Source organism: Convolutriloba macropyga, chromosome 11 (genome assembly GCF_964194025.1).
Source record: "Convolutriloba macropyga chromosome 11, txConMacr16.3, whole genome shotgun sequence".
In the NCBI taxonomy this organism is placed as follows: Eukaryota; Metazoa; Xenacoelomorpha; order Acoela; family Convolutidae; genus Convolutriloba; species Convolutriloba macropyga.
This window is the reverse complement of record NC_134478.1, coordinates 7,733,670-7,860,485: the sequence shown is the minus strand read 5'-3', so window position 1 is coordinate 7,860,485 and position 126,816 is coordinate 7,733,670. Positions and strand designations below refer to the sequence as shown.

At 35.3% G+C, this 126,816-nt stretch overlaps 3 protein-coding genes across 3 annotated transcripts; 1 reads left to right on the top strand and 2 right to left on the bottom strand.

The window, feature by feature from the left end:
• Nucleotides 1–58,977: 58,977 nt before the first annotated feature.
• On the bottom strand, nt 58,978–82,745 carry LOC142349640 (rab-like protein 2A). Its single transcript, XM_075401350.1, has 8 exons — nt 81,918–82,745; nt 77,080–77,109; nt 76,291–76,370; nt 75,818–75,897; nt 72,125–72,236; nt 64,211–64,308; nt 63,156–63,239; nt 58,978–59,635 (listed from the first exon to the last, which is right to left on the bottom strand). Exons 1-8 carry the CDS (start codon nt 82,052–82,054, stop codon nt 59,609–59,611), a joined length of 648 nt encoding a protein of 215 aa, XP_075257465.1. The 5' UTR covers nt 82,055–82,745; the 3' UTR covers nt 58,978–59,608.
• Nucleotides 82,746–82,875: 130 nt separating this feature from the next.
• LOC142349641 (dynein axonemal light chain 1-like) lies at nt 82,876–92,095 on the top strand. The gene is made up of 4 exons (XM_075401351.1): nt 82,876–83,108; nt 87,293–87,491; nt 89,503–89,681; nt 91,900–92,095. Exons 1-4 carry the CDS (start codon nt 83,028–83,030, stop codon nt 91,993–91,995), a joined length of 555 nt encoding a protein of 184 aa, XP_075257466.1. The 5' UTR covers nt 82,876–83,027; the 3' UTR covers nt 91,996–92,095.
• A 6,497-nt stretch (nt 92,096–98,592) lies between these two features.
• Nucleotides 98,593–122,435, bottom strand: LOC142349639 (tryptase gamma-like). The gene is made up of 4 exons (XM_075401349.1): nt 122,281–122,435; nt 108,228–108,321; nt 104,003–104,272; nt 98,593–98,949 (listed from the first exon to the last, which is right to left on the bottom strand). Exons 1-4 carry the CDS (start codon nt 122,372–122,374, stop codon nt 98,697–98,699), a joined length of 711 nt encoding a protein of 236 aa, XP_075257464.1. The 5' UTR covers nt 122,375–122,435; the 3' UTR covers nt 98,593–98,696.
• Between the last annotated feature and the right edge of the window lie 4,381 nt (nt 122,436–126,816).

Below are 126,816 nucleotides of genomic sequence, written 5' to 3'. Positions count from 1 at the left end.
TCTTCCTAGGGTGTGACTTTGTTTTGTTCTGGAGTTACGGCTAGGTTGTTTGGTTGAGTTTTTGCTGTCGTCTGCTAACATAGTTCTTTCTGATATCATTTCCCGCCCGTTCTTTCCCACCGTCCCCTTTCGTTACGTTGCGCGTTTTTCACCCGCTTTCCCGCACGTCCCGTTTCCGTTCCGTCGCGCACTGCTCGCTCGACTTCTCGTCTGTTCCGTTTGCGTTGCGTCGCGCGTTGCTCGTCCGACTTCCCGTCCGTCACGTTTTCGTTTCGTCGCGCGTTCCTCGCTCGACTTCCCGTGTGTCCTTTGTCTCCCTCTGCGTTGAGCGCATAGTGTTCAGCGCTCCACTTCTGTTTTTGTCGGGCACTGGGTGCTCGACGACACTTTCTGCTCTTTGGGCGGTTTGTTTTACAGACTGTCTACAGTGTGCTGTGTTTGGTGTCTTTTGCGTTGGGTTTTATTTGCGTGGGTTTGATTTGTTTGGAGTGTGTTTATAAAAGATAACCGTGTGCAGTGGTAGTTTTGCTGGTATTTGGAAATAATAACATCGTGATGTCTAATAATCTTGATCGCTGCCAGGTCAAAGCGTGAAGCTGAATTGCATGCTATACATGAAGATATCCTTCATTGTCTAAATAATCAAAGTAGGCGAGTGAAAGTTGAACGCCTAGTAACAAATTGCAACGAAGCATTTATGACTGTTGTAGACAAAAATGAGGACCTGATTGCATTTGCTGGAAAAACAGAGGATCCAAGTGCACTTGTTCCTTCATTAGAGTCTTACTTGGAAGCAATGACAACTAAGAATGACAAGATACTCTCATCAGAACGAAACTACATCAACTCTGCTGATGATAAAGTTAGCAAGTTCCAGGAACCAAGGGCTTCCATTCGTTCTAGACTTCCCTCAATTTTGACCTCGTCAAAAACATCTAGTCAGCGTAAACATGATTACGTAATTGCTAAAATGAAGCGCGAAGAAATTGAAAAACAGAATGAGGCAGCCATTCGCCTTGCTAAACAGAAAAAGCAAATGGAATTAGATGAACTGGAAGAAAACAACAGGGAACGGTTGGCAGAGGCAACTCTGCAAGAATTTGAATTGCTGGACGCCGTTTCTAAAGGTAGCCAATCTGAAACAACTGCAAGTGCTAGAAGCTCAATGAGAAGTGAAAAGGCTGTCCAGGACTGGATCAACACCTCACTTGCTTTAAGTTTTAACAATGGGAAAACTAGTGACCAGATGTTATGATTGACACTCCAGAATGTCCTAGCCACAACAACGGCAAAACAGTGGAAGATCAGAACACTGAAAATTCAAGGTATTCCATTCCAAAAAATTGTCGAGGCAATTATATTTTAAGCAATGAGACCCTGCAGCAACTCGACCCCTATTATACTCCACCTGAAAATTTTTTGGCTGCTGCTAACACACAGGCGTTGTACCAGGCGCACCTAAGGGCGCAAATGAATCAAACAGGCCAGCAAGGCACGGCGCTCCCAAGCATAACTAACCAAGGAACCGCGGATAGTCAGCCGCCTTCTGTACAAGCCCCAGGGGCTTCTTCACCACCCATTCAACAGCCCATTCCACAGACGTTCGCACCACAAGAAAATCAAAATAATGCATCCGAGTTTTTCCACACGCACAATCCAGGGGACCTGAAACATCAAGTCTGCCGAAGAATAATTTGGCCCAGCAAATATGCTCCCGACAACAAATTAATTGTGTCCCCCGAGCACCAAACGCCACTCTTCATCCTTTGCCGACAACAAATCATCCAGTTCCCGTAATAAACGTTCCCTTGCACCCAAGCGCCCCACCAAGTCCAAACACTCAACAGCACAACACCGAACCCGCTCATCCTAATGACCTTCCCATTCCGAACCCAGTCTTCGCACCTAACCTCACTGCTCCCATCTCACACGCCCCTTTGACTAATCAGCCTCTCGTCAACAATATTTTTCAGAATAATAATAACCGAGTACACAAAGTCGTACGTTCCGTTGCTCCTCATTTCCCAAATATGCCTAATATCCCTCTTGGCCAAAATTTTGTCCCAAATATGAGTCATTGGCGGTTTCCACAGCACAGACCATCAATTGTCAACCAAAACGTTAATACCGTAAATAATGTTGCTCCAAATGTACAGGCACACATCGCACCATCAGTTACGAATTTTCCACAACGAATATATTCGAATTCGCCTATTTTGATTGATATGCAATCACCATCCGGCGCACAACAGGAAAACCCGATCGCGACTACTAGTAATGTTGTACCTGGTCTAGCCAGTCCGGTTTTTCAGCCAACATACTCCTATGTTGGGCCCACTCCGTTGAGTTGGAGCGGTCCGCAGGTGTCTGCACCTGCCCCTCCGATACCGGACAATGCGTCATTGATTAGGGAATTAGCTGATGCAATAACCAGCAAGAAAAATGAGCCCTTGCCAGAATGGAAACTTGCTCAGTATAATGGCGATCCATTACAATGGCACGAGTGGTATGGTCAATTCAAAAGCGCGATTGACTCGCAATCGCTAACTGATGATGTTAAATTGACATACCTCAAAGCCCTCGTCACCGGTAAAGCAAAGATTGCAATCGCCGAGTTTGCTTACTGTGGTTTAATGTACAAAGATGCACTGAGGACTTTAGAACGTAAATTTGGCCAGCCACAGGCAGTCGTAAGTGCACACTTGGATAAACTAAGCAACTTTCCGCCTCTTAAAATGCACAATAGTGATAACATCATTAACTATTCTGCAGCCATATCCAGCCTCGTTGGGGTTCTCAAGTCACTATCATATGATGCTGACTTGAAGAGCGCTTCCCTACTTAACCAAGCGGTACAGAAGTTACCACCAAACATGAAAGAGTCATGGTCGCTCTTTACGGTTAAGAAGCACTGGTTTAGGCCTACCCTCCTCGATTTTAATGATTGGCTTAAAGAAAAGGCTGAGGCCCATGATCTTATGAAACAAAGCGGAACCAAGGCAAGGCCTGAAGATAACAGCACTTCAGTAGCCAAGACCAAAACAGCCTCAAAAGTGTTTGCATCAAATTCACAACAAAGGGAAACAAAGAAGCAAATGCCATCTTCTTCCACAAACACTTACTTTTGCTGCATTGTATGCAAAGGTAACCACCGGCTATGGGAGTGTCGAGTTTTCAAGGAAAAGACTCCAACCCAGAGAGCTAAGTTGGTGGCGGATAATAAACTTTGCTTTTCGTGCTTACGGGACAAGCACACATTCCGCCAGTGCCCTCAACCGAGAAAGTGCCGAGCAGAGGGGTGTAATAGTTCGCATAACTCACTATTGCATGGAGCAGATAGGGTTTTCCCAACAAAACAGTCAACATATCCCAATACTATCCAGTCTTCTGGCAACACAGGTCAAAGTAAAGCAACTACTAGTCAACAGCCGTCTAATAAGACCACAACAATGTCATCTGTTACTGATGTTAAGGGGCTCCTTCAGTAACGGAGTTGCAGTTGGTCAATTCGTCTGGTTTAGATACCAAGGCTTTAGTTTTGTGTGATACCGCCAGCAGTAACTCTTGGGTGGCCGGTAGTCTCGCAAATAGACTCGGTTTGCACGGTAAAGCACTAAAGCTAACTGTCAAGGGCATTAATACCGAAGAAAAAGTTGACACTAGGATTGTTGAAGTTACTGTGAAACCAAGAGAACATCAAGATTTCGAACCATTTACCATCAACCCTTTCGTTAAAGAGAGTCTGAACGTCGGCTCTGATATAATTAATGTACAGGCCCTGCAAGAGACCTACCCACACTTGGCGGTCCTTGATCCCGTGACATATTCCTATAAAGACATTGAGATGATACTCGGACAAGATGTCTATCACGCCATCCGCCCGTTAGAATACTTCTCTGCCGATGAGAAGCGTTCACCCGTTGCCGTACGCTTACCCATAGGTTGGGTCTTAAGCGGTCCGTTACCATCAAGTTCGTGTTTAACCTCAACATGCTTTAAAGTGAATATCGAACAGGACAATGAGTTAGCAAGTCAATTAAAATCATGGTACGACATTGAATCATTCGGAGCAAACAAGCTGGTAGACTCAAGATCTGCAGCAGACGCAAGGGCTCACGAAATTCTTGAGAGTACCACCATACACAAGGGCCTGAGATACGATGTCGGAATGCTGTGGGCAGCAGACAACATCCAGCTCCCAAATAATTACTTCTCCTCCCTTGTGCAACTAAAATCGCTCGAAAAACGTTTGGCCAAGGATGAAGACCTCAGAGAGAAGTATACTATTACCATCAAGGAAGATCTAAATAAGGGGTATGTAATTGAGGTTCCGGACGCTCACAAGGTTGAGAGCCGGCCTGAAAAAGAGTGGTACCTACCCCACCATCCGGTTTTAAACCCGAACAAACCAGGTAAGGTGCGTAGGGTGCTCAATGGAGCAGCAAAATTTCATGGCGCCTCACTGAATAAATCTTTGCTCACTGGCCCTGATCTGCTCCAAAACCTTATTTATGTACTTCTTCGCTTCCGACAACATCCATATGCCGTCTCTGCCGACATCGAGGGAATGTTTCTACAGGTTGGTGTATTACCATCAGATCAACCATCACTTCGCTTTCTGTGGCGGGAGGACCCCACAACTAACGTTGTAGTGTATCAATATACTCGCCATATATTCGGGGCTAAAGACTCGCCCACATGCGCCCACTATGCATTACAACGCACTGCGAGAGACAATGCCAAGTTTTACCCCGAAGCTGCAAAAGCCGTCCTTGAAAACTTCTACATGGACGATTACCTTGACTCAGTGGAGTCTCCCGAGAAAGCCATCAATAGATCGAAGGAATTGTTACATCTTCTCCATCTCGGTGGGTTCAAGCTTACAAAGTTCGTAAGCAATGTACCACATCTGCCTGACCATATTGATGGTTCCCCTCAATCTACTGAGCCCAAGGTTATTGTTTCATGTCAGGAGGATTCATCGCATGTGCTAGGGTTAAAGTGGGATCACACTAATGACACTTTAGTTGTGAGTCGGGGTACAAGCTGCGCTATCACCAAGTCCCTCACGCAACGCTTGGTCCTAAGTCTTGTCTCGAAAGTCTTTGACCCCATTGGTCTTGTCGCACCATTTACCGTCGGTGCGCGACTGCTCAGAAAAGACATCTGGCGTGTCACAGGACAACAATGGCATGAGGAGCTCCCACCGGACATGGTTCAAAGATTTTTGGTTGGGAGTGCGGACTTACCAAAGCTTGAAAACATCAAAATTCCCCGAAGTTACTTTAGTGGAGCCTTTGATAATATAGAGCTGCATATGTTCGGCGACAGTTCTCAGGATATTTTCAGTGCGGTCGCATTCTTGCGAGCCCGTGTAAAAACACCTACGGGCGAAAAAAACAGAGCTTGCGTTTGTTTTAGGGAAAGCGCGCGTGGCGCCAATGAAAGTAATGACTGTCCCAAAACTCGAATTACAAGCAGCTCTACTTGCCGCTCGACTGAAAAGGGAAATTACACAAGCGCTTACCGTAACTGTTAACCAAGTATTCATGTGGACAGATAGCACGACCGTTCTCCAATGGATTAACTCTAATGAAAAGCAACCAATCTTTGTTGCAAACCGCGTTTGTGAAATTTTGGAGTATACCAGCGTTGACCAATGGAAGCACGTCGCAAATAAGGATAATCCAGCTGACGCTGGCACGCGTGGAATGTCCGCTGAGATTTTGCAACTAAGCAGTTGGGTCAATGGTCCACATTTCTTAACTAACTCAAGTTTCCCTTTCGTGCCGAACAAAGACGTCTTTAATAACATCAAACTTGGCGTCAACGAAGCAGTCATTATAGAAGACACTGTTTCTCTCGCTACATCTGTTAAGAAACAGACAACTCCCGTTCCGTCGTTATTCCCGTTTGATAAGTTTAGTTCTTATCAAAAGCACTTGCGCATTGCCGCATACGTTCTCCGGTTTTTGCCGAAACATGCCGGCTACCGTAACCCCGATGGTAGCATTACTGACCCTACTGAGCTTGACGAAGCCGAGCGTCATCTACAGTATTTGGTGCAAGGAGAGTCTTTTGAAGCCGAAAGAAAGGATCTTCTTGACAATAAATTCGTTAAACGGAGTAGCCGAATTGCTCCACATTCACCGTTTATTAGTCCAAATGTGCTAATCCGTTCCTCGGGCCGCATCAAGCGGTTAATTGAAGTTGGGTTTAACGTAAAGTACCCAATCATCTTAGATGCACATCACCGTTTGTAAAACTGTTCCTTGAACACACGCACGTAAAGCATTAGCATCAGGGCGTTGAATACCTAAGATCAATTGTGCAGGAACACTACACAGTACTGAAACTAAGATCATCCTTGCGTTCCATCAAAGCACACTGCCTGAGATGCCGAGAATTCCAAGCTGTAACTATGCAACCAATCATGTCTGACTTACCTAAGGAGAGACTTGCTTACCAGTCTCCTCCCTTCACGAACACTGGCGTTGACTACTTTGGGCCATTCTATGTTACTGTCCGCCGTACTACTGAGAAAAGGTGGGGCTTCCTCTTCACCTGTCTCACTACTCGCGCTGTCCATGTCGATATAGTTACATCCATGGACACCAGTTCTTGTGTTATGGGAGTTGAGCGGTTTGTGTCACGTAGAAGTATACTTGCCATGATTTGGTCGGACAATGGCACTAACTTTATTGGAGCGGAGAAAGAACTCCGAGAAAGTATTGAAAAGTGGAACGTTGTCAACATTGCAGCTGAGCTCGCTCACAAAGGTGTTAAGTGGAGGTTCAATCCACCCAGCGCACCACATCAAGGTGGTATCTGGGAGAGGTTGGTACGCAGCTTCAAACGCGTGTTGTATACCATTCTTGGCACGTGTCGCCTCACGGATGAGGTACTGCATACTACCTTTTGTCTCGTGGAGAATGCTCTCAATTCGCGTCCTTTAACACCCTTAAGCGCCGATCCGTGCGATTTGAACGGTTTAACGCCCAACCACTTTCTTTTAGGAGAACACTCTACCGGTATTCCGTCTGTTGTCGGCAACAATGAGTTCGACCATCGTAAACGTTACGCCCGTGCGCAGTCGTACGCTAATGCGATCTGGTCCCGTTGGATCAAAGAGTACGTACCGACGCTGAACCGACGCTCTAAGTGGCAGACGCCTGCCGAGCAACACCTTAAGACCGGTGACTTGGTTTGGATAGTTGAAGAAACCAACCCTAGGGGTTACTACCCAACCGCTCGGATTGTGGAACTCCGTTACGGCTCCGATAGCGTCGCGCGCTCCGCCGTTTTACGTACGTCGACCCGTTCACTTGTCCGCCCGCTTGTAAAACTTGTACCAGTTTTCCCAACATCTTCTTCCGGGCCGGAGGATGTTACGCGGTAAATAAAGAACGAATTTTAGCCAATCAGAATTGAGTATTTATATTCGAATTTAAATGCGTATAAATCGTTCTAATATACGTAGAAAGTTCCGAAAAAGTTCATTTAACCTAATTTTAAGTAAATATAACCATTATATGCATCGATTAAGCTGGTTTTCGGCTTAATATTTTTAGGTTTTCTAGACAATTGCCGATTGAATACGAACTGATTTTGACGTCAATGACATCAGACAAAAAACCAGTAAAAGAGCATCGAAAAAACCTTGCCGTCTAAGTTTTCACTTGTTACATTGATCGTTAATACTTACACAATGCTAATACGTTACTTGATATGGCTTACTGTGGCTTATTATAGCAAATTGAATCTTCGAAAGAGTGGTTTTCACCTTTACAAGCAAAACGAATCGATACTAAGAGTTTGCACATAATGCTCCAAACCATAAAATCACCATGATATGAGCCAAAGAATGTCTGTCATATTTATCTAATAGTTCTGAAATCTTTGACGCTCGAGAGTCGCTGTCGAAAAATAATTGTAGTAAGGTTGGTACTAAATTGAAAGAAAAAAGGTATTCTTACTGATTAAGCTCTATAAATTGATATGAGTTTCTCACAAAAATGCAGAGCAAATGTACGGGTCCATAAAAGATTTAACTTTGATCAGATTCTGTGATTGAAATTATCAAGCGCCTGCAACATGAGATTTTTGTATGCTTTCTAATATTTTAAGAAGACATTTCTCGATTGAAATTTGAGAAAGGAGATATTTTCACAGCATAGTTAAATTTTGAAGATCTTAGAGTGAAGCATAATTATACGTTTTTAAGTCTTGTTTCTCATCTTAGACCTAAGTTGTGAAAAATCACTTTTTGCGGTTGCGGTTGCGACCTTTATTTGTAATATATCTTTATCTCGTATTAACGTTTTGAACATTGAAAATCACGTCCAAAGTTTAATTTTTTCAAAAGTTACTTTTAACGCGTTCACGAAAGACCTCTAGTTTGAAATTGAACGGAATCGGTGAAAAAAGAAACCAAAACACTACTAAAAAAGGAAAAGAATGTCAAAATAGAACTTTGTTGCAATTTAAACTGTCTGAAGTCATGAAAGAGTGAGAAAAATGAGGAACGACCGATCTTAAAATTGCAAAAAAGAAAAAAAATTAATAATATCGCCAATAGGGTCACCCCAAAGTTTATTGTGCATCTCGGTCATACCGTGCTTTTATGTCTCCCGAAAGATGCGGAACCAAAACAATTAAATAAACAAAAAAGGCTGGCACGAATAATGTTCCCAACCCTTATTACAGTGTGTTTTTGACGGATTAAAGCGACGGATTAAAGCGCAAACTTTTATTCCTACACCCTAAAATATTTAAGACGCAATATCTTTTATCTGTCGGGCGTGAAAAATTGAGGGGATAATTTTGATTGGATACAAAAAATTCCTTTTTTTTTCTGGTCAATTTTTGTCAACACCAACTGAAAGTGTCACCTAGGCAAACTTACAAAAAGTATCAGAAAAATTGAAAAGCAGAAACAATTACCTTTTTGGTCTATATGCTGCTTTGGAAATCAATTTATGAGAAGCTTAGTAACAGCAATCTTTTTCAGTTTAAGGTTCACCTTATTGTATGGGATCTAAATATTCAAAGAGGTACCATAAAAAGCTGTTCAGGGCGCGTTTTCAACACTCACTTGGTGTCTCCAGTCATAAATTCGCCAGTAATCATTGATGGCTCATTTAAGAAATTCTTGTTTGAAATTCAATTTTGGGCGTTGGAAATTTATCTGAAAACTGAAACCCTCTGGAAACAGAAAATTAAAAAACCTGGAAGGCCTCTATCATTGCAATTTTAAAGTGGTATTGATTTCTTTGAGGTTGCGGGTGATGCTTTTTGACAAACTTATTTAAGTGTGTGCGTGTGCATGTGTTTGTTTGTGTGTTTATGTGTGTCTTTGTATGTGTGTGCATGTTTGAGTATGGTGGGCAATGGCGGAGTTGAAGCAGGGCTCCCAAGGATGCATTTTGTTGGGTTGTACGTTAGGAAGTTGTCGTGCATCTAAACTCGGAAATAAGTAGCAAAATGTATTGTTTAAAGTTCCAAAAATTAATCAGTTGAATAATGCCAGCCAAAAAGACAAACAGTCTCAAAAGTTCAGAGAAACTAAAGAAATCAAGCAATCTCAAAATGCATAATCATTGCTAAAACTCTTGAAGCTTTCCCTGTGAAGGCCACACTTGGACCATTTAGGTACAATCAACAATACATGCAAAAACCCTGAAAGGGTGTTTTGCCCACTAAAAATAGAATAGCATGAAAAATATGACAAAGATGACAAAATTGAAAATCGTAAATCTATTGACATTTTCTTGGGATAAAAATATATTCAACAATAATTTTCTGTCCTGAGAATCTGTCAACTAACATTTCAGCAAGACCTAGAAAATTTTCGTTGGCCCCAAAAGTTCGATAAACTCAGGAAATGACAAAAATTTTCAAAAATTTTGAACATATATGCAAATTTTATTGAAATATTACTAAATTTTTTCATATTAGTATCTTCAGAACCAATTCTTTGTCTCCAGAAAGTACCTAGTAACAAAATTCTAAGCTCAAAGATGTTTTTTACCATGGAGATTGAAGTTTGCAAAATTGAAGATGTTTCTGGAATAAACGTTAATAAAACATTGAAAATTCTTCCATTGTTACTAGAATCTATGTAATAACCTACTATTGAGTACTAAAAGAATATATCGGGCCCCTAGATCTGGAAAAAAATATTGACTACATTTTTTAAAGAATTGGTAAAAAAAGCAAACCTTTAAAATACTTGCCAAAATTTTTGATATGTTGAAGACCGTTCTATTGCAACTAGAAATTACTTAGTAATCTACTTTCGAACCCTAGGACATGTTCCTTGGCCCTTGAGGCTGGAAAAATTGACAAAAATTGAGAAAAGTCATGAGAAAATAGAGTAAATTAGTGTCATTTTGGGTGCTTATTTTTGCGGTAATACAGCTCAGAAAAGGTCATAAAAATAACTTTCTCTTGCAAATGTCCTTTATCAAATTTGACAAACGTCAATCTAAGACTGATCAAACATAAAACTTGACAAATGAGGTGAAAAAAACAAAGAATAGCACCATCTTGTGCTCAAAAACTCATAAAAATGTCCGTTCAACCTTGAATTAAGGCGTTCCTAGCAGCTGTTCAGTTCTAACCACTTTAAAGACTACTAAAGCCAGCTAATCATTTCATCAAAACATAGCCGGTAGAATACTGGAAACAACTCGAAGAACTGTGACATATAATTACCAACCTAACGCTACTCAAAATAAGAAATAATGAAGAAATTAGTCGCCTAATTAAACCGTAGACATGGTTTTGAAATATGAGGACACAGCATTTATTTTAGGTGTCGGGGTAGGCGGGGAAGTTGGAGAGGGGTAGTTTTTTTGGTGGGTGGTACTGGTAGTAGTTAGGTACTGGTAGTCGATTAGTTTCAGTTGTACTGTATTAGTACATAAGCAACTGTTAAAGTCCAATGCTAGAAATGAGAAGTCAACATCCAAAAATTAAAAGTCAAAATTTCAAGTCATGAACAAACTTATGACAATTAAAGAAACATAGCCGGTAGGATACCGGAAACGGCTCCAAGAGTTATGCAATAAATTGTTTTTCAATTAAACCTAACTTTTTCAAAAAATATCAAAAAAGAAAATCACAACTCAATATATATTTAGAAGCAATAAATTGCTAGTTAAGAATGTGGGTCAGTGGGGGTGGGTGTTGGTAGGGAGGTAGTTAGGTTGGGCGGTGGGGGTAGTTAGGTGGGGGGAGAGATGGAGATTAGGTAGGTGTAGGGTGATGTTGGGGTCCATAAGGGGAGGGGGTACGCAGGGTTTTAGTTGGGTAGGGGGTGATAGTGGTGGTGGTGGCGGGGGGGGGGGGGGTTGTATGGGGAGTAATTCAGACGGGTAGCATCGATTTATATGGGATCAAAAATTCTCGAAGTGATCCTTTCAGCTTTAATATTACCAGCAATTCTAACATACTATAGGTTTCAAACTGAGCTACTGTTAAAATCCAGTGTTCGTAAACAGGAAATGTCAAAGGTTTAAGTCATGGACAAATATGCGTCAGTGTAAAAAAACTGTAGAATTTCAATTTTCCTCTTCGAGTAATAAGAAGAGCGAGCACCAATAGAAAAAATTTTTTGATTGTAAAAAACCTCTAGAAACTCAATGTTCCTCCTCGAGTAAAAAGAAACAGTAATACTAATATAATTGCAAGAAACTTCGCTTGATCGTTTGAGAGCTGTTAACAAAAACACATTTTACACACGTTTTGCAACAGAGTATACAATTAACACTGTTTCGTTGAACCTCAAGTGGCTTTGAAAATATTCAATTGATGAGAAAAAAATTTATAAAATTAAACATCTTGAAGCAGCGCTAAATTTGGAGGATAGTTTCGAGAAATTGCGGTTCGAGGCAAACATAAAAGCAACGACCTTATAAAAAAATTGTTTTCAAAATATATCTATTTTTTGTTGCCAAAATCGGTACCACGGCTTTTGTTTTACTCTCGAATAAACTAATTTGTTTTAACAAGAAAACACTCTAAGAATTCGGAAAATTAAGCTCAGCAAAAGCAGAGAACCGATAGCTTGGAATTTTGTCTGAATTCACTGACTCTCATAGAAAACAGAGGAAACCCGCGAAGCGGCAAAATTTTTAACTCATAATTTTGAATTAGCATTTTGAGCTGTGAAAGCAATCAAAGCAAGGTTTAGCCTGCTTTCAACTTTGTAAAACCGCACTTTTTATATCACTGGAATGGCAGAAAAGAAAATAAGTTTTCTGAGTTTAGAGTTTTTTTTTCGATTTTGTTTAATTGCAGCAGGCTAACTTCAACTAAGACAAGTTCACATATGATGAGGAAACTAAAGTTGGTCAGGGAAGGTCTTCAATTTTGTACGGTAGCGCTAAGCAATTCGTTTGTAGGTTTTCAAGAAAAAAACAATTTCAAAAACCTCTGTCTGACTTAAATTAAGGATCACCATTTGAATCAACAATTGACAAAAGAAAAACTACCGAAGAGCTACTGAAATTTACCATTTAAGATTTTTCGTCCATTGAAAATGGACTGCGACAACTCTCCTCGAATACACAACTTCACGCTCTCTCGTTAGCATGATACGTGACAAACACAAAAATACAACCCGATCAAACTGACAAACATTTAGACGAAGCAGATATAACACGTTGCATGACAAGAAGCCTTTTTGACCTTAAAAAGCACACTATGCCCCAACTCTGCTCTATAAGAACTATTTCTTTTCTTTATAATTGGGCACTCTTGAAGCTCGAATCATAAAACACCCTGTCTAACTATATGTTGTGGGCGCTTTTCTGAGATTTAAATTTGTTGTTTCTTGTTCCACAGGTTAATTTGACCACCTGGAAATTCAAATGTTTAAAAAGTAGTATCATTTTTAATATTTAGATATACAATAAGCCTACAAAAACTGAATATATTATTATCTGATTGTGTTTATGTAGCTATCCGGTTTGATATTGTTTATATCATAGACCTACGTGGGTTGACCGAAAAAGACTATACCTAATCGTATACCTATCCTGGCATAAAATAAGCTTGCTGATCATAAAATATAAGTTTAAACATATAAGATATCTTTATGAAAACATACTATAGCCATGCAACGACCGCGGCAATCACAATTACTTATAATTATGCCATATAAAAACGATTTTAAATCATAGAAAGTCTATTTAATTTAATGACTTTTGTTTTTGTCAACCCGGATACTGAATTTCTATTCATCTTGGAGCGAAGCTTCTTTGTTCGTTTCTTCGGGAGGAGGTTCGGCCCACGGTTGCACTTCGCCAGATCCGAATAATAGAAATATAAAACCCCCAAAAGTTGCCAGTCCTCCGATTGTGTAGAAGCAGTATAGCCATAATGTCTTGCTGTGAACGTTTTCGGCTGTGATTCTGTCAATTGCAATCGGAATCAGAATTCCTGCATGATATTGTTAACATTAGGAGCGAATTGATTATTATATTTGAGCGATTCAATTGACGACAGTGAATTGTAGTCTAGCCAAGTACAGCCCCTACCGAACACCAAGTCAATATCAGTGCTGGGCTAGTCTAATTTCAAGTAGGTATCAGTACTGATTCAGAGCTATATGATCCCATTTTAGAGTTGTCAGTCTTGTGCAAGTCTTGGCAGTCAGAAATATCGGAAAAAAAATCAAAATTAGCCCAAAAAAACGTCAAAAAATAGCCGAAAAATGTCCAAAAATAGCCAAAAAAACGTCAAAAGTTGGAAAATCATCTAAAATAAACGTAAAAATAGCCAAAAATGGTCACAAGTGTTCTCTTTTGGTCATGTCATTATTGTCTATTTGACCGCAAAATTGGAATTTTGTTGTTCGCGCTCTAGCGGGAGTCTCGGCAAGGACTTTTGCAACAAGAAATTGCGAAAGTGCTTGTTGTTCACACGGGTAATTAAGAACCCATATATGTAAGTATGGGCTACGATCTTTACTTCTAATTGAGTGTACGGATGCAAAATTCTCAAAATTCACATACTCCATCAATTAGACAATGGAAAAAAATCATCTGAATAACGCCCACGCATTTTCGATTAAGCCTTTAACGTTAAAAATTTTTCTGTTCCAAAAAACCTCTCGTTATATTCAAATTTCGAAATTAGTACGGTTCATTCTGTCCCAAATGTCACCAAATGAGGTGTCCCACTTTTTTGACCTTAATAATTTTATCCTCTATCATTCAACACGGATTGAAACACCCCTCTATCTTTTTTGCCTTTATATAGTTGAAACAGTTATAGGGACAAAATTATTAATAATTTGATAAAAAATTATTAATAATTACAAAGTAGGGACACATAGGTTTTGGGAAATGTATTGAAAACGCCTTAGGGGCGACAGGAAGTACAACCCTGGGGAATTTAGAGCCTATGATTTGTCCTTTTCCTACACTTTGTCAGCAAATATTTTGGTATAACTCTTTTCATGCGGTATAATAATTGTTCACAAAAATTTTCAAAATAAATGGGGTGCTTCTATGTGTAATGTCCCGTGATAAATAACCATTTAGAATGTTTGGCTTTTGTATTTGTAGTTTTAATCTGGCCTGTTTCTTTTTACTTCACCTTCTATGACGACAGCTCAAAAATACCACAGAATCTGCAGCTAAAACTGGTGTTCGATAATAATGAGCAAAGTGATAGATGAGAATTCTAGTGTAATGATAGAAATTTTTTGAACTTTGTCAGAGGATAGATTTTTTCAAAAGTTTTTTTATAAAAAGTGATTGATTTTTTTCTCAATAATGTGTACTGTGAATAAGTGAATAAGTGATAATAACTGAATTGTCAACAAAGTACATATAGCATAGAAACATTTTTCCATAGCAAAGAAAGGTTGAAACTCTAAATACCAACGTTTTGCTTACCAAACCGACCTACAAATACGAATCAGTACTGGGCACGTATAAATGCAAGTCTTTCTTTACAAATCAGTACTGAATAATTACAATATCAATTGTATTAGTCATATCAGACTTGATTTACACTTGGCAAGATGATTCCCAAGTGTAATATCACTTTTGAATATTTTTCGATAGAAAATTTCGCATTGCGAGAAAAATTTTGTAATGTGCCACGATTGTTGTGTTATACAACTCGTGCTTGCGACTTTCGGCAATGCTGTTCTAAATTTCCCTTTAGTTCTACAAAACTTCCTTTATTTCCAAAATTGGAATGCGATCTGACAGAAACAAAGCTACCCCAGTTTTTCAATACCGCCCCGTGAACCCGGAATTCAAAACGTAATTAAGAGCAGGTGACGTTTTGCGGACATATTTTTGAAGTTTTTCGGCTATTTTTGACGTTTTTGTCGGCTAAAAGGCGAGTTTGATGCCCGTCTGGCAGGTAAAAAAATCATAATTGGGGCAATAATGACAAACAAACATCATAATTGGCGCAACACTGACAACTTTAAAATCATCATTGGCGCCAGTATGACAGTCGTAAAATAATATTCGGCGCAGGTATGACAATTGTAAAATCATAATTGGCCCAAGTGTAAAATCAGTATTAACGCACGTTTGGCACGTACGCAAATTGACTTGAATCAGTGCATGAATCAGTACTGATCAGTAATTGCATTTAGACGTGCCCAGTACTGATTCGTATTTTGAGTTCGGTACGGGTTTCATTAAACGCTTATGTATAATTTGCCCAACAACGTAAACCGTTAGTCAAATTAATTGATTGTTTATTTGTTTATTTTTTTTAATTTTGTATAAAAATACAGCAAAAATTGTGTTTTCTTAAAACTGTTTTATGGTTTATTTTGAATGTAAGCAGAAGTTTAAAAGCATGTGCAGATTCTATTTTAATTATAACCTCCCTTATCTTATCTAAAAAGCTACGAAGAAAACGCGCAAGGAATACTGCCCTATAACTTGTTATCTTCCAGTTAACAATATCTTTCCTGGTAGAGTAGCAAATGTGTTGGTGATGCCCAAAAGTGTTCCAGCGAAATAAGGAGCTATATCCAGATGATTACAAGAGCAAGCAGAGTACTGAAAACCAAAAAAGACCATTCCAATTGTTATAAAACTCACCGCAAGACCAGATCTGCACCCGGAGTACCCAGCCAGTACTAAAAAAGCTCCTGGCACAATTGTTCCTACAAGTTGGTTAAATTTCCGGATAAACGTGGTCGATACATATTTCCTGGTTCGCATGTAATCAGTCAATTGAGACGAAATTATAGTTCCTAAGAAGCAGCCTAGCCAAGGCAAGGCGCTTAAAGAGCCGTTTTGGTCGATCTCGAAATTCAAAACGTTCGCCAGATAAAGTGATAAACTAGTCATAATCCCATAGCTTATAATATTCATTGAAATATGCGCGATGGTTAGACCAAAAAAAGGACCACTTGTCAAAATTGATTTCCAAGGAATGTCCAATTTTCTGCCATGATCAAGTTGTGTGTTTTTGTTTATAAAATTTCGCTCGCTCTCCGAAATTCTTGGATGCTGGTCGGGCGTATCAGTAGCAACGTATATCCAGACAAAAAACCAAACAATTCCCAGAAACCCATTTGCCAAGAAACTCAAAGGCCAGCCTCCCAAGAAATCCACCGTGCATAAAAACCCGACTATTGGTTGTGAGAAGATTATTCCGAAGGAGAACCCGGACAATGCTAGTCCGGTAAATATACTTCGCTCAAATTTGGGCGCCCAACGTGATATAATTCGGTGGAATGGTGGCAATGTCGCGGACTCAACGATGCCTTCTAGAACTCGTAAACAAATCAGCCACTGGACCCCCAGGTAGGCAACAGGGGCATTTAAAATCAGCAGAACTGATCGTCCTAAAAGACCCCAGCCAAAAAATTTGCACCCTCCGTACCTGGTTGCTAGATAACCCGCGGGAATTTGGAAAACCAGGTATCCGTAGAAAAATGCAGCCAAAAGGTATGCTTGCTGCGTTGTCGTCCAATCAAAAGTCCCGCTTTGTTCCTGGCTTGACGAATCAGTTTCGTTATCTACTGGGCAGTTCTCGTTGAAAGTATCGTCTTGGGTTTCCTGCTCGGTTACCATAGCAACTAAGGTTAAGCTAATATTGACACGCATAGAGTACATTAATGCACAACCCAAAAATCCAAGAAACGCAATTTTGTACCGGGTCGAGAAAAATTTCCCGCGTAGTGATTCATGGTAACTATCAGTGCCCAAAAGTTGTTCAGTTTCGTAATTGGCCTTCATTACTCAAAAATAAAAGTTAAACTGGCTCAATTTGACCGTCTAAGAAGAACGAGTAAAGTGCGTGCAAAGCGATTTTGATTGTGCTCTGGTTTAACCTTTTAAACTTTTAATAAATGTTTAATAACTTGCACAATTTTACGTTCAGACGCATCTAAAACAATTCTGAGTTTTTCATTATCAAACCAAATGAGCAATTTATGCCACATCAAAACCAAGTATTTGGAGTTTTGTCTCATTCCTTTTTCAACATTTAATTAGCTCGGCCTTTTATTTAGTTAATTTTAAGTACTTGCGACTACACATAAAAGCTAAGCAAATGGTATAAAGGCTTGTATTCCATTTTATCTCAGCAATTTGAATCTATTCTTTAGAAAGAAGGAACATCAAAATTCACAATGCATGTTATTTTTCTGTCAATCATTAAACGGGGGGGGGGGGAGGGGGATGTTCACAAATGTACATGATGCTGGTTTTTGTCAGGATAGTCGTTATTAAGGAAAATCTATAGGAAAACTGAAGCAAATGTTGATTGGCTAGTTTCATTTTCTCAACTCTAGAAAAAAATGCGGCTTAGATTGTCAACATTTGACTCTTCTCTTTTTTGGTAGCTTCAAAGTTTTCACAAGGTTGGATAGTTGCAAAGATTAAGTACGCCAGTGGGAAAAAACAAATTTATTATCTTATTTAAGCGAAGTAAAAAATAGCAACCATTTTTTTCAAAATTCGCTACCTCAATGTTATAAAACTTTACATTATATGTTAAAACGCGCGGCATGTTAAGAGTTTTTTTTGAAAATCAAAAAGCAAAACTTTTATTTGTTTTTTTTTGTGATTGTAAGTTTGCTCTCAGACTTCGCTTGGCGTTTATCAACTATTTCCTTGTTGTCTTTTTGGATTTTGAGTGTTCTTACACAATTTGGTTCCTTTCTGTTATTTTTTAGTCAAAAGCAAGTTTAATTCACATCTGGCAGTACAAGTGTTTGATTTTTTTGTGATTTGAGTGCAATTTTCTGCAAAGAGGTACCAATTTTTTGTTACAGGACACAATTTTTGTAACCAACCCCTGAGATGCACCAATAGAAAAATCTGAAAAACGGATTTTTTGTACCCGAATAGATTAAGTTACTTTTTAACTGCCCAGGCCCATGTTGCACGGATTTGCGTCTTAGATATCATACGAGTCATACGAGTTAAATATCTCAAATTCTAAGTGATCCCACGTTGAGAAAGACTAGTTATTTCAACCATAAACATGAAATACGAATACAGGCATTAAAACTTTCACACTAAAACGGCCGAACATCTTAACTTTAACATAATTAGTGTAGTAAAAACTGGCGCTTATTGATTTCAAAATGGATTTTATGGCGTTACAGATATCCCGAGAAATCTCAAAAAGCTATGGAGTATACTCTGCTTGGGTTAAAAAACGCGTACTGCTTTCTTGATGACATCTTAATAAGGGCAACGAAGAAGATCACTAAAAACAAAGAGGAGCATTTAAAACATTTGTTTGCTTGTCTTCAAAAGTTAGATGATGACTATAACCAAGGTAATAATTCTCCATTATGCCACTTTTCAAAAACTGAACCGGATTGGCTAGGCCACCTTTTTTGTCAGTAAGGCCTCTTGCCCCTCGAAATCAAACCACAGCTATACTTTTTCTTTTCCAGCTAAAACACTTTGTTCTTTCCCTGACAGATTTTACTATTTAAGTAAATTTATATCAAATTTAGCTCAAATTTGCCATCCTCTTCGTCTCTTTTTAGGAAAGTCTGAGAAATCTATCTGAAGGATCTAATTTAAAATTTACTGAAATTAAGAAACTAATAGAGAACGCAACTGAAATTTTCATTGAATCTTGAATCCCGAAACACGTATCTAATCTGATGCCCCCCGATCAGGGCATAGCACGGCATCATAATAACTAACAGTAGAAAGAAAACGGGTTGCATGTTCGTCATTTTTCTTAAAACAACCTGGCGGGCACTGTTAATGAGTTGGAACTATTGGGGGTAGAATTGTCCATGGAAAAAAATTTCGAAAAATACATATTCCTTCAGCAATTTTGAAAAAATCACTGATCATACAGTTCTACTCTCAAATCTTAAACAGCATCGTGCAGTATCCTTTGTACATGCATTGTATAAATGCTCATAATATCTGATTCAACCGACGGAACGATTGCCATTTCCCGTACCAATTTCAAATGCACAACCGCTAGCCGCAAAAATATAGCGCACGCCCCTTTTTTGGGCAAAATCAAGAGAAATTTGATTTGCGATTTGGAAAAAGTTGTAGCAGAAATAGAACAAATTTTTACAGCCACAAAGGGTGAGAAGTAATCTCAGGAACACTAGGAACCCAATTGTTTTCACTATATGAAATACATTCACCTGCTTCGTGAAATTCCTCACCGAAAAGCATATATTAATTCAGTTATATTAATTAACACGGTTGCACCACGGTCTCAAAATTTTAATTCGACATCCGCTCGGCAAATACCAGGACAATTTTACCAGACTGGAAAAAATTTTGAAATAGGCACTATCTCGTAGCAATTACAACTAAACAAATCACTTGCGCATCAAATATCTTTCCATTTTAACATTCTGCTCAATCCTATTAACACTCCGATATCACTAGTAGGAAAATAATTTCCTTTTTGAAACGGCGCCAATTAAAACAGATTCTTGTTATATTTCTCCAGATAACAATGCAAAACAAAATAAGTTTTTGTTTACCAAATACATGAAAATCGGTTGTTTTCTCTACACTCTATTAACTTCAATTTCATCATTATTTCATGTCTTCTTTATCTAACACATCTAAACTAAATGTTCCAGAAGCACGCAATGAGGGCAACTTTCGAAAAAAATATCTCCCCCTCTATCAGCAATCATCAGCAGTATGTCGTACTGCGCAAGGCTTCTTTTCTATACAAAGAACCCTGTTAACTGAAAGCTTCCCAAATCCGACTCTTAACATTGTAGTCTTTAAAGCCTCTTATCAATCTCTGATTGCCTCTGTATCGATAAAAAAAGTAACAAATACCAAAATCCTGCGGACGATATTCACGGCAGAAAACCGGGAATGTGGCGCTTGGTTTATATGGTCATGCTTTGATGACTGCAGTACATGAACCGCGGACCGGTAGAAAAATGAAGCAGAATAAAAGTCAACCACCGCGATTGATAAGAACCTTGAACCAACGAAACGAGCTAACTCACTTGTACCATGTAATACAAAGAATCGAGAAAAATTTTAGATTTTGAAACTTTTTTTGTCTAAATTATGTAGGATAAGAGGTGTATGCGGAAAATTTTGTAAAATAAGCGGTGAATGCGGTGAAATTACATAATTCAGGCTGGAATGCAGTAAAAACACTTCATCGCTTGGTAGCTGTGAAATTACATATTTTCATTGCTTTGAACTATAGTGTCAAGTTTATGTGATATAAGCGGTGAATGCGGTTAAATTACAAAAATTCACGGCTTAGAAAAAGTGTTAAATATGTGTGGGATCAGCAGTGAATGCGATGAAATTGCATAAATTCACCGCTTAACCTAGCAGTGAAATTACATAACTTCAGCGCTTAGAAAACGCTCCGAATTATTATTTGTCCAACGAAATTAAGATACATTTTTAAAAGCACTCAAAAAATTTACGTCTGAATAATCATACATATTTCGGCAACTCTTTTGAAGCGGCGAATTTTTTAATTTCACCACTAGAGCTAGCGGTGAATTTACAAAAAATCACTACATTCCACCGCTAAAATTAGTAATTTCATCGCTGATCTTACAAAATTTGATTCCAAAAAGTGCACATACTCTAATAGAGTTATATCGATTGACAAGGTTGCGCCACGAGTATGTCTCAAAAGTTTAATTTGTCATCCGATAAGCAATTACCAGCAAATATTTAACAGACTGGAAAAAGTTTTGAAATAGGCACCTATTGCGTAGCAATTACAACTAAACAAATCACTTGTGCATCGAAATTTGTTCTAATTTATCACTCTACTCAATTATTTTAACACTCTGATATCGCGACTATGAAACTATTTTCCTTTTTGAAATGGCGTCAAATAAAACAGATTTCTGCTATATTTCTCCAGATAATAATGCAAAACAAAATCGGTATTTGTTTACCAAATACAAGAAAGTTGGTTGTTTTCTCTACAATCTATTAACCTCAATTTCATCATTAACATCACAATGTCCTCCACATCTGACACATCCAGACTTATTGTTCAAAAAGCACGCAAATAGGGCCACTTTGGAAAAATGTCACTCCCTCGCTCAGTAATCATCAGCATTTTGTCGTGCTGCGCCAGGCTTCTCTTATATACAAGGAAACCCGTTAACTGAGAGCTTCCTAAATCCGATGTAGTCATTAAATAATGAGCAAAAACCTGATTGCTTTCTTGAGCAGCAAGTTTGAGGTGCTAATGAGTTCCGGGATTGGGTAGTTACGAGTAATGAGGACAGATTGAAAGCAATTAAATAAACTCCTAAGGTAAACTAATATATAATTTGGAGAAAACTCCATGTTCGATCTGATTGCCTCTGTGTGGATAAAAAAGTAGCAAATACCAACGCCCTGCGGGGAGAAATATTTGACGACATTCACGGCAGTCAGCTCGGAATGTGGCGCATGGTTAATATGGCCATGCTTTGATGATGGCCGTACACGAACCGTGGACTGATAATGAAAGAATTAGATTGAAATTCAACCACCGCGATTTTAACCAATGAAACCAGCTAAACAGTTCACACTTGTAGCATGTAAAAAAAAACTTTGGAAAAATCCAGTTAAACGAATGAACTTACTGTTTGCACAGGGAAATAAATCGGATGGATTCAAATCAAACAGAAGGGAGGAAGAACTGTTTTGAAGAAACTGTTTTGTTTATCTGTATTTTTATGGTTCTCAATTTGTGTGAGACTTGTTGTTCCGACCCTCTTGAGGGGGGAGGAACTATATACTCAACTGGGTTTTTTTTTTTTTGTTCAGTGAATTTTCGCCGCTCGATATATTTATCGTAGAGAGTTGAGACTGGTATCATTAGAAAGCTCGTCCAGCGTAGAATATGGAATTAAAAAGATTTTTTTAATTTTCGTTTTCTACAGGGAGTTATCGAGGCTTAAACTTCTGAGAAAAGAAGAGTGAATTCACGTTGTTTTTATTCACATTTTCCGGAATTTTTGCCTAAATTTTCGTCAATTTTGCTAAAATTTGTTATAATTTTTAAGAATAGTGTCGTTGATTTCATTTTTGAAGACGAACAAGCATTTTTGATTGTTTTGATTTAATTTTTTGGTCAAAAAATCTGGATAAACATTTCAAAATTTAGCCTTTTTCATCAACAACAGCACGAAATAAGCTACTTTAGTCCACTTTGATTAAATTTGCCTACAGTACACCCCCAAACAGCACTCATACAATCTTTGTAGACTCAGAGGGGGGCTATTTCTACTTCAGAGTCCGCAGAGAGTGCCTTGTAGTTAAAACTTTGCCGTTTTTTGCTAACTTTACTCGTTGATTATCAAAAATGCAAAATTTATTTTGAGTTTCAACTCAGAAATTATCTATATCTACAACATTTGAAAAATCAATTGTTCTTAACGGACAATAAGTATTAACAGGGGTAGTTTTGGGCCATTCTTGGACTGTTACAATCCAAAAAAAATCGGGTTGTAATCAGTCGGTCTTTTTTTTTAAAAAAAAAGACTTTTTTTTAATAATAAAGAACAGAACATATCAAATCAAAGCTCAGGAGTGATAGGTCCAACCAATTCGCTTGCGAAACAGCTCCAGGCTAATTCATTTAGTTTTTTAATTGAAAGTTTATGGTCGTTTTTTTTAAAAATAATTGACTTTTCAATAAATAATGGCTTAATTAACTTTTCCTCTATTTTTTTCTTAATTTGTTCAACTTCCAGCTTAGTGTCAGCAAAAAAAGACTGCTTCTTCTTTCTACTGAGTTAACATTTATTCTCGATTGCAGTTTTAAGCCTGAAATTATTGTTTTCTGGCTTTGATACTACAAGATTTTAGATTTTTGTTTGTTTTGATATTTGCCAGTTTTTCATGTTTTCTAATTTTGTCACATTATCACATTATTGACAGTTCTCATGTCACCTTATTAGCATTCAAATTAAAACACAATTGAACATATTAAAATCTTGAAAGATATAAATCATCGTTTTAATGGCCTCGACGCCTCTTTCTTGAAGAAATCAATTGAATTTTTTAATTTTGTCTTAACTGTCATTTATACTTTGTCGTTTCGGTCGTATGAAATTTCCTGTTTAGTGATAGCTTTCATTGGCTTTTCATGGAAGAATAGAAAAACCGATATTCTGATATTAGCAGATAGCTGATAGCTTTTATGACTTTCAAGCCCATCGTTTTCCAAAATTAAAAAATAACTTTTTTAACTTCGCAATTTTGTTCTTTTTATGTTTCTTTTTGTTACCTAATCTCGTTAGTTGATTACAGGTCAAATATGACATTATGGGTGTCAAGGGAATAAAAGGGATTAGTGTCCAAAAATCTTTTTTTTAAAGATTTTGTTATGACCTTACTGGCTTCGACACCGCTTTTTCACAAAAAAAAATTAAATTAATTTGATTTTTGTCATATTTGGCGTTCTTTTTGTAGATGCAAGAAATATTCTGGATAATTACAGGTCTCGAGGGTTTCTTTTTCATGAAAAAACGACGATATTTAAATAGCTCTTTTTGTAATTAATGCCTTTCATGACATTGAATGTAATTTTGTTTCGAAAAAAAAATTAAAAGTATTACATACTTTAGCACTCCGCTTTTTTGTCTACTTGTTACCTAGTCTTACTAATGAATGGCCACGTACTACATTATAGCTGTTTGAAGAAGGCGCAATCAAATATATTTTGAGTGCCAAAGTTTGGCTTGACGGTTTTGACAGCGTTTTCTGGCAAGTTTCAATTTAAATTTTGTTTGTTCTTTGTTGTTCTTTTTAGCCGCTCTAAAAAATGAATAAGGTCAGGTCCTAATGCCCTTCTATAGAAGCAGTGGTAATCGCAAATTTGTGGTAATATTAATTTATTCCTAATGGTATTTATTACTTTGAAGTTAATTGTTTCAAAAAAACAAGTTAATTTTTTTTACTTTTCTGTTTTTGTTCTTTTTTGTATAATTGTTACCCAACCTTTCTATGGACTGGTCGCATATGTTTTCTGGTGATTTTTAAGTTATTTTTGTTTAGTTTCAGGTTTATCTGACGGTATGTTGACTTTGTTATTAAATTTAGTTTTTAAGAGGGACATAAATTTTTTGATATAATTAATGTTTGTTGTTGTTGTTGTTTGATTTTGCTGTTCGTTTTGACTCGCTTTCTTAATATTAACATATTACAGCAATCTAATGCATCAATTTTTACTCCACTGAGTTATTTGTTTTGGAGGTTATCTTATCGTTCATACAGAATTTTTTGAAAAAGACTTGGGCTTTTTTGGGATTCGCAAAAAATAATTTTTGGGTTTTTCTATCTGTTCCTCATTTGGTCGCCCATCCACAAAATTGTGGATGGGCGGGGTCGGAACCTTATTTGCCATTGCACATTACCGAGCCGCCTTGTTGAGGTCAACCGTTAAACATAGATTTTCGATACATTTTGTCTCAAGCAATTTGTAACGTTTTTGAACATCAACTTTCTGCGTTTGACGAGACAAAACGGCGAAATTCTGTGACAGTATATTTTTGCTTTTGTTGGTTGCTGATAGCATTTATTACACCATCATGACTAAATATATCTTGTCCGACCTGTTTGACTTCTCGTATTACGTTAATATCTAGAAGAATTAAGTCTCCATTTTGGAAGCATGTTCCCGTTAAGCTTAAGACAACAAATTGACATTGGTATGCCCAATCTGCAAGAAGTCTTTTTTTAAATTCGTTGTTGTTGTATTTGTTCTTGTTGTTTTTGGTGTTGTTGTTATCGTTGTTCTTATTGTTGTTGTTGTTGATGTTGTACTACTAGTACAATGTTTTATGGTTTTAATAGGAGAGCGGGATACTTTTTACTGCACAGATTTACTTATTTTTATTTGTAAAATTATAAACTTGCCCATGATGTTGATTTTGACTCAATTGTGACGACTGACTCCTCCGCCTAAATATAATGATTTTGCGGTGTCCTGATCAATCGCTTAGACATTATAACCTGTTTGCGTTTTCTACGCTTTCCGATCAACCTATAAAAAACTTGCTTTTGTGATTAGCCGACCAATCGAAAATAACGACATACACTAGAAACATACCATAGTTGAATGTTTTGTATAATTAACATGTTTTAAATTTTGGTTAATTATTTAGATGTCTGTTTTGAGTACTATGATTATTACTGCACTCAAAAGTTTTCTCTTTCTCTCTCATTATTTGCACAGTTAGTAGTGAGCTTTTATTAAGATTTTCCAATTCAACACACAAAAACCTGCAATTTACCTCAGAATTAAGTACCGAAGAGGGAAATTTTGCGGTCCATGACATCAACATAAATATTTGTAACAATGATGAAATTACCAGTCATTGGTATCAAAAACTCACTGACACCCCGGACCTATCTGTCATAGCATTTCAGAGCTGAAAAAAACATGCTCGATTTTTGCGCCGCGCATGAATCTGTTCATGTCATAGTTTTCTGTTTACAGTCTGGCTGTAAAACTTAAAGTGACTAAGCAGTCTGCACTTTTTTTCTGCCTTTCATCTGAGCACAGCAAATTACCGCATGCGTTCAATCTGAGCAGCTATAATTACCGCATGTCCTCTATATGCCCAGCTATAAATACTGCATGTCCTCTATCTGAGCCGTTTGTTTACACGCTCCAATTATCTACCTCTCTCTCAAAACGCGCGGGGAAATGAAAGTCAAAATAGAGCTAAATTGAAAGTTGAAATGCATGCTCAATAAATACATGAATTAATTTAAAATGGTATTTAATTTAGTTCAAGTTAATTTAGATCATTTAGTTTCCTTTTGCTATGATGTCACTTTCCCCGGAAGTTATAATCCGTTCTATCCGGCTGTCGCCCTCCGGAAGTTATAATCCTCTTTCTCCGGCTGTTGCCCTCCGGAAGTTATAATCCGCGCCCTCCAGCTGTCACCTTTAATGTATAACGCAACAGGGATGAGAACAACTTTCACCCGTCCGTCGATGTCAAACTGACCTGGCCATTAGGAACATCCACCTCGACCTCCGGAGAATAGAATTAAATAGAACGCACACATTTCCTGTAATCTAAAATAGATGAAAGCGAAGCAGCATCTTGAGTTCCAAATTGAAACGGTATAATTCAAATAAACGTTTATCTTCGGGGGAATTGCTCTAAACCAACTGATGGAGTGGTTGATATGAGGAGGGGGTGATGTGGTGGTGGGGGGCGCAAACTGAGAACCTCACCAACGTTTCATACTCAACGTTTCCTGCCAGCCGTATTTTGCCCGTCCTTTAAACCTTATTTTGAACCCCTTTAGACCTTATTTGCTATACGCTCTTCTATCTGAGTGTATTTATCTGCAATAGGGAACTCTGAATCTTTGTTAACTTGTTCGAATCAGTAAACAGTAAACAAATAACTAAAGCGAAGTATCAGTCAAACTGTTAACAAAGAGAAGAATCTGAAATTTGGTTACTCGAAGCTGAAGAAATTACTTGGTTACTTGGGTTGCTTTGAGCCCTCTGAATGTGGCGTTTGAGGTTTGATGAGTACATTGTTGGAAAATCACGGAACTGACAACGTTTACTGTCAAAGGTCTTGTTGTGTTTACGAGCATCGTGGCGCGTAAGGAGATAATTTTCGTTAGAAGAATAGTTACAGAAATCACTACGGAACTTTCTCTTCTTTCCAACGGCATTAACCGTTGCTCGTTTTCTTTCCAGTGCAACACGATTCTCGACATTGATGAAATCCGCGTATCCGTGACAAAAACCCGTCGAGGGTTCTATGAGAGCCAGTGCCATCAGCGACTCATCCACACATTTGATAACTGTCTCATGAATGTCGAATATCACTTTCACGTTTTCCCGTTTTGATAAACAAACAACACTCAGGCGCAAACAATTCACAAATACACAGCAACAATGTGCAAAAACAATTTTCAAACAAAATTGAAAAACACAACATATGATGACAATTGAGTGTACTATTCACAAACTGGAAAAAGATAAACTGAAGTAGACTGATAAACTAACACCGGGATTGACACCCCACGGGCGAAGCCCGAAGCTGGTACTACTACTACTTCTACTTCTACACCACAACTAATTCTGGCTCGCACATCAAACTCCGCCTTCGCCTCCACCTCCACCTCTACATCCGCCTCCACCTCCAATTCAGCCTCCGCCTCCTCCTCCGAACTCTGCCTCCGACCTCCGCCTGCGTCTCGACCGCAAAGATGTAAATGCGCCAAAATACGGTTTAGTTGGAGCTAGAATAGCTTTTGAGGGTATCGCCATATTAAAAGTTTCAAGCATGATCTCAGCTATTCGAGATTTTCAAAACTTGCTATGTTCTTTGTATGTACAGTCTGATGATAAGAAACGTTCTGTGCAGGGTTCGCCAATAATGTAAATGAGGCTGCAAAGAAGAGGGACAAACTGGGATGCTTCTTAATTGACTCTGGCCAAACTGGCAGAAGTATTTGCACTTATATTTGACTGGTTCTGTAATGGTTATTAATGAAAGTCGATGGTACAGCGCTGAAAGTCCCTGTGAGCAAGGTCCGGGACCGAAAAAATTCCGAACATTTGCAGTTGTGCTCCGCTTCAAGATAAGAAAGGGATTTTTCACAGTATTTTTAGCGGCGCAACAGCGGCAGAATTGGTGTTCGATCAAGCGGCTGAAATGAAAAACACATTCTAATCAAAGATCACTATCCATGTGAATGGTCTCCAAAAATAATAAACCAGAGTTAGGAAGAACATAATTAGCCATAGAATTGGGGGGAAAGAGCCTAATGGTGGAGATCAAATCAATCAATGCTTGTGATGAAATGATGAACTTGAGAAAATGTCGCAGTTGAGATGAATATCTAGCTCTATGAAGTCAACTACATTCTTTTGGCAACAGCGTACCAATTTTTCTGAACAAAATTATGTTCAAGTACGTTCCCGACTATGCAAAATTTTCGAAAACCAATGGGCAGAAACAATTTGCAAGGATTTATGTTTGTTTTCAATGTTATCTTCAAAGAAATGCTGATCTACATTTAATTTTATTACTGTTTTTTCATTGAAGTTTCGTTACGCTGAATATTTTTTTCAGAATTTTTCATTAAAAAATCTCTTTCAACTCATTTGACAAATGTTGGAGAATTGTTGAGTTTGGAGACGAGTTTTTGGCCATGAGCTGCTTCGAAGCATCACTTGACTAGACTCTTTGGCAACATATTGTTGATCCTGTCAGATTCGAGTGATGTGTATGTGTTGAGTGAATAACAATGTCCTCGAACTCTGAAAACCAATCTATGACTGTATCATTTATTTTTTTGCAATCACTTGAAAATACATAAAAAATATTTCAATATTTATCGTTTTTAACTTCTGGAGATTGTATTTTGGTTGAAGATCCTAATTTATTTATTTACACATTCATTTCGTTAAAACACAATGTAGTTCACAACAACTTGACATTATTCTTGAGTATATAAGTAAAATTTACTATTATTTTTACATCGATTCTCCGAAACTAGTAGTAAGGTCTCTTACTGGGCACGCAACATTGGGGGGACATTTGGGTGTTACTGTGTTCGCAACAGGGGGACACAAAGAATTTTTTCGAAAAGTTGATAGTTTTTGGCGATTTGGCAAGAGCGGTGAAAAACGCCAAAAACTATCAACTTTTCGAAAAACGTTTTCCGTGTCCCCCCGTTGCGAACACAGTAACATCCAAATGTCCCCCCCCGTTGCGTGCCCGGTAAGACACATTTTTGATAAATTTCTGATTTTTTGACGTTTTTGATAGGTATGGTTTCTCTTAGATGTTAGTCGGGAAGTAGCACTGCTGTTTCAGTGGTTGTCATTTTGTAATCAGCCCAGGTGATTCTCATCAGTGAAAAAAAAATTTGAAAAAAAATTGAAAAAAAAATTTGAAAAACTCAGTGTTAAAATTGCGTGAATTGTGCTGGTTTTCAGGTCTCAAAGGCAATTATTTAGTGACCTCATCTCACTTGGTGGGCCTAATCATCGAAAAAAAACTTCGAAAAAGTTTAGGAAAATTCAAAAACTTTGAAGTATTAAAACTGTGTGAAATACAATTTGCGCTGGTTTTTAAGTGTTAAATTTAATTTTTTGTGGACATCACTTTACCTGGTACTAAGATTATATCAAAGGTTTTATAACCAAAAATTTCCATCAATCACGGCTTACCAACTAGTTGAAAAAAATTTCACCAACTAGTTGAGTGTTTGTAGTATTCTTTATGTCTGTTTCTAACAGTCAGTCCACTCAAATTTTCACCCTTTACTTGATCTTGCATGAGACAAAAAATAGTAATAGGCAAGGAGGTGAGTGGTTGCTGCTGTGCCTGTGCTGATGTTAGAACTCTCTGTGTCATCAATCTATTTTTAGAATAAAATGTATACTATGACTAACTACTATAATCACTGCCGAATGTCATTTTACACGAGTAGATTTCGTATTCGATTGTGATTGGGAGACCGATCGATCGAGAGTGTCAATGAAGTATTCTTGAATAAGTTTACATGTTCAACTGTCTGCATTGGGTGAATTTGTTATTACAGTTTAATACAGTATTTGTATAGCAATAGAGCGTACTTATAAGAATTTGTTTGAGATTCAGTTCGAGTTTAATTTGTGAACAAACTATGTCAGTGGTTGGCGATTGTTCCTTCTTTGACTTTTCTCACGATATTACTTGTGCAGAAAAACGTTGTAGTGGCTTGCGTAAAAACTTACGATTGTACTGGAACATATATGAAAGGTAAAACTTTTCAAAAAGAATAATTTCCGTGGACAAAGGCAAGACAAAAAAAAACAATTGCAACAGTGATGGTTTCAAGTTCAACCAGAGAATTACACTATCTTTAGCTGAGTTTGAACACTTATCTCAAAGCAGAAGTTCACTCTGTGAAACGCTTAAGACTGGACAATCAGAACAATCTATCAAAAAAGAACGCAATAAGGTAACGGGAAGAAAACCAAGTTATAAGTTTGCGTTCTAATTGGAGACAAATAACGTTAATTCAACTTTTGTTGCTGATCGATCAAAGAAGAAAGCGGAGAAAAAATTTGAGAGCGACACACAGTAGTAAAAATGGTTGGGGCAATGATTGAACGAACACCTGATTTCTTTCAGCAGTTTCAAAAATTTTTTTTTACTATTTTGTCTGCAGAAGTGAGCTAATGTTTGATACTAAAGGAAACAACAACAGTTTTGCTTACAGTTTGCATGAGAATAACAGCTTTTGTAGAATAAAAGAACAATATTATAATGTTATTGCAGCTTTGTATCAGGTAACAGAGGCTTTCAAAAAAAATTCTTCAAAGCCTTATTCAATACCTTGCTTATACACATGCTTCAGACTTCTACTTCACAAAACACAATCTGTCAACATCACTTTTCACGCTGAAATTTTTGAGAAAATGCAGCAAGCAGTCATTTACAATCACCAAAATCAGCTAGATTTATATAGCTCCAAAAGAAGGCTTCCAAAAATTTTTGAACTGGAGACTGTCAAAGAGAACGTTCATGTTCAAACTTTCAAACTGATGTTTTACCAACTTGTATTTTGAACCAATTTTTAGGTATTTATCGAAACAGTTCCTATGCAGAAATTTCAAAAATTATTGATATTATTATTAGTGGATATGGCTCCCTGAATTTTGATAATGAGAATGTAAAAATTAACTTTCGATTTGAATTAAAAAATTAATCCCACATTTATCATTAAAAACCTAGCCATCTAGCTTCAAAGGATAAAATCTACTTATTCATGAAAACAGTTGATTTTTTTAAAAAAAGTTTAAACTGATTGATTTGTCCTACATCATATGCTTAGCAAATCGTAGTAAATCATCATCATTCATGCAGTGTCCATACAGATAGCTATATGTGAAAGTAATATGAGCAATATAAATACAAAAGAGTCCACACAGTTTTGAGTTTGGGTTCTGAATTGGTTGTAATCTGAGGAATTAAACAATTTTTTTTCGAAGCAGAACTGCAGCATTCGAGTGTATAGAAAGTGATAGCAATCCACTGCTTGCCCAAGTGGATCAACAAAATATATTGTTTTCTTATAATTACAAATCAGTAGGTAATGACTCTCCGATGATGTTGATATTGATGCATTGACCACAGCAAAGCAATTTTCTGACAGTCTTGGAAAATTATCAGCTGCAAATACTCCGCAAAACTTTTGCTTCAGATGAAAACATTTACTTACTAGACAACTTAACTCAAAACTATCCAACAACCGGATCTGTAATAACCGAGTTTTTTGTAACTTTCCGTTCGGAGTTAACATAAAAAATTGAACTTTGTTCCACCAGGAAAAAAAATTCAACGTTGTCACCCAAAGGTGTTCCAAAAGTGAGCTCCACTGAAATTGATCAATTTGTTAATTCAGGACGAATGAAATCTTGTGAAGCCTCCTGTGTTGGAGTAAGGTCGAATGCCAAAATAAAGTGATTTGGATAATCGTCTAGGGGAATGCCATGACCCCTTTATCAAGAAAATCTAGAGTTTCAAGCGTGTTAAAGTAGACACGTTGATCTGAGGTTGATCTGATTGAAATAGGTGTTCCAACAACCGGTAGTCCATTTCGATAAATCACTATTTCATTCAAATTGAATTTCTGGCAATGGAAAGGGTTCATTAGGTTAGTTCCTAAATATGACTGATTTGTTGACATTACAATAATCATTCTTCGAACAGGTTCTTTTGAGAAGATGTCTCCTTGACTCCAACTGCGGATGCCAGCAGTGGCAAGAAAAGTTCTAGGCAACACCTCCGCTTACCGATAGACGGCTGTTGTTTTCAGCAAGGTGTTTTCTATCGCAGATAACACATGATCAGTCACGGTCATTTTGCGCACGTAAAGATTTGCTTCACGGTCATTTTGCGCACGTAAAGATTTGCTTCAACAATGCTTCAACAACAAACAAACAAAAATTTGCTCTCAACAACGTTTTGAGACCTTCTGAAGAAGATGCGTAGGGTAACAATACTGAGAAGATGTTTGTCACAGGTCAATATATCACTGGCCAGTTTTCCAAGTAGAGAACATTCCCGAGATTCAGCAACTAAAGCTTTTCGCGCAGCAACATCAGTAGCTCTGTTGTCAGCTCCATCAATTTTAGCCGGTTGGTCTTCATAATAATAGCCTTGACAAACTAGCCAAGTGTTTTTTGCTGTTCTTCCGGATGAGAAATCTATTTCTATGAAAGCCTTGTGTGCATAGTTGCCGTTTGACAATTTAACACCATTTGCCGAGACTGTACACTCTGAAAACAGAGAGTGCAATGCGTTATTGCTAAAATACGGTGAATCTGTGTTTGTTGCATCAGTACCAGTTCTCAAATTGGCGTCATTGGTTCTCGTGATTTTGCATTTTTTTCAGGTAGAAACTTTTGCAAATCAATAAAGTTGTTCCTGTCGCCAACAACTTCGAATTCCAGCATTGGACCATCCGGTGAGTATGATGGACCAACCTTTTGGGTAAAAACATTGTCAAAGGTGATAAGGAGAGGCTGCTTTTCGAGCAAGTCTAGAGTTGTGTGTGTTGCCTCTGCTGGCATTAAATTAGAATTCATTTTTCACTTTGGAAATGAAATCTTACCGACTTCTCAGTAACGGTTGTTTTCTCTGAATGATTTTTCGGTATTTAAGAGGACCGCTCTGTTTCTATTTTTTATAAAAATTTCTACCACGGACACCTCCAATTCGAGCTCTTGAGCCACCGACTTGATTCTTTATCGTTTTCTGAACAGTTGATTTGAGTGCTTCTTTAGGTCTCTTCTTTCTGGCTACAACGTCAACAATCTCTGGTGCCGCCTGTACAAACAGTTCTCTTCCAATCTTTTTAGCAACAGGCCACAAAAACTTTTTAGCTATCGGTATGGCTGCCCTACCAATCCAAGCCACTAAAGCCCCGAAACCACTGCCTCGTTGACGATAGTGTCCTGCAAAATATGGTGAAACTGATTTTTGTTGCTGGTAAGCTTCCATTTAATTAAATTTTTTAAAACTTTAAAGTCAGAATAACTTTTCCCGTTCCCGTAAATGGAACCAATTTGCCAGTTTCGGTTCTCAACTGAATCTCAATATACTGAAAATCGTTTCTCAACAATTTCTTATATTCGAAATTGCTAAAAACTATTCTATGCGTAGGTTCAGTTTCACAAAGGCTACCGTTTTTCAGGTTTGTTTTGAATCGATGACACGAATCAGCGGAGTTTTTGTGTCTCCAATGTGTTGATACTCATTTATATTGCTGTATACAACTATCAATTGTTTTCCTGCAAGCAGATCAAAAGGGTAATCAGCGACAAATTTTTTGCTTCTCCGTCAGCCGTTGCCAAATTGTCAAAGAAGTCTATCTTTTTATAACCACTATGAGTGCCTGAGCCATCTTTATTTCCTCTAAAGCCCAGAATGCTTAGTATTTCTTCACCAAGAAAAGTAACTCCTTCGTTTTTGCCAAAAAACAAAACCAAAACGCCTGTAATTTTATTGTACTGATGACTGAATTTAGTTAGACCAGTCGCTGTCTTGATGGCTTTTATCAGGTTTTCCAAGTTCTCGTAGCTTTCAGCAATGATCAGGACTGTCTCCTCTTTGTATGGTTTTGATACAGCACCAGTTGGAATACTTCTTGGATGGCTTTTGCTACCTTCAGAGGAATTCTTTATGATTAGATTGCTATTAACCTGGTTGATTCTGGACGGGAACATAATTTCACTCATAGCTACTCTCCAATCTTCTTCCAGGCTGATTTCTTCATTTAAAAAGTTTTTTGAAGTTAGCCAAAGTATTCTCTGAGAAGATGCTCATTGAAGCTGATGAAACTAAATGTATGGTAAACTCATTCAAGCTTTGTGAACGCTTCGCTATTGTCAGCAACTTTCACTTATTCCAACTGATAGAACTTACCTCTGATTGGATCTTGATTCGAATCAATTAGGCTGTATGTTGGAAGGTTTATCGTTGGAATATCATAAATTTCAAACACTTCGTTGGTACATGTCTGTTTATAACCTTTTCGGAAGTGTAAATCGACTTTTGATTTTCTAACAAAATCACCAATTTGAAATTTTGGTTGAATAACTAATTTCTCGTACGCAATTGTGTTTAGGGATAACACATAAGGAACGTCTTTTTTGGTGACTTTTTTCAGAGCTATTTTTGTTACACGGTTGATGCGCGAGTTTATTATTTGCACGAAATTTTTTAACTGAGAGATGTGTTCATTTTTCTTCCAGATACTTGTAAGTAATGTTCTTCAAAGAGCGGATGTTTCTTTCAACAAAAGCAGACTTCTTTTCGCTGAAAGTTTGATAAATTTAAATGTTTCTCCTCTGGCAAAGTGTTTTAAGATTTCCCTTAAACTCCGTTCCAGCGTCCACCCAAATTTTTTTCGGCTGTTTATGCTTAATCATTTGTTTGAAGGCTTCAACTGTTGTTGCTGCATATTTTGATTTGAGTGGTTCAACACGTAGAAAGCGTGAAAGACTGTCAAAAGCAATCAATAAGTACTTAATACCTGCGTTCTGTTTTGACAGTTTGTTCACCTGTGCCAAATCAAGAGACCAAATTTCATTAATGTCATATGCAATAACTTTCAGTCGTGCAAAATTTTTTCGAAACCCTTTATATTTTGTGTGAGAATTTCTGTACGCTAGAAACTGTTTTCTTTTGCGAGGCTGCAAATTTGTGCTTTTTTGTAAATGTTGAACGCTTCCAAAAGCAGCCGGCCCTTTTGTGTACATCGACTGCAGCAATTTTTCTTCACTCGTCGTAAGATTCCCATTGTTTTTCCTTCAGTACACTTGGTTCGTACGGATTTTCGAAACCTTCATCTTCTTTTTTGTCACTACTGCTTTCGTTTTTGATAATTAGTGCTCTGCTGGACTGTTGCTGCTTCTGCTCGTCTTTTTTTGGGGGCTTTTGAAACTTTGAACGTTTTTTTTCTGTTATTTCTTGACGATTTTTTTTCTTTTTGTTGCGGTTTCTTGAGAATTTTTCCTGATCGAAGTTTTAGCATTGCTGTTATTTACTTGTTCTTCCTTTACTTGTAACACTTTTAATAATTCAAAATAATCAAGACTGTCAATTCTCTTTGTTGGTTGCTGTAAATTGTACAAGAAAGCGAATGCTTTTATGCCAGTTGGACTGCTGTCAATGACTAACTTCTCGTCTTCACCAATGAGCACACGACTCTACTTTTTAGTTAGATCTACAATATAATCACACTTTAGGTATTTTGAATGAAGCAAAAGTGATGATAATGTTTTTAGGACCTGATCTACCCGTCTATTTGAGTGTTTGAGCCGATTTTCATCAACATCAACACCAGAGTCTTGTTCCGACAGTTTTCGTTGATCCGTGCTTCATTTTATTTCTTTGGCCGCATTCTTTTTACAATAGACAGCTGTGCTGATTTGTGATTAATGTCAGGATTCTCTAAGACCAGGGATTGGTATGGTTGAGTTTTCATATAAATTTTGGGAATCAAAATAAACTCAGTTGTCATTTTCTTCTCTTTTATGATTGACTCAAATACTGGTAGCAAAAATGAATAATGAGCCGAACTAAATCAAAACCTGTTTTTGTGAGTAGTATGGCTCTTTTCTTTTCAACTGAAACGTTTTTACGAAGAACAGTCTTGATCACGTTTTCATATTGCTCCAAATTATTAATCTGAACTTTCACATGTCCTCTGATGACGTTGTAAAAACATTCACACAGTACCAATACAATATTGTCGTCGGAATTGCGGAGAAATATCCTCAACTCAGGATCAGATAAAAGTAACATTCGTTTCAGTATAAAGAATTTTTTCTCGTTCATTTGATATGTGAGTAGTATCGGCTTTGTCTGAAGGTATGTAGAACACCGACGGTCCAGGCTCTGTAATGATTGAACAAAATCGTAGACAGTCCGAAGTTTTTGGATCGAGGTCAATCAATAAGTGTCCAAATGTTTCTCTTGTTGCTATTTCATAACAACTTTTTAAAAAATGAGTAAGAGTCAGTTTCTTACCCAGAAACTCGACTTGCTGAACGTCACGGGGTGATTTGAACAAAATGATATGAGTTGTATTCAAATCTATTGTTCGTGACTATTTACTTTGCTGGTAAAGGTTGTGTTTCACATAAATGACATTAATGATCATGTGTCGACCGGCAGTAGCCATCTTGACAAACTCTTTGTCATTGAATATTTCCTCACAAGAATCGTCAAATATAAGCAAACAATTTTCAGTATTTTGCACAAACTCCAAGTTTGTGAATTTTTTGAAAACAATGTTTGAATGCAGGTCAACTTGTGAGTATATTGGTTGCATTTCGTGGTAGAGAAAAATAACATTTTTAAACTTTGGATAAAAGTTGTTTCCTGTTATTATTCCGAAAATAGAATTCCTTTTACCACAACCCGACGGACCTACCACGGCCATAAAGATTCTGTCACTAGTAGGGATAATTTCGTTTATAATCGAGGATTTGGTAAGATATATCCAACTAAACTCGACAAAATGGAAATCCAAACTGATGTTTCCTCACAAGTTGGTTTAAGCACAGTGAATTTCACAATGCAAAGAACTATTAGCATCAAAATTAAAACTTTTGAACAAAAAATGCAACTTCCGACCGTGGTAACGTTATCTGGTTACAGAATTTCCCACTACTTTCGTTTTCGAAAAGAGGTCCATTGACAACTTGATCAACTGTTACTTGTTCCATCACAAAATCAAATGTGTATAAAACAAAAATGTATTGTACTTTTTAAATGTTTTACATACAACATTTCATAACAACTATAATCACTCGAACATTCATTCATATGCACCATGAAACATGCGGGTAATCTTGCAGTTTTTTCATAGCACACGATTTTTTTGACCTTGTCCCTGTTCACGAGTACTTGAAGTTCTTCAGGCAGCATTTTGTCATCTTTATCTACTTCTCTACCAGTTGGATCTTTCAATATCAATAGAAGTTTTGGAGGCGAGACTTTGCGTTGATAATCCGACATTTTGTTTTCTCCACTGAATAAATGTTCGATGTAAAAAACCAAGTGTGTAATCGAACGAATTTCCTCCTCTGTCAATAACACCCTAACTTTTCTCTGACGAATATGAGTACCACTTTTTATCGTTTCTCCTTTGCAAATTGAAAGGTTCAGTGTCCCCTCCTTCGTCATCAAGGCGCAAATAGTCGAATTCGCTGACAAGGGTGCTTCCACTTTCGTCAATTTCTCTCTCATTAGTCAACGAGTCAAAATGGAAACAAGCTTTTTCCCGTGCACAACAATTGTTGAAGATACCACGCTGTGTTGAGCTATGATTCCCACAGTTAAGTGATTCCCACAAAAAATTGTAAGATATTTTAGGACACTCCAGAGTATTTAAATCAATTACTGGGCAATTGAGCAACTCCGATAAAAATTGAGACTTTTCAAAACCTTTAACGTAATAAACCGCTCTTGGGTTTCTTAAGCGAACGCTTTGGAGAATTTGTGTCAGATAAATGTAAGGATAGTTTTCAGAGTTCCAATCTAAGCCATGTAAATTTTTAGATAACCAATTGGTTGAAGTTTTCTGCGGGTTTGTCAAATTGGAAAACTTATATGGAGGTGAAAATAAAACACAAACGTTGTAATCTTCAGTACATATACAAAATTCTTTAACAATAATTTTTTTTCCTGTGACGGAAACCTTCAAAGTCTAACACAACTGTTTTACTGCTTAACATTCCAACAAGTGATAAATTTTTGAGTGGAAAACTTAATATACAAACAAAAAGGAATTCCTGTCAGATGTCCAGTGAAACAACTATTAAGCTTCCAGTGAAGCATGTACGAGTAGCCGGGTCCTTCAGTGTAGAGCTCATGGATGAAACCACCAGCGTCATGCAAAATTGCTAGTAATCGTAGAATTTTGGAGTCGTTTAGGTACGGATCTAAAGAAGAGTTATCTATTCCAATAAGTCAACCGTAAGGTCGAAGTTTCAAAGCATTATCATAATCAAAGTTTTCCTTTTGACTGAAGTAATCCTTTGCTGCTAAGAAGTAGTTCAGTCCTACTGAATTGTTTGGGAATTTTGTGGTTAATAACAAATACTTCTCATGAATGTTTTTCAAACAGTATCTACAAACAATTGGTTTATCAAGATGCATTCCGCGTTAGATTGAAGCCGACTGAAACTGAAAAAATAGACACTTTTAATTTTCTCTTTGAAAGAATTAAATCAATCTAATTCATAGAGGAAGAGATTGCAAAAATTTTTGTCTGCTGGAGTTGAAAGCGTTCAATGTAATTGATATATTTTTCATGTTTGTCCTAGTTCATTCGAAAAACAGTGACATTTTTATACAAACCCACTTAAAATGTGCTATATGGATTCTTAAAATAGCTTTCCGGAAAGATAAGAACCGGCGGGGATTACAATGATACTTTCAAATCTGTCTTTATTTTAGATAAGCAGAGCACATGAAGCATAAAAACAGCAGACACAGAATATCTTCTCGTCCATATACAATAACCTTTGTAGAACACAAACACGAACACAAAAGTATAGTAGGAGACCACCCACAAAATTAGTTTTCGGTTTTTCGCTTAAGCCAGATTCTTTACATTCAATGTTTATAAGTAAAATATTTATATTCTTTCTCAATCGTTGAAAATTGTATTGATATACGTTTACGCTTTGATAATTCTTGTTAATAAGAACTTTTCAGATTACTTAAACAGTAATTAACTCATTGTCCGGACCAGATTCTTCTTAGATTTCAATTCAGCAATTTTTTCAAGGTCACTTATACTAGTGTACACAGAGAAAAATATCACTGAAATTTTAAAACGTTTCCCATTGCAATCATACTTAAAGAGAAACATCTTCTAACAGCAGTCGAACAATTGCATACGAGAATTTAAGAAAAGAGTATAATATTATTGTTCAGCAAGAGTATCAAGGCAAAGACTGGAAAACTATAAAACACATGGCATTACTTGAGGTTACTTTCGATTTCAATCAGTCTTTTAGGTTTGAAAAAGCGTCACCTAGGGGAGCTCAATATACTCTGGAATTTGTTGCGGGCTGTACTCGTGAGTTTATAATTGACACAAACGTTCTGGGAGATGATATTAGAAGAATTCGGTATGATTAAGATGTTCAAGAAGTACCTATCTGCGAAAATCAGGAAGAAAATTGACAGGATTTGGAACTCATTGAACTTTTTGGAAAATCCCAGCTATTACTGAAACTCCAGATTCTACAACCAAGAACTTGGAAAACTCGATAGCATCTAGAGAAATTTCAACAAGTTTAATCAGAACACCCGAATGTAGTAGTCTTGTGGCAACCAACAGTCTTGAAACGCCGCCTGCCAGTTTTTTTTTTTTGCTCCGAAAAAACATGAAATCTAAACGAGTCTCTTAAAACCTCAAAGTTATGATCTTTTGAATTGCATTTGCTCAACCTCAATAAACTACTAATAATACAATAAAATATTGTTTGTTGTTTTGTTGATGTTTTAATTGTTTTTTCGTCTCTCTAGTTTTCTCTCATTTGATGGCTAAAAGTTTGTTCTCAGAAAAAAATACTTTCGTATTGACAAACTCAATATGTTTTGCGGACAGGACTCCTGGAAGTTTGGTAGTACAATATGTTTTTATGGGAGTTTTAGGAAATTTTTATCCAGTAAATTATATATGTTAGTTCAAGCGCAAGACACAAGCAGATGATTTACTTCCCTAATGTCTCTATTTTTTAGTATAATAAGTGTTTACACAGTCAACTACAAAACGTCTTTCTGTACAGGTACTGTCATGAGAAAAACAAAGAAGAAACAATCGTCAACCATTGACATAGTGTTTACAAATCAAACTCGAACTGAATCTCAAACAAATTCTTATAAGTACGCTCTATTGCTATACAATTACTGTATTAAACTGTAATAACAAAATCACCCAATGCAGACAGCTGAATATGTAAACTTATTCAAAAGTAATTCATTGACACTCTCGATCGATCGGTTTCCCAATCACAATCGAATACCACAACTACTTGTGTAAAATGACCTTCGGCAGTGACTATAGTTGTTGCTCATACTATACATTTTATTCTAAAAATAGATTGGTGACACAGAGAGTTCTAACAATAGCACAGGCACAGCAGCAAACACTCACCTCCTTGCCTATTACTATATTTTGTTCTCATGCATGATCAAATAAGGGGTTAAAAGAGTTCTTGAGAGGACTGACTGATAGAAACAGACATAAAGAATACTACAAACAGTCAACAATTTTTTTAACTAGTTGGTAAGCCGTGATTGATGACAGTTTTTGTTTATAAAACATTTGATATAATCTTAGTACCAGGTAAAATGATGTCCACAAAAAATTAGCTTTAACACTTGAAAACCAGCGCAAACTGTATTTCACACAATTTTAATACTTCAAAATTTTTGAATTTTCCCAAAATTTTTCGAAGTTTTTTTCGATGATTAGGCCCACCAGGTGAGATGAGGTCAACAAAAAATTGCCTTTGAGACCTTAAACACAGCGCAAAATACAATTCACGCAATTTTAACACTGAGTTTTTCAATTTTTTTTCCTTTTTTTGGAATTTTTTTTCCACTGATGAGAATCATCTGGGCTGATTACAAAATGACAACCACTGAAACAGCAGTGCTACTCCCCGACTAACATCTATAATAAACCATGCCTATCAAAAACGTCAAAAAATCAGAAATTTACCAAAATGTGTCTTAATGGGCACGCAACGGGGGGGGGGGGGGCACTTGGGTGTTACTGTGTTCGCAAGCAACGTGGGGGGGGGGGAACACAAAAAAATTTTTCGTAAAGTTGAGAGTTTTTGGTTTTTTCCACCGCTCTTGCCAAAACGCCAAAAACTATCAACTTTTTGAAAAAAAAATTCGTGTCCCCCCCCCCGTTGCGAACACAGTAACACCCAAATGTCCCCCCCCCGTTTAGTGCCCAGTAAGACACCTTACTACTAAAACTTAACTAATAATTTTAAAAACATTTTTCATGGTTCTTTCAATGTGCAAGAAAGATCGTAGCAGATAATTGATATCAACAGTTTGTTTTTTAAAAACTGAAAACATTGTTTATTAAAAACTTTACTAAAGTACGTATTTTACCCCAATTTTCTTTGTTCAGTATCAAAATTGCAATGAAAAAATTTCGTGATATCAATAGGAAAGTTTATTCAGAGTTGTTTCAAAGTTGATGTCAGCCAATCAATCTTCAAAAACAATCTTGATATTTTCTTCTCATTATCGAAGATTGTGGGCGCAGGAGTCTGTAGCAATCTGTTAAAACGGGGGTTGTCATTTCCAAAGCAAACCAAATATTTTAAATAACCGTTCAAAGTCAAACTTATCAATTGCGAGTCCGAAAACTCAGATTAAAAAGGCGTTTAATTAAATGAAACTAATTCTATCCAGTTAAGCAGCAAATTTTACTGTTGCTATCATTTGAATAGCCTGTAAAAAGCTTGTAAAAGCTGCGCGAAAAATTCTCACAGCTTATTGTTAACGTTTTGTAGTTGTGACCAAATTTTTAGAAAAAAATCTCCATTTTACGCACTTATTTATGTTTTTGAAAAAAGTTCAGAAATGATACAATGGGAAAAACTTGAAAGATTGTAATGAAATTCACTCAAAACAATGGAAGAGCGAAAGTGTAATCTGTTATTTGTACGTATTCTACAGATAAAGCAGAAACTTTTTATAGAGCCTCAAAATTAAATAGTTGGATTCAGGTTTTGGCGTACAATATCAACTAAACATGGGCACAAATGCAGATGCAGGAATGAACTATTTCTTAGGAGTTAAAGCTAAATTTTGCTAAGAACCAGCCGTGTTTTTTCGAGTTATTAAAGTAAATTTTTTCATTTATCTGATTTTTCTATAGAAAATTTAGCTCTGAATGTGATATTATGCATGACCAAAGTACTGAAGCGTTTTTACTGGAATGATCTGCTTTCTTCCCAGAATAAAAACTGAACAAGCTCCAATTTGTAATCCGTTTATAACTGAAAGTTTGACCAATAAATCTATTTGAAGATGTATGCATTTCCTCGAAAACGAATATTAAAAGTGTTATACTAGCAAAGAGGTTGGGTAATGTGCGCCGCACATAATGTTCACACTGCGCTCAACCACCTTTTGGTTTAATTGTATACCAAATGAAGACATGGAAAATTTCATAAAAGTTCAGATACCCGAGTTGAGCATTGGCGGTTGTTGTACATAATCATTTTATTTGGTGCAGCAAAACTATCATACGATGTACTTATTTAAAGATTGTACCTAATCTTGAAGGACGTATTATAAAGTCATCTTAAGTTCAATGTCTACTGCCTTTTATTTCACATAGTATGTCTGTTGCCCTAATTCCCGCACGGGGAATTATTTTTTCACATTCATTATGACTTCTGTGTTGCTAATCTATTATAAATTTCATTCTCTTAGTTTTGCACCTCGAGTACAGTTGCTCAATTTAACTTTTTTCCTGTCAGTCGTATTTACTAGTAAATTGTCGACTGAGTAAATTGTAGATTGAGTAAATTAGTCAAGTGTTAGACAAGCGATTCGCTAAGCGAATTCAAGTACAAAACTGTGTTAATTGCACTCGCCGCACAAGTAAACGAAACAGAAATCCTAATGGTGATTTGCAGTGCAAGTTCAAGTACACAATATTGCTTGTGTACAACATGGCGCAGTCAGCAACGCAAAAGCAAACCCCACTTGGCATCGAACTCTTCTGGGAAAAACCTAGTGCAGACCCTCCGCTGAAGTGGGAAAGATGGCAGATGCAGGCGAAACTGGCCCTTCTCGCGAAGGAGAATATTGCATTGGATGTTCTGACCGAACCAAAGCCCGAGAATGTTCAACTTCCGTTAGATCTGATCAACGAGAGTACAATAACAGGTTAATCAGTCCAGTGGGAACGTGAACGGTTATCCAGAAATGCGCAATTGAAAATTAACTGGGAAAATTGATGTCAGAAACAGATGGACACAGGTGGACAGCAAGACAGTATCTGTGCTATTTCTCAGTTTGGGCACCGAATAGAGACGCATTATATGTAGCAGAAATCCGCATCTCAAGATACACATATTGACAACGGTGGAACTTCGGCAAACCATGGAATCCACGTTCATTCGTCAACGAAAAATTACCTTTGATAGGTACATGCCTCCTTAAGACCACAGAGTCAAAAGGGAAATCTATTGATCATTTCTTTGGCAAATTGAAGGAATTGTCAAAGAATCGTGATCTTGGAAATCAGGAAGATACTCTGACCAGACATCTTTTCATTGCCAATATGCAAGATCATGAAATTCAACAAGAATTACTTAGAGAAACTCTCGAACAACCACAAGCCCTACGCTTGGCCATAAATATTGAACTCGGACAACGGAATCAGTTACAGATTTCTAAAACACAACCCGCATCGCATGTGAATACAATCACTCCACGACGACTCTTTTGCAATCAAACCAACGACAAAATTCTTCAGCCCTCATCCGACAGACGAATCAACTACGCCGAAATTAATTGTGCTTCACTTGGTCAGCAAATCACAAAGCAAAATGTATGGCAAAGCGCAAGACGTGCAATAATTATGGTTTACAGAATCACTTTTCACGTGTATTTCGTAAACCGAAGTCTTCATCTGCTAAACCAACTCGTCCTAATGTTAACTCAATTGAGGACAATACAACTGAACAATCTGTTAATGCCATCCTAAATGCCAATTATAACCCTCAATGTGAGTCCAACTACGACATTTCGGATGATAATATGGTAGCTAGCATTGCCAGTAACACAGTTCAAATCGAACCCAAAAATACAATCTTACAGATAGGAAACACTAAAGTAGGACTTCTCATTGATTCCGGGAGCGTGTGTAGCTTTTTGAATGAGTTCCTTGCTACTGAGGCAATAAACAATTCTACACTTGCAGAATGGCTGACAACAGCACCTGCACAGGAACTCATGGCTTTTTCTAATGAACCAATACCCGTCATTGGAATGATGCAAGCGCCGATAGAAAGTACTGGTTGGCGGATCGAAGAGGCCGAATTTGTGGTCTTTCGAGACGGAATGAAACCACTGATTGGCAGAGACTTGTTTGAAATGCTTGAAATTTCAATCACTCAAACTCTTTTTTCGGATGAAGGTAGTATGGTCAACACTATCACAACTCAATGCCCATTCAAAACACTCATAGTAAATCAATTCCCCAACTTATCTCACGCATTGGCAGATCTGAAGTTCATATTGTTAAATCTAATTTTCAAAAAAATTTTTCAGCCTAAACATCAAAAGGGTAGAAGAGTACCCATTATTTTACAAGTCCGAGATAATAGCGAAATTAAAAAACTTCTCGAGGAAGGACACATAGAATAACTTAACAATTGCTCCGACCAAAATTTTATTTCTCCAATAGTTATTACTGTTAAAAGAGATCAAACAATAAAATTAGCTTTAGACTCTAAAACCCTCAAAAAAGCCATACATAAAAACAAGTAATAGATGCTGAATATTGACACACTTATAGACTCCATATAACAAATAATAACAGATTACAAAACAGAACAAGCTGATAAAAATTATTTCTCTACTATAGATCTTAAGTATGCGTATGGTCAACTGAATCTACATCCGGACACAACCAAATATTGCAATTTCAATATTTTTATTAATATTTTTATGTAATGCAATTTTAATATTCACTAAAAAGGGAGAAATGTTGTACATAATCATTTTATTTGGTGCAGTAAAATTGTTATAAGATTATACTTATTTAACGATTGTACCTAATCTTGAAGGACGTATTATAAAGTCATCTTAAGTTCACTGTCTACCGCTTTTTATCTCACATATTATGTCTGTTGCCCTAATTCACATACTGGGAATTATTTTTTCACATTCATTATGACTTCTGTGTTGCTAATCTATTATAAATTTCATTCTCTTAGTTTTGCACCTCGAGTACAGTTGCTCAATTTAACTTTTTTCCTGTCAGTCGTATTTACTAGTAAATTGTCGACTGAGTAAATTGTAGACTGAGTAAATTAGTCAAGTGTTAGACAAGCGATTCGCTAAGCGAATTCAAGTACAAAACTGTGTTAATTGCACTCGCCGCACAAGTAAACGAAACAGAAATCCTAATGGTGATTTGCAGTGCAAGTTCAAGTACACAATATTGATTGCGTACGACAGTGGTGAAAAAAACATTTTCATAGCGTGTTTTTTTTACATCTTTGCGCGGATGAATGCAGTGAATTGCGGTGAAATATTTAATTTCACCGAGTTCTCGGTATTCTTAAAAAAGTGAAATGCCCCCACACGGGTTTAAGCCTCTGAACTAATTCATGCTTTTCTCTGATTATTCCACTGCGCCAACTCTCACTTGTTTCTTTAAAATTTCCTGTTACTTTAAATCAGATTGAGTAAACGTTGGAAAGCAAATGCAGTGAAGTTTTGTAAGCAATGCGGTGAATTTTGCGGAGAATTTTTGCAAGCAAATCGGCTAAAAACGTTGAAATATTTATTTTTCGCCGCAATCACCGAATTTCTTACAAAAATTCACCGCATTCACATCATTTCCTACAAAAATTTACCCAAAAACATCGAGACGGCTATCATTCAACAAAATATTAAGCGAAAAATAAGCCTGCATTAGAGGGCCAATGAGATTTTCCATTTATTGGAGTACGCAGAAAAAATTAAAATTTCTCTTACGAAAAAACCAAGAAGACATAATTTGAACATTAAACCAATATAAAGATTTGATTTTGGTTCACTATAAAATGATTCCATCTTTCGCTATGGAGACTAAACTAAAAAAAAAATTGACAGAAGAAATACAAAATTCACAAAGCTCAAAAATCCACAGATTTTTAAAACAAATATTTTTAAAAGTACAAACAAACCTCTAGCTTTCAAGTTAAAACACATGCGGATTATTTTAGACTTCTTAGGATGCCAGTTAGGTTTCCTATTAGTAAGACCGAACCTTAAGACGACAGTCAAACAAGAAATACGGACAGGTCTAAGAATTTCAGAAGCAATTGGTCGAAACCACATTGATGAAGCCATTTAAAACATAAGACACTGAAAACCAAAAAAAACCTTAATTAACAAGAAGGTTTGATTTTTTTGCTTATGTCTCCTTTGATTTTAAATGCGTTTTCGTTGAAAAGACTTTATAAAAACGCCATCAAAGGAACTACAAATATTGGCCAACATCATAAACTCACAAAAATTTTATGAAAACACATTTAAAACTACAAAAACGAGACTAAGTTAATTGTTGACAAAAATGAGAAAAAAATAAGAAGAATCAAAAAATTTTCTATTAAAATAATTTAATGAAATTCGTCCAGACTGTTAGTTATCAACTGAAATCATTAAAAAATACAGTTAAACATCCATAGAGGCAAATAAAGTTTTTGAATGTCAAAATTATGCCGTACAACAAAAAAATACGACAATTATAGGCAATGATAAAAAATTTTACTATATTTTAAGAGAAAACGATTTCGCAGCCGTTAAAACTATAAGCTATTCACTGAAATCTGTATAAACATTTTTACGCATTCTCTCAATGACAAAGGGAGCCGCATTTAATGAGATAGATTGAAAACGGGACCAAATGAAAACCTCAAATATAGGCAAATATATAAAAATTAAGAAATCTCTATGAAATTTCCTCGAAAGAAAGCCAAGAAACGATTGGTTGTGAAAAACAAATATAAAGAGTATTTTTTCACTTGAAATAATTTTCGCCCTGTTTATATTGAGACTAGAAGCTACATGTGGACAGAAATGAGATACAACATTGACAAACTTCAAAACTTCACTTAAAGCTTTCAACTTGATCTTCCTTGAGCTAGACTTAGTTATGGGGCTGCAAAGAGAACGAAAAATGAAGGCAGAACAAAGAAAAACAAGTAAAGTTTCCGAAAATACATTTTCAAAGCCATAACAATTATTAGGTTCTCTCTGAAGACATAATATAAACTCAGTTTGGCTCCTTTTTATTGTAAATAGGACCTGTAATTGATTGGACATTGATTTGAAATCATTTTTGTCAGTAACCAATATAAAAATAACGAAACTGCAAATATATTTTGAAAAACACCGCAACTCAATATAATCCAGTTAATTAATGATTGTAAGGAACCAAGATGAGTACAAATCTTCTTTGACTTCTCAAAAATTGTGACAGTGGGTTAGGTCTCCACTTCCGGCATATTCAAACAAAGCAAAGTGGGTTAAAAAGCGTATTTGGAGCCGTTTTTGATTAAAAAGTCGAAAAATTAGACCATATTAGCAATAATATTAATCAAAAACTCGGATAAGACCAAAGGACGAGCCCCCTCTTTCCTTAAACGTAAAACTAATACTGTATATATATATATATATATATATATATATATATATAAATACATTTTTATATATATATATATATATATATATATATATTTATTTAAAAATTTTAGCAAAATTGAAAACAGTTTCATCAAAACATACGGAAACTGTGAGAGTAAGAACAACGTAATTCCCGTCGATCATTCACAAAATTTCAACCCTCAATAACTTCCTGTAAAAAACGAAAATACGTTAGTTCTTTTTATTTCCATATTCTACTTTGGACGGGCTTTCTAATGATTTTTGGCGCCACTTCAAATCAGCTAGAAAAGCCATTAGACAGCAAGAAATAACGTTTGAAACTGAAAATACTTTAAATTTGTCAAAAATCAAAACCGGTCAAAAGTGAAAATTTTTACAAGTTGGGACCGAAATTCTGTACCCCCCGGCTTTTGGAAGGCAAAAACCAAGCAATCCAGGGTTATGGCAGACGGTTAGGGTTACATCTAAGCTATTCATGGACCCAACGAACACTAATGCATCAGACCCAAAAGTGTGGCTATTAGCACATATATGGTGCAAAATCTGCATTTTTCGATGTTTTGTTATTTGTTGTTAAATTTCTTAAGTTGTTTAATTTATGATACTGTAGATGATCATTTAAGGTCAAATACCGTACATTCGAGGCATTTGGAGCCACATAATGACCACCCGTTCTTATGTCAACAAATGTAACTATTGCATAATTTGACATTTATTATGCAAACAATGACCTAAATAATTTTCTTGATTAACCAATCAGAAACAAGTAGCAATGATGTTAAAAAACATAAATATTTGATTATTTAGTTTAGCCCCATTGTTTGAATAGTAAAACCGAATTGTATTTAGAACCGTTAGAAACTTTTATACAGAGGAGTTGGCTCTCAGATTGACTAAAAGTTGATTCTTTAAAAACTTTAGTTTTTTTGCTAAGTTGTGATAGATCTTAAGATCTTGCTGGTTTTAAGTTAGTTGAGCTTACTTGACAAGACATTAGCAACAATACTAGCTACCGGTTGAAGCCTTACAACTTTCAGCACGAAACTGAACATATATTATCACTTAGGATTTTCTTAACTTCAATCAACGAAACTAAAGTTACAGTCCTTTAATACGTCCGAGCCACTAATTATTTCGACGAGATCGTTAGTCAATCGAACCCAGTGAAGAATCAGGCAGACGTAAAACTCGAGAACCAGGCTGTGATATATCGGTTCTGCTGAAGTTCTTCAGCAGCCGCAACATTTGGTCCGCCGACCCGGACACCAACAACACGAACAGCAACGAATCTTCGATTCAATTAGGTGGACCGGAACGAAATCTTTACTATGACTGGAAAGAGCCCCCAATAGACATTGGAAAACGGCTGACTACAAGATGTCAGGCCAACTAAAGAAGCTAGAAAGTGAGCAATCTGAACTGCTCAAAACATTTGACGGACACTTTGCAGATGTTAAAAGTCAATTGGCTCAGAAGAAAACAATATCTGCAGAAAGAGCCTATCAATGTTTCTTCGAAGCTTAAGATGAACTCCAAGATAACAGAAACCAGCAGAGGTTACTATTAAAACCAAAGTAATTTAAAATTTTCGACAGAAAATAGCATATCTTAGAAGAAAAGAGTAAAGTGTTGCGATTTCTCCGACACATTGAAAATTTGCGCACAGAAGTCTTTGATTGTCGGAAAGACCTTGCGGCTCTACACAATGCTAAAAAAATTGAATCATTTTACAGAGAAGCAGTGATATTGGGAGAGGAGTCGGGATCAGAGATTTTAAACGGCTCCCGCAAGCAAGCTTTCTGCCGTAAACTGGAACAGCTAGTAACGAAACTAGACTCAAGTCACGCAGCAATTATACAAATAGCAAAGTCAAAGTTTGCTAAGTATTGGTTGACAACTTTAAACAACAGTAAATATTGTTTTCAAGACCTACCAAAAACATCACAGCAAACCGCAGAGAGTGGAAATCAAACATCGTTAGTTTCATCCACATCGGTTGGTGATGAAGACCCAAACGAGACTGTAGTTGGTACAAGAAATGGAGCACTAGAAAACGCTAAGGAGAACACCGAGGTCTCTTCCAAGCATTCTGCTACACACGGAAACAGAAAACAACCCATTATCCGCAACTCGCGACCATCGAGAAGGCGACATATTGAAGAAATGGAGCTGGAAAACCTAAAAGCAAAGAACGAAACAGAGCAACGACTGCGAGAGCGCCAGTTGGAGTTAGAGGAGGAGCGTGAAGAAATAGAACTTCGTCCCCAGCAAGAAGAGTTACATTTGCAACAAGAACAACAACAACAACAACGAGAACAAGAGTTACAACAACAGCAACAAGAACAGGAGTTACGTCTAAAGATGCAACAAAAAGAAGACGAAATGCGTCTTCGACAGCATCAGCAAGCCCTTGAAAACGAAAGTAAGAAAGCAGAGGAAGAAGAAGAACAAAGACGTATGAAACTTGAGCTGGCCAAAGGAAGCTCAAGAGCATCCGGATCAGTGGCAGATTAGATAAAAAGTGTTGGATCAAGATGTAATCAAGAAAGAACAGCAGGGTGAGCAGAATCAGTGGCTCAACAGTCTGTCCATAGACGGCCACTATCTCCAAATGTTGTCATCGACTCTCCAACTAATGTCACACAGGACAGAATTGACAAACGTTTCAGCACCTATCCGAAAACTACCCCACTATTCCAACCGGTTGAAGGACCTTTCTCAACGCAACTGACAGAACCGAGAATTCTCAAGAAACCAGAAATCCGTAAACCAATTAGAGTAACGGACCCACCAGCACCGCCGTTGACAAGGACGACGTTTCAGCAGCAGGGAATATCATGAGTTAGAAACAGGAGTCAGAGTCCCATTAACAACTCTCGAAACAGGTCTGCTGAGAGCAGAAACAGGAGCACAATGAACCAAATCACCCCCAAGTCATTTACCAACCAGTACCAAGCAGTGGTGCCAGTGGCTTGCCAAAGCTAAAACTGACAGAGTTTTCAGGAGATCCACTGGAGTGGCCAGAGTGGTCAAGTCTTTTTGATGTTGTTTTTCATCAAAAACCAATCAGTGATACGGAAAAGATGCAATACCTGAAGAAAAGTCTCATGGGTCAAGCAAAAGCAGCAATATCAGGAATGGGATTCAGCTCACAATCATACTATCATGCTTGGGACATACTCTGTAAAAAATATGGCAGATCAGATGTCAAAGTGAACGCTCAATTCAAGAAAATACTTTTTCATCCTCCAATTCGACACGACGATTCTACGAGCATTGTCAATTTTGCAAATGTGGTTTTAAATGTGGTAAACACAATGACTCAACTTGGATACACATCCAACCTAGAATCACAAGGAGGACTAAGTTCAACAACGAGAAAACTTTCTCCGCAACTGAGAGAACAGTGGTTGCAGTATATGCAAGAACGTCGACTTATGAGAGGCAACCTGTTTATTTTCAAAAAATGGCTTTCCTCCAAGGCAGTAATTCATGAGAACTTGTTAGCAGAGACAAACTCGCTGTTTGACAGAAATAAATGTCAAAGCCGTGACAAGCCGAAGACGAGTACCTTTGCTTCAAACGCTGAAGAGTCAAGCAAACTCAAGAACTTTGAATGTCCCTTCAAAGACGGACAACATCCTATTTGGAAGTGCGAAAGTTCAAATCATTGAAAGTAAATGAACGACGAGAGCATGTCCAGAAGTTCCGACTGTGTTTCAATTGTTTGAAACCAGGTCACATGTCGAAGGAATGCCAAAGCAGGACATGCAGTGTACCCAGCTGTGGAAGGCGACACAACAGGTTTTTGCACAGCAACCTACCAAAGAAGGATATTAAAAAGAATGTCTCAGATGCTACAACGGCGGTAGCAACTAAAATCAACAACGAGAAAACTTTCTCCGCAACTGAGAGAACAGTGGTTGCAGTATATGCAAGATCGTCGACTACTGAGAGGCAACCTGTTTGTTTTCAAAAAATGGCTTTCCTCCAAGACAGTAATTCATGAGAACTTGTTAGCAGAGACAAACTCGCTGTCTGACAGAAATAAATGCCAAAGCCGTGATAAGCCGAAGACGAGTACCTTTGCTTCAAACGCTGAAGAGTCAAGCAAACTCAAGAACTTTGAATGTCCCTTCGAAGACGGACAACATCCTATTTGGACGTGCGAAAGTTCAAATCACTGAAAGTAAATGAACGACGAGAGCATGTCCAGAAGTTCCGACTGTGTTTCAATTGTTTGAATCCAGGTCACATGTCGAAAGAATGCCAAAGCAGGACATGCAGTGTACCCAGCTGTGGAAGGCGACACAACAGGTTTTTGCACAGCGACCTACCAAAGAAGGATATTACAAAGAATGTCTCAGATGCTACAACGGCAGTAGCAACTAAAATCAACCAAGGAAGACTCCCAGTGGTACGAATCAAGCTGACAAACAGAGACTTAAGCCTAAATGTACTAGCGAATTGTGATTCAAGATCCTCGATTTCATTTGTAGACAAGTCAGTGGTGCCCAAACTTCAACTTCAAGGCCGAAAAACGTCCTTATCAGTAGTAGGGATCCATGGCTCACAAGATCTCAAGACTGAAATAGTGCCGAAAGCTGTTTCAGCGAATGAGAAGTCTCGACCGTTGACAACAGTGCAATTCTAAGTGCACGAGAAACTGTTGGGTGACCAGATTGTGGAGCTGCTGAATTGAAAGACCGTTACCCATATCTCAGAAACTTGCCAAACCAGAGCTACAATCTAAACGATGTTCAAGTGATTCTTGGACAAGATTGTTACGACATTCATCACCCTTTTGAAGCATTCAAAACTGCACCATAGGCAGTGAAGTCAAAGATTGGCTGGGCCTTAGGTGGTCCGCTACCAGCGAAGCAGGCAGCAACTCTTGCCACAACAGCAACATCAATTGCAGATGACACGCTTCAAACCGCGAGGTCACCGGTCATTCCAAAGAAGAACATCGAGCAATCAAGATTTTGGAGCAAACAACTCGATTCACGGGTGAAAGATGTGAAGTAGGACTTCTGTGGCGAGAGGACGAAGTGAAGTTGCCAAACAATTTCTACTCTGCAATGGGCAACTAAAGTCTCTAGAACGACGCCTGCAGAAGGAAGAAACGCTAAGAAAGCGATACTAAGAAACCATTGACACAGATGTCAATACTGGATACGTTCGTAAAGTTGATCAAGCTGAACTGAATGAAACAAAAGACAAACTGCAGTGGTATTTACCACATCATCCTGTCATAAACCCGCATAAACCAGAAAAAGTCACAAGGGTGTGCAACGCAGCAGCAAAGTATCAAGGTGTAGCCCTAAACGAAAAACGTCTACCTGGGCCAGCCCTGCTGCTGTGTTTGATCGGAATTATATTTCGCGTCCGGGAACACCAAATAGCATTTTCAGCCAAAATAGAAGCGATGTTTCTTCAAGTTGCTGTCCCAAACGATGACAGCAGCTTTACGATTTTTCTGAAGAGAAGATCCAGAGCGGCGAATAGAAGTCTATGAGTATACACGCCAGGTTTTTGGGGCAAAAAGTTTGCCAACTTGCGCAAATTACGCTTTGCACCAAGTGGCGAAAGATAATGCAGTCATAGACGAAAGTATTGTCAGAACGGTTCAGCGAAAGTTCTATGTGGACGACTTCCTAAAGTCAGTCAAAACCCATCAAGAAGCAATCGAAAGCTACCAGAACGTCACAGTCATCCGCATCAAAGGTGGATTCAACTTGATGAAATGGATAACAAGTGACGATGAAGTCAAGTCACAGATCCCAGAGACAGACAGGCCAATGAAAGTTGTTAAAACTTTCGAAGCAGAACTACAATCGTCTTCAATTCTAGGACTCAGCTGGAATGTGGACACAGACAGTCTCGTTGTCTGTCGTGGAAGTGAGCATGAAATTCCAGCAAAAATAACTCAGAGAATTGTCCTATCCCTTGTCTCAGCAGTGTTCTACCCTTTTTGGGATATGTTCAACCTTCACCATACGAATACAGTTTCTACTCAAAAACATCTGGGCAGCGATGGGACAAGCATGGGACAAGGAGTTGTCAGCAGAATATTCAAAACTGTTCAGTGGTTGGTGCTCTGAATTGAGAGAAATAAGGACAATGTCAATAAATCGACTTCATTCCGAAAGATTGATGTTCAAACCTGAGACTTCACATTTTCATAGACGCGTCAGATGAAGCAATGTGTATGCTGGCATATCTGAAAGACGAGGCGACGTTAAGACTCACCTATGTGATAGGGAAATGCCGTGTGGCAGCCATCAGACATAAGACGATAATGAACATAGAACTTCAAGCCGCAGTCTACGGAGTTCGTCTCAGACAGCAGATACTCAATGAAAATGATGTCAGAATTAACAAAATCTATCATTGGACCAACTCATCAACAGTGCTACAGTGGCTACAAGCAGTGCACAAGAAACAAAAAGTGTTCGTTGCGAACAGAGCAGCGGAAATACTGGAAAACTCATCGATGGGTCAATGGAGACACGTTAAAGGTGTCGAAAACCCTGCCGACATCGGAACCCGAGGAATGTCCATCGAGAGCCTCAAGGAGTCCGTATGGCTAAAAGGGTTGGCATGGCTCCAGGCAGATGAAGAAAAGTGGCCAAAGCCGTGGTGCCAATAGAACGAACTCGAACCCGGGCAAGTTACGAGTACTGTAGCAACAGAAACAAAACTAGACCAACTATTTGACTGGAGACGATACAGTACATTTAACCGAATCAGAAACTTTATTGCCTACTGCATGAGGTTCAAAACAAAGCAGAGGGGTAACCTCAAAGCAGACGAAATTCATCAAGCAGAACAAATACTTTTTCGATTTGTTCAAAACGAAAACTTCCCGAAAGTTTCGAAGTCGAAAGCAAACAGCAAAGAAGTCTCCAAAACATTAAACATTGCCGAATTGTCACTTTTCATAAAAAAAGATTGAACAATTAGAATGGAGGGCCGACTGAAGCTTTCAAACCTTGATTATAGTGCAAAACACCCAATATTATTAACCTCGAAACATCCAGTTATACAACTTCTGTTGGAGAAAGCACATCGAAACAACCTACATGAGGGCACTGAATACGTGAGAATCATGCTTCAACAAGAGATATGGATCATCGGATTGAGAAACGCATTAAGCGAAATCAAGTCGAGATGTATCAAATGCAGACAGAGGAACGCCAATCCAATTCACCCACCGATGGCAGATCTACCCCGAGAACGATTTGATGAACATGTGTTCCCATTCACTCATACCGGAGTTGACTACTTCGGACCCTTTGAAGTGAAGTTCCTACGACAGACATTGAATTGATGGTGCTGCCTCTTCACTTGCCTGACAACGAGAGCGGTACACATCGAAGTCACACAGTCATTGGACACCGAGTCATATATAGCTGCAGTGACAAGATTCGTTGCAAGACGTGGCTGCACAAGTACCATCATCAGCGACAACGGAACAAATTTCGTTGGAGCAGCCAATGAGCTGAAAGCATTCATGAATTAGTGGGACAAAACTAAGATTGAGAGTGACTTAGCAGAGAAAAATTTTGTTTGGAAATTCAATCCTCCCGGAGCTCCTCACTTTGGTGGAATCTGGGAAAGACTGGTTCAAAGTTACAAGAAAGTCATGATTGCAATCTTGGACAAAAGAAGCTTCACCGACGGTGTGCTCAGCACAACAATTTGTCTTGTGGAACAAACACTCAACGCAAGACCCCTGACAGCAGTAAGTGACAACCCTGAAGATTTGACAGCACTCACAACTAATCATTTCTTGCTAGGACGAGATAACGCAAGTGCACCATTCATGCCATCCAGTGAAAGCAAACATAAGCTGAGAAAATCATTCAAAATGGCTCAAGCATATGCCGACATGATCTGGAAAAGATGGACTCGTGAATATCTTCAACAATGGAACCAGAGATCGAAGTGGTCAAAAAGAACATGTGCAAAACCTGAAAGAAGGCGAGTTAATATGGCTAGTAGATGACTCTGTGAAACGCTGTGAATACAAATTGGTACGAATCATTGAGATCGTCACTGGCAACGACGGAGTTGTGAGATCAGCAAGAGTCAAAATGGCACATGGAGAGCTAAACCGGCCAGTCGTAAAGTTAGCGCCAGTATTCTCAGATGGTGTTTCCGTGATCAAAAACAGGAACGGCGATGTTGGTGACACTTCAAATCAGCCAGAAAAGCCATCAGACAGCAAGAAATAATGGTTGAAACTAAAAAAACTTTAAATTTGTCAAAACTCAAAAATGGTCAAAACTAAAATTTTTTACAAGTTAGGACCGAAAATCTGTACATCCCCCCCCCCGATTTTTGGAAGGCAAATTCCGATTAACCCAAAGTTATGGCAGACGGTTAGGGTTACCTCTAAGCTACTCATGAACCCAACGAACGTTATTGCATCAGACCCACAAGTGTGGCTATTAGCACCTATATGGTGCCAAATTGGCATTTTGCGATGTATTGTTATTTATTGTTAAATATCTTAAGTTGTTTATTTTATGATACTGTAGATGATCATTAAACCTCAAATAACGTACATTCGAAGCACTTAGAGCCACGTAATGAACATTCGTGCTCATGTCAACAAAAGTAAATATTGCAGTAATTTGACATTTACTATGTAAAGAATGACATAAACCATTTTGTTGATTAACCTATCAGAAACAAGTAGCGATGATGTTATAGATGATAAGTATTTGATTATTTACTTTAACCTAATTTTTTGAATAGTGAAAACGAATTGTATTTAGAACCATTAGAAACTGTTATACATAGCAGTTGGCTCTCAGATTGACTTAAATTTGATTCTTTAACAACTTTAGTCTTTTTGCTAAGTTTTGATAGATCTAAAGATCTTGCGAATTTTAAGTTAGTTGAGTTTACGTGACGATAAGTTAGCAAATAAAATACTAGCTACTGGTTGAAGCCTTACAAACTTCAGCACTAGACTGAACATGGATTATCACTGATGATTTTCTTAATTTCAATCAACGAAATTAAAGTTACAGTCCTTTAATACGTCTGAGCGACTAATTATTTCGACGAAATCGTTATTCAGTCGAACCCAGTGAAGAACCAGGCCGGCATAAAACTTGAGAACCACTCTTTGATATATCGGTTCCGCTGAGATTCTTGAGCAGCCTCAACAATGATGCTAGTCTCAACTCTCTACGAATAATATAACAGCCGGTCGAAATTGACTGACAAAAAACGGATTTGGGTATATACTACCTCTCCCACAAGTGCATCGGACAAATATCGAAAACATAGAAATAATGTTTTTTTTTAAAAATTTTTGCTTATATTTTTACTGTTTATTGTTTACTGTTATTTCGTCAGCATTGATTAATTTTCATGTCATTTTTTATAATTGACTACTAGTAGGTTCCAAAATATATTAAAAAGTAAAACTAATGGCAAATGAGGACTGAATTCATCAATATCGTCATGTAAATTTTTTTAGGTTTTTTAACTTTGAAATTTAAATTTGTCACCAACTTTTTGAGAAGTAAACTCAAACCACGAGAGACATATTCTTGGGTGGCGCATCTTCTCAAAAATAGAAAGCATTTCTATGGTTTCAAAAAAATAGGTTTCAAAAACTAATATGAAAAAAGCTTCATTTCATAAAATGGTTCGTGAACTTTAGAAATAGAATTGGACAAATTTTGAATTGAAAGTTGAAAAATAATGTTTCCCATAACATAAAATTTAGGTTTTTGTATAAAGCTTTCCATTCACCATTTTTTTTATTTTACCTCATATATACTTTGATCATTTAACCCCGGTTCGAGGATTTTGTCAAAGTTTCTGTCAGAAATGCGTTGACAACCGTAGATTAACCTTAAACAAAAATCCGCTTAATCGTCCGAATTTTCAGCATCTTTCTTACATGATTTGACCACTTTTCAGCATAATAAGCGGATAATAACGTAGCATTTATCCGCTAAAAACATTTCGTTTCAGCGGCTTTCAGCGCATTTCTTACATAGTTTGCAATAATTTCAGCGCTTATCTTACGCAATTTCAGCATTAACCTTACGCGTTTTCAACGCTTTCCTTGAACAGTTTGAATTGCTTTTTTTATCCTCTGTAAATACAGAAGCAGCACCGCAGCAAGACTAAACCGCATTGCACTTAAGCACTCCAACTTAAAAACATTTGGAAATTTGCCAAAAGACTTAGGAATTTTGTCAAATCTTAAAATAGAGCAATTATCGCAGCTGGAGTATATAGCCAAAACATTTGATTGAATGAAACCTGGTAGCTTAATTATAGTTGTCTTTTGCCTCCGTTAGATAAAATGAAAGTGTGACGTTTTACAGTTATTCTGTTTTTCAAAAACATGAATTATCAATAAAAAACAACACATATTTTTGATTCATTAATGGCTCTGCAAAAATGGAAAAGATGAATGAACGTACATGTTGAGTACGTTATAAGCATCTGTGAGCATTAAAATTGCACCTAAAATTGTGTAAGAAAGGCGCTGAATCCGCTGAATTTAAGTTTTTACAAGTCCTGAAAATGTGTAAGAAAATAAATGAGTATAAGAGAGGCTGCTGAAAATTTGCAAGAGAAGTGTTGAAATTTGATAAGAAAGGCGCCGAAGACGTTGAATTTGAAATATTCACAAGTGCTTAGAATATGTAAGGAAGGTGCTGAATCAAATGCTGATTTTAGGTAAGAACTGTGCGGAAATGTGCTGAAATATTTTATTTCAGAGAATTCAGTTGCTGACCCCTCAACCCGGGAAAAAGAAATTAAGAAATTTCGAATACCTTTTTCTCTTGAATCTATTTAATGAATCTTTTCAATTTAATCAATTCAGAAAACTTTATTTATCAAAATTTCACTTTGCATTTCAATTTGGTCGAATGGTTGAGTGAAGTTTGGCGCTTGGCAGGTTTGGTATATTATATACAAACTGTCATTATCCAGTATGTTTCTAAAGATTACATTTCACTGTTTTTCTGAAGGCTAATTGCCCAATTTAAGCTAAAGTCAAACTTTAAAAAAATATATTTAGGAGCAAAAATATATTTCATAATAGATTACTGCAATTGAGAATTAAGAATTACAATTTAAACTATAATTAAGCATCGCAAGGGTGTCGGAAAGATATTCGTAACGACTCCAGACCCGCTCACTGATTATAGTTTGTCATTATCGAATTTCAGTTGATTCTTTTTGTTGTCGGAAATTCTGGGTAACCAATTAAAGAACGATAAAAACGGTAGACGTCAAAGAGCATCCTATCAGATTTTTTAATTTTGAAAACTGAAATAGGCGGAAGTTATTCGCAAAGGTTTTTCAATTGTTGTGAACAAACCGTGAAGCAAATTTTGATATAGATTTCGATTTTCTAAGAAGAAAAACTGAAAGATTGATATAATCTGAGGTCCTTTATGTATTAAAGCAAGCATGTCTGCGCATATCTTGTGATATTTTCAACGAGAACTCTCACAAACTTCGCGTTATCGGATAAAAATATCTCAACAAAAATTATCAAGTTATTTTAAACTCCTCTTCAATGGGCGGGATCGGATAGGAAGTGTAATTATAAGTAAATAGACCACAAATAGGTTCTGAAATCCATTTTTGACGAGTTTTTTTCATCGCAAGTCCATTCTGGTCTCGTCCAAAAAGAGTCCTTCAGGCATCACCGTCTTCGTCCATTAACTGAAACAATCAAAATTCAAAACATTGATCTTTGAAAGCAGCAAATTCAAGAATACCGTTCGTGAAAAAGACAATTATTTCTCAAAAATTACCGCTCTTATTCTAAAATTTGGAATTTTTTTTACAAAAGTATAGAGTTTTCAGCAGAGTTTACAGTTTTTATAATTTTCATTGTGTCACAAAAATTTATATAAAGTTATAATTAAAATATTATAAAGTTTTATAGCTAACGCATATGAATCTTAGTTAAAGTTGGTCGGTCAGAATTTTCTTATAAATTTTTTTTAAGCTGATCAAGCTATGTTAGACATGCTTGCTCACTTACCAACAAAAACTGTCCCGTAAATTCACTCGCGAGCCTACTAGTTAATAATCAATTGCCATAAACTTAATTGGTAACCATTTTCTTCAAGGGACAAAAATTCCCGCAACTGGTATAAATGTGCAATGTTAGAAAACGTTTTTTTCTCGTTCAACTAATTTTTAGGGACGTGCTCGCAGTTTCTGTTGCTTCTATTTGCACTTTGGGGAGCTTTGAAATCAAGCCAATGTAAATTGTTGACAATCTTCTTCGTGACAAAGAAATTAGCACTAACAGTTGGATTTAAGATTTTTCATTTCTCGACTATGTGCTGACTTGACTCAAGACTTGCCAGAACTTAAATCCAAGACCGGCCGAGTCTAAAAAAGTGCAACTTTCAGAGCTTTGATGCGGTACTGATCCAAAAATTTAAATTTTACTGAGTTGGTAGCGATTAAAAACTGACGTGTATTACGGGAAAAGTTTTCAATGAATTGTCAGTTTTTAAAGTTTTTTGTATTTGTTCGCTAATGTGCGTTCGCGCATAACGTTACCACATCTTGCTTGAGTCCCAAAACTTGTTATCTATTAAAACATTTAAAACTACCAGCAGTCTAATGGACACAAATAGCAGGCTAATTTAAGCATCCGTAGGAAGTAAATTATCCTATTAAAATATATTCAAAAATGAAAAAAAAAATCAGAAGTTTTACGAACTAAATCGCATTAATTAAAAGTCTACAATTGCCAATCAATTGAATACGAAGTTTTTATGTGCATCAATATTTACCCATGAAGACTTCTATAATGAGATCAAAGCGCAAGAGAATTAAATTAAAAATAATAACAATAGCCGCCAGAACTCAAATTTCACTTCTTTTTATGGACAATTTATGTCACAGAATAATACAGTTAAAATGTACTAGAAAACTTAAAATAAAAACTGAAAACGTTATTTTGATTAAGAACCAGGAACAATGAAAAAACCGATTATAGGTGGCAATTTTTGAAATTGACTTACGAAAACACGACGGTAACAAGGTTATAAAGACTATAGCTGACCACGATTCTCTTCAGAAAGCAGTATCTATACATCATTAAGACACATGAGCCTTCATAATATAATTTGCCGAAAAAAAGCGCGAAAAAGAGCAAAAACAGGAAGTCGAGTAACCTAACCGAAAAAATTGCTCTGAAAACCAAAAAAATCAAAATTCCAATCCCTTGAGTCTTTATATTTCACGATGAGACCGTTAAAGTCAGGTTTCCACTTCAAGACTTTATAATACGCAAATGTTGAAAGTATCAGTGGTATTGAGAAAAAATGACCGAAAAAACTATAAATTTGATCTAAATCACAGTTTAATGTCATATATTCATAAAATAAAAAATTCGATTGTTCTCTGAAATATTCAGAATTCTTTCGAAACCATATCATTTGTATACTCTAGGCTTCCTACTGAAACCACGCAGAGGTCTACAAAAAATATATCGATCGGAAGTAAATTTTAATGAGAAGAAATAATTCCACTTAGACATATAATTCCTCCCCCCCCCCCCCCCGCATTGAGAGTGGGGCCTGAACAGAGACCCCTGGAATTTAAATCTAATAATAATTGATAATCTCTGTTCAGACAAGATAACTGATAAATCTACAAAAAACATACAAGAGAACTGATTCGGGTTGCGGATGTTAAATTCTCTATTGTGATTCGGTGTGCAGAAAAAAATTTTAGACGGAAAATTTTTTCCAGCTGAATTAAATTGGCATCAACTCTCAACTCCCGCTGATATAACAAAACTGATAAATTGTTCACTTTGCTAAATTTTTCTATATCATTTTAGCAATAATGCCGCCTTCAGAAATCTTACTAGCGCATAATTGAAACGATATCCAAAAAATGAAGTGATATCCACATAGTTTAAATGTGAAATGATATCCAAAAAATGAAGTGTTGAGTGTTGAGCTGATCATTAAAAAAACAATTCTACATCCTATTAAAAGCAACCCAAGGCCTTAACAAAACATAATTTCTCTTAACAATCTTTAGTTATTTATGAATTGCAGATTCTAGCCACAACTCAGTGGTTTTCGACATTTTGCAGACGTTTATTGCATTAAACATGCTACTCCTTTTTTTCAATGTTAGAAATCAAAGAATTTGAACTGTATTGGAGCGCGACTTTTTGGAATTGCATGGAAGTGAAGTTTTGGTAGAGCGTCTGTTTTGATCGGTAATTTTGTTCGAGTGTATTTGAAATTTGAAATAAAAGGAGCGGGACAAAGTACTATGATCAAATTGCCGAATTAACCTAAGGAGTAGAGAGAAAAGAGACGGCGAGGCAGAGACGAGAGGCTATGATATTACACGGAACGAGTTTAAAGTCTTGAATTGACAAATCAGTGCTGATCATGTCTTATTTCAAGTCTTAGGACTTTCTAAGAAATGTCAAGACTTGCTGAAGACTTGTCACGTCTAAGTCCAGTCTTGGCCACGATTTGGCAAGCCTTGTTTCAAGTCTTAATTTTTGCGCAGTTACGCCAAGTGGAATTTTGAGAAATTAATTTTAATTGATGCATTTCGAAATTAGCAAAGATTAGTAAAAAGGTTTTCAAGAAAAATTTCCTAATCTGAACAAGTTATTTCTGAATTGAGCATATACCAAGTTAAAATGTCCCATATTTTCACCTCAAAACCTTTTTTCCAATTGGCAGAAAAAATTGGCCATGACTGGTATCATGTGCTCGTGTTGTCGTGTGCTTCTGTTTTTACTTTGGAGATTTTTTAGGCACGCCACTGTAAGTGGAAGCCTTCTTTTGTTACCAAACGAAAGCAAACCAACAATAAAACTTAGCGCAATACTTGACCCAAGACTTGCAAAGACTTAGGACTTGATTTAAGATGTGCCAAGTCTAAAAATTGACATGATCAGAGTTTTGATACAGTACTGAGCCAAGACATGCAATTTCACTGAATCAGTACTGATTAAGACTTGACGTTCAGTCCGGGTACACAAGCGGTGAAAATAAAAGCAACGTGAAAATTCAATAGCTTTGCTGTTTTTTGCACACAAGTAAAATAGTACGAGCTTTTGTTTTGTGTAAACCCATTTTTCTCGTTTTTCAAACAAAAATTGGCTGTTTTCCGACCAAGTAAGAGAAACAATGTAGACATCTCACAATTGAAAAATGAAAAGTGCTTTTTTATGCTGATTTACCTGTAGTTCCTCCATAACGGCATCCATGAAATCTGTTGTTTTCTTTTTGTACTCATGAGCTGCTACGATTGCATCCTTAAATACCTAAACAGAACTCAGTCCGTCAGAAAATTAACTCACCCTTTGGTCATCTTTTCCGTTTGTACCAAACCTCCACTACCCTCCCCCCCCCCCCCCCCACCCCAGCTTTGTGAATGCATATTTGCACCCCCAAAACGCAAGTGCCATTTGTACATAATGAAATACTATGGTAGTGTATATTGGCACGTGCGGTGTAACGGGGGGGGGGGGGGGTTGCATAACTTATGTGGGGTCACAAACCGAAAAAATCCCGAGCTTTAATTGGGAAACACAAAAATTGCACCAACAACCAATAAGTTGAAAAAAAACTTTTAAACTCAAAACCACAAACTACCAGGGAATCAAATACATTCCAATGAAAAATAAAAATTTTGCCCATGAGATGTTAATTAGAAAGCTAAACATGGTTTCAATACTCACATCAAAATTGATACAACAAATTTTTACAAACTGAAAGACAGTACAACAAACAATGAGAATTTTACCAATTGATCTGTCAATCAAAGGTTAATAAAATGACAAATTTTAAAACCCAAGCCCAATTTATCCCAATATTTGATCATATTTTCTGTTTAGTTCAAATCATTGATAGTATTTGCCAAAAAAATTGTGTATCTTTACCGTTCTACCCACCTCTGTCCCCCACAACGTTATTACCACCCCCCATTATGGTGTGTTTTCGATAAATTGAGGGGGAGGGGGTGCTATAGCTATACGTTATATGACTACTAAGCAAGGCGCATAATGGGAGGGAACCAAAAATTCAAAACAAGCAAAAAAAAAACAAAACAAAAAAATAACGACGAAAAAACAAACAACTCTTAAAAGTTGAAGATGACAAAAAAACGACGAAAACGACAACTACCACGTAAGGGCTTTGATCATTTTTGTCTAACGAATTCTTACAAGTGGAAAACGAAATTCCCCAACACGGGTAAGAAGCCAATTATGATAGATAATAAGGACAAAATTACCTTGACAACATTTGTGCCGTCTGAAGCTGAACAGTAATACAACTTCATGTTGTATTTTGAAGCCATGTTGAATTTCATCTGACTTGCTTTCGGATTAGCTGAAAAAAAAACCTATGTTCAGTGACCATCAGTACTGATTTAAAACAATTTCAGAGAAAATTCTAGTTTTAGTACTGATTCAAAAGGATTTCAGATTTAACTGTGAAGTGCTGATTTCTGATCTTCTCTGAAACAGAGCAACATTCAGAGGAAATACTCAGTATTCTTATGAATCAGAAGATAATTCAGAATGAATCAATGAATTAGCTCTGAATCAGACAAATTCAGTGCAAAATGCGACCTGAATTGGACTCTGAATCAGTACTGAATTTGATTTAGAGTTAGGTACGGGAGTTTACGAAAATCAGAATTCATTTTAGATATTTGGTAACATTCATTGTTAGTAATTCTAAGCCCGTAATCTGTTCGAGCAAGTCTGTCTTTTTATGATCATGATCCTCGAAAACAAGATGTGTGATCTTAAATACCATTTTATGCAGTTTGGAGGTTAAAGAAGCTAACGGGGTTTGAAAGATTTAAGAAACCTTGCCAAGACCTTTACAAGACCTAAAGCTGACAAATTTGGTTTCAGAAAACAGATGTAATAAAACAAGGAGGCTCGGTAATGTGCGTTTGCACATTAAGTTCCGACCCCGCTCATCTACATTTTCACTTAATTGTCTACCAAATGAGGAAGAGATAAAAAAATTAACATACCAACATATCTTCCAACAAACTACTAAGTGAAGAAAACAATCTACCCTAGAGGGCCGATGAGACCTGAGTCTAACACAATATGACTACCAGAAAAGGCGGCAATAACAATCAAATAGTTGTAGATATTAATTACTACCAAAACTCGTCCATTTTTTCAAAATCATTATTAACCAAATCAAAATGGCATCCGATAAAAGTTGTACTAAGAAGATTAACTGGTACTTTTTTGGAACAAAACGAGGAACTTTTCCTCAATGCGACTTGGCAACAAGTCGACAAAAAATGAGCTAAAGGGGCGAAGTTTATTAAAACATTGCTTTTTTTTGAAAGAAATAACTTCGAACTGATTAGAAACATTACGCATCAAATGAAATCATTGAGATAGTCTTTTATACCTCCATAGAGAGCGACTGAGGCCTTTCATTATCCAGGATATGTCATACGACTACAAAAAGAACGACGAATACAGGCAAAAAAGGACAATTTGCTCAAAAAAATTTGCAGAAAAACAATTTCCCAGCCAACTAAGATTTAGCTCTTCATTAAAAACATTGAAAATATTTGATTGCGGTTTATTAAAGTGAAAAAATTGAGAATCAAATGACGCCCATCATTGAATTACTTTGAAAAGAAGAAAATCTACATAAGAGGGGCGAATATGCAGAAATCACGAATATTTTATGAAAACTGGTTGTACCAAGCAAAAAGACCATTTGAGGAAAATAAAAGCAGTTTGAAGAGCAGGTTGTATTTCAAAAGATTATTGACGTGACCTGTCATTAGAGAAGCTAAGCTAGAAGTTAACAAGTTAACAGAAATAAGATTAGCAATTATGCTGTCTTTTTTTTTAAAAAACAAATTTTTTCAAAATTCATAGACATTAAAAGCTATCGAAAACAATAGTAGACATTTTGTCTTGCAATTAACTGGAAAACCAATAGTGCTTGTTTTTTACTGATAATAAATCATAGGATTAAAAAATAACATCAAGTACATGCTGAACTAAATATTTCACACACAGATTTATTGTGGAAATCATTAAGTTTATAGAAAAATCATCCAGGAGAACTTAAAATCTTCATTTGCGTCTTGCTTGATCATAATAAAGTCTTTCTGTAAAACGACTATCACAAATTGACAGCAAAATATCCACAAAAACTGAAAAGTATCTAAATTTAACAGAAATCTTCTGAAACAAACTGAGACATCAGTCAAAACTTTTAAACAACAGACAATTTATTGCTTGTTCAACAAAACTTCAAAAAGAACTCTAAATAATGTGAAATTACGAAAATGGTACAACATTGTGAAATACGAACAGAAACGCAAATATGAAAAAAAGGATAAGTTGAAAACTTTACCAAATTCTGTAAGAGAATGGTGTCGCAGCCTTTAAAACCATTTGTAATGAAAACAAAAAAATGTTCAACCCCAAATTTCGCAAAGCGGTTTTCAGTTAGTCTGTTAACTATTGTGACAATTTACCAAAGAAACAAAAACAACAGAAAAAATTGTCAATTATGCTCAAAAATCGTAAAATTTTGTATGAAAACTCGTAGTACCAAACGCAAGAAAGCCTTCCGTTAAAACAATCCGCCACAAAATTAGAATGTACTCTACAGGGAAGAAAGTTTGACCTGTTCTTAAAGAGAATACGCAAAAATTGACCGAAATAATATAAGGAATTGATAAAATAAAAAAATCACTGAAATTTCCTTAAAACAAATAAATTCAATGACATAAGAGACATTAGGTAAAAACATAATTTATGCTAACTATTCATTAATACCTCTTGAGGAAGCCGTTTGGATCTTTGAATGGTTAAACTAAAAAATGAGACAGCGAAAACAACAACAATGGAAGGCAAAACACAAGAATTCAGTTGAAGTTTACTAAAACTCTTCCTCAAAGCCATAAAAACCCTATGGTTCTCTGAAAACAGACTGTATCTACACTTAGCTTCGTGTTAACTTAAATGGGAGTTGTCATTAGTGGTGCCGTGAATGAAAAATTTTGTCAATAATTAAGATTAAAAATAACAAAAGCAAAACTTTTTGAAAGAAAGCAGCACTAAAATAAAAATTGAAAATTTTCTGAATCTAAGAATCCATGATAATATTGATCCTATCCCCGATTTTGCTTCAAATTTCGCTTAGAATTCTTCAAAGATTATAAAAAACAACGATGCATTTTGTATAATTATTGAGTTAAATATGCAAAAAACGGCAAAATTTTAATTCCAGAAGACTTTCATAGGGCGCCTAAATGTAGCTAGCGCATTTTTGGAGGTTTGGGAGTCTGTGTTAAGGTTTCTAGGTCACTATTTCTGGCAACCTTTAACAAAGTGGACCAAAAAGCATATTTTGTGCCAATTTTTGATGAAAATGCTTCATAAAAACAATTCAGCAACGCTCTTCCATCTCTAACGGTCACAATAAAAGCCTACCGTTAAATTTTTTTATTTTATATATTAAATTATATTGCCGAAATTGTGCCAAATTTTAGCAAAAAGTATTGAAAATGTGAACAAAACAGTTGAATGTTCACATAACTTTCACAATACACATAACTTTCACAATGTTCACAATACTCCATAGTAAAAAACGAAAATCAAAAAAATCGTTTTAATTCCATAGGATGTACAGGCTTTTTAATGATACCACTCACAATTTTGTACAATGAATATATCGATCAGCCAAAATTGACTGAACAAAAATAAACCCAGTTGAGTATATAGTTCCTCCCTCCACACTAAAGTAGGGGTCGGAACAATAATCTACTTAAAAATCCTAAATTGTTACGTTATTGTTCAACCATTTTTCGAAATGGATTAAAATATATGCGAGGAACTATTTTTTATGTATCAAAAACATTTCATGGGAATTCAGGCAATTTAGAGATCTCAAAAAAAGCAAAAATTTGAAAAAAAAACTGAGAAAACGAATTCATTTCTAAATCCCAAGTTGTTCTTGCGAATAACTCTTCTTATTTTGAAAGATAAATATGGAAATCTTTTTTTCTCTTGTATTATTTTTTTGTCAAATTGGATCGTTCAAACTAACCTCCTCAAGAAGAGAGAAAAACAAAAGAATTTGAAAATTAGAGAGTTTATGGATCACCAGGATTAGAAGACTAAAATAAATGTTTACATTTTTTTGTGAAATTTACAGGATTTTTTTATTTTTGTGTTCTATGAATTTGCTCTTCGAATTGATCTTTACCAGTTATTAGGCATTTTTGCAAACTTATAAACAAAGTTGCTTTGTGATTGTGAAACTCCTCATATGAAGAAAGAAATAGTTTTGTAAGATAAAAACATTTTTTTTTCAATGCAGTTGATTTAAAAATAGTTAAAATTTCCTTTTTCTATCAACATCCCTCAGATCTTTTCTCTTTTCTGTTCGGGCCTCCTGTACGTTATGCACCCTCAGCCACGGAACACGTGGCATTACATAGTATGTCATCATGTAAAAATATGGCACGTCGGTCTAAAGGATCCAAATAAAAGTGTTTTTGCCCACCCACTTAGCGGGGGGAGGACAAAAGGGAAAAGATTCAAATATTTTTATTCGAGATGTTGAAAAGGCCATAATCTAACTTTAACAGATAACCAAGATTCCTCAACGGCATTTATTGAGATTTAGAGTTTTTACGAAAATATGTCAACGTTCATTAACTTGTAGACATAATTAGATGCAGAATGCAAAACTGTCGGACATTTTGTTAAAGAAAATAAGAAATTGCTCAATATTTGCTACAAATTGAGATTTTTTAATTTTCAAAAACAAAATAGTGTTCCTAAGTTTAAGAAATCTTTTAAAAAATTATTTCAAATTTACTGTCAATTTAACAATTTCGGATGTAATTGCCTGATGAAGTCCCTGGCTAAGTTCTTGGAAAAACAATCGAAACCTATTTGAATTTTGACGATCTTTGTATAAGGATCAGATGCCATAAAGAGAGTCCTAAAAACATAATTTTGTTGGCCAGGTTCGTGTTAGTGTGTGTTAGTGTTCTTGTATGTGTGAACATAAGTGTGCGGTCGCATTACATGAGAGTGCATGAGAGAAAAGGGAAACAGAGAATAGCTGTGATGGAGTTAGCTCCTTTATATAATTGCCACAAATAAAAACAGCACACTGAAACTGTCGGAAACCGCGGAAAAACGTAAGCAGCTTCAAATGGCAGAAAGATCGCCGCTTCAAATATGACTATTACTACAACTGAGTACTTTCAATTCTCGTTGACAACACGTCTGTGGGATTTTAAAAATGTACTTGTCCTATTAAGCTTGAGAAAAAACAAACATGAAAAAATCTTCTAAAACCTTCAAAAAATTCATTTCGAGTTTCATTGTCAATTTTGCAATTAATGACACCGTTACCTAAGGATATCTACATTTATTTTTCAAAAACAAACAACGTATCAGTATTTAGACGACCCGTGGGGGACCTTGAAATGAGATTAGATGCTGAAAAAAAATATTTGCATTTTTTTCTTTGGTGTCTTGGTTTGTAGTTATATGTATGTTTGACAATGTTCGCGTATGCATGTGTGCAATGTGTGTGGCGTGTGCAAGAGAGCGGGAGTGAGAGAAAGACAGTGAGAGGTAGTCTGAAAGTTGTTTTTTTTCACATTTGATACAAACAGAGGTAGAGTTGAATTTACAAATAAAAATGACCCAAATATAGCGCATGTTTTTTTAGAATAAAAACCACAAAGCCAAAATGAGAAATGAATTCGCTTGAGTATTGACCAATTGTCAAAAAGAAGTTTTTAATGAAGTTTCTTTTGTGTAAAGGTTTTTTACAAAAAGTGCGGTTTTTTCCGGTTTGTATAGTTGTTACTTGTCTGTGTGTTTTAAGTTGTACTGCACTTGTTTTTTTACAGTATGGATAAGAGTTTTTGTTTTGGCTGCCTAAAAAGACGGCATCCTTTTTGGTTCAAACAGTTTAACTATTTTTCTCTAATATAAGGTGTTTTTGGATACTTTCGCTGCATAGAAGTTGCTGTCGGATACTCCCAACGGTTTCTGTGACAGAATAGCGAAATTGTTTTTTGAAACCTTGAGAGATATGTTGGAATGTTCTGTGCTACGCGCAGACTTTTACGCGCCGTCTTGTTCCACTTCCATTTTAGTCATATCAAGTTGCTATCATTAAACACTGAAAGGAGCTCTAACTAATAAAGGGACATCAAAATGGAAAATGCGTAACAACAGTTCCTGGATAACAACAGTTCCTGGGTGGCAACAGTTGAAAAAACAAATGAACACAATGTTTATTTAAAGAACATTTTTTTGAAAATCATTTAGATGCCTTGACTAAAATTGAAGCCACCAACCTCAAAAAAATAGTTTTTACTAAAAAAAAATGGTCGTCATCAAAGACAATCAAGCAAATAGTCAAAAATATGCAAAACCGCAGAATCAAAAATTGTCCAATCTTTTTTCAAAATATTTGTTATTAAGGTAAGGGAAAATCAGACTTTCATAAAATAATTTGAGCAATTGAAACGGCTTTTGGCATTTTTGAAAGGAACAAATAAAATTGACATGTTAACTTTGAATAGCAGTTTTGAAGGAAAAACAGTGAAAAGCGGGTAACAGTGAAAGAGGCAGTCAAAACTTCAAAAAAGAACAATTCTCACTCTTATGTACTTACCTTTGAGTAGTTGTTGTTGTGTTCCATTAGAACGTACTAAATGTTGGCAGTTTGTCGACCAAAAAAAAATATTTTGAATGTACAAATAATTGAAAACGACTGAAAAATAAATCCACTTTACATGGAATAAAAAACTATGCGATCAATAATATTAGACGAATTGCTTGAAAATTCGCCAATAATTTCTTACTGTGTTTTTGTCTCAATATTTGAAGCAGATTTGAACAAAAAAACAATTTTAAGAAAGTTGGCCTTTATTTCATATTTCAGGGTTGCGAAAGAAAATAAGGAAAGCACAAACAATGATGTCTGGTGGCTGTTTAAACAATTGTGCCCATGGAGATATATTAATTGCTCAGTTTTAAAAAAAAACGAAAAAACGTCTTCGTAAATGCCGTAGATGTTCCTAAGATTTCAAGAACAATTAATCAACTATAGACAGATGTCAACAGAGGTTTTGTCTGTAAAATGGGTACTAAAATTTAAAATTATAAAAATGGCAAAAAAATTGTAGCAATTTTTTCCCGACGTGTATATTGAGTGTAGCTCGAGACAGCAATGAAAAAGATAAGATATTAGTTTGCCTGGCATATAATAACTAAGCGGTGAAAATTCATCTGATCATAAAAAATCATAATTTTAGACTAAATAGGCGAAATTCATGCCAAATTGTAGCTAAAACTTTTTTCCAAGAAAAAAACGAAATATCTGAATTATCTTTTTTCAGTGAAATTCTAGACGTCGAAATTTTATACCTAATGAGCTAGTCTGTGAAACCACCAAAACAGCAAAAAGGGCCTAAGGAAAAAAGTGGGGCTAGCATAAAGATTTCCCATTTTCTTCAAAATTTAGTGCCAAAATTTTCACTAAGCTTCCTGCCCAAATAATCTAAAAAAATTTTGCAAACTGCACTTGGTTATTTGAAGTAATAAATTGTTTACATTATCGCTGTTGTTTTTTTTGACAGTTGTTGTGTGCATAAAGGGTGCTTTGACAACGGTAATTTAGCCTGAAAGCTGTAAAATGAAATAGCAATCTGTGTTGACCAGGGCTGACCACGATAAAAGCTGATTGACTTTGAAATACTGAAGGAGGCTATTTAAATTTATCAATCATAAAGGGCTCATCATATATTTCTTAGGGAAACTTACCAACCAGAGAATGGTCTCAAAAAATTTGAGGCTGGTTAAATAACAGTCCAAAAGGCATTTTGAAGTCCACTGTTGCTATGAAATTGAACCCCCGGATCATGATCTCAGATTAACCCAGTACTGAATCAGGAACGTTCAATTCTGGATTTTTACTATGGCCATATTCTGATCATGTCACTTTTAACACTGTCAAGAGAAAAAATCAGAGAAAAAAATTGGGTTTCTGAACTCTCTCTGGCCAGTTAAAAAACTAATTCTGGAAACCTTATGCTCATTCAAAAAATTCATCAAGAAAAAACGCCGCACATCACTTCTGAATGAAACTTTTTCAACAGTATACAGACCGTCAATTTTGTTGGCGACTAGTAGCACCGGAATGTCTGGTCTGTGCTGGCAGAGTTCTTCGTGCCACATCGTTAGGTTCTTGTATGTTACTTTGCGCAGCACATCGAACACCTGTTGCAACAGTTATTAATAAAAAATGATTAATAAAGTAATAAACTCTACATTACCATAGTGATGAGTGGGCTGGAATTTTACAAGATTCTTGCAAAATGATCCAAAATTTGCAAGAATCTTGCAAGAAATGAATTTCGCTCAGAAATATAAAAGGCTGCGTTTATATCTCTGGGAAGTGGTTTACAGACCAGTTTTTGACTTTAAGATGCACCCTAAGTTGTAAGATCACGTGCCTCCGCAGAAACTCCAACTCAAAACACCCAGGGAAAAATTTTGAGAAAATTCCTAACACAATATTTAGAACTTCTGTCTTAATACCACTTTCATTTCTGAAACTATTTCTGAAATCAATAAGTAATTTGACAAGTGTGAGTTTCCAAAAACCGATGGTTTCTATTAATCAACATTGATTTATAGCACAAAAATTTTAACTAAAACAAAATTATTAGCACCTGTTAGAAAAAATTAGACTTGTAAGAAAGATGCATTTAATTGTGGTCGTTAATCTGAAGAATTCTCCGCAAAAAAATCGTTGAATTTAGCGTTGCTTCAATTTTTGACCAGAAAGTACTATACAATCTCACTGAACAAAAAAATTTTCAACAATTAATTACAAAACCTAAATACGACAGAAAATTGTTAACAGTTTTCAACGGTATCTTTTACTTGTTAGATTTGCTGTATAGAAATTCTCTGATTGCATAATAGGATCTTTTCTGTTTTTGCCCCCCCACGTCTATTTGCACCCCCCACTTACGCATGTTATAGCATATTGTTTGGATTTTATACAATTACATACAATTACGCACAAACGGCATTTACAATTTAATTATGCAGCGAAGTTTTGAAATTAAGACGTATACAGTAATTGAACTTTGCTTATAATGTAAGCAGACAAAGAATAATGCGTCATTTTACTGTTTTTGCGCTTATATTCCATAGGATTGGCTTTAGGACACTAATTTTTTTTTGATAACCGGAAACAAAATCCATCCAATCTTGTGCTGGTGCCGGCACGTTATTGTGCCTAAATTGAAGGATCTCTAAGGACAAAAAAGTACATATTTGGGGGGTGCAAACAGCCTGGTTATATAGGACTGGGGGGGCAAAAACAGAAAAGATCCGCATAATAAGATGAGAAAAAATTGTCGTTTTGAAACTCGAAGGCAACAAAACTTGCTTAACCGCACGAAAGCAAAAAATTAAAAGCTGAGATTTGAAATCAACAAAATCTAAAGCAACAGAATTAAAGATGAGCCCTATATACTTTTCGTCAAAAAATGATGATTTAATTGAAAAAATGCTTCGAAACAGTAAAAAGTGTAGTTTTCTGCAAAGTGTACAGATCTGTCACAGATTTGTTGTATATATTTAAAGATTTTAACAAATTTCATCACAAAAGTGACATTTATAAAAATGTGACATATATCAAACATCATTAATCCAAAATTCTTTTAAAAACAAGAAACTAAAATAAAGCAAAACTAATTGTGATTGAATGATTTCTTCATTTAAATTTGTCGCGTTCTCAAAAAAATTTTCACTTATTTCTTTTTTAACTCCACAAAAATACGGTTTTGGACCATTTGGCCACAGAGAATTTGAATAAGATCTTGATTTAAAAAAAACAATAATCATCAAGAAATTTTCAAAATAAATCAAATTCCGTTTAACTAGATATCTACTTAAAAAAATTCTTTAATGTTTTGATTGTGTTTATTGAAGAATTATGAATAGCCTATTAGCGAAACATAGGTTTAAATAATAGATTGGAGAGGCACGTTTTAAGCGCAATTGATGTTGATGGATGCAAAATTGAATGCAATCAACGTCTGACAAACTTTGATAAAATCTCAAATTTTAATATTTTATTTTCACCGGTCATACTTTATTGGAGTAATAAGAAATACAAACAGATGTACGAAAAAGGAAATGATGTCTTAAAAGTGCTGTGTCCTTGTTATCAAACCTTTTTTGTTAAAGCAGATCTTATAAATTATTGCAGCAACAATAGTCTCAACTATTGGAAAAGTTGTCGATTTGGCGAAAATTCAATATATAGGTGTCTGATGAGCTTAAAACTCGCCAAATTTCCTTAAGCTTTATTGAAAACAATCCTCAGATGAGTTACTCCTTAAAAAAGCGAGCGTTTCACTGACCTTTGACATAGCTAGGTGGAGCCAAGGAGAGGGGTGAGAACCCTGTGGTTCCAAAAGATCCCTCTCTGTCAAACAATTTTTCACCCTCAAACTTTCTGCACAGCAGCTCAATCAAAAATAAGATAAAAACTACCGAAAAATATCATAAAAATCAATCCTGCAAACATTATTTGAGAGAAATTGCATAGAAGTACAGAAAACAATCTCAAAAAAATCTTTGTTAACGATGAATACAAAAAATTTCGAAAAACCCGTACATTCAAATTGTTCAAATTGACATTTTCGGCCATCACTTCACTTAATTTTTTCAATGTTCAAGAAGTTTATCAGCCAAAATAGATTGAAGAACATGTTGCGTTTGCCTGTATAGTTGTGATACCAAACCAAAGTAGAGTGACAACAAGAAATACTCAATTTGCTACATTTATTACGTAATTATGTGGCCAATGTCCAAAAATCGAGAATGTATAATGACTTCGCCACAAATTTTACGACCTCTGTTTTATTATTAGAGTTGTAAGCGTGTGTGTTGAAACTAGTTGCACTAATCCAATGTTGTTCAAATTTGCTACATTTTGCAATATATATTTGAGGTTTCACGATGCATTTTTTCGGGGCTGGCGTGAAAGTTTGGGACAATATTTGTAACCATTTTTGCCGACGTAACTCACCAGGTTTTACAATAACTCATTTCCACGTCACCCTTTCCAGATGATTATGTCCAGATTCGTGTGCTCGATGATTTTTTTGACTAAACATTACGTTGCCAATGTCCGAAAAATCGAGTATATATATTTAATTTTATCACGTTTTATCAAGACCCACGCTTTAAGATTAGAGCTGTTAGAGCGTGAGGAAACTAGATATACTAAGCAAATTCAGTTCAGATTCGCTTCAAATACCTCTTTCTACGGATACCACATCTAATTACCCAAATGGAAGAAAATCTAATTGTCGATTAATTTCAGAAATGTCGCTCTTGATACTGATAGTGGATTTACAAAACCATTAGCGGTTTTGAAAATACTTGTAGCATTGATCACAAGAACAATTAAGCCTTTCAAGTGGGATTAAAAATTTTAAAAATAAAATTTGGGCTAATCACGTGCTCAAAGTGATAGAATTGATTTAAACTTATCCCTGAATACCAATTACCAATTGTAAGCTTTTTAAATAAGATATAAGTAACTTGTTTCCCTAATTTGTGTAACTATAATTCATCGTTGAAAATGGTATATGAAATCTGGAACATGTGACCAAATTTTTTTATTCGGTTCCGCAAGGCGCTAAATGTATTGAAGATTACTTTTTGGGACATTAGCCACGTAATGGATGAAAAATGCATTAGTGATTATTAGTAAAAAAAAACTCGGTGACAAATAGCGAATGAAATATCGTGACATTCTATATTGTACTCACCATTATACAAGCATGTGCTTGGAAGTAGTAAGAAGGGTGCATACTGTTGAATATTTCCTGCCCGGCAGTATCCCAAAAATCTAAAGAAAAAGAAACAAAGATAAATAAAATCTAAACAAACAAAAATAAATGAACAATGCAAAACATGTCAATTTAAAAAGCAAGGAAATTGACGTTTTTATGATTTGTTTAATTGCAGATTACATTCATGTTGATTCGCCGCTACTTTTTTTCTGTCAATATATTCTTTTATCTTGTCCGACAGCTTTTGGTTGATTGACAAATTTCAATTGAAGGTAAACTAGCAAAAACATAATAATCGCCCTTCCCGGCTCCCCCACACGGCTTTTGTTCAAACGTTGTCATTTTAAACGCATTTTCTTCTGCAAAAACAAAATTTTCAAAATATCAGACAACACTTCATGAAAACTTCAATGAAGCTTTAATTTAAAATTTCCAACTTTTATACTCACGTATTAAGCGTTCTTGTCCATCTAAGTCTACCTTGTGTCTGTATAGCGTAAGGGCGTATGTTGAATACCTGTACTCTTTACTGAAACAAAAAAAATGTTAGGAAAAAACCTTTTGATTGTGAACTTTTCTTTATAATTACCATTCCACAAAATTGAAAACATTTCTATAAGAATCAGAATTTTAAGCTATTAGTTCGTTCAAATAATTATTGTGCGAGACATCAGAATAAAATAATCGTTTTTGCTGTTGAGAGTCGAGGAGTCGCCAACATTCAACGGTAATGTTGTCGAAATCTATTGAATGTAGTGAATATATTGTAAATGTGATGAATGCTATAAATGACGGCATATAAAATCTTTTCCATTTGTGCCCCCCCCCCTCCCGCCTTGTCCCAGTAATTAATGCGCTCGCCAGTTACAGAGCACCACTTGCTGTTACAAAGTAACATATTATGTAAAAATTGTTGTACGTGCATCTTGGCTGCATGTGCAAACAATATGCACCCACTAAGCTGGGGACAGAAACTTTAACTATCTGGCAGATTTTTTTAAAAAATTCACTGGACAAAGTTGCGAGATCTCCCGTAAGTGTTTGCTGCACAGGTCTTTTGCTATTTTTGACGGATTTTTGACCGAAGCCTTTTAGCGCGTAAATAATTTAAAACCACTATCCTAATTATTATGACCCCGTGTCGAAATTACCCCCCCCCCCCCTGATTACCCCCAGGGACAGAATGTAAAAGAAGAGAGAATTGGTGTGAACTGAAATGAAATCAAATCATTACTCACTAGTCGTTTAGGTGGAACCGATCGAAGAGTCTGAAACAAAACTTATTGAGTTATTTATTTGCACTTGTGGTACCAAAGGAAAAATTGTATAGAAAATAGTAAGATCTTTTCCGTTTGTGCCAGTGCCCCTCCCCAGCTTAGTGGGCGCATAATATTATTTGCACCCCCCCCCCCCCCCCAAACGCACATGCCATAATGAGTTACTATGTAATGACACGTGCTCTGTAATTGGGGGGCGCATAAGGTACTTGCGGGGGGGGGGGGGTACAAACGGAAAAGATTCAAATAGTAAATGGAAAATAGTCCCTAGCAAGCAAAACAGTCCCAAACATGTAAGAATGCTCCATACTGAAATGCATAAAGTCCGATTCTTGTTCTGCATTGTGTCGTAGGGGCTGTTTTATTTCCTTGGTTAGTTTTTTTTGTCGCAGATAGTTCTTTGATTTGTCTTGTCTATGAATGTTTTGCCTGGACACGGTGTGAAATTTTTCCCCAGCCTTAATTTTTCCTACTGTCACTTTCCTCACCAATTGTTTTTTTAAGTCGATTTATTGTACAAAACTCAAAACGTACAGTCAAAAACACATTGATAGCAAAAATAAATTTTAGACGCCTCAAAAACATTGGTTTTTAAAATTTTTAAAAATAGAAATTGTAATAGAATTTTTAAAACTAGTAATTGATTGAGCCATTGAATTGAGGAACAGAAACTAAGGAAGGGTTGCAAGATGCTGCCTGTTTTTTTCCATTTCACAAAGTTCCCTAAGCAGTCGAACAGAGATCATTTTTAATTTTCTACCTGACATTTTATGTTGTGAACAAAGCAACACTTTGTCTCTATTTTTTACGATTGCGAAAAAAATTGATAATCAACTAAGGAATCGTTGTAGATTGGATTGAGGCAAGTCTCAGTGACACAAATTTCATCCGGCTTATAAAACACGCTATTAAGGCATACATCAAGTTCGTCTAGGTTTATAATGAGTATGATCAAACATTTAGATGAAAAAATGGAGTTTGCTTGCGTCAAAAATCCTTTTATATGTCATTATTCTTTTTAAAAAAGGTATTTGTTAACATTTATTTTTTCTGTTACAGTCTCTTTCTGTTTTTTTTTTGTTTTTTTTGTGGGAAAACTATTAAATGTTTTGAATCCTGATATGAACGCATGTTTTATTTGTTGCTTGGAGGAATCCCAGAAAACAAATCAAAATAACTTCCTTCTTCACTGTTGCTACCAGTCTAATTGGTTGCGTAGGTCACAACCGAGGCAGAGTTTTGAGGATGTAACAGTCAGAATCTAAAGACAGTTTTGAAATGCTGTAGTTGATATTGAGGTTGTCCATAGTCCAAATAAAAATAATGTATGCAGTGAGGGTTGGAAAAATATCAAATAAAGTCTGAACAAAGGTTGTGCTCAAACTATTACGCAGAGAAGATCTCGCCGAAATCATTTAATCAGATATTGGCTTGTGTACATAAAATGATCTTAAAAATCAACAAAAAAATAATTGTTTTTTTTTGCTTTAGCTTGTCAAAATGGCTTTTGTTCACGTAGGAACTGATTTCATTCTTTATGAACATTGTATCCCTTGAACATTGTGATATTTTCATTTTCCTCTAAGTTTTCAATGAATATGCACACTATGCAGTTTGGTGTCTATTGCGTCTTTTTGTTCTTATTTTGAGCCGTTTCAGATGAAATATATTATAGTTTTGTTTTTGTTGTTTATCCTGTTTGTGTTCTTCTGTATCTTTTTTGTTTTTTGGAAACACTTCATTTGTCTGCAAAAGAAATCTAAAACATTTTTTGCAGCAGAATCGGCAATAATGTGGCACACTTGAATACTGTCCATTGCAATTTCAGTATCTGAAAAATTTGTAAGAAAACAAATTTTTGTCAGAACAATTATTGATTGATTAGACTCAATTCGCCGGTAACGACGGAGAAAGACCCAACCAAACAATTTTCCTGTTTGAGAACCGAACCCGCTGCCACCAGTTACAGAGCACGTGCGGTTAAAAAATAATTCTTATTGTTAAGAGACAGCAAGTGCGTCGGGGGGTGCAGATCTCATAAAAAACAAACAAACATACAAAATGAACATTTTAAACATACCAAAACATAACTGCAAGACTGCGAAAAACTAGCCGCCAAAGCTTTGTAGATCTGTTGTCTCAAAAGGATAGTGAAATGAGGCAAAAGAGAAATTTCTTATTTTCATTAAGTGCTGAGATCTTGTATTTTGATTAAGAATCTCTGTAAATTATTGTTGCGTCTATTAATTTCTCTTAAATGGCTCCCAAAAAAGTGCACATACTGACTTGGTTTTATCTCTTTGCATCAAACTAAAGAAAGTCATTTTGAGAGTTAGGAAATCATTTTTGAGTGAGGTAAGTTACGTGTAATCAAAAAATAACCTGGCAAATGAACAAGAGACCCCACTAAAAACTCCACTAAAGGAGTGAAATATATAGTCACAGACACGACAACTCGATATAAGTTGCAAGAACGAATCAACGAAAAGCAGGCCCAAAGTGACTGTGACCATATGGCTATACCAAAAATCAAGACGAGTAATTAAAAAACCTAACAGGACAAATTCCGACACAATAAAAAATATCAGATAAAATAACAAGCGAGAAAGCTAATTTTCGTGCAAAGATCATTTTTTCTCTACTTTAAAATAAGAGCGAAACAATTTTACAATTCAAATCTACTTGCTTTTTCTAATTTTTTTCTATTTTTCTTTTTTAGCCCGACCAAAATTTGACTTCACATTTCTTGACTGCACAACTCGAATATGATTTCACAATTCATACAAAATGTGTGAACAGATCCTAAAAAATAACATAGCTTGAAGAATTTTGGAAGCGACGTGAAGAATAGAATTGATCAAACTTATTCACATAATGAAGACCGCACTAAATAATACAAATCATTTTGAAACAAAAAACGGAAATGAACATGGAAAAGTATCTCTAAAAGCTGATAAAGAGTCTAATTCGTTTTAAAATTAAATTGCTACTCCAAAAGAATTATTGGCAAAATACCATGCGACAGACTTAGTTATCAATCCATAACCAACACTATCAATTGACAAAAAATCAACAAAAAAATGTCATGCAGAGAAAACGAAAGTTAGGGAAAGGGAATGAAGGACAAATCAAAAAGTATATAAATTTCAAAATAAAAATCAAATCAATTCAATCATTAGGCAGCCAAAACAAGTAAATCAAATACGAACTGAAAATATCCAAAAAATACATGCAAATTTCAATGTTTTTTTTAATGCAAAAAATAAGTCTTTGAGCAAAAAAATTTATTCTGTAAAACTTGTCTAAGATTAGAAGAAAAGAAAAGCTGCAAGAAAAATTGATTAACATATTTCAAAACTTCTCCATTTTCGAAGTCTCTTCAAAGTTTCTCAATTTTTGAAATCCCTCTTAAATAGTTTTACAAAACAATAGCCGAAAAGTTGCTAAAATTCTACTAAGAGCGAAATGGATGTAAAAACTGAAAAATTGCATGAAACTCATATTAATCCCAAAAATCTTCAAACTTCCATAAATACAAGCCTGAAGTTAATACAATATCATAATCAAACCTAAGGAGCAAAAAATGCAAAAAAACTTCTGGATCTTTTCCGTTTAAGCCCCTCCCTACAGTACGTTATGTGCCCTCCCGTTATAGAGCACGTATCATTACACAGTAAATCAGTATGTAAAATTATGACACATGCGTCGGGGGTTGCAAATATTATGCGCCCACTAAGCTGCGAGGGGCACAAATGGAAAAGATCCAAACTTCTATTGAAAACCAAACGTGAACAAAAAAATTCCCTCATTAAAAAAACTTTTTTCACACCTCAGTTTCTTGCTCTCTCAATAACAGAATTATAAACGAAAGACCACTCCCTTACTCTGTTCCAAAATTCACATCAATAAAATTGACTAAAATTTTAGCTGGAAGAACTGCTTTTCCAAGAAAGTAAACTTTCCTTGCAGAATCCATCAATGTTGATAGACAAGAGAAAAACATCAATCTTAAGTCATACAAAAGAAACTTTTGTCAAAATAAATTTTTGAAATGAAAAATTAGGAAAACTCAATTTATTTTTCATTGAGTGTAGGTACAGTTAGAATAAAAAACCGTTATTTAGAGCAATGAGAGCTAGTAATCCAATCACAAAAAGTCAGCCATGTTCGAATGAGCTCGCAAACATCTCAATTTTTGTAGAAATAGAGAACAAATGAAAAATTGTAAATCTTATTCAGTTTTCTGTCAAATTTCATGGAAAGCGAAAACTTTGTAGCAAAGAAGACTTGAATCCTTTGTAATAAACAGTGGCATGAGGTTTCAATTGAGTTACCGATAATTTCAATAAAACGATGCAATGGACCACCAAAACTAGCAAAAAATATACTAGAAGTCAGCAAAAAAATTTTAAAGGCTTCAAATTAGCGCTAAATTTCAGTTATTTACATAAAACGTTCAGAAAAGTATCAAAACAAGCTAAATATTAATACTTTTATCCTCAATAACCTGTTAGACAACATAAGAAACCAAAAAAGCTTCAGAAGAAAGCACGTGAACAAAATGATTCGCTGGCTCAGCAAAATTTTTTCACACAAATACTATGCGCCCACTAAGCTGGGGGGGGGGGGGCACAAACGGAAAGTGGGCTTATATTTTTTACGACCCCCCGGCGCACGTGCTATTTTTTCTACATAGTAACGTGCTATATAACAACATATAATTTGTAACTGGGGGCGTAAAAAACACTGAGGGGGGGGGGGGGGGAACAGAATAGAACCTATTTTTCTATGAGACTTACTTTGATTTTCCAACTGCACTGTCTCCTAATATTATTATTTTGAGGTAAGGATGTTCCGCATTAGCAGCATCGAAGGCATCTGTAGCGTCACTCGCCATAACTCCTCCGCTTCCGCCTCCCTCTTTCTCTTCCACCATGTTTTGAACTTTTCTTCCACTTCTATCGACGGAGTATAATCCGCTTAATCCTCCTTGTGGTTTGCGGTAAACTTGAAAATTTTTTCACCACTCGGCAAAACTTCAAACTGTTTGTTTCTTCGATTTATCGAATATTAAAAGGCCAGAAATTTTTTTTCAACTTTTCCAATATATAATTTCTGTTCACAATAATTTTTGTACAAAGCAACAAACGATATAATTTTAGCAACGGGTTTTTCAGAGCTACGGGTTAAAGAGCACGAAAATATAATAGATTTTCTTGGAAAAGTATTTCGAAATAGTGACTATTTACCGCTATTTTTATTTAGGTAAAATGCACGGTTGCATTATAAAATACACAGTTTAAGATATCAATTTAGTATCTACAAATGTTAAATATGGTTTTTATAATGAGCAAATATATCACGTGCGTTTTTAAAACACAACAAAACGCGGTTATTGTTCATTCAAATATCCAAAGCAAGATATATATGCATACAATCATATATAAGACAGGTAGATAGAATTAATGTAAAATGAATTTTAGTTCCAGCTGATTAAAATAAACTATGGAAAAAGTATCCTTATTCCATGGAAAATCTCAATGTTTTTAAATATTAATTTTTACTTTAAACTGAAACAAAATGATTTTCTTTTCAAGTAATTTTTTGAAATCAACAACAATGATCATGTACAAAAGGTGGAGAAAAAACGTTGAAAAGATATGTTTTCAGTTTAGTCAGTGTTTTATTTGGAAAGTATTATAGTAGAAAAAAGTTATGTAATAATAAATACACGTGCTTGTTATGATTGTGGTTATAAGTAAAAACAACTAACCAATATATACATATACTATACAGTTTGAAAAACTGCCATACAGTAAAAACTAATCCAAGCTCAAGCTGTACCGAAAATTAACCAACAAATAATTACAAATTGAAAACATCCAGAAAAATATCAGATTTAGACAAAAATGAGTTTCCCCAAATCGCTGAAAGAAGGAATTCAAAACTTGGAGAAGAAAACTGGAGAAAAGGCAAACGAAATGAAAAAGGTAAGAACCTCAATTAAACTGCCTGAATCAATTGACCGACTATAAATTAAGGCTTTGTTATTGCTGGTTTTAATTAATGGCTAAATCAATTTTCCATAGGTTTTCACACCCAAAACTAAGCCCATGCTACCACCGATTATTTATTAACTTATAAACTATGTCAATAAAAAGCAAAAAAAACAACTTTATAAAATAGTTTGTCTCTCAGTGTCAATTGTTACGTGGAATGAAAACATTGACTTCTCTCATTAATTAATTAAAAATTATTCGGGATCTAAGAATACCCGCCGGCAAGAAAAATGAAAAATTTAGCAGACAGCTTGGTCCTGATTGGTCGAAAGATCTGATTGGTGAATGTTTGTACAGCGATTGATTGGAATTAAAGCACAGTCGGAAATTTGGCCCAAATTAAAACTTAAAGGTTGCAGGATGAGCCCAGTTTCCGAAAAATTGGCAAATGGTTAAAATATAATGAAAGGTAGAGTCATTTGAAAACAGCCGCTATGTTGTTAGTCAACTATCATCATTAGGACGTTTTCTTTTGACATTCTCAGCAGTCTCCATTTTCAATTTTAGTTTAAGAAAAAAAAACAAAAAACAAAGCTGAATTTTAACCTACAATCAAAACGCTACATGGAAATCGAATCGTCGCTTGTTTAGAAATTTATACATCGCTCACAACGTGAAACAGTTCAGTATTACTAAAATCAAAATTTTTCCTTTTATTATTTTACAGGTTAGTTGGCATATATGAAGCACCGATAGAGTAACAGGCTCATCATTAGCAGTTTCTTTTTAAAAACACTTGCTCGCAAGACTTTCTTCGGACGCAGCATTTTATCATCATCATAACATGACAGAAATTACTATGAACGGTGAAAAAAAACTATAATTGATGAAACTATACAAGCAAGAACAAATTGCAGAAAACAATCCAATGCAAAATTTATGAAATTGTTAGTGACGTGTAGGGACAATCAGAAATATCAGAAAAGCTCTGAGATGTCAAATTATAAATTTTTATAATTGACTAATATTTATTGTACTATCTGTCATTAAAATGCTCTGCGTGCCCTCGGCAACACCATTCGGAACTTTGACTCTCCTCGAAGAGTTGAAAAGCTTGCTAGTGATGTGCTTTATCGGTCCAACAAATTATAATTACACATCGTTTTGTACTTTTTAAACTTTTTTGGTTTTTGGAGAAAGACTGCAACTTTTAATATTTTTTAAGGGATTGGTGCACTATTAAACTATCAGTTTATTTTGAGACAATGATTAGAATTGTTTACAGAAATTTGCGGCTCAATTTTAACCCAAAATTTTATATCAAAACTTTCACCACATTTATGGGAATGAGGGTATAAGTTATACAAGCTCTTATTGCTTTAGGATTCCTGTAAGGTTAAAAAAACAAAGGAAAAAAATAGCTGTTATTGTGTTCTTGCAAACAATGGAACTGACTGACACTTTTATTTTCAATGTTTTCTATCCCTGAAGGAGAATTATTGTTAATCTTTTGACAAATGAAACCAAATGTAGTAACGAACTAGAATCATTTTTCATTTTCAATTTCAGCATTGCTAAATTCTCGTAATCAACAACTTTCTTACACTATGGTACCAAAAAGCTACGTACAGCCTGATTTCTGCTTTCAAAGCATGATTAGTGCTTCATTTGCATGATTTGCGCTAAGGCGTGAAAAAAGGTGTGATACTTACAAATTTTAAGAGAAATTTCATTCTCACTTTCTCCGCTTAAACAGAAAAGATGGTTAAACCGCTTTGTTCTTTTACCGTTTGCCAAGTTGTTACGCTACGAGATGTCGGTTTTTCACGGTCTAAAATACAAAAGCAACTCAACTTGAAATCAAGATCCAGTGCGCAGTATGCATACAAACGTTACCTGAAAAACAAGAGTTTCGAGGCCCAAAAATCGAGCGGAAGACCCCCAAAATTGTCAGAAAATCCGAAAAAAGTTAGTTACCGATGTTTTGAAAGGTCCCAAAACATCACTGGAGCGCATTAGAGTGGTTCATAAAGCATTTTCTTGCTACGATTCAATTTCCAGAGGTACAGTTAGACGAATTCTCAAAAAATATGGCGTTTGTTCAAGAAATGCTGCAAAAAAGTCAGTTTGAAGAAAAAAAGCAAGTGTTTTCGTTCAAAATGGTGTATCAATATGCTCAAGAAGCCGTTCTCGTTCTGGCAGAGTGTTGTTTTTACTGATGAAACAAGAGTGCGCATCTCAAGCGACGGAATTGTTAGAGTTTTTCGAAGAAATGGAACGAAATTTATGGAAAAAAAACAAAAAAAAAATGAGTTCGGACAAACGATCACTTATGTTTTGGGGTGCAATGCGATGAAATGGGCTCGAATTGCTTGTTAAGTGTCCAAACAAGCTAATCGCTGTCGGTTTACGAAGAAAAAATACATTTCCTGGTCATTTTTTTTCAACAAGATAATGCTCCTGTGCATAAATCAAAGATTATCGGCAATTTCTTCCAAGAAAACGAGTGGAAGGTACTGGAATAGCCAGCATACAGTCCAGATCTGAATCCTATTGAAAATTTATGGGCGATTTTGAAGCAACGGTAACGAAAACAGACAGTTTTTTGGAAAAATTTAGAAGAAAAAGTGTATGAAATTTGGAATGAAATTGACGCAGACGTCGTGAGAAACCTGTATAAAAACTATACAAACCGTCTACTAGACGTTAAAAAAGCTAAAGGTGTAATGACGCGTTATTAGAGAACAAATTTGAACTCAAAATGTTATTATTTGTCGTTTGTATTGCTTTTAAAAAAATCTTAAGGTGTACGTAGCTTTTTGGTACCATAGTGTATTAAAAAGATAAAATATTAATCGATTTGGTTGATCAAGACAATCAGGTTAACTATGGCCAATAGGTTGGATTATAACATAAATTTAAAACAAAAATTCATTTTAATGCTGATTAGGTCCGCTTATGGTCATTTTTTCTTCGCATATTGGAAAAGCTACATGTTCACACAGACTCAGCCATCTGTCAGTGGAAAAAGCATCCTTTCAAAGTCCAATCTCATTGGGTGAGATCAAAGTCTTTATGACGATATCTTAAGTTGCTTGTCTACTCTCATTGGGTGGCAAGAATTAAATTTTGCTTGAAATATCAGAAAATGAGAAAGCAACTAGGAGTTCACGGCGTCCCTGCCAGAAACATTGTAGGAGTTGGTCTAATGGTAACAATTGAAATAGACAGAGCATGTATGAAAAATACACGTGATTTCCATTGGACACAACATCTGTCATCAGTCAAAACTGCTACACTTTTTAAGAATGAACCTCAACCTTTTTAAGTTGAATGAACCTCAACCTGTACATCCATAACGAGATACACAAATGATGATACAACCCCAAAACAATTTATTTTGTTTTGTACAAATTTAAGCTCTTCAGCCGCATCAAGAGCAAAATTAGACTTCAGAGCCGCATTTGAAGTTAAGTTTGTTTGTAAGCTTAAAGTGAAGTCGAAAGCACTTGATTTACTGCTTTCCAGGAAGGCGCAAAATCGGGCACGAACTGCTCTCGGTTATCAAATTTACCTTCCCAACTAATAGGAATAAGTTTTTCGTGTCCCACAATTGCGTCCCATCCACCATAGAACGCAAGTAGCTTAGATTTTTGAAGGCCGCAATCACCGGTAAAAGCAATTCAACATTTGGTTGCCGAGTTACCATTAACTCCATATATGGCTTGGATATGGTTGCCAAGAAAGGTTTATGGTGGTCAACCCGGCTATACCTGAAAACATCATACATAAATGGCAGCGTAAAGATGTAACATAAAGTAATACCATCAGGATAACTAAAATAATAAAATAATAGAATATTAAGATCTGTTTGATCCCTCCCATTGTTTGGTCTTTGGCCTGTTCGATCTGCCAGAGTGGTCCATTTCTGTACAGTCTGACCCAGAATTACCGAAGCCGATATGGCTCAGTCTCAGTCCTCGTATCTGTTGGATAAGAACCAGGTTATTCAAAATGTGCTCGGTCTGACCCATTGACTGCAACATAAGTGCATCGGGCTTATATATGTTTTTGGTCGAGGACCTCGCCCTAGGAAATGCCTTTTTTCAACGTGCATTACATGCCTTTTACCTGTAGTTCTTGGGGAAAATTTCCGACCCACGTTTTTGATCCAGGTGCAATTATACGCTCTGATGTTGGAAAAGATGGACGCCTCCCTCTCCACCCTGACATCGTGTGAACACCTTCAGCTGTCAACGAATTGCATTGAGAAGATCGCCAATCTGAACGGACTGAAAAACCTCAAAATTCTCTCTCTCGGCAGGAACAACATCAAAGCACTCACTGGGTTGGAGGCAGTCGCCGACACTTTAGGTAAAGAAATTCCCACAAGAATGAAAAGAGGGTTGCAGTGGACATCCCCCCCCGTGGTGCTCATTATCACCCAATTTTTGCAAATTTTTAAAACCCAATTGTCATAGCACCTGTTCGATTTATTACAGTACATTGTGAATCCAAAAATCAATTAAGAACTCAGCAGAACGTAAACAATTTTGGCACAATTTTACGTTGACTATCAAGGATAAATTTCCCATTTTAGGGACTGCGAAAATTGCTGTCAAAATCATTAGAGTAAAATGAAGATTTCTATAATGATATCAATTCTAACTCTCGAAGATCAGTTTCACTTTATAGTTCAATATGTTTCTTTAAAAAATTTGTAAAGAACAATAATACGCAGTTGGTTGCCTTGTCGAGACAGAATGGTAAAAATGTAAGAACTTGCAAGTTTCTTCCAAAAGATGGTTAACTTGTAACAGCTTGCAAGCCGAATAGTTAACTTGTAATAACTTGCAAGTCGAGTGGCTGACTTGTAAGTTTCTTGCAAGTTCGCTCCGGTTGAGCTCGACTCTTATTTGTTAATTCAATTTAACACTCAGTCATTCCGTAGAAAGCGCGTGAGAGTCAGTTGCTCAATTTGGATAACATATTACAATGCAAAATAAGTTGATAAAAAGTTTAATTCTAAATTTTTTTCAATTAAAAGGTCCTATTGCAATTCAATTAATGAACAATAGATTTCAATTGGCTTCTTCACGATTGCTTTTTTTAAATGGTTCGTACGTTTTATATTCTTTTTGACTTTGATTGAGATTTCAAATTCATATGTCAGCACTTTCTCACAATAATTCTGTGACACTTTCTTTTTAACCAATTTTCATTTTATAATTTCAATTCACATTTTCCGATTCAGTATTTTTGAACCGTCTGTTTACAATCAAATCTTATATTGTTTTGTTACAAAAAACATTTTATTGTTTTTTGCTGCAATGTAGGCAGAAAACTTATCGAGTAACAGCATATATTGAACGAGCTTATATAGGTAATTATGTGAGTTAAACGTTTATTTTGTAAGAACTCTTTAGGTCAAATGATTAACTTGTAAGAACTTGTAAATTTTTGGAAGAGAAACTTGCAAGGTGATGCATCGCCTTGTAAGTTTCTGCCAGAAACCTGCAAGTTAACCATTCGGCCTCGACCCGGGTTAATAGAAAATTCGCTGATTTTCAAAATTCTCAGCACAAAAACCTTAGTTAACAATGCGATGAAATGCGTTGAATAGTTTCTAACAAATGCGCTGAAACATTTTTAGAAATGTGCCGAAAAATGCTTTGATTTTGAGACTATGAGCTGAAACTGCGCTGGATGGAACTTCAAAAGAAATGTGCTAAAATTGCCGAAAAATATGTAAAAATGTACTGAAAATGCGCTAAATTTATGTATAAAAAGCGCTGAATTTTTAAATTTTTCAATGCATTCTCATCATTTCAGCTCATTCGGTGCATTTCTTTAAACAAAAATGCGCTGAAACGCCACTGGCATCTCAATCCGGCAAAGGAAAGTGTTATAAAAAATAAAAATAGTATTGACATTTTTGTAACGATCGAGTTCTCGGAAGAGCTTCTGTCTAAGTACCACGACCATTCTAATTGCCTTTAAATCATATACATGGCATCTTTCAAAGTCTATATCCACTATGATGTTTACGTAACAAGCTCGAGAGTGACTTAATAACACAGTTTGGCCCTTCTTAGAATCAATTTACATGAAAAAAATTTAGTTTACCAGAAAATTTTTGGGCTTGTTTTTGACGCCTTCATTTTGAGATGCAAATAATTATATCGGTAGTAGACCCCGTACACATTAATATTCAGTTTATCAGGACATCATCAATTTTTGATCACAGATCTGAAGTTTTTTAGGCTCTTTATAACCATATTTTTTATTCACGTACCGTTAGAACTAACCACTATAATTTATTATAATGATGTAAACAATTAATTGAAGGAATACCATATTTCACCCTGGCTTTTTCCCATTTCAGAACAGTTGTGGATCTCTTACAATATTATTGAGAAGTTGAAAGGAATCGCAGTGCTGAAGAAACTTGCCATTCTCTTCATGTCCAACAACGTCGTCAAGTCCTGGGACGAATTCTCCAAACTCAAAGACTGCCCCGCTCTAGTTGATCTCAACTTTGTGGGAAACCCACTCGAAGAAGATGTAAGTATTTAGTTTAAATTTTAAACTCGCTTCAAAAGTATATAAGAGAATTTCAAACCCAGGACGATGAATTTCCAGAACTTTATGTGCAAAACTTTTAGTGGAATTTAGAAGAAATTTTATATCAGGAATTTAGAACAAAAACCTTTTTTTGCAAGTTTGTTTTATAAAGAGGAACTGAAACAACGCAGACACCTCAGTTCGGATTCTTTAGAAACTTGACGTCGGAGATTTTATCATTTATCTCAACATAGTATCAATGTTCAGTGTCCGATGTGATCATTTTTTCCGATGCGTTAAGAAATCAACTCGTAATTATTCTTAGCTCGAGTTTTTATTAATGCAGAATCTTCAGAGTGTCATATAAAGTGTTTAACTAGCAAGGTCGTATCTGATAATTGCGTTCAATGAAACAGATCTGGAAAAACTTTGTCATCTTTTGTTCTACTTCTTCTTAAAGTGTTTTAATGAATATCACAATATGGTTGTTATCACCATAGAGAAGTTGTCAAACCTCGAGGTGAAGACAGGACACTGAATAAATTCGAGAGGGCGATAACAACCCTCTGGAGATGTTGTTAATCAGCTCTCATTAGGATAACAACGGTTGCATAACTTGCGCCATATTGTAGTTGAAAAGATTCCAATGAAGCAAAAAAGCTGTCTTCATCTCTTGCTAACCGCAGACAAAAAGTAAAACTTTATGGCCCGTTGGCGTATTAGCAAAATGTAAATCACAGTACCCCACAGAGTACAATTTTTACGAACTCTCTATTTGGCCGATTTTTTTTCTGTATGTGAATAATTTTTCATCTAACATGAACACAATGGAAAAAGTAATTCAAATCGCAGAAGACATAAGTGTTTTCTGTTCCGGAAGGAAAGTAGTTTACATGGAAAATTCGAGGAAGTCTTCCAAAAAACAGAGGAATATGTAGAGATGCACAAGCTGATCTTGAAACAAACTCGCGCGAAAAATCCGATTTTCTTATAAAAGTGAAGTCCTCACAACAAAAACTGCTACAGATACTTTAATACTCAAATCGACATGAACATTGATTTTGATGACAAGCTGAAAAAAATATCAAAAAAGATGGCTCATGCTATACGATCAGTTTACTTAATAAGACATTGAAATCCCCTGAACCAGCGCATTCTTCTTTTAAAATCACTTGTGTTTTCACACTTATCTTTTCGAGTAATCTTTTTTGGAAAAAAAACTGAAACGCTTTATCAGATCAACTGTGGTACAAAGATGCGCTTTGTACGCAAAAAGTATGACAGAGCAAAAGATTTACCAAAACAGGCAAAAATACTTCCAGTTGAGCACAAGTAGCCAAATGTCCCTATACAAAATTTCCTTTGACACAGTAAGGCTAGAAGACTTTGAAAACTTTAACGTGTATCTGAGACTTCATCGAAACGCTCGAACAAAACAATTCAAAATTGAGCACAATGTCAAAACCAACTTTGGAATGAATTCGATTGGCTTCGGTCAGCAAGAATTGGAAAAATTTTTAAAAAACGTTGAGCTATTGTTAAGTCTCACAGCATAAAAATTGCTTTGAATAGGAGCGTGGGGGCTTTTAAAAGTTATTTTTTGATTTTAGGAAGAAAACAATCCAAAGCTTTGAAAACTAATTTTCTAAACAAAATTCATGTTTTTAAATTTAAACTTAAGTGATTCGAAATATTATATTGTTTTGTTAGAAATATATTTGACTGCCTGTTTATAATTCTATTTTACGTGTTTCAAAAAAAATTATCTAATTAACCCAGGGTCTTCTCTGCACTCATCATATAGCAACAGTAGCGCGAAGAGAGTGGAGTAAAAATATAGGCCACAGCAGATTGTTGCCACTAGTTCAGATTTTTGTGATTTTCATCGGTTTGTAAGTGATTAAGTGTTTGCTTATGTTGGTTAAAAAACATCTGATTTTAGATAGGAAATAAAATAAACCCCCATGGAAACAACCCCCCTCCCCCCCCCCCCTCCCCCCCAACTTGACTATCAAAAAGATATGCATTTAGCGCGTTTGTCCATGCCCTGCGGGCCATGGCCATGCCTTAGACGCTCATGGAACTAACACAACCGAACAAATTATAACGCCCAAAAATCTAATGTAAAAAGGGAACTACATCCGTGGTTTTTGTTGTGTGGGGGTTTACATCCTAGACCTGTTTGATTCCCTTGGTGTTTATTTGCTGATATTTGTAGTTAAGTGCTGCCGAGACGTACAGAGACAAAGTTGCAAAACTGTTGGGAAAACTGAAGAAACTGGACGGAGTACCAATTGTGAGAGACGAAGAGTAAAACACACACAATCATATAGTGAACAAAATAACTGTCATGGAAAAAAATTGAAGTTTTTAATAGAAAGTTGTTGTGAATTCAAATTTAAAACTATGTTTAACCTCTCTTTTATCGTGAACTCTGCATGTGTTACAAGGGCTATTTATAATGTCATTCGAATCATAAGGTTTTCTCAATTACTGTAATACTAATTGCTCCAAACCTCGGTGAATTGGGGAATCCGAATTATACACCAGCCCAATTTTTGTGCCCATTTTTACCAATCGAAGTCGCTTGCTAGATACAATTATTAGAAAACGGCAGGGACACTGATTTCATTTTTATGGGGATTTTATATGATATCATTTTTTCGAGATAACACGCAGTTTTATTTGTATTTATTTGACAATTTTTTTTCCCAATTTCACATACCGTGAAGTGCTTCAATTCAATACTTATAAAACAAGGATATGATATAATTTTTTAGGAACAGGGAAAAAATTCTGTTCATAAATGACTGAACTATCTGACTTAAAAGATTTTTACTTGTGTAGAAAAACATCTTGAGCAGGGATGAGTCATTAATCGAAAAAGGTTTTTTCTTCGATCTTTTCATCAAAAATTTTATTTTAATGATGCTTTTCGCTTAACAGATGACACGTATATAGCTTTTTTTTTAACTTATATTGACAATTTTAGGTTAGTGCGCATTGTTAATACGACGATCATGATAATAAGTTTTGCGAAAGTCGAAATGGCGTTTGATCTTTTGGTTTTCTTGATAAATTGCTGCTATTGTTAGCCAATTACGCAATAAATGGAGAAAAATACTGAGCTCAAAAAATTAACAATGCATTTAAATACGACGATCATGATAATAAGTTTTGTGATAGTCAAAATGGCGTTTGATCTTTTGGTTTTCTTGATAAGTCGCTGCTATTGTTAGCCAATTACGCAATAAATGGAGAAAAATACTGAGCTCAAAAAATTAACAATGCATTTAAATACGAAGATCATGATAATAAGTTTTGTGAAAGTCGAAATGAGGTTTGATCTTTTGGTTTTCTTGATAAATCGCTGCTATTGTAAGCCAATTACGCAATAAATGGAGAAAAATACTGAGCTCAAAAAATTAACAATGCATTTAAATATGAAGATCATGATAATAAGTTTTGTGAAAGTCGAAATGGCGTTTGATCTTTTGGTTTTCTTGATAAATCGCTGCTATTGTTAGCCAATTACGCAATAAATGGAGAAAAATACTGAGCTCAAAAAATTAACAATGCATTTAAATACGAAGATCATGATAATAAGTTTTGTGAAAGTCAAAATGGCGTTTGATCTTTTGGTTTTCTTGATAAATTGCTGCTATTGTTAGCCAATTACGCAATAAATGGAGAAAAATACTGAGCTCAAAAAATTAACAATGCATTTAAATACGACGATCATGATAATAAGTTTTGCGAAAGTCGAAATGGCGTTTGATCTTTTGGTTTTCTTGATAAATTGCTGCTATTGTTAGCCAATTACGCAATAAATGGAGAAAAATACTGAGCTCAAAAAATTAACAATGCATTTAAATACGACGATCATGATAATAAGTTTTGTGAAAGTCAAAATGGCGTTTGATCTTTTGGTTTTCTTGATAAATCGCTGCTATTGTTAGCCAATTACGCAATAAATGGAGAAAAATACTGAGCTCAAAAAATTAACAATGCATTTAAATACGAAGATCATGATAATAAGTTTTGTGAAAGTCGAAATGAGGTTTGATCTTTGGGTTTTCTTGATAAATCGCTGCTATTGTAAGCCAATTACGCAATAAATGGAGAAAAATACTGAGCTCAAAAAATTAACAATGCATTTAAATACGAAGATCATCATAATAAGTTTTGTGAAATTCGAAATGGCGTTTGATCTTTTGGTTTTCTTGATAAATCGCTGCTATTGTAAGCCAATTACGCAATAAATGGAGAAAAATACTGAGCTCAAAAAATTAACAATGCATTTAAATACGAAGATCATGATAATAAGTTTTGTGAAAGTCGAAATGGCGTTTGATCTTTTGGTTTTCTTGATAAATTGCTGCTATTGTTAGCCAATTACGCAATAAATGGAGAAAAATACTGAGCTCAAAAAATTAACAATGCATTTAAATACGACGATCATGATAATAACTTTTGCGAAAGTCGAAATGGCGTTTGATCTTTTGGTTTTCTTGATAAATTGCTGCTATTGTTAGCCAATTACGCAATAAATGGAGAAAAATACTGAGCTCAAAAAATTAACAATGCATTTTAATACGACGATCATGATAATAAGTTTTGTGAAAGTCAAAATGGCGTTTGATCTTTTTGGTTTTCTTGATAAATCGCTGCTATTGTTAGCCAATTACGCAATAAATGGAGAAAAATACTGAGCTCAAAAAATTAACAATGCATTTACATACGAAGATCATGATAATAAGTTTTGCGAAAGTCGAAATGGCGTTTGATCTTTTGGTTTTCTTGATAAATTGCTGCTATTGTTAGCCAATTACGCAATAAATGGAGAAAAATACTGAGCTCAAAAAATTAACAATGCATTTAAATACGACGATCATGATAATAAGTTTTGCGAAAGTCGAAATGGCGTTTGATCTTTTGGTTTTCTTGATAAATTGCTGCTATTGTTAGCCAATTACGCAATAAATGGAGAAAAATACTGAGCTCAAAAAATTAACAATGCATTTTAATACGACGATCATGATAATAAGTTTTGTGAAAGTCAAAATGGCGTTTGATCTTTTTGGTTTTCTTGATAAATCGCTGCTATTGTTAGCCAATTACGCAATAAATGGAGAAAAATACTGAGCTCAAAAAATTAACAATGCATTTACATACGAAGATCATGATAATAAGTTTTGTGAAAGTCGAAATGAGGTTTGATCTTTTGGTTTTCTTGATAAATCGCTGCTATTGTAAGCCAATTACGCAATAAATGGAGAAAAATACTGAGCTCAAAAAATTAACAATGCATTTAAATACGAAGATCTTGATAATAAGTTTTGTGAAAGTCGAAATGGCGTTTGATCTTTTGGTTTTCTTGATAAATCGCTGCTATTGTTAGCCAATCACGCAATAAATGGAGAAAAATACTGAGCTCAAAAAATTAACAATGCATTTAAATACGACGATCATGATAATAAGTTTTGTGAAAGTCAAAATGGCGTTTGATCTTTTGGTTTTCTTGATAAATTGCTGCTATTGTTAGCCAATTACGCAATAAATGGAGAAAAATACTGAGCTCAAAAAATTAACAATGCATTTAAATACGACGATCATGATAATAAGTTTTGCGAAAGTCGAAATGGCGTTTGATCTTTTGGTTTTCTTGATAAATTGCTGCTATTGTTAGCCAATTACGCAATAAATGGAGAAAAATACTGAGCTCAAAAAATTAACAATGCATTTTAATACGACGATCATGATAATAAGTTTTGTGAAAGTCAAAATGGCGTTTGATCTTTTTGGTTTTCTTGATAAATCGCTGCTATTGTTAGCCAATTACGCAATAAATGGAGAAAAATACTGAGCTCAAAAAATTAACAATGCATTTACATACGAAGATCATGATAATAAGTTTTGTGAAAGTCGAAATGAGGTTTGATCTTTTGGTTTTCTTGATAAATCGCTGCTATTGTAAGCCAATTACGCAATAAATGGAGAAAAATACTGAGCTCAAAAAATTAACAATGCATTTAAATACGAAGATCATGATAATAAGTTTTGTGAAAGTCGAAATGGCGTTTGATCTTTTGCTTTTCTTGATAAATCGCTGCTATTGTTAGCCAATCACGCAATAAATGGAGAAAAATACTGAGCTCAAAAAATTAACAATGCATTTAAATACGACGATCATGATAATAAGTTTTGTGAAAGTCGAAATGGCGTTTGATCTTTTGGTTTTCTTGATAAATCGCAGCTATCGTTAGCCAATTACGCAATAAATGGAGAAAAATACTGAACTCAAAAAATTGCTGGTCAAATAATGTGTTGGAAATTTATGTGAAACCTATGCATTAATTTATATGTATTAACTACCCAACTTATCGGAATTTTTTTCTCGACTTATTTACCCGACTGATCGAAGATCTTAAAATTTCTAATAGGATTACTAGAAAGCATGAATGATCTATCTAGGAGCAAGAATTGACTCAAGAAATCTGCAGTACGTTTGGTATTTAAGTTTGCAATATTCTGTTTCAAAACTAAGAAATTGCGCGTGCCCATCAATACTTTGTTAAGCAGATTGATCTCTCATATTTAGTAATTTAGGTTTCGTTGATTTTGTCTGTTTAGTTTCAAATGTACGATAATAATCTGTTTGTTTAATTTTTTATATTTGTTTATTGCTATTTCAAATGAAAACATTGCTATGTGAGCCTGATTACAAAACGTTAAAAAATGTTGGTGTGTTCGGCCTCTCAGATTGGGCATGTTTAGTTTTTTAGATTGGGCATATTTGGTTTGAAAAATACAAAAAATTGCTGGGTTTCAACAATTTAAATGTAAAAAAAATTGTGTTTTTAATATAGCCAACATTATAATAGCCTTTCAATCGGGGGAATTTCAAACTTACCTCACTAAGACAATTTCTCCGAAAAAAAGTTAAAAATGACAGACTTTTTTCATAAGCATATTTATAAGACTAGTTGAACAAATATTAGTTCTAGTTTGTTTTTTGAATTTCGACATTTTCTTACAATCACAAACGATGATTTATGAACTAGAGAAACATATGGCAAAGACCGTTGGTCTTTGCAAGATTTGCTAATTTTTCCTGATATTTGCACTGCTGACTATATATAAATAAAATGTGCTTTGCAATAGTAAGCACACGGATAATCATCACCAGTTTCAGCAAATATCTTGGAAAACGTTTCTCTCGAGAGGTTGAACCTCTTTTGAAAGGCCTAAAATTTGTTTATTGAAATAATTCGTTCATTTTTAACCATATTCTGTTAACAGACAATAAATTGAGTTAGGTAATCCTTTCGAAGGCTCCCTTGAAATTGAAATGATCTAAACAAACTTTTTTGATTCGTTTCAAAGACATTGAATGGTTGCTTGCCTCAATACAACTATAAATAATTTGCATTCTGATCACAATGTCAAAAATCCTTCCCTTCAACCTACTTTGTTACAATTTGTCACAATTGACGTTTTCAAAACTGAACACGTGTTTTTTTCTTTTAAGAAAGGGAACACAAAACAATGCAAGATCAGAGTGTTTTTGCTTTATCTATGTCAAAGTTTGTTCTGTTTGTTTAAACTCGAGATCTTTTTCACCTAAAAATCTTCCTTCTACATTTTTTCTATAACTTCTTTTCACGTTCTGTAACTTCTTTCCACAAAACATAAATTGTTCCATTTTAATGATAAGCCGTTTTAGACCGCAGTTATGTTCTAGCATTTTTCAAAGTTTTGACAAAAGAATAAATGTACAAAATTTTTTTTCACTAAACTTACATCAATTTGGATTTTACCCTGCTTAGTTTTCATTATGCATTTTTATCTGCTTTTGATGAATTTTTTGGGTGGATATATCATGTTTTCAAGTTTTTAAAACACAATTATGTTTTTCGTTTCCTTACCTCAAAATGACACCAAGATGTTATCAAGATGTATCACTGCTGAAGCAATATTGTTCTGCTCATTTGAATTTTACAAAAAAAGAATTAATTGAAAAATCTATTGACAAGGCACATTTTAAAGTCAAGACTCACACACAGGAGGTTAGTAATTTATATACAACAACATCACAATCCAACATAACTTCACAATTTCTGAAATTTTGGAGAAAAAAATGTGACAGATAGGAAACCGAACATAGCATGATATTGTACAATCCTATGAAAGTAATGTGTTATAAGTTATAACTTTCTTCATCCGGTCGGGTACAACTGTTATGAACACATTTTAGATTACTTTAACGCGACGTACGGGAAATTTTTGTGTTTGCAATATTCTGCAGTAGCTTAACATTTTGCGTAGCAGCTATATCTTGCTAAAGCACCGAAATAGTTGGAAAATATTATTGACTTGATCGCTTGCTTTCGTTGGTTGCGCTTCGTTTTTCTCGAGCTGACTTGACAAAATGAACGACCTCTGATTAAACTGTCTCAAACCAGAATGACCTCTGAAATCGAGTTGCCTATGGTTATATGGCTTTGAACTTGCTTTGATCAGAATGAAATGCTCCAAATTTTGATTGAAATGCGCCGGTGTTTTTTTTAATCGACCTAAGCTGTGCCGGAACAAAATTTCCAACATATTCACCCCCCCCCCCCCTTAGCACATAAAAAAGAACTGTAGAACTGTACACATCTCTATTAAGAACAAATGTTATTATTAAGTCCTTTTTCTCAAAAATTTAACTAACTTTCAATTTATTTTTGAAGGCCAAAGTTTACGGCCAATTTATTTTTTATTTGTTTCCTGTTGATAAATCAACGCTTCCTTCGATTTCAACTTCAATTTTTAGCTCACGCGTATATTTTTTGTGCAATTTTTCATTCATTTCTTATCATATTTTATTCAGTCTGTTGTTCACTCATGCTTGAATTATGTTCAGCTGTTCGATGTCAGTTTTTTCGGCAATTCTTTTATTTGGAGCAAAAAAGGGAAGTGGTTTAAATTAACCCACTGAGTTGTTATAAAAATAGAGAAAATATATCCAGTTTAGCCCGAGGTTATTGCATATTTGATCCACTTTGAAAAGTAAGGCACACTTGAGAAGAAACTCTTAGTGTTTCCCCAACTATCGTCGTCAACCCTGTTGTTTCTCGATTCCATTTGGGTTGACGATGAGGAATCCTCGCTGCGACGTCTTCCGGGGAGAGAGTGGGAGAAGATCCCGTAGAGACACTTAGGAGTTCGGGTTCCACAGAACATGGCATAGAGCGGGCTTCCGGAATCGGCTGACGTCATTGCACTAAAGCAGAAATTGATGATAAAAAGTATTGTTCACAGTGTTAATCATCACTTTATCAGTATAAGGTACAGCTATTAAAGCCAACTTGGATCCGAAAGACATTAGGGATCTATTATGTTTTGGATCCCCTCAAACTTAGTGGGCTTATATTTTTACGCCCCCTGGCGCACTTGCTATTTTGTTACATAGTAACGTGCTATATAACAACACATAATTTGTAACTGGGGGTCATAAAAAACACTGGGGGACAGAATAGATCCGAGGTTTAAGGTAAATCTAGTTCGTGAAAGTACCTATGGTTTACATTTGATAAAGAGCTGAGATTCGCGAATCACATTGACAACTTCGTTAAAAAAGTTCGGAAGTTTTCGGGGATGGTTTTCAAGGCCAGGCACTATTTCTGTCGTGGTCGATAACACGGGTCAAAAGAATTCAATAAGCTGAATTTTAAATTAAAATAGGACCTTATTGAACTCTTTTGACCCGTGTTATCGACCACGACAATGGTGTCCAGATCACCAGCAGACAGACAAATAACAATTACTTATTTTCTACAATGCATATGCGAAATCGAGCATTCAGTACCAAATTCTGATCTATGGTTGAACTAACAAGATTAATCTGCCGAAAAATGGATTTGTGAAAAAGAAAATCATGCGGGCGATGTTCTTCAAAGGGAAGTTTGACGCCGTGTCATATTTAATTAGAGAAAAAAAGTATTGACAATATCCGAGATCTTCTTCGATAAATTTTTAAGCATGTATTTGCCAAAATAGGAACGGAACATATAGTCCAATTAACAATCCAGACATGAATGAAAAAGCGATGAGCTGTTCCAAAAATCATAGGCATATTACCAAAACAAACCCTCAAACCTAATTATTTCAATTTTTCTCCGAAAAATTGCCTTTACAAAGCTTACATTTTCCCTCAATCAAATGAATTGATACCGGCAAATTTAATAAATTTTTTCGGATCTATTCTGTTTCGCGCTTCCTAATGTACTCGCGTATAGGACAATGACGATATCTTTTTATTGAGTTTTATTTATTCAGATACACCGACGGTAGCTATCACAATCAGTATTGTGAATCATAGAATTCACATTCTGACGGAGAGCTAACTTTTTCAGCTTACATATTTTCATCCAATCAAAAGAAAGGTGGAGTCCTACAAAACTCTATATTTAGATTCTACATTTCCTCCATTTGGTTGGATTGCTTTCAAGTGCTTGGCGTGCATATACAAACATCGTTAAGTTATCAAACCGGGTCGGGTGTTCGGCGACAACTCAGCGAGTTAAGAGGGCTGAATACGGCTCGAAAGATTTTCAAATTTAAGCACAATATCCTTTTGACAATGAAAGTTGATTGTACAGAGCAATCTCACAACTGCTTACATTCAGCATTTAATTTTGCAGGGAATTCTTTAGTTTTTTCCTCTATTTTTCAGCTCTGCTTCAGCATACTTTTCTCGCAATCCATCCAAATCCAGGATACCGCTTTTAAATCAATTTTTTTAATCATCTAATTTAATTCAAATTAAACTTAGAGGTTCCGTATTTTGCTCAATTTCAAAAAATTATGTTTTTTGTCAATTTATAGATTTTAAAATATTAAAAAGTTTAAAAATCAAAAAGAAAATCAACAATTGAACTTTTCGTACATTATTTCCAATCGACATCAGGGTTATCGTCAATTGATTAAGGATACATATTTTTCATTGTTGTTTGCTAGTTGCGATCCCAATTGATGCGATGGTTTTGCATTGAATATTTCAGAGCATGCTATGAGTTTTTTCATTTGAAAAAAATGTTCTTTACTTTTTTCCAATTGTTTTTCTTTTTCTATGAATTTCTATGACTACAACTTTTCGATAATTCCCTGTTCGCTTAAAAATCAATTTGTCATTTTTTAGGTCAGTTTTTTGAAACATATTTTCCCTTCCTTTTCATGATGTAATAAACATTATCATAAAAATCTACTTTCATAGAACTCCCTTTTATGAAAGTTCTATGACTACAACTTTTCATAGACGCCATAATATGAAGTTGTAATTTTAAAACTTTTTGAATTATGGGGTCAACCCGGCGCGCCTCTATACTTTGTTTAAATGTTCTTCTAAATCAATTGGTTGGATGCCCAGTTTGATCGACCTTGGAAAACTTGGCAAAGCTGTAGGACGGTAACGTATAAATTTTAGTCGAAAACCCAAGTTAGTCTGGTGGTTACTATTACTAGGGTGCTGTGCACGGCCATATTAAGATTTCTAAATTACGGCATTAGGGCCGTGTCACTATTAATAAAAAGTAGTATTAAAGATTATAACAAAGCTTATTAACCATGAAAAAAATTAATAAGGTAAGCTTTATTTTAAAACTTTTTGATGGGGCTGCACGTTTTTGATAAGGCAGTTTTTATAAGATGCATTCTCCGAGAACAACTTATTAATACGGGGTTTTCAAAAACTAAACTTGATAGAGCTTTATACTTGGCCTGAATGAGTTTTGTAACTTTTCGAAGTTTTAATTGTATTTCAAAAATTTGTCCAATATGGGTAACATATGTAGGATCTCATCTTAAACTAGACCCTCAGTTCGGTTGCGCGCCATCACATTGGACAAGGTTATTTACTTAGACTGAACTCAAACAAATTTTGTCGCATAACTATATACGAGCGAAATGAAAAAATTACTCCAATAAAAATCGCACCTTTGATCCTTAATCGTCCATTATATTCATTTTTTGAAGTTATCTGAACCAAAACAACTTTTCTCGCTTAACTATATACGAGCGAACTGAAAAAAAATACTCCATTAAAAATCGCACCTTTGATCCTTAATCGTCAACTATATTCATTTTTTGAAGCTATCTGAACCAAAACAATTTTTGACGCTTAACTATATACGAGCTAAATGAAAAAATTACTCCATTAAAAAGCGCACCTATGATCCTCAATCGTCAAGTATAATCATTTTTTAAGCTATCTGAACCAATACAATTTTTGGCGCTTAACTATATACGAGCCAAATGAAAAAATTACTCCATTAAAAATCGCACCTTTGATCCTCAATCGTCAAGTATAATAATTTTTTGAAGCTATCTGAACCAATACAATTTTTGTCGCTTAACTATATACGAGCGAAATTTAAAAAAATTACTCCATTAAAAATCGCACCTTTGATCCTTAATCGTCAAGTATATTCATTTTTTGAAGCTATCTGAACCAAAACAACTTTTGTTGCTTAACTATATACGAGCGAACTGAAAAAAATTACTCCTTTAAAAATTGCACCTTTGATCCTTAATCTTCAAATATATTCATTTTTTGAAGCTATCTGAGCCAAAACAACTTTTGGCGCTTAACTATATACGAGCGAAATGAAAAAATTACTCCATTAAAAATCGCACCTTTGATCCTCAATCGTCAAGTATAATCATTTTTTGAAGCTATCTGAACCAAAACAACTTTTGTCGTTTAACTATATACGAGCGAACTGAAAAAAATTACTCCATTAAAAATCGCACCTTTGTTCCTTAATCGTCAATCATAATCATTTTTTGAAGCTATCTGAACCAATGCAACTTTTGTCGCTTAACTATATGCGAGCGAACTTTAAAAAAATTACTGCAATAAAAATCGCACCTATGATCCTTAATCGTCAAGTAGATTCATTTTTGAAGCTATCTGAATGAGATCCATAAATTGATCGGTTTATTTTGCACTTGATTCAAGTCTGCAATGGAATAACGCCATATGATATTTGAACAAGGTAAACAGTTTGCCGTTATGAAGTACATTAGTCAAAAAACCTTCGAATTTATTGACTTGTGACAAAGTTGTCACGAAAAACAAAAACGCAAAAATATGGAAGAATAACGTTGGATTCGTGTTGCATTTACATAAACTTTACTAATTTTGGAAGATTATCCTAAATAATTTTGAAACTTTAGCGTAGGCCATACATAATTTTACCGCTTCTATACGTAGACCTATAATAGTTTTAGCGTTACCAAGTGTTGGGCTTACTTAGTTTTTGTTTTCTAAGGTGTTACTCTTATGTAGATTCGAAGACCAAATTTTATTTTGGATCCTGCATCCTTTATCGTTGATCTTATTTATAAATGCCCGGCTTTACTAATAAACTTGAACTAATATAAGTTAAGTTTTTTTAGTGTTGATCTTACATAAATTCAATTTTAAATACTTGGTTAAACATTTAGGTTAAATTTAGCCATTGTTTGTTGTATTAGCCAACTCTTGACTCTCATCAGTTTAATGCAAGTGTCTGACATTTATGTTTTGAGGGATTATGTCAAACACTGATCATTACAAATTTTGAATGAGCAAAGCTTGATCATAAGTAAAATTAAACGACTGCCGTTATTTAATTTGTTCTCGAACAACAGGCGAGGGGTTGTTTTGTTTGGTTATGGACTGTTTAAGGATAGACTGAGCTAAGCAGTGCGTTGATTGGCGGGTTGGCAGAAAGGGCGCAGAAAGAGAGCGGTTCCCAATTCTGCGTCAAATCAAAATTTTCCATCACGCTTCAAATTTCTGCTTACTGCACACTTAGAGCCTAGTAAGATTCTAAAACAGCTGCTCATGCAATTCATAACTTCGGTATTTACCTGTTTCTCCTATTTTTAGACTGAATCTACTTAAATCGCTCGAGCGTGCAAAAGAATATTATAGAAGAAAGCCAAGATTATCAAGCAACAATTTTGGCATAATTTTAATTAATATTTGACTTGGTAAATTTGACAATTAACAAAAAAAAATAATTATAAATTATTAGAACTGCTTCCTTATCCCACAGTGGTCAATTTTTGTTTTCCTGAGCTTGTATCAACAACTTTTATGTGTTTGCATATATTATGCTTTGTGAAACCTAAGACTTGGGACTGGAAATTAAACTTTATTTGAACCATTATACGATAAAATGATGTAATAAAATAAATTATTAAGGATCATAATGTGGGAAAAGGAATTACGAAAACATCTAGTGTAAAAAACTGAAATCTCACGATGTAATTTTTTTTCCTAATCTCACCTGTCATAAAAAGTGGGCTCCGGGCAAATTAAATCCGGTCTGCAGTCACTATTTGGGTAATTCCTATCCTCAGTGAAGTAAGCTTCCAGTAACTGGGCTGATAAATCAGGAAATGGTTCGAACCCGCTTGAATTTGTACCACAAGAGCCCAAAAGAGAATCGGCTGCAGATTTGTGGGAACATAAGGGTATAACTACTCCCAGCTTTTTGATTGGATGGGATAATTTCAATAGAGCGATGTCATTAGCTGCGTGTGGAAGATTCATGTACCTGTCAACGACTAACTGACTAAATGGTTGAAGACATTCCCTAATATTTTTTGTCATCACTTTTGATGGGAGGAACCGGACTGTCTGTCATACAAAGTCGTAGAAGATCAAATATGACCCCCGCATATCATAGGCGAGCGGCTGACTTCGGTAGTCGCCAGCTGGGGCTTTGATGCTAGCATAAGGGGGGGGGGGGGTGTTAGCGTAGTGTTGGGGTTAAGAGATGGGGGAGGGGAAGGTGATGCAAGAAGGGTAGTGTTGTCGGAGAGCCGTACGAGAGGGGTCCAAACTGTCAGGTTGGAAGAGGCTGCAGGGGGGGGGGGGGGGTCGGGGGACTGCGAACCGCCCCCTCACCCCATAAAATTGTCTCCTCAAAACACAGTTTCGGTGATTCGCATACTTAGAGACTATTAAGAAGGTGCAAGTCTAAGAGAGCTGCTCAGCCATATGATGCCCTCCGAGTGCTACTTGTTTATCTCAGTTTTGAGGACGAAAATTTAAATGGGTCAGACAAAAATCATTCAAACAAAAAATTGTATAAAAAAGACCACAACACTAATATAATTGCCAAAAATTTCGTTTGAGAGCAGTTAAACAGTTGATTTATACAATTGTCGCAAAATTTTGATTACAAGATTTGTCAGAAACAAAAAATTCAGTCGCGCATTTTTCTTATTTTATGAGGCAATTTTACTCTTGTTCTGAGGACAACGTTGAAAGAAAATTTTTAACCGGTAGAAGTTTTTTGATTCGTTAGCTTTCGTCAATTGAATTTTATTTACGCTCTTCCTTTTGTGATTTTTATTAATTTGTCTTGATCTGTTCTCAAAGTTTTTCATTCTAGTTACTTCGATTGGAGTCCAGGTTCAACTAGTAAGATTCTAAGAATTGAAATTTCAAAATGATTGTATAATAATTGAGGTTAATAATTGATTTCTGCTCCCCGCTTTCATGCACTTCGAAATTTTTGTTGCAAAAAATAACATGAACATTCAATAAAACGAAATTTAACGCAAAGACTTATTCAACTAGGCGGAAATAATATTAAGGTTTGTCCAAGGTAATTTGTCCAGGGTAACATCAGTGCAGAAGTGGTTCTGTTTTTATCTTATCACGGGCTGAGGTGCCAGACCGAAAGTTGATATGTCGCGAACAAAATGAGCGCACATGGGGGTGTCGTGAGTTCAAAATTACACGTCTGGAAAAAATATGAGCGCACGATGGTCTGAACATAGGCAATTTTGAACGCAGAGAAATCTGGACATAGGAGGCTTTGATTGTATGAAAATCTGGAAATAGGCAATTTTGAACGCACGCAAGTCTGGACATATGCAACTTTGAACGCAAGATAGTCTCATCATGAACGCACAAAAATCTTTTGAGACAAAAACTACAAAAAGATGAATACCTAACTTTTTGCCTAGCAAAGCCAGACCAGCAATTCTTCCTTTTATATATTCCCGTTGAATAGAAAGTCTCTTGATATCAAGTTTGCAAAATCTTGATTACAACCATTGTTAAGTTTGAACGACTTCTTGATGATCCGATAAAAATGATTATTTTGGAGCGCACAATTTTTTTGGTGCACACGAAAGTCTGGACATAGACACTTTTGAACGCACCGAAGTCCAGGCATAGGCCCTTTTGAACGCAAGAAGAACGCACGGAAAATTTTGAACGCACAAAATTCTGGACAAAGGCATTTTCCGTCTGGGATGGTCTGGACATATCGACTTTGTGTCTGGCAGCTGATCATAGGATGTTGTTTTTAAACTATTAAGGGACATTTACAGGGCCATTTGGGCACTAACATAGAAACAATAGCCCATTATAGCCCCTCTAAAAGCCCCCATGAAATTATACCCCCCATTAGGGTGTTTTTATCATGATGGGGGTATAGGTTATCTGACAAGTAAGCTGAAGGTATATAATGGGAAAAACCTGAATCAATTTTTTTTTTACATTTTTTAAGTTTTCCTTTTCACACGAAATAACATTTGTAAGCATGTGCAGCAAAATACAAAGTTAGCTCTGTTTTGGGTTCTTCAGGAGGCTTGTTTTTAGGCCAGCCATGGACCTACCAATATGCTAACATTATATAATTATATCTTTGTTGCAGTCTTTTCAGCGTTATTTGATAGGCTTGAATAGGAAACAAAACAAAATGGGAAAATTACATCAAGATCATACCATGGTACTTGAAGACAAAAGATCAAGATATGGACAAACTTGAAAGATCTTTCCACATGCATCATGAAATAAAGTGTATAAACCGCAAAAAAGTTTTTCTCTAAGGTGTGACTTGAACCCCCGAACTCATGAGCGCGCTACATTTTATTCTGAGTAGTATTGCGTGCAACAACGCTAATACTAACTGCTTAAAGCAATACGTTTAAAAACTTCGTTTGCTTATTGCTCGTTAAAAAATCCAGAAATTATTAAGTTGTCTTAACTGATATATTGCCCCCTACAGTTTAGTGGTTATATAGCATATGACCCCCAACCTTAGTTGTTATACCATAATGGGAGGCTATAATTTCGAGGGGGGGGGGTGTAGTGAAGAAGACTCGATATATCTTGCATAGAACTGAGCAAGTGAAAAAATAATAAGAAGCAATTCCAACAGTATCAAGCTCTCAAATTCTTGATAGGGTATTGCAACCCTAGTCGGAAAATAATGTAAAGTTTATAAAAATTTATAAAAAAATTCAATAATATTTCCAAAAAAGATTTATGATTTTTACAAATTTTTACAAAAAAGTTCGAAACTTTTGCATTAATTTGTAAAAATTTGTAAACTATGGCCTTAATTTAGAAACAACTTGCAAATACTTCCATTAATTTACATTATGTTTACAAATTTATGCGTTATTTTATAAACAAGATTTACAAATTATTGCAAATTATTGCAATTTTTTTTAAAAAAACCGTTAAAAAGCGCTAAATAATGGCTGTTGAGACTCCAAAAGGGCAATAGAGCCTAAAAACCTATCCTATAGAGCCTAGAGAACAATCCTATCCAAAAACGGGAAGTTAAGCCAAGAGATTAAAATTCTTACATATCTGGGCAAGGTGCGCCAAGTTCTGATTTAGAGATTAAGTTTTTGTGACCCCAGACAAAAAACAATTATGACACTTCTACGAATGGTTCTATCAACATCACCCGTCGTAATAAATGATAGAATGAACGTATAACAAAAAGATAGTTTTGTTCACTGCATGCCCTCGGGCTTTATCAGTGTATCCCAATTCTAAAGTGAAACACTCATGAACTGTTTTGATGGAAAAATGGTCAGGCGAAAAATCGGTGGCACAAAAAAAATTGGATAAAGAGGACTAAAATTGTTTAAAATGTTTGAGAGCAATGAAATTATCCAGAAGTTCTATTGAGATAATGCACATTACCGCAACAAAATTTTAATCGTCCCGTAAAATACCAAATACAAAAAAAACATTTTTGAACACTCAAAGCGATGAGGTGGTCAAAAAAGTCATTATGAATAACTTCCACCATTGATTACTAAAACTCACAGGGTTGAAAAAAATTAAAATTGGTGAAAAACTGTGAAACTGTGAAAGACTGTCTGATTAAAAAACAAATTTTGCAATGTCTAATCAAATCTTTTATGTCGCACTCAAAACGCATTCAAAATTATGTATAATTAAAGCCGTGTAAACGGTTGAAACGGTTTCGTTTAGAATTTGGATTTTTTCGTTCGTGGCCCCCAGCTTAGTGGGTGCATATTATTTGCACCCCCCAGACGCACGTGCCATATTTTTACATAATGATTTACAATGTAATAGCACGTGCTCTATAACTGGGGGGGGGGGGGGCGCAAAACGTACTGAGGGGCACAAACGGAAAAGATCCTAGAATTTTTTTCTGCGGAAAAATCATGCATATTTATCCATTTATCCCCTTAATGCAATGAATTTTTAACAATTAGTTCACAAACCCATTTGGGATAACTTTCTTTTTGATGTGGTAGAGCACCTCTTTAGTTGACAACTCATTTGTGACCCCTCCAAACTTCACCATCATCTCCTCAGCTGAAAATAAACAAACGAAAATAAACAATTATAAACGGTAAGAAACTTATTTAAAAGGTCGTTACACTTTCGGAACTATTCAGATCAAAATGAACTAGTTAGATAGTCAGAACAAGAATATTTTGAGAGAAAAATGCGCACATTTGTGCAGCATGAACCGCAAAAATGGCGCGCAGACTGCATCAACTGATCATTAGATTTATATTTTTTAACTAAATTAATGCAAGTTTTGTTTTAAAATAGAAAAGTTTGCCAGTTGTTCACAGACAATTTTCAAAGGACGATGAAGTCATTTGAGTAACTTAACAGGCGTGTACTGTTTTACTGGGTACTAACTTCTTTCTACATTTGTATTTTAACATTCTACATTTTTTTTCTCGCCCACGGTCTTCATCTAAAGCCACATTCTAATATATATTTTTCAAAAATAAAAAAAATGTCAAGAGCCTACCCGGAGCCTCGTGTCATAGCATTTCACTAACACATCAAATGAAACATCAAAATCCCATAGTATATATTGTAGATTCAGTACTGTAATAGTTTATCCTAAGAGCATCGCTACCGCAAGATGTACAGCTCATCGAAAGAGTTAACTTTTTTGTCTGAAAACAGATCTGTGTCGGCAATCTGCCGGGTGTGCTTGAACTTTTATCTTGAAGAATTTTGTTTTCCCCTTTTTAATAGCTCATCATTTGATTTTTGTTCTCATCATTATTGCCACTAATTGCAAAGTATCTCATATTGCCCGATGTTTGCCACTGCAAAATTTTTTTTTTGCGTATGTTGCATTTGAAATTTGGCTGTAATTTTACTTCTTTTCGCCACTGCTGTAATTTACTTCTAGGATATTTTCCGTTTGTGCCCCCCCAGCTTAGTGGGTGCATATTATTTGCAACCCCCAGACGCACGTGCAATCTCTTTACATAATGATTTACTTTGTAATGATGTAAGGACACGTGCTCTGTAACTGGGGGGAACATAACGTACTGGGGGGGGGGCACAAACGGAAAAGATCCTACTTCTATAATTGTAATTTGCAATTGATGCTTTTTGATGCAATTGATGCCATTTTGCAATTTTTCAAAGTTACTTCTATTCGCCCAACGTAATTTGCAAATCTTGTATTTGCCCTTGTGTTTAATCTTTTCGATGTATATTTACTTCTTTTACATCGTCTTTTCAATTAGCAAATGTTGTCAGCCTAAAATACATTGTTTTTAACATTTCGCAGTGCGCGCGCGCTTGTGTGTGTGCCTGCTTCTTTGTGTGTGCATGTGTGCGCATGTGTGTGTGTGCATGTGTGCGCATGTGTGTGTGTGTGTGCATGTGTGTGTGCATGTGTGTGTATGTGGGTGTGTTGAGATATGCCTGTGGTGTGATGCAGAATGGTGTGAATTTGCCTGTGGTGTGGTGCAAAATGGTGTGAATTTGCCTGTGGTGTGATGCAGAATGGTGTGAATATGCCTGTGGTGTGATGCAGAATGGTGTGAATATGCCTGTGGTGTGACCGACAATCAGCGCTGAAACAGGTTAAAAACAGTGTATTTTAGGCTGACAATCAGAGCTGAAACAGTTTTAGAACAGAATGGTTTTAGGCTGACAAGAGGTATACAATAATGTTAATTAAGCTGATAATTGTATGAGAATGGACAGATCAAAATCAGGTAAAAACAGAATATCAATTTTACTCTGAAAAATAGACTGATCAGTCTATATTTTGACATGAACAGAATCTGCACAAGGGTAAAAATGTCTATATACAGTCTATGGATTTACACTGGTTCAGTACTGCAATGCTCTGGATGGTCAGCCCGGGGACTGAACATCTTTTTTCAATGCTTCATAATGTGCACAACAAAATCATGACAAAAATTGAAATTTTGGAATACGAAATTGAAATTTCGAGCGATGCACCAAAAAAAATTGACATAGATACTTGCTAAACTAAAACATTGAAAATAACGCTTTAGCTCTAGTAAAACACCCATCAAAACCAGAAAACCTGTAAATACAAGCTAGACACCTGCAACCGATCACATTTAGCTGATTTGGAACACATTTGGATTTTTTTTCTGTTTCAGATTGTTATGTGTAAATTTATGTGCAGTTACAACTTTAGAATACACAGATACAGCGACTCAACAATATCCACCGACACCCCCCTTTTTTAACTGAAGTTTCATAACATGGTCGCCGTAGTTATCGACAACCATTCTATCAATTCCATGAGCTCCAAAGACACTTTATTCTCTGAACAGACCAACTGCAACCCTGATCACGGTTGGTTTCAATTCAATCACAAAGAATGTGATCTCTTTAAAACTCTACAGTCCAAATCTCTGATCTGCACGTGCACGTGAACGGGATCCCTCTGGTTCCCGTCAGGTGTGATCGGAGCCATTCCAACTGTGATGGGTGCTCCATGTGATCTGTTCAGATATCAAAGATCTTCAGAGCTGATGGAGTCTTTGTAACGGTAGCTCATAACTATGACGATTAATTCCAGTTCTTCAGTGTTGACCCGATAAAGCTGTTCAACAGGTAGATAAAATTTAAAATGAACTTAAAAACATTGAAAATCTTTGAAAACTGCTATATCATTAGAGATCTTTAGATGCAATTTTTGGCCTTAGTCTGAGAAAAGAGTTGAATCAGATTATTCACGTTTAAGATTCAGTTTATTTCTCAGAACAAACCCAGAATTGGGTTCTGAACTGTTCAGAGAGTTTTCAGAGAGCCGGTTTTTTTCTAAGATTTTTCGTCTGAAGTGTAAAAGTGACATGACCATAATCTGTTCTCAGTAAAAAAAACAGACTGAGAATACTCTGATTCAGCGCTGATTTACAATGTTACTATGATCCGGGTAAGAAATTAAAAATTGATTAAAATTTTGTTTTTTTTTGCGTTCAATCACATGCCCAGCAATGACTGTGTCAAAAGATAAAATTTTATGTTAAAAAGGGCAAAGTGGTAAAAAAATATTGTTTTGTATTTGTTTGCAGGAGTAACGATCGAGTTAAGGTTTTATTTTGAGAAAAATATCGAGCCAAAAAAGTGAAAATTTTAAAATTTGATTTCGTTTTTACTTGAAACCTGTTTGTCTGATATAAAGTGTTGCGCCGACAGCGAAACAACTAAAAAAAATTTTTGGATCTTTTCCGTTTTGCCCCCCCCCCCCCCCAGCTTAGCGGATCCATATTATTTGCACCCCCAGACGCACGTGCAATACTTTACATGATGATTTACCATGTAGTGACAATGGCTCTGTAACTGTGGGCGCAAACGTACTGGGGGTCACAAATCGAAAAGATCCAGAATTTTATCCCTCAAATAGGTTGCACGTGCTATCCTGCAAAAATTTGTTTTTGGTCTGTAACGGCAGTGTTCTCAATAGATTGGATCAAGTTTTTATGGATTTTCTATGATCCAGTTAGTTTCCATCGACGGATTTTCCATTATCCAGTGATTATTTCCCATCGATGGATTTTCTCTGATCCAGTGAAAATCTGAGCTTTGTCATTGATGAACTTTCTATGATCAGATAGAAAGAGTTAATGAACCACAGATGAATCATTGACGGAAATTTCTATGGTCCATCAATGGGAAACATTATTTGAGTTTCTGGTGGATTTTCTTGAGCTAATACTCTATCGTCATGAGATGGTGATCCGTAATATACTTTGATAAAACCAAACATAATGAATTTGATTGGCGTTGAATGGTTTGTATTTTTGCCAACTGTTTCTCTGAATGAAATTCAATCAACCTTTAATTTTTCTCTACGGATATTGAGTATGATTTTTTAAAATCTGCGCTATGTTCTGAACACTTTGTTGAAATTGTTCAAGGTTTTTCTCTTTTAATAGTTCTCAAAAAAGTCACGAAAACATGTGTTCCTGAGAAGTCACCAGGTCTCGTAGAATTGTATGGGTGAACTGGAATAAATAAACATAACCAACTAACGTCGGGCGAATTGCTCTCAAACGACCGGCGAGCGGTTGCCTTCGTCAGCAGCTAGTCACGGTTTAGTGAGGCTAGCTTTAACTTAATTGAAGGAGCGTGAGGTGAGCGCAGCGGGGGTCCAACAGTGGATTGGGGGGGGGTGGCGAACTGATGTAGGTGTGTTGAGTGTTGGTGTGGGATCAATTTCTGAGAGCCGCCCTTCAAACCATAAGTATAAGTCTCCAAAACAGTTTCTGTGAATCGGATACTTTGAGACTAGTGATCTGAAAAGCTCTAAATAAACTTGATGCCCACTGGGCGGTGCCCTTCATCAAGTTTCTGAGGACAAAAAGTCAAACGGATCAGACAAAAAATTGGTCCAGCGAAAAATTGCATAAAAAAGGACAAACAGGATCAATATATTTGCTACAAACTGCGTTTGAGAGCAATTAACACAGATTTCCTACAAAATGCTGGTTAAGTCCCTTATAATAAAACTTTTCTATTATAATTCAGCGTTAATGAAGATCATAGATTATGACACCACGACTCTGCAAATTTTAGTTTTCTAGTCTTGTTAGTAAAAAAAATCAAATAAAAAACCTAATAAGTGCAAAATTTAAACAAAAAGTTTCCAGATTTCGCAGTGAAAAAAACTCAAAAACATTTTTTGTCTCTCAAGTTCTGTCAAGTAAAAATCTGCAACACTTAAAACGTTTCGTTAGCCAGTAATGATCGTTAAACTCAGAACAGGACAAAAATACTCAAAAATTTTGAAAACAATTGCAAATTTCAAAAAAATCTTGCTAATATTCGAGATATTAAGATCTTCAAACCGTTTTATTGTCACAAGCGACTATCCAGTATCCCTATATCAATCTTGTAACACTTTCACGGGCTCATAAAGATTCATAAACTTTGTACGTAATAATTTTTCAAAATTTGAAACAAAATTAATGTTTATAAAAAAAATGCTACAAATCCAGTCATTAAAATATTGTTAACCATACCAATAACTCTACAAACTATGCAACAGCTTTTTATCAAACCACGGAGGAGGTCCCTGGGGCCTGGGGCCGGAAAAGCCAAAAAAACTCAAAGTTCAAAAAACTTGAAAATATTTCAATAATTGTGTAAAATAGTGATATTGAACTCTTGAAAAACTCTCCTTAGAGTATGAGGGTGGAGTAACTTAACAAATGAAAAAGAATTTCAAAATAATTGAAAAAAAAATACGAAAATTGGTATAAATATTCGGGTTTTTGTTTGGATTACCTAAAAATCTAGCTCTTAATATGGTATTAAAAAGTACTTATGTTTGCAAAATACATATATCAACTTCAAATTTAATACATATATTAACTTAAACTTAGCAAATAACAACAAATTGATATGGTGAACTTGACATGAGGCGAAATATCATCGAGAGCGTTGGAAAAAACAAAAACTAACAGAATTTTTGACAAAACAAAAAAAATATTTCGTTTCTTAGAAAATCGAGGCCGCTTATGTTGAATTGTTAAGTTTTTTAAGTTTGCACGTTTAAAGTCATGAGTTAAAACAAGTAATATAAAAGATAGATCATTTTTTTAGTTTCACTTGAAGTCTTAACTTACAATTCTTTTTTCTAACGCCATGTCTTGACAGCTAGCTGTGAGCAAACGCAATCAACCAAATTTACAACTTCTATAGTCATTTCGTTTACGGATTGAGAAAATGAAAAAAAAACCCTAGAGGAGGTTCCTTGTGGGGCTCTTGGGGCTGGAGAATGCTAAAAAACGAGAAAAAAACACAATAAAATTGAAAAAACTTAAGTTTCATCAAAAAATTGCTAAACGTTGTGATATTAGAAAGTTAAAAACTATTTCAGGGCCAATAAAACTTTTCAGTAATTTATTATCAAATCCGTAAGGAGGTTTTCTGACACCTGGGTCTGGAAAGACTTGAATAATAGAAAATAAATATCAAAAAATTGAAAAAAATTGCCCTTTTTTCAAAAAAAAATTGCTAAGATTTGTGATGTGAAAAAGTTGAAACAATTCCATTACCGCTAGAAACTATGCAGTAACCTATTTTCAAACCCTAGAGGAGGTTCACTGAAACCTAGGGCTGATTAAACTTAAAAAATAACAAAAACTTTGAAAAAGCTTAACAAAAAGTGTGAAATTAATGTAAATTTGCTTGTTTTCAGCAAGCGGTTGTTTTTCAGTAGCTAGTCACGGGGGGGGGGGGGGGGGGGGGGGGGTGTTGGGCCAACAGTTGGGTGGGGGTGGCGGGCAACAGTGCCTTGGGGGGTTGGGGGCAATAGTGTTAGGGGGTCAGCAGTGGTGGGTTTCCAACCTCTAAGAACCGCCCTTCACACCATAATTATAAGTCTCCAAAACAGTTTGAGCTGAAACAGAGCTGAAAGATTGCAAGAGCTTTTAATGCCCGCTGTTCATTACCTGTTTATATCCCGTTTTTGAGGACGAAAAGTCAAATGGGTCAGACGAAATATCAGTCAAGCAAAGAATCGCATAAAAGAAAATGACCGACAGGACTTATATAATTGCCACAAACTTCATTTTAGAGCATTTAAAGAACCAAAGATAAAGATGGGTGTGGTACCAAATTTTCGAAGTAGCTCAATTGAGCGATTAAATTTTCAGTAAGTCGTACAAGCGTGAAAAACAAGTGCGAAGTGAAGTTGGTCTTTTACCCTTCTTTTTCCGTTTCCCTCTCCGAGTCACCTTTGTTTAATAGGAAATTTTCATTTCTGACTATTTCTCAAGTAATAACAGAAAATTTAAATTATAAACAGGTTTTAACATTAATCCTGATCCTCTTCGGGCCTTGTACCCATCACTCGGACGCAAGCGCCCTAATGCTAGGGCACTATTCCCCTCAGCTGACTAAGATATATCTTCCAATATATACTTTCAGAACTATTTTAAAGCCTCATTGATTAGTGTCGTATTTCTTCCCAACTCGGTTTGGCCTGGTTTCAGCTCTGCCAATAATTTTATATAGTTCAAGGTCTGATGAGATAGAGCTTATATGATGTACAGTCTGATAAAACAATTTTTTTATCGTGTAAAATATTGTAAGATAGAGTGCTGTCCTATCAGACGTGATGACAAAAAAATCCCATATTTGCAGATTTGATATATCCTTTTTCATTGTCATACAATAATTTTGTAGGAAAAAATTTTCAGATTTTACACAAGGTCGGAGATTTCCAGAAATAGGGGCCACTTTTTCAAGTCTGTACTTGGTTTCATAAACTGGTTTCAAGTATTGATATGTGGAAACCTATTACATTTCTCCAGTCTAATTAGGATGCAAACATTTCGTGGGTTTAACCAAGGACACTTATACTAATCTTTGAGAGCTTATTATGTTTACAGATCAAACAAATGATAAATTATATCTGGCGAGTGAAAGGTCATCTTATATGAGTTTTAGTATAACTACGTCACTTCCGAATATCATCGTTTGATGTTGTTGTTAAAACAAACGTTCAAATTTTCGTTTACTCCATTTTTCTGGTATTTACTGTAGTTTTTAAATTTCAACCATCTAAATAGCAGATGGAAAATTTTAGAGCTGTAATGTCATTTTAGGTTCCGATAAAAGCGTTCAATATTCTCAGGATGTTACTTTCAGCTTAATAAAATTTTCAATTATTTAAATAACTTTAGGATCATGTTCAGTTATTGATTTTTCTTGTTCTTTGCGTGGATCGAAACTTGATATACCTTGATAAGACATGCATGATCTTGGCATCTCTTGCAAAACTTGAAACATCTTGGCAATAGTTTGAAACACCAACATTTCATGATGCATCTTGATAATATCTTGGTATAATTTTATCAAGAAAAGCAAAGGAAATATCTTGGCAGCTCTTGAGATAATCTTGACAAATCTTGATAACAATTTTTATGATGTTTGATCGCTGTCCGATATATCTCGTCTCCAGAAAACAAAGTCAATCAAAAAACAAAGTGAGGCTAAAGCGGATCAGTGGCAGTTTTCAGGCTGACAAACTTAAATGGTTTAAATTTTTTATGGAAAAACTAAAAATAGATGATCGTATACGTCTTCTGTAACTGCAAAGCAAAATTAATCTGTTTTTTTTTCGGACCAAGTTTCATTTCATTTGGAAAATTTTCAGAATTTTCCTAATCAAACTTTTCATACCTATTAACAGATCGTTACCAGTTTATCTTTTTCAACTTCTAGGCGAAGAGACAAATTGCGCTAATTGGTCCATGGCAAAAAATCTGAAAACAATTTTTTGAAATAGTTTGCGTTAATTGACACGAGACAAAAATCCTGAAAATAAATTTTTGAAATAGTTTTTTTTCCGTTAATACCCCGATCCTTTTTGAAACTTCCTATTGAATTTTTGTAAAAGACAGTAATTTTTTTAATAAGATTTTCTCCTAAAATATTGAAAGCACTTGCAAAAATGCCACTCACATTTCAACTACTTGCGAAACAATTCTTGAGAAATAAAATAGTACAAATGTTTTCGAAACAAATGGAAGCTAAAAGATATTAGTTTCACAAAAAACTAGTTTTTCAGGAAAAAAAGAATTAATTTTAAGGTAAATCAAGCAACACGTAACAGATAACACACCAATAAATAGAAAAAGATCGTGACTTCAATGGAACAGTTTATCGGTAACCTTGACAATTTTTCCAAACTCTTGTAATTTTCCAGCTCCTCTTTTAAAACTAAACTGATCGTAATCTAAACTTTTTAAAAACTAAACAGTAATTTTCCAGCTCCTCTTTTAAAACTAAACTGATCGTCAAATTTCAATAGGGAAAAAGCGAAGATGTGAATAAATACTCCTGAAGCCTATAAGCCAAAATTCAAATGAAAAACTTGTAGATTATACACCGAATGGGAAACCTTCAGAGAAAACTGTATTATAAAACTAAGAAAAATAATCCTGTTTTAAAGTGTTAAAATTATTTCTACTAGTTGAACATCTACAACTCCTGCTCTTCTATACAGGATTGAACCAAACCTATTTTGATTTATTACACTCATCAGAATTTGTCAAATTGAATCGAAACGCCCATGTTGCAACAATAATAATACCAAAGTTTAAAACAACAAAATCTTCTCCAAATGGACTAAAGGCCAGTGCAACTGGCAAAGCTCAGATCAAGAAGCAAACATTGTATGCAAAGAAAAACGGTCCACAATGATGCCAAACAGTTCATAATAGATGTTAAGGTTCTTAGATAACACAAGATGAATTTAAAATTTTTCTCGGTATAAAAAGCATGCATTCTGAAAGAAACTGCATATAAATAACTGTCCTCAAAAATAAAAAAAGAGCACTAATAAAAAATTGAAAAAGTGTTTGTTGAAGGACTTTTAATTTCTGGGCCACCTGGCAATTGTCAGTACCAGATGTGAAAAAAACGATGCAGTTAAAGTCAACAGCTTTTAATGCAGTCTCAATAAATTTTTCTGCAGCCTATCAGCCAAAAATCAAATAAAAAACTTGTAGAATATACACCAAATGAGAAACATTCAGCGAAAGCTGTATATTTAAAACAAGAAAAATAATCCTGTTCTAAAGTGTCAAAAGTATTTCTACTTGTTCATCATCTACAGCTCGTGCTCTTCTCTATAGGATTGCCTCAAACTTACTTTGATTTATTACACTCAGCTTGCTCATCAGAAATTTCAAATTGAATAAAAACGCACATGTTGCATTAACAATGAGACCAAAATTCAAAAAAAAACAACAGAATATTCTCCAACTGGACCAATCAAACGCTATTGCAACTGGCAAAACTCAGATCAAGAAGCAAAAATTGTATGCAAAGAAAAACGGTCCACAATGATGCCGAAGAGCTCAAAATAGATGTTGAGGTTCTAAGATAACACAAAATTATAGAAAAGTTATATAGGCTCGATGAGGGTTTTATTGATGAATTTATTGGTTTTTTCCGTGTAAAAGGACGTATTCTGAAAGCAACTGTATATAAATTACTGTCCTCGAAAGTAAGAACAAAAAGCACTAATAAAAAATTGAAAGTGTATGTTGTGGATTTTTAAAATTCTGGGCAACCTGGGAATTGTCAGTAGCAGTTGTGAAATAAAAACCATGCAGTTAAAGTCCTCAGCTTTTAAAGCAGCCAATATAAACTTTTTCTGCAGCCTATCAGCCAAAAATCAAATGAAAAACTTGTAGATTGGGAAATCTCCAGAGAAAACTGTATTATAAAAAAAAGAAAAATATTTCTGTTTCAGAGTGTAAAAATTATTTCGACTGGTTTATTATCTACAACTCCTGCTGTTCTCTATAGGATTGACCCGAACTAATTTTGATCACTTTCTCAGTGTAATAAACAAATAGTCTGAAATGAACTGTTCTAAAAATTAAAAAACTATTTTTTTTGTTCCTCAATTTGCAAATAAGAAAGCGGAACAAAAAACAAATCGATATGATAGACTAAATCCACGGGTCTGGAGTCCTTACAACTTTGTAAGTTTTGCCATTTTATGGTCAGTCTTTCTATGTTTTTACGCCAGTACTTAATTTGTTGATACCCAAATAAATTTCTTGCAAATTTTTGGATATCTTGACAATTTGGTGGCGTGCAAAAAAGCAATATTTGGCAAGGTTTAACAGGTTCTAGTTAGCTTCTTATCAAGGATATCAATTTGTGATCAATGGATTTCGGATATCTTAGACGTCTTCAAATAACCGGATTGGACAATACCATCCCCAAATCGACCAATTAAATGACAATGCTAATGGAAAACCTCAGAACTAGGAGCAGATTATTTATGCAAAGAAAAAGAAAAAAAGTTACAATAATGCCGAACAGCTCATAAAAGATACTATGGTTCTAGGATAACACAAAATCAACGACAAATTGTTTACGCTCAACGAGGGTTTTGATGATAATTTTTTTAGTTTTCTCAGAGTAAAAAAGACACGTAGCCTAAAATCAGGTTTTAAAAATTAAGATTACAAGCTTCTGATCAATGGCTCAGATCCACATTTACGCCTACTTAAAAACAGCTGACAAAATCTTTCTCAATAATCAAGAGGGCTAGTTTTACTTGAGCTTCTTTTCAGATTGTTCTTGAATTGAACTTTTGCTATTTTTTTCGATAATTTAACTGTATTACTATCCACATTAAAAAAAATTCAATTATGCTCGACGAGTTCTTCGATGATAATTTTTAAAGTTTTCTCAGTGTAAAAAATTCCAAAGAAAATTGAAGCTTCCTTTGTATATTGTTCCTCCATTTGCTAATGTGAGATTGGAAAAAAGCAATCGAAAAGATAGATTAATTAAACTGCTCGTGAGCTCCTATAAACTGGTATCTCTGGCCATGTAATGATTAATTTTTCTATTTTTTCACGCAAAAACTAGCACAATTTTGTCTGTTTTACGTCTAAATGCAGAAGAAAGTTCTTGAAACGTTTTATTCAATTTTTTGCATAAGAAGTTTAGCTACATATTTCAAAATGCAACTTTCTTTATCAAAAGGGCACGAAATAACCTTTCCAATGCACTTTGTTGAAATTTGCCGATTTTAACACACACAAGCAATGCTGACACAATTTTCCTCAATTCCAAAGAGGGCTAGTTTTAGTTGGACTTCCCTTGAGTATTCTTGAAATGAACACTTCTTTAATCGGTTTTTCTTTAATCATTTAACTCGATAACTATCCAAAATGCTTCAAAATGCATCAATTCTTTGATAGGCTGATTTTTTAAAATCAAATTAACCAGATCCAAAAAAATTAGAAACACTTACGTGTTCCTTGTGGGTGAACAGACATAGCAAGGCTATTTTTAGTCTTATTGTTTATTTACGGGCCTACAATAATTCGAATTGAAATCAGTCGTTTTCTCTTTGCAAAAAAATTTATCAATTTTTTTTGTTAATTACAGAACAATTCAGATCGAAGTTTTATAATAGAAAACGCTTCCTGAGAATTTTCATGGAAACCTATTTAAATTTTTATTCGACCACTCATAGTCGCTTTGAGTTTGAAAAATAATTTTTTCTAAATAAACAAAGGATTATTCAGTTTTGCCAATTTTCTTCTATTATTGGTAAATTTGTCGCTTAAGGTCAGCAAAGAAAAGTGGCATCTTTTTTCTAAAGGATTGGAATTCAAAATTTATTGCGTTTTTACGTTTCAAGAAATAGTTTTTTCAATTTGATAACATGAGTTTTCACAAAAGTTTTTTCACAAGAACAGATCATTGTTTCAGTGAATAGATTATTGTTTTAAAGGCTCCGACAATGTCTTCCACAGGAATTTTTTCGATTCGTTTTTTTTATTTTATCTGTCGTTTTTTTAAAGTTGTACGATAAAACGTGGGCAAAGGCAGTTTTTTGTGTTTTTTAATGACTGAACAAAGGAACACATTTACTGATTTCAGTTCATAGCTAAAAATTTCTTGAAGTTGAGATAAAATATTTTAAAGATCTAGACTTCTTTTTTAAACTTGCGTTTTGCTGTTATTGTTTGTCTTCTTGTTATTCTCTCTCATTAGTTATTGCAAAAACTAAATGAAACACATCTAAAGTTTTCAGTGCATTGCTATTGTTTCAACGGCTTCGACACCGGCTATTCGAATAAATTTGTTTTGATTTTTGATTTCTGTGTGTATTTATCACTATTTTGCAGACGTATGACATATTTTGAATAATGAAAGATCCCAATAATTGGTGTTTGATAAAACAAATGAACTGTCTGAGTGATTTCAGTTGATAGGTAAAGTTTTTATGATTTTGAAGTTAATTGTTTTTCGGAGAATCATTTTTTGAACGTTTTTCTTTTTACTTTGCATTTTTTGTTTTGTTTCTTCCATATGTTACTAAGTCTCATTATTCAGAGGTTGATGGTCACAGTATTGCTGTTTAAGAAGGAATTTTTATGTATCCTACTTTTATTTAATAAATTTTTGTTTTAACGGCATCGACACCGTTTCCTTGCAGAATTTAACTCAAATTTCGTTTTTTGTCTGTGTTTGTTAATTGATTTTCCAGAAGAATGACTTATTCTGATTATTGAACGGTATCAATGTCGTCTTCATATTGAGGTAAGAATGAACATAAGCATGTGGAAATATTTCAGTTGATGCCTAAACGCTTCCATTGTTTTAAATTATATTCTTTCTAAAATTATAAACGTATTTTCTCACCTTGCCGTTTTTTCTTCTTTATCTACTTGTTGCCGGGTCTCATTAAGGTCGGATCCCATGTTTTTTATAGTGATGTAGAATTTTGCCTTTTATAGTTTAGGTTTTATTTGACGCTATCTTGTCTTTGTAATTAAATTTTTTTTTCTTCAAAACATGGTTATTGAGTTTTGAATGCTATATTCGTTGTTGTTAATTGATTTATTGTTTGTCTTATCCCGTAGTCCTGATATTGGCAGGTCTCCTCGGCCCTTTTACTAAATGATTTGAGTTGGATGCAACTTTTTTACTCATACACCAATTAATTTTGAACAAAATTTGAAGATTCATTATTTGACAGACACTTAAACCAAACGGTTGAGTTGTCGGATGTGGATGCGTGGGGTCGGAACACTATGTGCAAACGCATATTACCGACCCTCCTTGTATAGTTAGGCTTTGGAACGTTGCTTTTGAGCATATATTGCATCTATTATCTGATCAAATTTCGATCAAAATGCGTTTCTGCGATGAAAATTGAATCAAACTTTAAATAAATATTTTTGATATCCATTGTTTTTTCATCTCTTACATCGCTTCTAGAATTAATATTTGAAGAATGCTAGAGAAGAAAATCACAGTTAACAAAGTCAACAATTACAAGCACTGCGATTTTCGTCCATAACAGTCTTATAATATTAATTCTAGAAGTCTGGATAGCTAAAGCGCTGCAAATTGGGCATTAACCGTTTTATTTCTGACAATTTTTACTCAACCACGATTGCACGGAACTAAGATTTGGGTAATTCCAATCATAACAACAACCCTTTTACTCATTAAACTGATATGGGTACTTACGAGTTGCAAAGTACACACAATTTGCTGACGTCAGAACCCAGCTAGCTTTGATCAGAGCACCCCCACAGTGGTAGTGGTGATGAAGCGTTTCCATGACAACAACGTGAACGTAGAATGGTCTGTCGGATATCCTGACCCCGTTTAGAACAAGTGACGTCACGGCACCTTTCAGATCTTTACTAGCAATCGAGGCTCCTGTGAAAGCTAAAAATGAACGCTTTCCTTTCCCCCACGTGAACAAATGTTTTGTTTTTATTATTACGAGTGAACAAACCAACGCTTGTTTATGAACTGATGATGGTTTGTAAATCCTAATGAGAGTGCAAGCTATCCATCACTTTTTATGGATCTTTTTTGTATCCCCTTCCCCCCCCCCCCGCCCCTGAGTGCGCTATGCACCCAACCCCCCCCCCCCCCCTTACCTATCTCGTTCTCGTTCCACTAAATAGAAAGTTATTATTTAGATATATGATATATGGCGGGTGCAAATAATATGCAACAACTAAGCCGGCCGAGGGGAGAGGGGAGGAGGGACAAAAACGGAAAAGATCCCATTTTAAGTATACCATTAGAAAGGCTAGCGGAAAATGTCAAATTAAGGGGTGCCATAGTCTACCGGGAGATAGGAAAGAGTTACCTGAAATTAATGATAAAACCCAAAATATTGAGTGTCTTAACATTTCAGATCCAATTCGGTTTTTGGAAAATCTGGGATCAACCGATCACCTGTCTGATTATCTCGCAATGTGATTCCTATCAGGTGTCGAGAGTTTGCTAAGGTGTGTTCCGCTTGAAACCACTTGAGCTAAGAATAAACGTCATAGAACTTAAATTCTTCATTTGTTTATAATTGGTTCACCTCTTGTTTACCAATATAATATCGCCGTTACATAATTCAGGCGCGCTATTTACTTAGCGTTGTCGTTTTATGATCTTAAGCACTTCCAAACTGAAATCAGTATTAAAAATAGAGTATAAATAGTAGCCCAAATTATTAAAGAATTGTTTGATCAAAAACAGGGCGGAAATCAGTTCCGGAAATAACATACAATAACAAAAACAATTCAAACTTAGATTCATTCAAGTAGATTAAAATGAATATAAGAGAAGTACAGAAAAAATGACACCATTAAGGAACTGCTTTTATGATAGAGATATTCATAAAAATTTCAATATATTGGCTTGATATAGTGGCGTGATAGTCGAGAGCTAAGCTGTGTGATTAACACTGCAATGGTTGAGAGTTCAATCCCCTGCCTCTGTGAAGCTGTCTGTGTAAGGATGAGCTCTTACTTAACCATAGCTTCAGGTTGACCATAGCCTGACCAATGTTGGCTGCAATGATGGTACCACGTGAGAGTTTCAGACACAAAAAAAGTGGCTATAGTCACCAAAAAAAGCATTCATGCTCACCAAGTGAACAGTCTGAGATGTGGGGAATAACATGAAAAAGAACAGGCTGCTGTTAATGCACTGCAGAACTGCTCCGCTGCGATTACGAAAAAACACAATTATTTATTTATTTATTAAAATATTAAAAATCAACTGTATTAGATCGGTCTATTTGAACAAAACCTTTAAATCTCTTACTTGTATTTCAAATCTAATTGCAATTTGACAGAGCTAGCAACTTCACCTTCCCAGGTTTGCGTGCCTCTCAATGTTGACTGAAAATAAGGAAAATTGTCAACAATTTATAACAAAACATTGTTTTTACTCAACTTGACTCTAACCCAAATCGCAATTTAACAAACATATCATTTGACTCAGAATTCAAAAACCATTAATCGGTTTTTTGGTAAACTTTTTTGGTAAACATTGGAAAGCTTAATTTGGTCGACAATCAAGATAAAAACTGTTTTTTTTGGATGTCAATTTTGTATGGCTCAACCTCTGGCTCAGTTAATTAATTTTTAGACAAAACGCGATGTAATCACATCATTTTTTGCCAGTCGACAATTGTTTTGTGATTGCCTCTAACTAATCCAAAAAATTACGATGTTTTTGGTGACATACAGAACCAGACAACTGGTTCAAATCTGAGCGTAGCTCAGAAAGTTCAAACATATCTCTCTTTCTCTGAAAAAACATACTCTTAACTAGCGCAGAAATCATTTCTTCAAACTACCAAAAAACAGCTAGAAGCTATTTCTTTTATAGAATTTTATAGCATCGACACTTATCATACAAAAGATATATAAAAAACAATAAAGAAAAATTAGGGAAGTCTTTAATATGAAGAGAGATATTTGTCCATTTTAGCCTTTAATTATGTCGGTGCTTCCTCATGTCGGCTTTTACTGTCCAGTACCTGAGCTAGAAGATATCTCTAGATAGATATCTCGAGAAGTTTTTTATTTCTCCGTAGCCTATTTAAAATAGAGACAACTCGATTTTAGTTAAAAACCACTTTTTTACCCATGCGCTGCCTCATAATTTCAGAAAAAAGTATTGGAAAAGATTATCAATTACTGTTAATTTTGGCTGTGTAAATTATGTAAACAAAAAAAAAATGTGATGCAATTCGATATTCGGTTTTAAAAAATCTCTTATGTTTCAAAGCAATTTTTTTCAAAATATGAAACAAAAAATATCAAACTGAATTTAATAATTCAAAGATACAAAAGAAGACAATTCCATATAGTCGTTTTAATTTCTCTTTTTGGGTTCGAACTTCATTCAAATTGTCGCCTTTCCAGTCCTAAAACAATTTCAAGAACTACACACACCGAATTTATCGTAAAACTCAGGAATTGTGAAAAAATTATATTTTCAGTTATTCAATAAAATATAAAATTCTTTTCTTTTGTACCTCATAGTCCAAAAGATCTTTAGCTCTTCCCCTATTTGATGTTTTTTGCAACAAAAAAGAGTTAAGGGCCAATTTTGTGCAAGATGCAAATCCTTGTTGTCATGTGTTATTGTTCAAATCTATCTATCTGGTGCTCAAAATCTATCTGTTGGCCTGAAAAGGCAGCATGTGTTAGAAATATTCAAAATTGAAGCCCCAAAATCTTCTCGAGGAAAGAAATATTGAAAATACTTCCCTCAAAGACGAATTCAGTTTTTATCTCTCCTGAAATGATTTTCATCTGCTGCAATTGATATAACAACAACAACAAAAAACTAGGTTAGCAGTAAGATCCTAGCCTTCAAAAACAACTGTTTATTGGATTAGTAGTTTTTCTATTTTTCTTGTGAATAGGTTTAGTTTTTTCAATTTTCCTAGTTTTACGTTGCCTGATTTATTTTATCTGAACAGATGTAATTGAACAAATGTTTATTTTTCCGACCCCCAATTTAGTGGGGAGGGAGGAGCTATAAACAGAAACGCGTTCTTTTTGTTCAGTCAATTTTGGTCGATCGCTATATTCACCGTAGAGAGTTGAGAGCGGTATCATTAGAAAGCAAGTGCGTCCTAGAATGAAATTAGAATTTTTTTCAGGATTTTGTTTTATTACAGGAAGTTATCGAGGTTTACAGTTTTGTGAATATTCGAGGTTTTTAATCACTTTTCCATAATTTTGGTCAAACTTTCTCATTTTTGCCATAATAATTCGAAATATTTTAAAGTTGAAGTGCTATTCTTACCATTAAAGATGGAAGAGCATTGCAGAATCGTTTCATACCTGTAGAGAACTTAAAAAAAGCTAACAAAATCTCAGTAAACCCCAGTAACGAGCTAGATAACCCTATAAAAGTATTATTATAAAGTCTTCTTAATTGCAAGTTTTGCCGTTTTTTTTTTAAACTAAATCACTAAATATATAAAGTGCATCATTGTTATCTTTTGATTTTTCAATTATTTCAACTAACAAATAATCTCAATCGCATACAATTGGAAAAATTTGGGTGTTTGTTATGTGCAAGGAAAAATCAAGGATAGGTTTGATCTCATCAAGAATTCTTACAATCCGAAACTTTTTAAATTTTTGTTTGGCAGCTGCCTTTTTTTCAAGCATTTTGCTTTATCTGTTTTTTTAATGTAAATTATTAAAAGTTTTCAATTCACGGCTCAATTAATGACAGCGCCTATTTGTATGAAATTGAGGCCAAATGTAGATATAATTTGTTTACAGAGAAAATCTAAATGTTTTTATGGCTATGACGATGTTTTTATGGCCTTCTTTGCGGTCTCAGTCTATATAATCAAAGGTCCAATTGACTTCTTACCAGTTGTAAATGAACCTATGAATTGCTTTCTTATATCCAATTTCACTTATGACATAGAATAAATTTGTTTTAAGAAAACTCAGTAATTTTTTGAACTTGGCAATTTATTTATCTTATTTCAGCCAATTGTTAGCTTGCTTTCAATAAATGCAGGTCAAATTTTCTTGCATATAAAATACAAACTAATATTTGTGTCGATTTTTCCTTGAATACCGAATTCTTGTTTTTGATACTACGAACTTTCATAAAAAGTTTTGTTTTTTTGTGCATAATCGTTCGTTTTTGATGTTGTTTTTTGTTTCCTTGGTAATCCGTCACAAAACTGAAAAATGCAACTGAAAACAGCATTAAAAAGACGCAATT

Coding starts and splice junctions, on each gene's coding strand:
- LOC142349641 (XM_075401351.1), top strand. CDS start 83,028: ATGAGTTTCCCCAAATCGCTGAAAGAAGGAATTCAAAACTTGGAGAAG. Junction 83,109..87,292: donor AGGCAAACGAAATGAAAAAG/GTAAGAACCTCA, acceptor TTTTTGATCCAG/GTGCAATTATACGCTCTGAT. Junction 89,682..91,899: donor GAAACCCACTCGAAGAAGAT/GTAAGTATTTAG, acceptor TGATATTTGTAG/TTAAGTGCTGCCGAGACGTA.
- LOC142349640 (XM_075401350.1), bottom strand. CDS start 82,054: ATGGTGGAAGAGAAAGAGGGAGGCGGAAGCGGAGGAGTTATGGCGAGT. Junction 72,237..75,817: donor AAGCACATGCTTGTATAATG/GTGAGTACAATA, acceptor CTGTTGCAACAG/GTGTTCGATGTGCTGCGCAA. Junction 64,309..72,124: donor AGTCGCCAACAAAATTGACG/GTCTGTATACTG, acceptor TTTTTTTTTCAG/CTAATCCGAAAGCAAGTCAG.
- LOC142349639 (XM_075401349.1), bottom strand. CDS start 122,374: ATGGAAACGCTTCATCACCACTACCACTGTGGGGGTGCTCTGATCAAA. Junction 104,273..108,227: donor AAGAAAGTTATCCCAAATGG/GTTTGTGAACTA, acceptor AGTCGTTGACAG/GTACATGAATCTTCCACACG. Junction 98,950..104,002: donor GAGCCCACTTTTTATGACAG/GTGAGATTAGGA, acceptor TTTCTGCTTTAG/TGCAATGACGTCAGCCGATT.